Below are 140,471 nucleotides of genomic sequence, written 5' to 3' on the forward strand. Positions count from 1 at the left end.
TGCAAAGAGGGCGCCGGCCTCTCACTGACCCCTCAGCATCCATCCCACTCAGGCCTGTCTGCAGATGACACTGAAGTCACAGCGGTCACTTGCCCTGGGTCGCAAGGTCAGGGGCTGGGGCAGTTGGGAACCGAGTCCAGGGTGTCTGCCTGTTAGGGGTGGGGTGCGGGTGGGGTCAGAAGATCAATCTGCACCCTTTTGTCTGGGCAACCACTTGGTCCCTCTGGGCACCTGGGATGGGACACAGTCCCGGGTGGCCTGGGTTTAGCGGCAGCGCCACCTGGTGGCTGCTGTGCTGCTGCCTGCACGCAGGGACTCCGGGCCCCTCCTGGGCATTAGGGGGAGCGCGGAGGGGTGTGTGTGTGGGGGGGGGTTCCTCTTCCTTGCTGGAGACCGGGGCTGAGCCAAAAGCTGCCTGAGGTGGACAAGAAAAGGACCCTGGCGGTGACGACCCTGGCTTGGAATCCCAGCTCTGCCCATGTGATATGGGTCGGGCTCCTCCACCGCGCCTCTGAGCCCCTCTGCAGAATGGGAACGAGGCAGGCACAGGGGTTGCTCTCAGGTTAATGGAGCACCTGGCCATCTCCCAGGTGCACGCCAGGGCCTCAGCAAGGATGCTCCGGCCGGTCAAGAAAGGACCCGCGCCGCGGCCACAGCCTGCTCCCTCTCCCCAGGGCTCCCCCTCAGTCCCTCTGCGCAACAGCCTGCGCACTCCAGGGGCCCCAGCTCTGGAAAGAGAGCATTCCCGGAAGAAAAGGAGCCCAGCGTTGGCGACCCCGGGTCGGGGTCTCGGGCAAGGCCTGGGCTGCAGCAGCTGGGATGGCTGAGGCGGCGGATCTGCGTCCACGCTCTCTCCACGCGCAGTGAGGGCCTTGCGGTGCCCACGCACGCGGACTCCAAGCTGCCTGCTCCAGCCCACGCGCTCTGCCCCAGTGCCGGGGGGTTTCCGAGCCCCCTGCCCCAGCCCTCAAGGCTGCGTCCCCTGGGTGCTCTTCCGCGCACGGACCCACCAAGCGCCCCCAGAGCCGCGGACGGCCACCACGTCGCCCAACAACGGCCAGGGAAGACGCCCTTTCTGTCCTGGACGACCCTCAGGCCCCAGGCTTCTCACCTGCCTCTCCGCCGCCCCAGCTCATCAGCGGCCCCGTCACGCGAGAACCTCGGGACCTGCGTGTTTCTGGTCCCCAGGGTCCGCCGGGCACTTCCGCTCTCGCCTCCCTCGTGTGTTTCCGGTCTCCAGGGTCCGCCGGGCACTTCCGCTCTCGCCTCCCTCGTGTGTTTCCGGTCTTCAGGGTCCGCCGGGCACTTCCGCCCTCACGGCCCGTGTGTGTGTTTCCGGTCTCCAGGGTCCTCCGGGCACTTCCGCCTTCACCTCTCTCATGTTTCCGGTCTCCAGGGTCCGCTTGGCTCTTGGTCCTCAGTGTCCCTGCCAGGCCCACCCGGCCCTCGTCCCTCTCCAGGACCTGGCAGACAGCTCCCAGAGGCCCCCAGTGTCACCAGGGGTGGTTCAAGGCCTGCGCACGCAGCCTCCCCGCGGCCTAGAATGGCCACCAATGCTGAGATCCTCTCCCGCTGGAGTGGTGGCCAAGGTTACATCGGCTCCTCTGGTGCCCGGGCTGGTGCCCGAGGGCCGGGCCCATCAGTCCTGTCGGACTGTGTCTGTGGAGTTGGTTCTGACCACCTCTGTGGGCGGTTGTTTGGGGTGTTTCTGGCCGCATCTGTGAGGCTGACTGCCACTCTGAGGGTGTTTCTGGCTGTCGGGGTGTTTCTGGCGGTGTTTCAGGGGCCTTGGGGCTGTGACCCCGGCTTCCCCGCTTTCCAGCTCTGCGGCCTGGAGCCGCTGACTCGGCCTCTCTGAGGCTGCTTCCGCGTCGGCAAGCCATGTGCCATGATGGCACCCAGGCGGCCGAGGGTGACGGTGAGCGCTCGGCTCCTCACTGCCTCTGTTCTCTTTCCCGTGCTCCGGGCTCCAGGGCCCGTCGGCACCGCTCACAGAAGCCCCGGTCCACCGACCCCATGGCCTGACCTCAAGGCTACACCCAGACCCAGCAAACCCGGATCCAAGCCGCCTCCACCTGCCGCAGGTGTACCTGGCGTCTCTGGGCAAGACTTGCAGTTCCTCACTTTGGTTTGCTCATGTGAAAGCCGCTCGCCGAGCGGTGCCTCTGTGGTGATGTGGCAGGATGCCTGGAACACGGCACGGGGCTGCGGGGAGTGTGGGAAAGCAATGCAACTCCCAGGGAAGCTGATGCTCACACAGGCGTTCCTAAATCCACGCCCAAGAGGGATCGCCCGATGGTTCATGGGAAACGTGTGTTACGGAACAAGTATGCATGGACTTCAAAATGCTTTAGCATCAAAATAAGCTTATCTTGAAATATTTGTTTGAGAGGCAGAGAGACACTGAGATCCCCCATCTGCTGGTTCACGCCCCAGACACCCACAGTTGCCGGCTGGGTCCGTCAGGTGGGTGGCAGGGACCCACATCATGGGTCCCCCTGCTGGCTCTGAGTCTGCATTAGCAGGAAGCTGGAACAGGCGCGGAGCCGGGTCCTGGACGTGGGCGCTGCAGTACGGGGTGTGGGTGTCCTAAAACCTTAACTGAGAGACCAAATGTCTGCTCCAATCTCATCATTCATTTTTCCAGGAATTTATTTTTTGTTTATAGATTTATTTGTATTTGAAAGGGTGTTACAAAAAGAGAAGGAGGGCCGGCGCCGCGGCTTACTAGGCTAATCCTCCGCCTTGCGGCACAGGCACACCGGGTTCTAGTCCCGATCGGGGCGCCGGATTCTGTCCCGGTTGCCCCTCTTTCAGGCCAGCTCTCTGCTGTGGCCAGGGAGTGCAGTGGAGGATGGCCCAGGTCCTTGGGCCCTGCACCCCATGGGAGACCAGGATAAGTACCTGGCTCCTGCCTTCGGATCAGCGCGGTGTGCTGGCCGCAGTGTGCTGGCCGCGGCAGCCATTAGAGCGTGAACCAATGGCAAAGGAAGACCTTTCTCTCTGTCTTTCTCTCTCGCTGTCCATTCTGCCTGTCAAAAAAAAAAAAAAAAAGAGAGAGAGAGAGAGAGAGAGGGAGAAGTGTGTGGGGGGGAGTCTTCCATCCACTGATTCACTCCCCAAATGGCTGCTCGGTGCATGGCTAGGGCTGGGCCAGGAGCTTCTTCTGGGTCTCCCACAAGCCCTTGGGCTGTCTTCCACTGCTTTCCCAGGGAGCTGGTTTGGAAGTGACGCAGCTGGGACTTGAACCGGCGCTCCTGTGGGATGCTGGGATCGCAGGCAGCAGCTCTGGGCTGTGCCACAGTGCCAGCCGCTCAGGAACTTCCTGAAGTGCTCTCACAGTACTCCGGGACAGCTCTTGTCCCCGCCCTTGGCAGGCCACGAGCACACAGTTGGTGGCACGCTCCGCCCTGTAGCCTGGAAACTCCAAGCACAGCGTGTGTGTGTGTGTGTGTGTGTGTGAGAGAGAGAGAGAGAGAGAGGTCCCAGAGTTGGCAGCAGAGACCGGCTTTTCTCCCTAAGCGGTATGGAGGTGCCTACGCCGAGGACTCATTTCCTTCTAACAGCTCGAGAAGCCGCAGGGGCCTGATTATGAAACAGGCGTGCCCGGGAGCCCCAGGGCCGTTCTGGGCCAGCTGTATACCCTGTGGGACTCACTTCTCCCCCATTCTACAGATGGCTAAGCTGAGGCCCAGAGAACCTGGCAGACTTGCTTGGGGCACACTAACGGGGAGGCTGGGAGCAGAGAGGCAGAACAGCTTCTCCCCGGACACTTACCCCTGAGAGGGGCAGGGGCACTCAGGGGAAGGACATGCCCCACCTGCCTCAATGTCCCCACTCCAGGTACAGGCTTGGGGCATGGTGGGTGCTGGGCAGAGGCTGCTGACTGCACCAAGGAACAAGTTCCCCATGTCTGCAGCCCTCAGCACAGAGTGCCTTCCACCTTCCATGGGAAAATGTAGTCCCGATGGGGCTCCTGGCTTCACCTCTGAACCCCCCTCCCCTTCCTGGGCGACTTGCATTGCCTCATAGAGCTGGGCTGCAGAGTCGCCGTGGGCCAGCAGGGGTCGCCAGCACTCCTGCAGCCTGCAGGATCACTGGGTACAGGAATGCCTCACGTGGCCAACTCTGTAGGCGCACAGCTCCGGGAAGGAGAGAGGCCCACCTCCCTGTGTTGTGTTGCTGCTTAAAGCACTTCCGGACACAAAAGGAAAGACAGGTGACTGCTCTGAGCTCCGTGGCTCCGCGACCTCAGGCAGCACGCAGGGACCCTCTGAGGGTCCCAGGGTTTCTAAATGTTAGGACTTCATGGGATGCCTTCCCTGTGAGCAAATATCATCACCTCGGGGAGGGCGAGAGGCCACGGAAAGGGAGACCCCAACGTCAGGACGTTAAGCAGAAGAGCAGACACGGGGAAGCGATCCCACCGTGCTGCGGGCTGGTGGGACACACACGCTCTGCGGTCTCCAGTGTGCACTGGGAAGTCCCAGACTCAGAGCCATCCGTGTGACTTCTGAGTGACGCAAATCACGTCTCAGCGTTTCTCAGAGTCATCGCCGGGCTCGGCACACGGAGCTCACACAGTCTACATCGCCACCCTGCGCTGGGGGCAGGAGCTACTGTGCCCGTTTTAGAGACAAGACAGGTGAGGCTCGGGGCCCTGGTTAGGGAAGGGAAGAGAAGAGAAGGGGAGGGGAGGGGAGGGGAGGGGAGGGGAGGGGAGGGGAGGGAAGGCAGGCCTGCCCATTCCCCCTCCCTGGCCTTAGATGCGAGGGTCTGCCCACTGGGATGGGGGCACGCGCCCGTGCTGCACCCTCTGCCCACTGCAAGGTGGCTGTGGCTTTCTCTGGTCCTCAAAGCGCGACAGACGTTAAGGTCGAGTGACTCAGAGATAGAGCGTTAGGATCGCACAGACCTGAGTTCTCTTTCTAGTCCTGCTGTTTTCTAGCTGTGTGGCCATGGGCAGTTTGCTTGATTTCTCTGTGCCTGCAGAATAGGCAAAGAAAGAAAGAAAACAATAACCACCATCAAGTGCACACTTGGCAGAGCTGTGATGGCTGAGAGAGCGCTTTTTTAAAAAAAGATTTATTTGAAAGCCAGAGCAATGGAGGGGAGTGGAGGAGAGGAGAGGCAGGGAGGAAGAGAACAAGAAAGTATCTGCCATCCACTGCCATCCAGCTTAAAGACAGGAGCCAGGATCTCTGTCCAGGTCTCTCACGCGGGTGGCAGGGGTTCAAGTACTTGAGCCCTCATCCGCTGCTTTCCCAGACATGTTAGCAGGGCGCTGGATCAGAAGTGGAGCAACCTGGATTCGGATTGGAACTCTGGGGATGCTGGCGACACAGCTGGCAGCTTAACCCGCTGTGTCACACGGCCAGCTTCAGAGATAGCTTTTGCAAAACCTCTAGCGCATCTGAAGTGCCTTCATAAAGTTCCTCAAAGAAACGGGCTTAAACAGTTTATTTTGGTGCAAAAAAAATAGAAATCCAAGCATAGTTTTTTTTTTAATGATATGCATGTTCTATAAACTCTTTCAAGATCTTCTCATAGGCAGCAATTTCAAAAATGTTTTGCACCAAAATAAACTTCCATTTTACTTCCATTGCCTGCAAGCTTTTAGAAGTTCTCCATAGCAGGCAGAGGTGAGCGCGTGCATCTGCCGGGCACGTAGCAGACTCCACGGACAGCGAGGGCGGGAGGAAGGGGAGCAGGGCTGGGTGGAGTCCGTCACCCCCATGCCTGGAACCGGGGTGGTTCAGCAGGCATGGTGAGCCCCGCCCTGCTGGGAGCCGGCACAGCAGGGTTGGTTCACGCCATTGGTTTTAAAAAACGAGTAGGCAGACAGTGGTTACACCCTTTGGATCCCTGATAAAAACGCTCATTGTGCAAAAACAGTACAACCTTTTTCATTTTTTAATAATACTGTAAATATCTCAGATGTTTCTAATGAATATCAAAAGTTTCATGATGACGAGTTCCCCCCACCCCCGTGTGACCCTTCCCACCCCTCCCGAAGTTGCCCAAATCCTAGTAGGAAATTACAAAAACCCAGGGCGCAGCACCCCGCCCTCCACCCGCCCCATGAGCAGTGTTAAGTGCATCAAGTGTTAAGTGTCGCGGGCACAATGTGTGCGGCCCCGGGGACAGGCGGTGGGGGCTGTGCGTCCGCCTGTCTGCCAGGGAGTTGGAGGTGGAGATCCAGTAGCAGCAGCGGTGAGACGCGCCCTCCCCGGCACCTGCTTTGAGGACGGCAGCCCTGGGTTCCCAGAGGAGGACGTAGATGAGCCCCCAAGGACCCGAGCTGGCCTGCACCGCCTGGGTGTGAAGGCCCGGACTGGGCACCCTGGCTTGCCCAGGGGCACGAGGTGTCGCTCGGAGCAAAGTGGCCCAGACAGGGACGCGGGAGTCTGGCAGCTCCAGGGTGAGTTAAATGCATGGGTTTCCTGCCTGAAACGGAAGTCTTGGTTTGGGGCTCACGTTTCTACCCAACACAACAGGGACCTTGTAAAAAAAGAAAAAGGGTGCATCTCCCCCTCCCTTAAATAGCTCGGAAGCCAAAGCAGAGGGTTGATGCAAAACCCAATGAGTAAAGAATGGGGAGAGAGCCCATGCCAGGCTCGGGGCGGGGCAGCGGCAGCCCTCCCCCGGACCCCTGCCTCCCACCTACGCGGGGAGGATCCCCTGTCAGAGGCAGGCGCAACGGCTCCAGAGGGCAGGGAAGCAGAGGCTCAAGGGACAGGCCGGCGGGGAGAGGGGAGGGCAGCACACAAGAGAAGAAGGGGCTGGGGCTGGAGGAGGCCCTGGGGGAGAAGACAGGCCCCCAGCCCCAGGGGAGGCTGGAGGAAGACCCCCCCAGACTCAGAGCCTGCAGGGCAGCTGCAGGAGCCAGGCCGCCTCCTGGGCCAGGGAACCAGCGGCCACAGTCACCCCAGCCAGCCCGCAGGGACAGAGACGGCTGGGGGCAGGGGCTCTGCCAACAGTGAGGACCAGCTGTCTCTGACAGAAACCGCCAGCACCCTATCAACACTGCACGAGGCTCGGAACAAGCAGCGGAGTTACAGTCGCCTCCTGCAGGGGAAGCCAAGATCCGGGGTGGCTCCGCCAGCCAGCCAAGCCGGCCCCTCCCCCAAAATGGGAGAGGGGAAACTGAGGCAGCAGGAGGGGAAGGGAGTGCCCAAGGTCGCTGAGTGGGTTGGGGTGGAGTGGTGTGTGTGTGCGTGTGTGTGTGTGTGTGTGTGTGCAGCCCAGCAACCCTGAGCCTGGCGGGACTTTCGCTTCTCTGCCAGGCATGCCTGCACAGGCAGTGGTCCCTGGGCGTGGTGGAGGGGCAGCTGCGGGTGTCACAGGGCCAACACGGACACGGGACACAGGACACGGGATGAGGGAAGGTCAGTTCCAAGGTGCCCGAGGGGGACAGGTGTTGCTCCCTGGCCACCTGCTCACGGCCCGAGCATCAGTTTACAGCATCACACACTTCTTCCTAACGCGGGTTAAAGGCGGGATGGTGAGGTCCCACCGGTCACTGTACAGGATTATCTCGCGGGGGGCGGATACATCCAGGGTCGGCGGGCTGGGACGGGCGTCTGAGTTTAAAGCAGTGTACAGTGGCCAGCTGAAAGCTACCTTGTTAATACGTCCTGTGCAAAGAAGCAAGGCCCTACCACTAGGAGCGTGCGTGTCGGGGGCTCACACGCGTGGGCACAGGGGAGGAGCAGGAAGGGGGCACAGCCAGGCGGCAGGGCTCAGAAGTGCGTCTCCTTCTCTGTGATGGCCGCGATGGAGCCGATGGAGCCGTCGCTCTTGAGCTTGGCGTCACAGTCATTAACCGTCACCGTCCGTGGGCTTGAGCCAAGCTTGCCACGCATCTTCAGGTCGGGGCTGGGGACCGTCAGCTTCCGCAGTTTCTGCAAGGAGGAGAGGAGAGAGGCTGCCTGAGGGGGCCCTGTCCCCAAACCCCAGCCCACCCGCCGGGAGCTACAGGTCAGGGTACTCCAAAAAGCAGCAGGAAATTGGAATCATGGGATAATTCTGTGGCATAATACTGAAAAAAGCCATGCATGTGCAGGCGTTCCCCAGGAGTTCACAGGGAATACGCACAGTGAAAAAACTTCCACACCGAAACAAACGTATTTTTAAATTCCATTTTCTATGGACTAATAATTGTAGCTAATTAATTTGAGAGACAGACAGAGATCCTCCAGCTGGTGGTTCACAACAGCCTGGGCTGGGGTCTCCACCCAGGTCTCCCATGTGGGTTGGCAGGGTCCGGCTACGTGAGCCATCGCTGCTGCCCAGGTGTGCACTGTCGGGAAGTTGGAGTCGGGAGCTGCCGCCAGGCGTGGAACCTGGGCACTTCAGCTGCTGGGACACGCGCCCGCTCCTCCAGGAGCTCTCCGAGGTTGGCGGGCAACAGTGTCCCTCAGGAGTCACTGCCTCCTGGGGTCTGTCCTCTCTGGCAATGGGGACCACAGAGGTCCTGGCTGCGGGGGTCAGCAGGGGGAGGGAGAGCGGAGGAAGTGTTTGGCCCTCTGCCCGGCTGTGCCAGGGACAGGCTTGAGAGCTGTCACCAGGGCCGACCGCCTCGTCTCTCCCCTCTGGTGGACACTGGGGCCCTGGGCCTGGAGCCTCTGCTTGGCCTCTCGCTAGCTGCCCTTCCTCACCTGTGAGACGGGACAGCAGTGCCCACCCGGAAGGACCGGCAGCAGAGGGGTGGGGAGGAATCGCGAGGGTGGCTGGGGCATCTCCCACAGAAGGGACATGTGTCACCATGCCACCACCAGGGGAAGGTGATACGAGGGTATTGTGCTCCTGGGACGGTGTCGGGGCGGGGTGGGGGGGGGGCAGAAGCTTAACCAGCACTGTCGGTGCTGCCTGGCAATGCAGCTGGTGCCAGGCAGGCATGAGCGGATGCCAATCGCCCCCCCTCCAGATGAGGCAGCAAGGCCACAGCAGACCCCTACTACCGGCTCCTGCCTCAATAGCATCTGCACTCCCCCAGCCTCCCACATGACAGGTTGTCTGTCCTTTCAGACCTGCCACACCCAGCAGGCTGAGCCGACTGTGCCCAGGTAGGATTAGCACGCACCTCCTGATGCTGACCACGGCGCAGCGCATGGGCTCCTAAGACAGGCACCTGGCTGTGCATCCCAGCTCCACCACCCAACACACACAAGAAACCCAACCTCTTATGGCTCAGGCTCCTGCTCCCAGGGCGAGCCGCCCGGCACCGACACGGCACCGATACGGCACCGATGGCTAGTGCAGTCCCAGCACATCGTCCTGCAGACACTTCCTGTCTGTTGCCAGTGCCCCCTGCAGGAGCCGAAGCTCAGGGAGGTGAACCCACCACTGAGAGGACCCACAGGGCCCAAGGCCTGGAGCTGGGTCTGACCACTCCCAGAGCACTCGCTATCCTCACCAAGGCTGCCTGTGGCTGGCAGGGCTGGGCCTTCGGGGCAGCTGGGGGAGCAGCCGCCCCACCTCCTACATGCACCAGCAGACGCAGGCGTCTCGGCACCACATGGCCACCTGGAATTTGGGCAGGGGGCTTCTGGGAGGTGAGGTCTGAGGGCGCCGGGTCAGCTCCCCTCTGCACGTTTGGCCCGAGGTCAGAATGAACCAGCTGCCCTTCACCTACGTTCCCTGCAGGACCCAGAAGCCTGGCTTGCTCAGGCCAGGAGCATAGTGGAGACAGGGCCTGCCCTCTGGGGCTGCTCCTTGTGGCTGGACGTGGGGGTCTGCTGGAGCCTGGGCTCCTGCGTGGCCAGGAGGGCGACCTGAGCTGTAACTTGCGTCTCAGCTCCTGCCCCTTCCTGTCTCCCTCCAGCCTTGGCCTGAGATGGCTGGGGTGTGGCCCCCCGGTGCAGGCAGACGCCAGGGGGGCGTGGCGTGCCCAGGGATGAGGGGCTGCTGCTCTCTGCACTGTGTTTCCAACGAGAGCCCAGGGCCGAGGGCAGTGCGTACTGGTGGGGGCGGGGCGGGGTGGGGGCTTGGGTCAGAACGCAGCCTGGCACTGAGTGGCTGCGTGCTGTCCTGCTGCGCCAACAGGAAAGGTGCGGCAGGGGCGGAGCCAGCGGGAGAGCAGGCTAGCGGCCACGTGGGCGCGGGGACAGTGGCAGCACCATGAATAGGCTCCCGGGCTTGTAATGCCAGCGATGAGGGCACGATGTGGCAACTCACACACGTCACGGAACTGTTTGTCTCAAACCTCCCTGGGTTAAACAGTTTGCCAGCTGAGTGACCCCATTTCTCCAGGCCTGTTTCTCTCACCTGTGAAAGGCGGTGGCGGGTCCGAGCCCCTGCCTGGCTCGGAGGAAGAGGGTCTGGCTGAGGGTGACATGGGACAGGTGCTCCCCGCGTGTCAAAGTGAACAGGCTGACCCCTGGCTTCCCTCTGGCCCAGGTCCTGGCCCAAGTGCTTTCTCTGGGCACTCACCAAGCCTCTGAGACCTCTGCAGGTTATATATTGCCGCCAACCCATTTCACAGGTAGGGAAACTGGAGCCTGGCCCACAGAAAACCCCCACACAATTACAGTGATATGTGCCTGCCAGGGCTGCCCTGTGAGCAGGGGAGGTGGGGAGGTTGTCTTCCTCACGTCCATTGTCCAAATGAGAACACTGAGGCACAGAGCATGCCCGGGCCTCGCTGTACCCTGGGGCTGGAGGTGGAGCCCCCCCCTCACGCCTGGGCCTCGCAGTGCCCCAGGGCTGCCTCACCTCGGGCAGGGAGCCTTCTGTCTGCCACATCTTGACAGCAACCCAGAGTGGGATACAGAGCATGGAGGACAGGGCCATGAGCCAGCCGATGCCGTAGCCCCAGGCCGGGTAGGTGTACACGTTGTTGTACTTGAGTGGCTTGTACTTGACCAGGAAGAAGATGAAGATGCCCTGTGGAGAAACAGGACAAGTCCCCAAGGCACGGCCCTCAGCCCCACGGAACCAGGCAGGACACCGCTCTGGGCCCGACTTCCTCGGGGGTACCCCGGGGCCTCCCACACAAGGAACGCCTCGGCCCAGCCTCTCATCTCGAAGCCTCCATTGAGGCCTGCGACACTTGCTGTGCGGGCTACAGGCTGGGTTTCCAGGAGCCACCAACTCACACCAGCCACTCTGGGTCTCCTGTTAGGGCCAGAGCGAGCCCTGATGGGAGCCCGGCTCTGCTGCCTGCACAGCCAACAGGGAAGCAAACCTCAGCCACACAACCACGTGCGGAAGCTGAGGCCGGGGGAGGAAGACACACGCCCGTGGCCACCCAGCAAACTGGTCATAGGGAGGCCCCCTCATCAGGCATAGAGCCCGGCCGTGACCTCAGCTTCCCAAGGCGCCGGACAGATCGGGCGCAGGGGTCGTGAGTCTCCTTGTCCCAGCCTCGGCTGGGGACGGCTCCCGTGTGGGTCCTTACCGCGCAGATCCCAGGAGTCACGACCTTCCAGCACCACTTAATAAGTGACACGGGCCGATAGCCAATCATGTCTTCGATGTTGTCATAGAACCGGTTGCTTCCTGTTGGGAACAGAGCAGGTGGCACCTCCCCACTGGGAACTTCTGTACATGGAGGCTCCCCACCCTGGGACCAAGCACCTGCTGCGGGGACCCCAGAGGCGACCTCTGCGAGGCCTCAGGACAACGCTCAGCAGAACCCCGCACTCCACCCCACAGCAGGGAGGGGCCGAGCCAGCCGTCCTTGAAGGGGAAGAGGAAGAAGGCGGCACAGATGGAGACAGGAAGAGCCGGGAGCCCCTCGTGTCCTGGGCACAGAGCTGGCAGCTGGGGCGTGAGCCTTGGCAGCTACTCACCGTACACCCAGCCAATGCAGACACACTCAAAGATGGCCACGAAGAGGAGGCACATCCCGCTGGCGGCGTAGGAGTCGAAGAGCTGGAAGATGTACATGCCGCCCTGCGGGGGAGGGTGGACACGGTCAGCTGGCCCGCCTTGGCAGGGCCCCTCTGCTCTGCCCCGTGGCTGCCCTCGGCCACGAGACCGCGGCCCTGCTCGGGGGGCCCCCCTGAGACTGGCACTGGAGGGTTTGCTGGCCTCTGCCCCTCCCTTCCTGGCTCCCCACGGGTCAGAGATGCCACAGTCAGTCAGCCCTGGAGAGGGAGCAGCCTTAACACCAGCTCCTGGGAGGGCCGTCCTCCTGGCCCCCAGCCTTCCCCCCTCCAGTGCTTCCATGGCACTCCGCAGATGAAACTTAGCCTTCAGCTCCCGGCCAAGGCCACAGCCCCCTCCCCCGGCCTCGCTTCCCCCACCCACCAGCCCGCTCAGCGAGCTCCCTCCCGCATAGACCAGGGCATGTCTCCTCTGAGCCTTCGTGCACACTGTCCCCCTGCACTCGGTGAGCTCCTTCAACAGTCTGTTCTGTTCGCTCCCAGCCCCCACCAGGAAGACCCCATAGCTTGTTTCCTTTGCCTCTGCAGCCAGAGCACGGGGCCTGGCGCACAGCAGGTCCCCGGATATTGTTAGCTGAATCTGCACAGTGTGAACGTGAGCTCCTTGGGGGAGGGGCTCCGGCTGGTATAGAGCTGTGCCCCTGAGTCTGGCGCCACAGTGGGCACACAGCAGGTGCGCAAGATAGTCAGCCTTTGTGGGACAGAGGAAGCAGCATGGGCCAGCTCTGCAGCTCACAAACCTGGGATGACCCAGGGCTGAGGCCTGGGGGAGCGCGTGGTTGGTCATGGTGACTTGTTAGGGTCTCTGGGAAGGGTGGACAGTGGTGGGGGGAGCCGAGGCCCCCCCAGGAAAATCTTTACACCATGACGAGCGGTCTCAGGGGACACGGCAGTGGCAGGGAAACACAGCGAAAGAAAGGATAGGGCAAGAGGTCAGTGGGAGGGGGTGAAGAGGCCAGCACAGTCTCTTGGGGCTTCCTGAGGCTGCGTCAACTCTCCCTCTGTGCTCCCCGAGTCTCCGCGGCCTCCCGCGGGCACAGTCTACACTCTGGGAACTTCTGTTTCCTCATTCACTTATCCAGCTGGATTGGCTAATGTCACAATGGCCACAGGGCTGGACGGGTGATGCAGGGGAGAGACGTGGGCCAGTGGGACAGCAGCGTGACCGCAGCGTGAGGGCACGGGTAGTGGGCGCTGGGGGACGCTCCTGTGAGCCCCTGTTCTCAGAGTTTCTGGAAAGCAGCTTTGTCTCTCTCGTCATTGTTGGTCACTTCTTCCACGTTTTTTTTTAATGTTTATTTTATTTATTTGAAAGACAGAGTTGCACAGAGAGAGGTAGAGACAGAGAGAGAGGTCTTCCATCCACTGATTCACTCCTCAGATGGCCACAACAGCTGGAGCTGTGCCAATCCAGAGCCAGGAGCCAGGAGCTTCCTCTAGGTCTTCCACATGGGTGCAGGAGCCCAAGGACTTGGGCCATCTTCAACTGCTTTCCCAGGCCATAGCTGAGAGGTGGATCAGAAGTGGAGCAGCTGGGACTTGAACTGGTGCCCATATGAAATGCCAGTGCTGGGGGCCAGGGCATTAACCCGCTGTGCCACAGTGCCGGCTCCCTCCATGTTTTCAAGAAGCACAGAGAAGACAAAAGGAGGGGAAGCCCTGAGCCTGCACAGCCCGGGGCCTGGTTTTCTGAGCCAAAGCCCGAGAGCCTCCCTCCCATCGCTCTCCTGCCGTGACTGTCACAGCGAGAGGAGGATCACGGGTGTCACAGGCGCCGCTGCACCGCGCCCAGCCCTCAGCCCAGCTGGTCCTCACAGCACGACTGAAGCAGGCACCACGGACATCCCCAGGTGGCCACACAGGGAAACTGAGGCACGGAGCTGCAAGAACACCTGGTTCAGGCCCCCACCCCGTCCCGCCCCACCTCGTGGGGGACAGCACATGCGAGGCTGGTCTCTCCACAGGGCCAAGCTCGCTCTTTCTTTTTTTTTTTTTTTTATAAGATTTATTTATTTATTTTGAAGATTGTATTTATTTATTTGAGAGGCAGAGTTACAGACAGATAAATAGCTCTTAAAGCCATTGGTTCACTCCTGAAATGACCACATGCCCAGGGCTGGGCCAGGCCAAAGCCAGGAGCCAGGAGCTTTGTGGGTCTCCCCATGGGTACAGGGGTCCCAGCATTCAGACCACCTTCCACTGTTTTCTCAGGCACACTGGCAGGGAGCTGGATCAGAAGTGGAGCAGTCGGGACTTGAACTGGCGCCCATGTGGGATGCCGATGCTTCTGGCGGCGGCTTTATCTGCTACGCCACCACGTTGACCCCTACAGCCATGCTTGAGTGGTGTGTAATGAGGGCGGACTTCCTGCAGGCAGTCACCGTGGTAGAGAGGCTGACATGGCCCTTGGCACTTGAACTTTGCCAGGGCACCTGCTCCTGGATATTTCTCCATGCGGTCCAAGGCTGACAGGTGAAGCCCAAGTGCCTGGCAGCGCTGCTGGCTCCCTGATGGCTCAGGATCACAAGGCGCCCCCTGGGCAGTGGGAGGGGGCTCTGGAGACCATGATCCTTGCCCCCCAGCACTCCCAGCCCCGCCTGCTGCAAGCCCGTGACGCCCAGGCCAGCACTCGCTCTGTCTGCCCCCGCTAGGCTCTCCTGCACGAGGACAGCTCTCAGCCTGCAGTGACACAAGACTCCGCTCTGCTTCTCGGTGCGTCCTGTGGCCCTGCTCGCGACTGCTCTGGCCCCAGCTTCCCTGCCTGGGGACAGGTGAGGGGAAATCAGGAGACGCTGCCCTGTATCGGTGTGGATGATGGCTCTCACTAGGACTGGTAACAGCATCAGTTCCCGAGTGGGCTCCGAGGACACAGAGCTGAACAAGGCCAGCTCCTGCTCTCACGACCTTGACCTCAGCACCCCGTCAGCTATTGTAACTGACTCCGCGTTCCCTCCTTGTCTTTCCACGTTTCCTACAAAAATGCTTCTGGTCCCTAGGCAACAGGGTTCTTTTTCTTTTAAATTAATTACTTTTGGGTACACGGGGACAAAGCTACCTCATCGCAGCTTCCCTGGACACCTGAGAAAGCACGGGCTCAGGCAGGAGGAGCGGCAAGCAGGGCTTCGTGAGACCCTCACTGTGGGAGGCCTGAGCTCCCCCCGCCCCCGGCCCCGCAGGCCCAGCAGGGACGACGGGTGGACCCGGGGACTGAGGCCGGGCTGCGCAGAGGCCTGACGGGCCGTCCACAGCAGGACGCCAGTGGCCGGAGCCAGCCGAGCGGCTGGTGGCTGGCGAGGGCGCCCAGAGCTCCCTCCTGGGGAGGCTCCAAGCTTCCAGGCCCACGGTGCTGGGCCTGCAGAGCACCCTCTGCACAGCTCGCATTAGGGTGTTGCTCCAGGGCCCAACGGGAACTTCCCTGCAATTTTTTTTTTGATGATAAGCATTTAAAGTTTTAAAAATTCAAAAACTTATTTGAAACAGAGAGAGGAAGGGAGGAAGGATGGGAGGGAGCGAGACAGAGGTCTTCCACCTGCTAGGTCACTCCCTAGAAGCCCACGACAGCTGGAGCCAGAAACTCAACCTGGGTCTCCCACACGGGGGCAGGAACCCAAGGACAGGAGCCGTCACCGGCTGCCTCCAGGGCGCGCGTTAGCTGGAAGCTGGGATTAGGAGCAGAGCCGGGACTCAGCCTAGGCCCTGTGATGTGGAGGAAGGCGTCCCAAGCGACATCTTAATGGCGGCTGTGTCCAGTGCTACCCATGGCCCCCAGAAACCTTCCCTCCACGTCTCACAACAACCCATCAGGAAGAGGAGAACCTGACAGTGGAGGAAGTACCGGGGCGTCCAGGTACAGGGCAGCTGCAGAGCTGAGGTCCGGCATCAGACCCGCCCACCCCAAAGCCTGCAGGCGCGGTACCGCTCACCTCGGTCAACATCACGAGGCCCAGAAAGTAGGAGACGACCGACAGCGCCAGGATGAGCAGCTCACGCCGGTAGCCCCTCCGGAAGACCTTGGGGTACATGTCCACCACAGCGGTCACCAGGCTTTCCACGCACACAAACTGCGGGGGGCAGGGAGGGCGGAGACACAAGGTGTGAGATCCTGGGAGCTCACTCCCAGGCCAGGGCCAGGGCCAGCACCAGCACCAGCAGAGCTCCATCTGTCCACTTAATGGACAGGGACACAGAGGCTCAGAGGCAGGACTCAAACCCGGGGCCTGCAGATGCCACATGCAGCCACCTGCTGACGCTGCTCTGGGGACGACAATGTCAGGGAGACTCCTGAGCTGCTCTGGGAGCTCTGTGTCCTGGGGGCAGCAGGTATACGTCAGTCTTTGTGTTCTCCAGGGTGGGATGGTCCCTGGCATTTGCTTCTGATGGGCAAGCCCCCCGGGGCCAGGTGGAGGGGAGCAGAAGTGAGCCACACCCCCCCGTACTGAGTTTCTGCCGTCCGTGTATGCAGAGAGGCAGATAAAGCTGGTACGCCCCCGCAAATCAGCATCCCTGTGCCGTGATCTCCTCCCCTGCAGAAAGAGGTCCCTGGCGGTGTGATTACTGTGACAGTGGACCAAGAACACAGCCCAGGCACACAGCAAGTGCAGCAGGCCTGGGGGGTGGGCAGAGCTGCCACGTGCCAGGTCTCTGTACCCCTGGGTCCACGTGCCGGCCAGCCCAGCCCAGCCCCCGCCTCCCTCTGCCAGGCACGAGCGGCTGATCCCTCTGAGGCCTCGGCCTGCAACAATGGAAGGACAGATTATCAGCAGCAACAGCCGGTGCTGGGCAGCTCAGCTTAGCCGTATCTGGGAAACAGCTCGGGGGAGACACTGGATGGGGATGGGTTGACAGACTTGCTGGCACGGGGCCTGAGCACCAAGCAAGCGCCCAAGGGCGAGGGTGGGGGCAGCAGGTGCCAGGCTTGCTCAGGCACCGCCCTGCACAGGCTGGGCCACCTCCCCCTGACCCGGGAGGCTGGGGAGCCTGCTTCCTGCATCTGTGCTGCCTCCAGGAGGGACCACCCTGCCCAGCTCATGCCAAGAAGCCCCAGACTGAGGCACAGCTGCTGGCTTGGCTGCAGGAAGCTCTCTGGGGCTCCTTGGGAAGCGAGTCTGGCCAAGGCAGGATCTGAGGCCACAGGACATGGGCTAGGAAGCACAGGGAGGGCTGCAGTGGGTGTTGGAGTGGAGAGTGGGTGAGCGTGGGTGGGGAGAGCCGAGGGCACCTGCACCGTGTGGAGATGAAGGGGCCCTGAGGTCCGGGAGAACCAGCGCTGGTCTTTGCGCTGCACAGGGAAGGCAGGTGCCAGGTGCCAATGATGGCGACAAGGATGCAGGCAGGAGGGTGGGCGTGGGAGGCGGAGCAGCGGGAGCCTGGTCCCAGCGGTGGTGGCATCAGCCCCGAGCTGGGGCGGGGGGAACTGTGCTATTCCAGACCCCGTGTCCTGAACAGTTTGCTAGGGACCAGGACACACACGCTGTGAGCTCCTGCTGTCTCCCCACGACTTCCCTGTGCTTGGCTGGGTGGCACCGCTGGGCAGGAGAAGGGTGCAGAGCCAAAGCTCTGAGCACAGTTTTCAAAACCCGAACTGGGGGTGGGGATCTCCCAGTGGTGAAAATCAGAGCTTGGGAAGGTGCTGAGGGACCGAGCAGATGTGCCTGGGGACCGGAAGGCTGCGGGCAGGGAAGCAGGGTGGGCAGGGCCCTGATGCCAGGGCCGGGAGGTAGGGAGCCCCTCCCTGAGGCAGCATCTGCCCCACTCCTCTGGCCCCTTACCTGGCTGTCCAGGCCCAGGAAGATGAGCATCATAAAGAACAAGGCGGCCCACAGCGGGGAGAGGGGCATCATGGTGACAGCCTTGGGGTAGGCGATGAAGGCCAGGCCAGGACCTGCGGGAAAGCAGAGCACTGCTGGGTGGAGCCGGCCCCCCGCCCCAGCGCTCACCCGGCGCGGGCCCGAGTCGTTCGCCGTCCACTCGACCCTCCCAGCCACCCTGGGCACTCGGTGCTGTTCAGACGCCCATGCTGCAGAAGCGTCAGAGGAGGCACAGGGCAGTAAAGTGAGGGTCACCAGGGGTTAGGACGAAGACCCAGGCTGCACGGCACACGGACCCTCCTCTGGACAGACCCGTCTCTACTGCTCTTGCAGGGAGGGTGGTGGGACTTCCTGTGAAAACCCAGACTCTCAGGTCCACTCCAGAGACCCTGAGTCAGTCTAGGATTAGCCAGCAACCAGCCAGGCCCTGGGACGACTCCAGAGCTGGTGGTCAGCCGTCCGGCCTTGGCGCGGGTGGCTCCACCCAGGCCGCCTCCTCCTCGTTGCCGCTTATCCCCAGCTGTGCTTTTCACGGTTTCAGTTAATTAGCCACAGCCAACTGCACAGCGAAAGCACCATGCGGAAAACTCCGGAAATAAACACTTCATGTTTTAAATTGCACACCATCTGTCCAGTGTGTCCACGCTGTGTGCAGGACCCGCCCGCCAGTCACTCAGTCACTACCTTGGCTACCAGGCTGACTGTCATGGTACCACGTGGTACTACCAGCCCCCACGTCCAAGAGTGGCGATGCTTGGAGGAGCCAAAGAGAAGCCGTAAAGTGCTTCCTTTAGGTGAAAATTTATCCCAGGTTTGTATGCATGCACAGGACAGAAACAACACACAGGGCTTGGTACTCCTAGAACGGATGCCCTGTAGGGAGATGGGGCCGGCCGTGGGTGTTCCCGGCAGAGGGCCTGGCTCACACCCCAGTATCCTAGGCTGTAGCTCGGGGTTGTGAGCACAGGCGATTTGCAGCCAGATGGCCTGGGGTCCAGCCCCAGGTCCTCTCATTACTTCCTGTGAGCTATGCCCCTGGCTCCTTGGCTAAATAACGGGGACAGCAACATCAACCCTGAAAAGGAGTTTGAGCCTCAGAGAGCTGACGCGGAGGCTCAGCACACACGGGCTCGGATAAAGGGTGGCTTTGGCACAGGACAAGCTGCACGAGGTCAACACCTGTTTTAAGCGTACCCTTCAGCGAATATTGGGAAAGCAAGTGTGCCCAGACACCCACCGGTGCCGTCAGTAGAGGACACGCCACCAACCCCTGGGCATCGACACCTCCAGTCCCACCTCCACCCTGGGCAGCCAGGGCTGTGTCCACCTTGGATCAGTTGTGCCTATCCATCCGGGACTGGAATCCCGGGGTCAGATGGCCACCTTGGGTTTATCATTCTAAGATAGGCCAAACGGATCTCCAAAGGAGCCATGCCGCTCTGCAGTCCCACCTGCGCGGTCCCAGGCTGCCAGCCACTCCCGATCCTGACAGACACCTGACGTGTCCAGCTGGTCGACGCAGCCGCTTAATCACCATGATTTTCACTTGCATTTCCCTGGTCACTGAGTACCTTCACGCTAAATTTCCATTCATATCTGTGTGTGGGGGAGGGGGGAATGACACGAGTGTGCACCTCTACTGGTTCACTCCCCAGACTCCCCAGACTCCACAGTGACGGCTGGGACTGCGGCCAGCAGGCCGGAGCTCCACCCAGGTCTCCCACACTGGTGGCAGAATCTCAATTACTTCCGCCCTCACCTGTGCCTCCCAGGTCTGCGCTAGTGCTGAGTCAGGAGCCAGAGGCAGGGGTGAGGACCAGGACTCCACTGTGGGACACGGCTTCCTAACCTCAGACGCCCCTCCCCGCCCCGCCCCTTCAGTTTCTTAATGGTGTCTTCAAAGGGCAGCAGTGTAAATTCCACCGACTGTTAGCTGCCAGCAACACACTTCTGTTTCTCATCCTTTTATCCTGTGACCTTACTAAGTTTCCTTATTATTTTTTAGGTTCCCCGGGATTTTTTTTTACTTAATCATGCTGTGTATAAATAAGGACAGTTTTTATTCTTCCTTTCCCACCTTAAAGCTTTGTATTTCTTTCATTCGTTCACTCCTCATTCCTCATTCATTCTTTTGGCCTTACTGCACGCTCTGGGAACTCCGATATTAAATGGAACAGAAAGCGACACGACGTGTCCCTGCTGTGTCTCAGATTTTAGGGAAACACAGTGAAGGTTTAACAACCGGGAAATGAACCTTGATGCGTTAGTGTTAACTGAACCACGGATCTCACTCCCTTTCTGCCCGCAGTGCAGGGGCCCACGCTGCCCACGCGTGGCTGTGTGTCTATGCTCCTCCAGTCTGTGACGACTCGTATTGCATGAACCTGACGTCTGCGGTGAGCATGGGCGTCTGCTTTCTGGGCTCTCTCCTCATCTGATGTCTGGGCCACAGAAGCGATGCCGTGTCCTGCCTGGTGCATCGCACCGGGGCGCACGTGGCCGTCATGCTCGTCACCGGGACGTGTGCCTCACTCACGTGGTTCAGCAGGTGTGCGCCAGCTGCCAGCTTCCGTCACTGGGGAGCCACGGTGTCCCCTTTGCCGCTGTCAGATATCTTGGCCGGGGGGAGAGATTCTGAGATGACGAAAATGTCCTCTTTCTCCTCGAGTTCTGCACCCAGCCTGCACCCACAACCGTGGTGCTGCGTGCCCGCGGGTGGGCTGGGAGTCCCTGCATTCCTCCCGTAATCACGGCTACGGTTCTCTTGTGAGGAGGTGCTGGCTGTGCCTGCCCACTCATGCGGTTTTCCAGCGACATCACTGCAGGATTCTGGTGTTCGGTTTGCCAGGCGGGCCACAAGGCAACACTGTCACCACCACTTCTGCCGCTAAAGTTGCCCCAGCTGTGGCCGTGGGAGTCCCTTCAGGCTGGCTCCTGGGTCCCTGTGCTGTGCACCCACCCTGTTCTGAGCGGGCATGTGCGTTCCGGAACCCCAACGTGCACCGGCTTCATGGGGCCCCGCCCCAGCGCCAGAATCAACAGCTTCTCTAAGGAGCCTTGGATTCTGCCACGGGAGGAAGGCGTTTAGAAGCCACGACGCAGGTGCTGGGTGCGCTGGCAGCCCCAGGGCGTCCTTGCTGGAAGGCCCTGTCCCCACCAAAGCCAGGAGACGCAAACATTTCCAGGTCTCGCTCTGTACACGTCCTGAACCCTAAGATTGAATGCACTGCTAACTCCAAGCGTAATACAGTTCACTCCAACGTCTCCACTTACGGGCCCTCTCAGAGGTGGGCCTTCTGGACTGATGTTCCCAACTACCCTTTCCGTCTTCCAGGTTCGGCTCCTCATCCGCCTGTGAGACATCTTCCCCGGTGATGCTTCTAAGTACGACTTCGGCCCACGGTTCTGCGTTCCTTCCTAGGGACTCCAGCAGTATGCGGTGTTACTTCCTCTCTGGCCGTGTTCCAGTTCCACTTGCGGTGTGTGTGTCCGGGTGGGTGGGGGCGCTTTCACTTCTCTCCTCGACTCCTTTTCCTTCCCTCTGGGTTTCCAGCCTGTCTTTCATGCCCCCTTCCAGAACGTTCTCCAGTGAACACCTACCTGGTCATTTACTCTCAGCTTCTGAGATGATTCTGCGCTCGCTCGCTCGCTCACTCGCTCTCCCTCCCTCCCTCCCTCTCTCCCTCTCCCCTGCCCCCTGTGTTTGCTCCACTCTCTTTTCCCTTCTTCCGGCCCAGCTCTCATCTGGGCCAAGCGTCAGTTTTGAGTTTCTGGCTCAAGGTGTTTCCCACCCCGCTCAGATTCTTGGGCCAGTCTATGTGGTTCTGCTGGTGCTGTGGTGTGGACAGACGGCCCTGTGCGCAGCAGACCTCTGGGTACCCTAAATACCGGCTTGCCGGTGTCCTGCTGCTGGGAGGTGCACCACTGAAGAGGCGGCTGGGCCATAAAGGGGGGCTTGACTCTTCCACTTTCTCTGGAAAGCCGGGTCTTACAAAGCAGGGCGGCCCCTTTGTCCCCTCGCTCTCTTCTATTCCCACCATTGGCATGTTGGACGCAGGCCCAGGCCCTCACCTTCCATCTTTAACTTCCTCGTTGCTGGAGCTGAGAGTGGAACACACCTCCTTCTTCATAACCTACACCATCTAGGGTGTCCTGACCCTCAGTTTTCTCACCTGCAAAATGGGCACAGCAAAAGTGCCCCTGCTAAGGGACACCACAGAGCTTAGGGACACACAAGATCAGCTGTGATGATGGCTCCCGAGCAGGGTGAGCACCGGACAATCAGGGTGTGACCTCAGTGCTCTCCTAGGGTCCAGCTCCGGGCTCCTGTCTCTGTGTCTGACACCCAAGACCAAGAGGAAGCGGGGCTCTGAGTGGTCACACTGCAGAGCCCAAGAACCCGTGTCTTCCTTCGATACCCACATCATGCACCTACCCAGTGTCTGACTGTGTGCACCACACACAGCACCCACACTCAGGCCAGGGCAGCCGCCACGGTGAGCGGTAACTGACACGGGGCAGGTGGCACCCTGTGCTGCTCTGGGTCGACTTCTCACCAGACGGTCTTGTGGGGAAAAACCAATTCACACATGCTAGGCTTAGAATCTGTCAACGTTGCCCAAACTCCAACCACGTCTGCACTTTCTCATTTACAACAGGTCTGCCTGGGACCTGAGTACCACGGAGCGCAAGGGAAGGGCTCTCCACAGCCCACCACCCCCAACCCAGCACAGTCACATGAGCAAGGACGCCCTGCCCAGGTGGGAGAGACAAACACAGCAGCCTACGCTAGAGGCGGGGACACTTGTGCTGCCCCAAGCAATGGGCACAGCACACGCAAAGACCCTGTGGTAGGAGGGAGCAGGCTAGGCCATCAAAGTCAAACTGACCCTTGTGCTGGGGCAGAGAGAGGTGCGTGGTGAGGCCATGGGCAAGGCTGTGAGAGTCCAGCACCACGAGAAGCCGAGAATGGGTGCTCCTGAGATTTGCAGTTTGAGAAAACTCTGCGGGGTAGACCCTGCGGTGCAGGGAGTGCGTGGTGGCAGGGGGTGGGGGGTGTGGCCATCCTGGCGGGCGGCGACGGGCAGCTGAGCTGGGGCAGGCGACGTTAAGGAAGCAGACTCCAAAATGGGGGCCGGTGGTGTACTTGGGACTGGGGAGTGGGCAGATGTCTGGGTCTCCCTCCCAGGTCTTTCCTGGGATCCTGGGTGTGGGTGTGGGTGGGGGGACATTCTGAGACATGAACCCAGGTGGCACAGGAGCCAGGGAGGAGAGCAGATCTGTACTGCAGTTGCCCAGCCCCCGCAGGTGCTCCTGTGTACCCCCCAGGCCCCACCTCCCACCGCGGGCAAACTCACCTGACTCCGCCACCTCGGCGATGGGGACTCCCTGCTCGAACGCCATGAAGCCCAGGACCGAGAAGATGGCAAAGCCGGCCACGAAGCTGGTGCCGCTGTTCAGACAGCAGAGCATGATGCAGTCCCTGGGGGACAGCGGGAGGACAGGGGTCAGCGCGGGCAGGGCAGGCTCCGAGCGGCTCTGCCCGAGCGCCGTGCGGGGAAGGGCTGCACCAAGGGAAGCATCGGCAGCCTGGGGGTCAGGGGCCGGCCCTCGGCTGCCGGCTTCTCCTGCGTCTGCAGAGGACGTGGCAGGTGATGGTCCACAGGCGTGGGGAGGGAGTGAGAAGGAACTGGGGAAACACGACAGAGACAAGGCAATGCTGCTCTGAGGCCCTGGCGGGAGGGACAGCACGAGGGGTGGGACTCCTGGGAGCTAGGAGACCCCCACCCCGCGAGGACTGGAGGCTCCTCACACCCGGTCCTGGCAGAGCGCTCCACTGGTGCCCCCTCTGCTCTGGGAGTGAGCAATTGGAGCCCTGACTGCCCCGAAACAAAGTCAGCCCAAAGCCGCCAGCCAGGAGAAACCACACTACAGGATGGAGCCTTGTCAGGATGAAGAAGAGGGCGCCCCAAGCCCCGGTCCCTCCCACCGTGGGGACCCAGCCCCTAGAATCTGCACGGCATGGATGTGTGAGTTAGCACACGGGTGCCCACGCTGAGACACAGGTAGAGGAACAGAGAAGCTCTCGAGGGACCTGGGTGGCTGGCAGCCCCAGCACTTGCCCCTGGTCCCCGGAGCACCCGCCCCTCCGAGCACCAGGCGCAGGGTGGCAGGTCTTTTGAAGTGAGGATTTTCCTTGCCCGCCCCTTTAATTCCGTCGCCGCACGGGCACAGCACCATGGAGGAAAAGGCTCCTGTCAGGGGCTCTCTGAAGTCAGCAGGGGGCTGCGTGGGCTCTGCAGCCTCCAGAAGCCGCTGAGCTGTCAGGACAGAGGGCGGTGATTCACTCCCAGGCGGAAGACCTGCCCGCGGGGAAGTAAAGCGCGCCTTCCCGCCCCGCGCGGTCTCCTAGGGGATCCGCTTTCTTCTGCTGATGGCAGAGAGCTGTAGGCTCCGGCCTGCCGGACAGGAAGGCGGAAGGGTCCGAGGCGGCCCGCATCCATCACCCACGGGCTCTGTGAGGCGGAGACGGCCCCGACACAGGCTGGAGGCCAGGCCACATCCCCTCCAATGCCAGTGGTTGGGAAGGAGCCACTGCTGGCAGCGAGGAACGGGGTGCAGGAGCCAGGGAGAAAGGCAGGCTCCGTCACCAGCCACACAAGCACACACAGGGGCCTCGACTTCCACGGCCGCTGTCCCCTCCTCTGCACAAATGGGTGGGGCCTTTCTTATGGCCCCACCATGGGACCTGGCAGCGGACAGGGCTTCCCGTCCCGACTGCCTGGCTGTGACGGACAGGGCCGCTCCGAGGACCCAGGATGAGCATCAGGTCCTGACAAGGCAAGCGCAGTGGGCAGGCAGCTCCCTGCGCAGCAGCCACAGGGTCGGCACTGGGCCCAGGGCCACGGCCTTCCGCATCCCACACTCACATCCTGCCCTGCAGCTGACTCAGCACCCCGCCCCTCATGCCCAGATCCACCTCCTCTGTGAGAGCCTGCAAGACGCAGAGGCCCCTGTGGACCCCTGGAGCACCTGCAGGCACCGCCCGGCCGTCATCCAGCCATGCCCACCGGCCTCCCGGCCCCGAGTCCTGCAGTGACGTCAGGACCCCTCACGACACACAGGAGTCTGCAGCACTTTTCCTCGCCCCTCTTGCACCCACCTCCCCTTCCTTTCATTTATTCGAGCAACAGTGAAACAAAGACATGGGGACAGACAGACAGCATCCATCTGCTGGGCCACTCCCCTGCTGCCCACAACAGTCAGGGCTCTGCCACACTGAAGCCAGGAGCTGGGAGCTCCATCCAGATTACCCACGTGGATGGCAGGGACCCAGCCACTTAAGCCATCACCAGGGCCTCCAGGGTCTGTGTTTGGCAGGAGTCAGGAACCAGAGCTGGCACCGTGGCTCACTTAGCTAATCCTCCGCCTGTGGTGCCGGCATCCCATATGGGTGCTGGGTTCTGGTGCCGGTTGCTCCTCTTCCAGTCCAGCTCTCTGCTGTGGCCCGGGAGTGCAGTGGAGGATGGCCCAAGTGCTTGGGCCCTGCACCCGCATGGGAGACCAGGAGGAAGCTCCTGGCTCCTGGCTTCGGATCAGCTCGGCGTGCTGGCCGCAGTGGCCATTTTGGGGGTGAACCAACGGAAAGAAGACCTTTCTCTCTGTCTCTCTCTCACTGTCTAATTCTGCCTGTCAAAAAAAGAAAACAAAAAAAGAAACCACCCCCAAAAGAGGAATAAAATACTTATCTTAGAATGGAAAGAGGTGTAGAAAACATCAATAATAATTGGAGAACTCACAAAGGAAGAAAAGTGAGAGATCAGTCCGTATAAAAATCTGTAACTGCTAAAACACGGAAGAAACCCAGAGAACTACTCCTAACTGCTGCCTCCAGGTGACGCCAGGCAGGGAGATGGACCCTTTCCCCCACGTCCCCGGGCCTCCATGGCCTCTCAAAGTTCTGTCTGCTTGGTTGGTCACTCTGTGTGCACTGCTTTTCTTCTTAAAAGTCAAGCAGCAGCACACATGACCTGCAAACCTTTCTGCACGATACCTGAAGATACGTAAGAGAACACAGCGTCTCCCTTCTCATCCAGCCTGTGATGGGGGGGGGTGGGGTTCCGCTGGCATTCCCCTGCAGTCTCACCCTGCTCTCCAGGACCCCACAAAACCTCACTGCCGTGTCCCAGACATGGAGCTTGGGGTGCCTCACAGGATGACCACTAGTCCAGAGACCAGGGTCGGGCCTGCACCTCACTGCCCCACGCCCTGCTGGTGACCCAGGCAAGGACTTGCTCCCTGTGGTCACTGCTGAAGCGACGGCTTTGCCCAACATTGGTTCCGTGACCTTGGACTGTCCTTTATCCACCTGGGGATAGATCTGGGCCACACACGGTGGCGCCAAGGCCCGGATGAGACTGCAGGTGGATTCCTCCATAGCCTGCGATGGGCCCATCACATCTGCTGCTCCCCTGGCCCCTCTGGGCACCACCTCATTAAGCCTGAGGCTGGTAGAGGTCAGAAAACAGCCTGTGTCTCTAATCTGGGGGCTCTGCAAGATGGGCAGGTGAACGGGGCAGAGCCTGGCAGCATGGAGGGCTCCTGGGGTGCAGAGGAGACGGGGCAGCACCGGGGCACTGCTCACCTGTAGCAGTTGTTGTTGTAATTGTTGTAACTTCCCAGCGCCGTCAGACAGCCCAGGCAGATGGCATAGGAGAAGAAGATCTGCGTGCCGGCATCCACCCAGACCTGCAGGAGACACAGAGGGGCTGGTGTGAACGGAAGTCAGCCGTGTGTGTGCATACGTGTGTGTGTGTGTGTGTGTGGTGGTCGTCACCTCTCAAAGGCCCCAACCCACACTCCACCCTCGGCAAAACCCCAGCCACGAGCTACTTTTTCAAAGGAGTTCTGGTCATGGGAACACCTTGCTCAAACACAAACGTCCTTAATTAGTTGCACAGCTCTCCTGCAGGCTGTGGATAGTAACAGCTCACGGAATAGCAGGACTGGGGTGTTCAGTGCCACGGTCCCGGCCCTCTAACCTCGGAGAGGTTGCTAAATCTCTCTGAGCCGCTCATCTGCAAAGCTGGGAAGCGCTGCCCCCCGCAGGCTGTGAGCGGATTCATGCGATAATGAGTGTGAGCCCCTGGGGCCCAGTGCCTGCTCTGGAGTCAAATCAAGTTTATGTCAAAACGCAGGCTTCCTTGTCCTGGTGATGACGACTCCCCGGGAGGGGCGGTGCAAGACTGGGAGCAGGCGGGGGTGTGCTGACCTGGGCACACGTGGGCAGAGGCAGGCAAGGAGACGGGGTAGGGTGGGGGCACCCACTCCGCCTTTATCACCTTTCCAAGCAGCTCAGGCCTCCTACGTGGTGTGGTGCATATGGTGACCGGTTTCTGAGTGGCCCAGCTCCCCTCTGACACAGACTGCTGTGGACAGCGTGACATGTGCAACGGGAATTACAGGGGCTTCTCTAGCACTTTCCCCCAGGCTCCCCTGGAGCTCAGCTCCTGGATGATGGAAGAAAATCCACAGCTAAAACCCAAATGCAGCTGACAGGGCTCATGCGTCGGCATCCACGCCCTGGAGAGCCGGGCCTGGCACTGTACACATAGTATCCAGCATTCGGGGGCCACGTGGGTGCGCCCGGCCCGTGCTGATCTCTTTGAGTCACTGCACTGCACCTCTGATGGCTGAAATGGCTAAGGAACAGAGAGGCTGAGTGGGGCACCCAATACCACAGCAGGTGGGGGCTTGTGGAGATGGCCCCAGCATTCCCGACGTTGAATCAGCCCCAGACAGCCATGCTGTAACCCCTCACCGACACAGGACCCTCTTCTGAGCACACTCTCTGCTCCATCACGGCTCACACAGGAGGCTCACAGACCCCTGGAGGCAGCCCCCTTCTTTAGAGAGCTCTGTTACAGCATTCTTACGAGAACTGCTTGGGCCGCTAACTCTGGGCTCCCCCAGACCCCATCGCCCTCCTCCATGTGGCAGCATTGGAGAGATCGGAGCAGGTGCCGGTGTCTGGTGAGCCCCAGCCCCGTCCCCGACCCGGTGAAGGACCTTCCGTTTCTCTCTCCTGGAGTCGCTCCAGTCTGTGCTGCTGCTTCAGACTGAAGGACACAGGGCTGCCTGGAATCCGGCCCCTGCACGAGCTCCGTGCCCCCCAACACAGGCTCACCAGGCTCAGGGGCCTGCGGCCAGGGCAGGAGCTTGGGCAGGGCTGGTGCAGGGGGCAGGCAGTGCGGGCAACGGTGGTGCCTCTGAGGGGGTTAGGACGTGGTTGGGAGAGACGGAGGGGACAGAAGAAAAGTCCTCAGGGCGTGTGGCTGTGGAGGGGAGACAGGAGGTGCGGCAGTGAGGAGACAGCAGGTGGAGTGTGGGAGGAGCCGAGGATGCCTCAGTGCGACAGGGAGGACCCAGGGGGCGTGTGTGTCAGGGGGAGCGTTACAGGACAGAGGCTCTGTGTGTGTGTGTGTGTGTGTGTGTGTCGGGGGAGTGTTACAGGACAGAGGCTCTGTGTGTGTGTGTGTGTGTGTGTGTGTGAGGGGGAGCGTTACAGGACAGAGGCAGTGTGTGTGTGTGTGTGTGTGTTTGTGTATTGGGGGGAGCGTTACAGGACAGAGGCAGTGTGTGTGTGTGTGTGTGTGTGTGCGCGCGCAGAGGGGAGCGTTACAGGACAGAGGCAGTGTGTGTGTGTGTGTGTGTGTGTGTGTGTGTCGGGGGAGTGTTACAGGACAGAAGCTCTGCGTGTGTGTGTGTGTGTGTGTGCGCGCATGTGTGCGGGAGGGGAGCATTACAGGACAGAGGCTCTGTGTGTGTGTGTGTGTGTGGGAGGGGAGTGTTACAGGACAGAGGCAGTGTGTGTGTGTGTGTGTGCGCGCAGAGGGGAGCGTTACAGGACAGAAGCAGTGTGTGTGTGTGTATGTGTGTGCGTGCGGGAGGGGAAGGGAGCGTTACAGGACAGAGGCTGTGTGTGTGTGTGTGTGTCGGGGGGAGTGTTGACAGGACAGAGGCAGTGGGGGGGGCGGGGGGAGTGTTGATAGGAGGGACCCTGTGTGTATGTGCGCACTGTGGGGAGGGCTGGAGGCCCAGGAGAGAAAGGACTGTTCTGCCTCAGTTTCCCCACTTGCTACCCCAGGGAATTCTCTTTCTCCTCAAAAAGGGAAGCTGAACCCCACACAGTAATCAACAAGCAGGCCCAAGGGCCCTCCACCGAGCAGCACGGGGCCTGATCAGATGCCCAGTCCTGGAGTGCACCCCAAGTGCCCAGAGAGCTCCCGACTCCCCGGGGCTGGGTGGGCAAGTCCAGGGAGAGCTGCCCCCAGACACGTAGCTCCCTGTGCCTTCGCGACCAGTGCTGCCGTTCGGCTGGGTGGCCGCTCCCTGCGACGTGAATCAGCCTCTGAGCCAGCCGCTCCCTGCGACGTGAATCAGCCTCCGAGCCAGCCGCAGTGTTCTGCCCCCACCCCACGGCTTCCACCTGCAGGCACTCCCTGCCGTTTGCTCCTGGAGCACCTGCACACCAAAGTGCCCCTGGCTGGTGCTGCCCACCCGGCACCCATCTCATTTTGGGGGAGCAACACTTCCATTTTCCTTTGGGAAGCCACCACTTCCTCACTCAGGGGCGGGCGGGTGCCCCAGGCCTGGCCAATCAAAGCACTCCTCTCGGCCACAGGGATGGGTTCAGGGGTGAGAACAGCCTGCCTGCGAATAAAGCCCACACAGGAAGGCAGAAGCTGCAGCAGGAAGGGAAGATATTGGTGATCGGAGCTGAGCTCCTGGAGCAAGCCATGCCTGAATCAGACATACCCCAGAAGCTTCCAGTTTCACTGGATTGCTGTTCATTCAAACTGAAAACATTCCTGTAAGCCTAAGCAATGTGAGGGTTACAGGAAAACCCAGGGGGGATAAGCCCACGTCTTCTGATCAATCCTGAATCACTGATGGGCCAGCATTTATTGAGTGCCTTCTGTGTGCAGAATCCTGTGCCGGGTTCTGAAGATGTGGCACCAAGGCCTGCGGCAGCCGTCTGTGAACGCAGGGGAGATGGGGAGCACACCCACAAAGCAGGGTGTGCAGGAGCGAAGGCACAGATGAGTGCTGAGTCCCGGGTGCAGGGTGGTCAAGGGATGCGGCCTTTGCCACCTATGAAGACCAGGGACCACAAGCCAGAGGGCTGCAGAGCCCGGTGGTGCGGGGGAGCACGGGAGGGGGGTGACCGCACAGGAGTCTTCGTCAAGCCCCTTACCTCCGCGGGGAAGGCCCGTCACTGTCACTCTGGAGGTTCCTCCAGAACAGGACCCCTGCACAACCCCCTCAGCACCCTCCTGTTTTTGGAAATCGCCTTTTGGTTTTCCACCGTGAGGAGCACGGAAATCAGAGGGTCGTTTCTATTCCTCTTCCCACCTCTCCCCTGGCGTCTAATCTGAAGACACACCCTGGGGTGGGTGGCTGGCGCAGGGGTTAGCATGCTGCCTGCGACACCTGCAGTCCCACGACGCAGTGCCTGGGTTCACGTCTCAGGTCCACTTGTTGCCGATGTGCACCCTGGAAGGTGATGCCCACATGGAAGACCGGGATGAAGGTCCCAGCTCCACACTTGGGCCTGGCTCAGCCCAGCTGTGGCAGGCATTTGGGAAGTGGAACCACTGGGTGGGAGATTTCCGTTTCTCTCAAAAATCAGAAACAAAAAACATGCACTTGCTTCCAATCTGTGAACTTACTCTGCTTTTCATGTACCCCCAGAACACACAGCCATTATGTATTACGAGAGAAAGGCATTTGGTAAGGTGAAATATTTCAGGAGCAAACCCGTTGAGAATTCTTCTGAGGACGACACTTCCCATGCTCACTCCAAGCCTTCTGATAACACTGTGCCAGTCAATCTTGTTCCCGGTAAATTCCTCTGGAAAGGTTCTTGGGAAAGGTGTCCCGACTTCTTCCTCAGAAGAAGTGGTTTCTGCTCGTGTTCTCCCTGAATCTCGATGATGTGTTTAAAAGGGCTGCTGTAGAAAAGTCTGCACTGCCTAGCTTGTGTCTCCTTACAAAGCACTTGCATCCTGTGTCTCAACACTGTCTACACAGTGCTGATTTTTCCAGGATCACGGTGCACTCCTCCAAGGTACACGTACAAGTTTTCTTTATTTCAGGAAGCACGGAACTCTGAGTTATTATTGGCCTCAGTATTTATTTGCTTCCTTTGCTTTCGGTTTCTTCTTGGGAACTTTTGCGAATGTTGGATCTTCTTTGCCTAGCGTCTATGTTACTTTTTCTTCTGAGCTTTTAAAGATCTCTTTATTTATCTCTGACTGCATTTTCCTCCTCTATTTACTGCATGCTATGATCTGTGATCTCTGTGGACTCTTTCATTTCTTATTTTTCCTGAATTATGTTTCCTCTCTAAGGCACGCTTCTTGCCAGTGCTCTTTTTAAACCTTTGTCCAATGATTTACATTTATGCTCTTTGTGCCGTGGCACTACTGGCTGCTTGGTTTGTTCTGCAATATTGAGCTCCAGTGTGCAGCTGCTTTGTGGATCTTTGAAGAATGCCTTCATCACCACAGTGCTCACAGCCCTGTCTCAGAAGAATGCTGGATGGGATCTAACCACATCCTCTTCCACTGGCACGTGTAGCTGAGGTCAGCTTTCCTGAATTTTTTAAAAAGGCTTATTTTATTTATTTGAAAGCATTACAGAGGGAGGCAGAGACACACAGAGAGAGAGAGAGAGAGAGAGATCTCCCATTTGCTGGTTCACTCCCCACATAGCTGCAATGGCCAGAGCTGAGCTGATTCTAAGGCAGGAGCCAAGAGCTTCTTCCGGGTCTCCCACATGGGTGCAGGGGCCCAAGGACTTGGGCCATCATCTGCTGCTTTCACAGGAGCATTAGCAGGGAGCTGGATCAGAAGTGGAGCAGCTGGGACTCGAAATGGTGCCCATATGAGACGCTGGCGCTGTAGGCTGGGCTTTAACCCGCTGCACCACAGCGCTGGGCCCCTTTCTTGTACTTTTTTTTTTTTTTTTTTTTTTTACAGGCAGAGTGGACAGTGAGAGAGAGAGAGAGACAGAGAGAAAGGTCTTCCTTTTTGCCGTTGGTTCACCCTCCAATGGCCAGTGCGCTGCGGCCGGCGCACCGCGCTGATCCGATGGCAGGAGCCAGGTGCTTCTCCTGGTCTCCCATGGGGTGCAGGGCCCAAGCACTTGGGCCATCCTCCACTGCACTCCCTGGCCACAGCAGAGAGCTGGCCTGGAAGAGGGGCAACCGGGACAGAATCTGGCGCCCCGACTGGGACTAGAACCCGGTGTGCTGGCACCACAAGGCGGAGGATTAGCCTATTGAGCCACGGCGCCGGCCTCTTGTACTCTTAAGAGCAGATTTTCTCACGCAGAGGAATGGGAGTGGCTCAAAGATGTGCAGCCTTGTAGTTCCAGGGTGCTCTCAACAGTTATTACCAGGAAGTGTGACGCTACGGCTGTGCAGACAGTGGTTTCGAAATCAGCATTCTCTTCTTCCTTCCTCTGCCCTTACCCAAATGTCTCTTAATTTCTCCTAGTGCCTAAGTCCTGGTCAATCAAAATTCTGCTTTCAGTACTTTCTCCTCCACATGGGCTTCTTCTCTGGCCCCGAGAACCTTGGCCGGTTCATCCCTAGGGTGCCCTGGGCCCAGACCTCTGCCCGAGCTCCTGCAGTCCACCCCGTCATTCAGGACCTGGAACCTGCACAGACCTGGGACGGGCCCACCAAGCTCTTCCCCCCAGACAGTCCTTTCCCGGGGGGAGCATGTGAGAGCTTCCTGGGCTCCCTGAGGCTCAGCCTTCGAGATCCCCCTCGCCTTCCCCCTCCCCCACCCCACACAGCTGATGTCGCCTTGTGGCTGCTGGTGTTTGCGGCATCTGTTCACGTTCTCTGTTTCAGGGTTGCCCAGTTATACTGAAGGTGCTTGCCCCTAGATTTTTTTTAATTTTACTAAGCCAGTTTCTATGCTTAGTTGGGAAAATTAATTTCTAGGAAATATTATTTTTCCTGTTGCAATCTTGCCTCCTTGATTCTCAAGAAGTCTTTAGAAGACACAGTGAACCATACTGGTCCAGATTGGAGCTGAGAGAGGAGCACCCAGATGTGAGTGGGACGGGGTGGGGGGTGCGGTGGCGACAATGGAGGAAGACCCAGACACATGGAGGTGAGAGGTGGGCAATGGGTGGGGATTCATCTAAGAGGCTTAAGTTGAGCATTAAGCGAGATGTTCAGGAGACTGGTGGTAGTCCAGGGCTGAACACACACCTCGAGACTTCTGGGATCCAGCTCATCATTTGAATAACTGTCTCACCAGGCAGACTACCATCTCCCTCTGGACAGCTGAGGAAACGGGCCTATGAGAGGCCGGATATATGGTAAGGGTCTGAGTGTGGTTTCAGGGTGTCCTCCAAGGGTTCCTGGGCTGGAAGCCTGGTCCCAGGGTGGTGGTGTGGGCAGACGGTGTGGCACCTTTAAGAGATGGGGCTTAGTAGGAAGTTCTTAGACAATTGGAGGCGTGGCCTCAGAGACACTGTGGACCCCAATCTTCCCCTGGTTCCTGCCTGGAGACGAGGTCTCACCCTCAAATGCACGCTTCCCCAGAGCCTGACCCAACGGGCTGGCTGCCTTGCACGCCCGGCCTGAAACTGCGAGCAAAGCAGCCCTCTTTGCTGTAGGAGCTTCGCCTGCCCCAGGTGTTCCACCACAAGGACGAAAGAGGTCCTGTGCAGACTAGTGGCATTTGGGCTCCAGGTGTTACAGAGAAACTGGGGCCTGGAGCCACCCACCTCCTAACCAGGCAGACCAGGCAAGCGGGCCCTCCCCACCGACCTCTTCTGGGAGGCTGCAGAGTGGGGAGGCTCAGCTGACAGAGGGCTCCCCACTTTCTAGCACCACTTGGAGGGAAAACTGTCTCAACAAAACAAACCCCGAGGGAGCAGGGTCAGCCTCCAGGACGCAGGTCGCCCAGTGCTCCACGGCGAGAATGGGGGCGTCTAGCAGCACGCTCAGAAGCCGGGAGGACAGATCTGCAGGGGAACAGGGGAGCTGAGCCCCTGTAGGAGGGCAGGCGGCCCCTTCTCCCCCACCACCTCGAGCTCACCTCCTCCGGGGCAGGCAGTGCTTACCAGGGAGCCGGGGGCACAGATAGCAAGGGGTGAGGGTGTGACCCACAGGGCACAGGCCCAGGGCAGGTCCTCCCCAATGCTCTTCCTCACCCACACTTGGAAGCCACATTCGTCACGACGGACGCCCGGTCCACAAGGACAGCACGACAGGGTCTGACCGTCCGCTGGGCTCCGAGGTCACGCCCTCGGCCCAGGTCAGAGGCAGGTGGGTGGGAGGAGCCCCCCTTGCCTTCTCCCCACTTTCCTTCCATGGTCTGTCTTCTTCCTGGGACGTTTGAGGGTGGAGCTTCCTGTCCTCTTTTACCCCACCCCCGCCCCGGTGCGGAGCTCAGGCCATCTCCTGAGAGCACAGCAGGTACCTCTCGCCTCTGCCCTCACTCAGGTGAGAGATACAACACCAGGGAGCCCGGGGGCTCGGAGGGCACGGAGAAGGGCCCTTCCAACAGTTCATGGAAAAATGGAATTAAAAGACGGGGCTCATTCTGGTGCGAAACCCATGGGGAAATCCACGCAGATTTCCGGTAGTCTGCATCTTTCACCCAATATGGAAAAAATTTACACCAAAGTTCATCCTTTGAATTCCATCTCCTGCAAACTTTTGGAAGTGCCTTAGACTCCTCGTGCCCATGGATGCAGCCACAAAATTTACAGATATCCCAGGTCCTGGTGATCCTTTGTTCCTCCCAGGATTTACCACTGTTCAAGTCTGGCAAAAAAAAAAAAAACAAAAACAAACCAACAACAAAACCAAGAAAACAGGGAAAAGGCTGTTCCTCTTGCCTCTCACCAAACCCAAGTGCTGAGTGCCCACCGTGCCCCAGTGCGTTCCCCAGAGCCGAGGCTGCGACAGACACGGAACTTCACGGGGTCCCACCTGCACACACTCTGTGCTCTCGTTGGGGGTGGGGAGCGGTGGGCAGAGCAGCTCTGAGGACTCCTGGGGAGACTGAGCAGGCGATGAGGTCCACAGGGCAGCAGGGCACAGGGCCTGCCCCACGAGGAGCAGCTGCTGCCCTGGGGGCCGGAAGGGGAGGTGAGGAGGTAGGGGGGCTTCTCCAGGGCCTCTGAGGTGGCACAGGCTCCAGCTCCCCTGGCTGGTAGAGCTCCCGTGGGAGTCACAGGGCAGTGCCTCTGCTCGTGGCCAGGGAGCCCAGCACGGCTGGAAGGCCTGGTGCCGCCGTCTGCATCCCCGTGTTGGCCGGAGCTTGCCATGCAGGCGCCTGAGCTCTGTGACAATCGCAGTACAGCCCACCCTGCCTGACCGCACTGTCACCACAGACACTGACTAACCTTGATCAGCACCTGCGGCACGCCAGAGGCCGGGCGGAGACTCTGTGAGTCCTGGGCTCACCTCGCGCCCTCTGTGGCAGCGGTGCCATCATCCTGCCCCTTCTGTAGATGGAAAAACCAGCTCCCAGGAGAGGAAGGCCCTCGATCGGTTAGCTGGAGAGAGAGCAGCCACTCTGGGCCTCTGCCAAGGGCCACCGGGGCCTGGCCCGCCCTGGGTAGACACTGGGGAGCACCGTGCAGAGGGGACTACAAGAAGCCCAACAGCTTTGCCACAGGCCTCCTACTGAGCTGTCAGGGGCTTGCGGGAGAAGAGAAAAGCTTTGCAATCAGCCAACGGAGCAGGTGGAGCCTTGCTCTTCACCCGGAAGCTGTGCAGCCTTGGACAAGTCCTTGGCCTCTCTGAGCCTCCACTTCCTCATCCGTGAACGGGAGCTACGACTAACACAAAGTGTGCAGAGGGGACCCCAGCACCACGGTGCAAGCCAGACCCCTTCCCTCCCCGCGCCCCGGCCAGCAGAGCAGAGCGGGTTTCTGGGACGCAGGAGGCTGCGCAGCAGCTGTCCGTCACCGAAGCAGCTGTCCGTCACCAAAGCCACTCTGTCTGCCTCTCCGCGTGGGAGGAGGAAGCGGTGGCGGGAAAGAGCCAACAGCTCTTCACTCAGGCTCCAAAGGTCCCGCTGCCCGGGCAGAAGGATGCTGGACTCCGCCAGGCCCAACAACGCAGGCGGCGCGCGGCGCTCGCTCTCCAGGTGCCAGGACAGGGCTGTGCTCAGGGCCTGCAGCCTTCGCCTTCCCCCAGCGTCTACACACACACACACACACACACACACACACTCCACAAGCACAGCCTCCGACGCAGGCAGAAACATAACTTATACAGCCCGGCCGAAAATAGCTGAATTAAGCTCTTTCTCTGCGCCTTTTATTTTGGGAAGGATTCTCAAAAGATTAAAAAGTAGGTTAGGAGAATAATGAAACAGCTGTGTTTCCAGTGTGTACCTGACAAGGGCTTTTGTCCAAGTGAATAATTACATGAAAATCACTTCCTTCCACCTCTTTCTCCGCCTCCCCTGCGTTGCCAGGCGCCCTCTCTGCTCCCTCCGGCCAATGCCGCGGACAGACGCTGCGGAATACAGTGCCGCCTTTATGAGGCTGGAGAGGCTGGGAGAAGGATTCCAGCTCCTCCCTGGTGGGGGGAGAGGGCTTTGCAGGATGCACTCTGGATACATTTAAATGCTAATGCACTGGGCAGGCAGCAGGGCCAGCCAGGGGGAACAGCGTCTGGAAGGGGCTGGGAAGCGGGCCTGGAGGCCCCACTGGAAATGCAGCCCGCAGCGCCAGACCCTGCCCCGGGCAGCCGGCCCCAGGACCGGCCAGGGCCAGGGCAGTGTCAGCGGGCTGCAGGGCCATGCTGCAGGCAGGGTGAGTTTGGGTGTGGAGGCTGACCCTGGTGGCCCTGCGTGTGGAGCACGGAACGGGGGTCAGTGTGGCTGGGCCTCTGCCCAGCAGGCTGGACAGCCGTGTCCCAGGCCCAGCGAGTGGAGGGAGGGGACCGGCAGGGCTGGCGCTGAGCAGACTAGACAGCAAGTGATCCTTGCTGCTTCCTTGGCGGACTCCTGGGGAGCTGAGCGCGGCCACCTTGTCACGTGGATGCTAACCGGAGGAGCTTCAGAGTGAGCAGGAGCGCGAGTGAGGCCAAGGCCGTGCCTTGTCAGCCTTGAGCTTCTCCCCGCCTGCCCAGCAGACACAGGGGCCACGCTGGAGGCCTGGGCCTCCCCTCAACGCTATGCGCCAGGAGGTGACGTGATTTGCTATGCACACGGGATGTCCAGTGTTGAAGGACACGTGGCCTCGTGGGCTCCTGCTCTCCAAATGCTGCAGATGCCCCAGTTGCTGTGGACACCCCAAGGTGTTTCCAAATAACCCCTGAGCCAGTGGGCCTGCCTGTGCCTGGCTGAGAGCACAGAGGGAGGGGCAGCCAGAGCTGGCAGCAGCGACAGGGCCAAGAACTCACATCCCCTGGCCCAAACAGCTCCTCAGTGCCCGCACCGAGCCAGCCGTCCGGGGAAGTCCCCCGTGTCAGCCGAGCCGGCGGCAGGGAGGGAGGCTCATCGTCTGCCTGCCCCACCGCCCTCTCCCCCGGTAACCGTGGAATCAGCTCAGAGGCAAGGGGCCTGGGAAGGCACCGAGCACCAGTGGCAAGGCGGCAGTCGGGAGGGGGAGGGGAGCGCGCACAGGGACACAGACCTCTGCTCACATCCTCGCGGTCCTGGTGTGGCTGCCCCAGTGAGGAAGCTGCTCCAAGAGGGGGGGTGGCGCCCATCCCTTGGCTGCTGCTGCCCAGCCGCTCACATTCTGCCGGGCACAGGAGAGGCGCCAGCTGGGTGTCCACAGCACACACGGCAAGGGGCATCCGAGGCCCATTCAGGGACCCAACTTCCAGGCCAAGGGGAGAAAGTGAGACCAACAGGGATTCCAGCTGCCCCAAGGCCCACCCCCCACTCTCTCTAAAGCTTTCCTGCTTTGCAAAGGGTGAAATAAGCAAAGTGGATTTCAACAGAGATCGCGAGCACTGGGGCGCACCCAGTTCACAGGAAAATGGGAAGAAGACGAGTTTATTCTGGTGCAAAAAAATGTTAGAATCTGCGCACAGTTTGTGCACAGAGCACACATCTCCCACAAACTCATTGAAGACCCCTCCTGTGTGATGTGCACACCCCTTCCTGCCCGAGGCAGGCATGGCTAATCAACCGCGGCACGCATCTGCCCTCTGTCCAGCAACCAGAGGTGGGGTGTGAGCTGAAACCCGAGAGGCGGAACCAGGGAGCTCAGATCTCCTGGGATTACGTGGCAAGGACTTGCACTGGGGTGCACTGGGCCCATTTTTCCCTGGGGAAAGCCCTGGAAAGCACTGGATGTTCACATCATTTTCACACCTGCTGCACACCAGGGACAAACATCAAGTCAGATATGGTGGACACAGAGTCTCCGTGAAAGGAGGGAACAAAATGATGTCAGGGCAGGCAGTGTGGACCAGGTGGAGCCACCACTTGCCACAGCCGGCAGCCCATATCCGAGCATTGGTTCGCATCCCAGCTGCCCTGCTTCTGATCCAGCTCCCTGCTAATGCACCTGGGAAGGCAGTGGAAGATGCACAGAGTGCTTGGGTCCCTGCACCCACGTGTGGGACCACGATCGAGTTCCTGGCTCCTGATTTTTGCCTGGCCCAGTCCTGGCTGTTGTGGCCATTTGGGGAGTGAACAGTGAACAGAAGGTTTTTTTTTTCCGTCTCTTCCCCGCCCCCTCTGTTATTGTGTCTTTCCAATACATAAACACATGGATCTTTAAACAAAATAAAGAAGAAAGAGAACGATGCCACACCCATGGAGACAAGCATTTACACTGGATTTGTGGCCTTGCACTGGCTGGAAGGTTAGAAGGCAGCGGAAAGGGGTTCCGGAGGCGCCGAGGGCAGGAGCAAAGGCAGGGATGTTGGGGAGGGAAGATCTGGCTGGAGCTGCCCATCAGGAATGCTGCCAAGCAGGAGGAGGCAGGGAAGGGACCTTCCAGGACCCCGTGGAATGCACAGGGCTGGTGCTTCTCTCACCACTGGCTCTCTCCAGATCCCTGAGCCTGAAAATGCCTGTGGCAGCCCCAGAGAAGAGCCAGGGAGACACCCAGGAATAGCACGGAGACAGCAGTGCCTGCTCCAGGAGCCTCAGGGGGCACTCGTGGCAGCTGCGGGAGGGAGCAGGAGTCACAGGCAAGAGCCCCAAGCTTCCTCATTGGCGACAGCTCCAGCCCCGGGGTGAGCTCCCTGGTGCTGGGGGAAACCAAGAAGAGTGGGGATGCAGGGGAGGGAACTCCTGCACTGCATTGTAAGGTGGGGCAAAGCTCCCTGGGCTCTTCTGTGTGAAGACGCTGAGCGGTCAGTGGCTCTACCCCCTTTAGCGACGCTTTCTGAGCCTCACGTGTCTGCCACACGTGGAGGATGGTGGAGACCGTGACTGCCCCCCCCCCCCGCAGGACCCTACAAGCCTGTGAAGGGAGCGAGAGGCAGAGGAGCCTCTGGCTGAGAGCACCTCATCCGGGCCGCACAGAGGCAGACAGAGCTGGCTAGCTCCAGCTGTGCTGGGCAACCCTGCGGAAGTCGCTTGTTCGGGCCTCTGTGTCTGTGTGGGTACAGTGGGATCAGATCTGCAGACAAAATGAGACGAGAGCATGCAGTGCACACAGCTCACGGCCGCAGACAGAGGGCTTGACTTGGGGCCCACAAAGCCATCTTCGAAGGCTCTGGACTGCTGAGTGGGGATGCCCCAGGTAGTGGGGTTTGCAGAACAGCCAGCTTCCTCAGTCCCAAGTGCCTGCTCCGGGCCCTGAGGTGGGTGATCCTACAAGCGTCAGGAAGCCTGGGCCACTGCCTCTGGCTACGAAAAGCGACAGCAGTCTCGCCCAGCCTCCAAAAGCAGGAGCAATACCCCCTCTGGGGGCTCGGGGCCCCCCTTGTGGCCTCGCAATCTCCCTGAGCCCCCAGCAGCACTGGGAGCAAGAACAGAGCAGATACCCACGTCGGGGTGGGCCTTCCAGGAGCCACACAAGCTGCCTGTGGGGACATCCCAGGGAGGCAGAGGTGACCTTTGTTCCTGAGAGAAGGTGGGTGGGCTGCCTGCCATCAGAGCAGGAAGCCGGCCCCCCAGGTCCTCACTCACGGTCCTCTCCCTCCCTGCTGGGAGCCCAAGAGGCTGTCTCGTGTAATCCTCGTGACGGAATCACGCGCCAGGTGCCATCACCATCTGCACCTGCAGGCGCAGCAGCTGTGGGCCAGGGAGTCTGGGAGTGACCCTTGGTCACCCAGCGGACATACGGAAGGCTCAGCCAGACCTGTCTGACCCAAGGCTCTTGCTTCCCGTCAAAACATGCTCCCAATCGCTTCATTTTAAAACTGTATCTTAAACCGACGAAGCCCGCATTATCTATTCATAGCGGACAGCATCCTGTTTTGAAATACAGCAAAATCCAGCCGAAGAGCCAGTGCAGGACCTCATGCATACTGCCTCTTCTTTGTGGTGGGGATGCCTGAAATCTACCCTGAACGGTTTCCACGCCTTCACGGCACCTGAGGCCGCCAGGCCTCCTGGCAGGTTTGAGCTCACTCCTCACAGCCCACTGCAATTTCAGACCACGAGCCGGCATCTCCCGGGCCCCTCGCACGGATTCTGTGAGCTCGACTTTCTTTGCTCAGACTCCATATCCATGTGAGACCACGCAGCACTGGGCTCCCCCTGCCTGTTCAAAGCTCTCCCTCGCCACCAGCTCACCCGGGAGCAGAGACCCAAGGTGCAGGGCCCAGGGCCGGTGTCCCTCCCCAGAACTCTGCTCCCCATAGCCTGGCACAGGCTCACATGCTGCCTGCCCTCCACCTACTACAGAATCCTCGCCAGCCTTCAAGGTCACCTTGCCACCTGCTCATACACAGCCTCTCTCCTGCTCCTTGAGAAGGAAAAGGGGGGACAGCTCCGAGCAGTACCAGATCTTGGGGACTCCGACTCAGGGAGCAGCTGCCCTGGGGCACCCAGGGGGAGGGGCAGGGGGTCGGGGATGAGCACCACCCGGCACAGCAGGCTGCCCCCACCCACCAGCTCTGAAGCAGTGAGGTCTTGGAGGGCGAGCCAACAGGAGGGAGGCTGCATCCTTTGGGAGTGTAGGGGGCTGCTGGAATGTCCTCTCCCACAGGATGGCACAGGACATGGAGGCCTCGGCTTTGGGGCAAAGCCCTGGTGCACGAGCAGCTGTCGTCACCTCTCAGGTCTCCCTCATTGACTTTCCAGGGCACCGATGCGGGCAGTCAAGACCCAGAGCGATCGTTTGAAGAGCAAGTAAAGAGATGAGAGCTGACGTGTTTGAGGGTGAAGCGTGCTCATGTCTGCGACCTCCCTCGTATCAGAAATAAAATGAGACGGGTGGATGCGAGGAAGCAGGCACACAGAAACAGGGCTGGCGGGTCCGGGCTATGGGTGGGTGTGCCCGGTGCAGGCAGAGCCTATGGAACGGCATCTGCAGAGGGCAAGGGGGACTCTCCAGGACCCCTCAGGACCCCTTCGTGCCCAATAACACATGGTGCCTCATGGGGCAAGCTGAGGAAGGCCCGGCTCTGCCCACTGGATGTCCCTGGCCAGGAAACCCAGGAGTCTCTGGGGCTCAGCTGTCCCCCCTGAACCTCACCTCCAAGATGGAAAACACTTCAGGACTCCCGGCGCCATCCATCACAGCCCTTAAAGCTTACTGCCAGCCACGGGGCTGTCTGGATGACATGGGAAAGGGAACGAGGGGAGCGAGGTGCAAGGCGTGCAACCCCCAGGCCCACTCTGCAGCGTGTCCTGAACTCATCTCGAGTTCCCTTTCCCACCCTGCGTCTCCTGGAGCTGGCACCCGTGCAGCCCACGTTCCCGGGCAGGTGCACAGCCCCGAGAAGACAGCCGCGCTCTGCCAGGAGCACTGACGGAGCACCTACTATGCGCCGGGCGGCGGCGGCAGTGGGTCAGACGCCCCCCGCCACGTGTAAGCGCTGGTTCCGGGGTGGCGTTGGCTTCAGCTCACAACAAGAGCCAGGCTGCCTTTCACCCCACTTACTCACAGAACCCTGGAACCCCTAACACATTCTCAACCTGTGACCTGGAAGACCCTCAATTCTCCTCTTTCACATGGTTTACAATATAAAAAAGTTCACGTGACCCTAGACTACCAGCACGTCCCTCTGTGCCCCAATCCCCACAAAGACGTTTTAAAGAACAATTCCAGGCTGCTGCCGGCTTTTATCGATCAGACGCTGGGCAACAGCTAACAGGAACTTCCTGGTCGCGTGAGACAGCCCAGGGGTGGAGGTGGGAAGGACAAGGTAGGAAACCCCTGATTTTACTCAATGCCCTGATTTCACAGTTGAGGGAAGGAGGCAATTATGTGAGGTCCATCACGGACTCCCGGATCCTGACCAGGGAGTTTCCCACCATGCAACACTGCCTCCCACTGGGGCAGGGATGCAAGGACCCAGGCCCGCGTGAGGCCGGGGCTGAGCTGTGCCTGCGCCCCTGCCACCGGGAACATCACTAAGGCTCTCATCACGGTGCCAGAGCCGTGCTGGACCCCGACGTGAACACCGGGTGGACGTGGCGCCTGCCCTGCAGGCCTGTCCAATGCCGGGCTCGCCAATGAGAAGTGAGAGAAATGGAACGCGGGGTTCACATGCCAGTGAGCTTGCACAGAGGATGACATCAAGTGTCACAGTCCCTGCAGACTGCAGGGTATCAGAAGCCCTGTCTCCTGCTGCCCACGGGCAAGAGAAACCCCTGCCCTCTTGTCCAGCTGTGCAGGGTCAGGAGCCATCGTGCCCATGCAGCATGCCTGCCCCTGACGGTGGAGGAGCCACAGACACCGCCTGCATCTGGCTCCTTGATGCCCTCGCCTCTCTCAGGGCCCCGCTGTGCACCTCTGCCTGTCAGCTGCTTGCCTCAGCGGCAGGGCTTGTGATGCCCACGAAGCCAGAGAGCTTGCGGGACCTGCCCAAGGTCACACGGCACGACTCAGGGCCTGAGCCCACACTTGCCCTCACTTCACGCCAAACAGACAGCATGTGGGGGGAGAGCCGACAGCTGTTTCAACTCGGGGGTCTGCGACCCAGTCCAGTCTTCCACGGCAGCAGCCGTGGGTGAGCCAGGACCTCACTGTGGGACTGAGCTTTCATCCGTAAGAGAGGAAAGCAGAAATAGATACTCACTCTCAAACCTGCTAAAATTGCAAATAAATGAGCTTCCTGGGGCTCTCTGCCAGACACTGTGGCGAACATAATTTCACTCTGTGTGAAAGCAGATTTGCTGTCAGGAAAATGTAAGCACGGACCTTATGAAAGATGAAATCACACAATAGACGCACGATTTTATGAGTAAAACCGAGCCAGAACAACCAAGGGGTATTCCCCGCAACACTAAGTCGCTGCTTGGAGCTTCAACAGGTCAAGTTCAAGACTTCCAGAGAGAGGCAGATATTGATAAAAGAAACACTTTTATGGAAGAGACAGGAAACAGACATTGTGAAATGAAATTTGGCATTTTATGTTTCATAGCCCGGCTTGATAGGAAGACAGAAAATCCTCGCAGATGCCAGAAATCAGAGAGGCCAAAACTGACAGTTCAGGAGGAGGAATAGGCCAGCAGCCCATGGGGACACTTGCACAGACACAAGTCTGAGAGGCTGGGGTTTAAATCCCTTCCCAAGGATGGAGTTATTGCTGCAGGCTCCAGTACGCAAGCAGAGAGGGCTTGCTGTAAAGAGCTGACAGCCAGAAAGCAGCTGTCTGACAATGAATGAGGTCTTGGAAAATTCAGTTCAGGACTCAACACAGGAGTGCTCTGGACTCCTGCAATATGTGCACGTCCAAAACAAAACGTAAAAGTTAGCACCTTAGAATTCCATACCCAGCTAAACTGCCACACGAGAGGAAGTGTGAAATTCGCATCTTCTCGCTCAGACACATTTGACTGAGAGGGCTTGGGCCCCCAGGGAATTGCTCAGGGAATAAAGGATGTACTTCAACAAGAAGGAAACATAAATCTATATAAAGAAATGAACACAAGAGGGAGTGAGAAATCTGTAAACCATGTGAAATCTGAGACTGGTTCTTTTTTTAAAGGTTTACTTATTTATTTGAAAGTCAGAGCTTGAGGGAGAGGGAGGGACAGAGAGAGGGAGAGAGATGGAGGGAGGGAGAAAGAGAGAGAATCTTCCAACCGCTGGTTTACTCCCCACATGGCTGTAACTATTGGGGCAGAGCCAGGCTGAAACCAGGAGATTCATCCAGGTCTCCCACATGGCTGTCAGGGGCCAAAGCACTTGAGCCATCGTCCACTGCTTTCCCAGGCCATCAGCAGGGAGCTGGATTGGAAGTAGAACAGCTGGGGCTCAAATCAGCATCCACCCGGGATGCCAGTGTTGCAGGTTACAGCTTTACCTGCTATGCCACAACACCAACGCTGAGCCTGACTCTAAGTAATAAAGCAGAATTTAAAAGTAGACAAACACAGGGATGATGAAGGGAGGGTAGAGTTATTTTTTTTTAAGATTTACTTATTTATTTGAAAGTCAGAGTTACACAGAGAGAGGAGAGGCAGAGAGAGAGAGAGAGGGCTTTCATCCGATGGTTCACTCCCCAGTTGGCTGCAATGGCCAGAGCTACACTGACCTGAAGCCAGGAGCTAGGACCCAGGAGCTTTTTCTGGGTCTCCCACATGGGTGCAGGGGCCCAAGGACTTGGGTCATCTTCTACTACTTTTCCAGGCCATAGCAGAGAGCTGGATTGGAAATGGAGCAGCCGGGTCTCGAACTGGCGCCCATATGGGATGCCAGCGCTTCAGGCCACGTTGTTAACCCACTGTGCCACAGTGCCAGCCCCTAGGGGAGGGTGGAGCTTGAAGGGAAACGTGTGTCCTAGGGTTTTGTTTGATCAGAAGGACAAAGCCAGTTGAGAGCTGTGGTGAGCCAGTCCACTCCAGGGGCTCCCGCAGGAAGTGGTCAGTGGTCCAGTGTGGCCCAGGGAGATCATGGGACAGGGAATCATCGGCGAGAAGGCTGAGGCAGCAGGATGACGCCCTGCACCAGGAAATGTGGCTGCCAGGCTACAGAGTCCAGCCTCCGTCCGGGGTCTGCAGGTGGTTGCTGGGGGTTTCCAAGCAGGAAGTTGACCAGCGTGGTGAGAGCGGTCGCCTCAGAAGATCACTCGGAGGAAGGTGGCTCGGCACACTCGGCAGCCTTCTCTACGGCTCACCCCCTTGCCGTGGGAGTGCAGTGAGGACAAGCCCTGCACAGGTCCTGCCTTCTAGGATACGAGTGCTCGGCGGGAGGGTGTTCAGAGCCCTCTCCCCTTAAGTGCACACGGCACGTTGTGCACTGAACGTGTTTTAGACAAATAGGTTTTTATAGAAAACAGAGTCCCTGTCCCCACCCTGGGTCCCCATCACAGGCATCCTGCACTTGTCATGGCTGAGGAGCCGACAACACCACGCGGTGACTCGCTGGAGCCACACCAAGAGGTGTGGTTTGTCCTATGGGATTGCGTGAACATGGCAGCTCACGGCCGCACCCTCACGGCATCGCACGGAGCGGGGGCTCCTCTGCTCCACGGCTCCTCCCTCTGCTCCCTGGGCCTCCCTGTCCCAGCAGCGTGGTCTCTTCCAGAATCCCACAGAACGCACCTGTCGCCTTTGCAGGTCGGCGTCTTTCACCAGCCCTCACTACTCATGGTGCCCCAGCCCGGCAGCGCTTACCGACGTGGTGACTCAGGCCCCAGGCAAAGCCGTTCTGCCACAGTCCGCACTTAGTGGGGTTCACAGGCTGGGGCCTGCCACACGAGCCAGGGAGGGCTGTGCTCACAGGAGGCAGGGGTCTCCGGCCAGTGATCTGACAAAGGAGGACTTCCTGGCCTGGGGGCTACCCAGCTGCCCTTGCTCCACTGTGGGACAGACAGGTGTGGTGCAGAACGGGTCCCTTCAGGGACTGTCCACCCTCTAGAGCCCTGCTGTCCACTACGGTAGCCACAAACCATGTCCAACTATTTAAATTCAAATTAAATAAAATGTAGAGATCACTTCCTAAGCTTCGCCTGTCATATCGCAAGGGTTCGACAGCCCGAGCTGTGGCTGGTGCTCACCACACCACACAGCACACACAGGGCGCCTCTCTCCCTGCAGACGCTTCTCTTGCACAGTCGTGCTTTAGAGGGAGAAGAAGAGACCGAAGGAGAGGAGAGTCTGGAACTGAGAGCTCACTCTGCACAGGGTGCTCGGGAGTGGGGCGGTCAGCTCAGCCTCCTGAGGACAGGCTGTCAGCCACCTGTCTTCCTGCACCCTCCAGGGCTTGCTCATTCCCAGCAGGGTTCTAGGAATGCCCATTGCAGAGTCAGGAGCAGAACTGTGGCCACGAGTGCCTTGGCCAAGGACGAGCGGGAAAGAGTCCACTTGTGAGCTGCTGCAGGAGCTCGGCAGTATGCTGGGCAGGGAGGAAGGGATCTACATCTCACAAAATCTTCTTCAGGAATACGACTGGACGTAATGTCATTCTGACTACGGGTATTCCTTTACATACCCACTATATGGCATTAGGGCATCCACCTGTACAACCATCCATCCATCTACCTGTCCATCTCCTACCCACCCATCTGTCTACCCATCCACCTACCTGTGCATTCATCCATTCATTTGTCATCTATCCAACCACCTGTCCATCATCCATCCACCCACCCCCTGCCCATTACCCACCCATCTGTGCCTCCGCCCACTTGTGCATCGTCTGTCTGCCCACCTGCCCACCACTCATCTGTCTACTTGCCCATCATCCACTTCTGTACCCATACACCTGTGCATCACCCATCCACGCACATGCATCATTCACCCATCCACTTATCTGCCATCCAGTTGTCCTTCCATTCAACCAGGATTGACTAGAAGCCTATCTGGCACCAGACTGTGCCAGGTGATGGCAAGTTCTTGACTCACAAGGGAGCTGACATTCTAACCGCGGAGACTAACAGCGAACATGGCAACAAATGCACACGAGATGACTGGAAACAGCCGTGAGTCCTATGCTCTGTGTATAACACCGGCATGAGCTTTGCTGGAGGCATAAGGTTTGGTGGGAAATACGTGATCTATGCTGGTCGGAGGTGACCTCACATTGGAGCTGCAACCTGCAGGGTGAGAGGGAGCCAGCCATGGGAAGACCTGAGGGTAGAGTGACCAAGCAGATCTCCGGGCCCTGAGATCAGAAGGAGCCTGCGATGCCCAAGGCCATGTCAAGGATGGGAGTGAAGTCATGGAGGGTCCCTTGGCCTTGGCCATGCGGCGCAGACTGGATTTTATTTCTAGGGCAAGGGGGAAAGGGGATTGGTGAGCAGGGGAGTCAGATCTTGCCTTCTGGTCATGACAGAGGAACTCAGGTCAGACCAGCCCTCCTGCCCCAACAGAAAGCAGATTCAGTTCCGGAGACAGCAGCGTTCAGGCAGTGGACAGATGCAGAATGGGGCTGCTACTCTCAAGAGCCCAGACGCTCCCAAGAGGGGTCTGCCAGGCCCACCGCCTGGGACCATTGCCTGGGCACTGTGCCAAGGCCTGGAGTTGAAGTGAGCATCTCCCCAAGCAGAGCAGGAGTGCCAGAGTGCGGGCAGTTGAGAGAGCCGAGTCCAGGCGGGGGTGCCAGCAAGAGGAGCCAGGCACCGGGGGTGGGCCGAGGTCCGTGTGGCGGGCCCTGTGCAAGGCTGGGGCTGAGGGCTGCACTGCAGACACCCAGGATGAGGCCACCCAAGGCTCACCCGAGCATGGGACAGGAACACTAGGGGCTGGCCACTGGAGGGGACGAGCGACAGCGCGGCATGGGGCCCCATCCTCCCAGAGTGCAGTGGCCTGCTGGACACCAAGGTTTCTCACGCGGCAACTTAGGAGCAGCGACCATTCCCAAGGGCAGAGTTCTCTCCCTCAGTGGCCCAGACACATGGGCTCGGTCACTGTTTGCTGAGGACCCCATCTTGGGCCCTGCAGGATGCTGGCCAGCACCCCTGGCCGTTACCCGATGGACACCAGGAGCATCTTCCATTGAGGAAACCGAAAGCTGCCAGGATCCTGTCAAGTGCTTCCTGGAAGGAGGAGTTTTCTTAACCGAGAGTCCCAGATCCTCAGTCAGACCAACTCCACCTCCACCCCAACCGAGCTGAGCCCTACGAATTCAGAGGTCCAGAACCCACGATACTCCCAAATCTGAAAGTCAGTGTGTAAAACGTTGTGGGTTTGGGGGCCAAGTGAGCTTTCTGAGCTCTGGACAGGGACTGCTCAGCCAGGGAAGCCTCTGCAAATATTCCAAAATGCACAGAGATCTGGGGTCTGAGCATCTGTAAAACCTGGCATCAGGACCTGACGGGACCCAGAGGGCAGACGGAGCTTGGAGTCCCATCGAGGCAGTGGGGCCCGGAAACCAGCTGGGGGTTTCCAAAGCTCTGCACTACGCTGAGCCTGCACAAGTTCAAGGTGACCAACCAGTAATGTAACCACCCACTGAAATAAAACCAACACTCTCCAGAGGAAGCTAACAGAATCCAGAGCATGAACAAGGAATCCACAACATGCAGTATTCTGTCAAAAACCTGCAGACGTGCAAAGAAATGGGAAATGTAATCCATTCTATAAAACAGAAAAGGTGCCGGCGCCGTGGCTCACTTGGTGAATCCTCCTTGCGGCACCGGCATCCCATATGGGTGCCGGGTTCTAGTCCCGGTTGCCCCTCTTCCAGTCCAGCTCTCTGCTGTGGCCCGGGAGTGCAGTGGAGAATGGCTCAATTGCTTGGGCCCTGCACCCGCATGGGAGACCAGGAGGAAGCACCTGGCTCCTGGCTTCAGATCGGTGCAGCACCGGCCGTTGTGGCCATTTGGGGAGTGAACCAACAGAAGGAAGACCTTTCTGTCTGGCTCTCTCTCTCACTGTCTAACTCTGCCTGTTAAATTTAAAAAAAAAAAAAAAAAGATGTTGGGTTGAGTCAAGACTTCAAAGGCAGGGCCGGTGCTGTGGTTAAAGCCCTGGCCTGCAGTGCCGGCATCCCATATGGACGCCGGTTTGAGACCTGGCTGCTCTACTTCTGATCTGGCTCTCTGCTATGGCCTGGGAAAACAGTAGAAAATGGCCCAAGTGCTTGGACCCCTGCACCCACGTGGGAGACCCGGAAGAAGCTCCCGGCTCCTGGCTTGGGATAAGCTCAGTTGTGGCTGTTGCAGCCATTTGGGAAGAGAACCAGCAGATAGAAGACCTCTCTCTCTCTGGCTCTACCTCCCTCTGTAACTGTCTTTCAAATAAACAAAATAAATCTTTCAAAAATAAGATTTCAAGGAAGTTGCTGTAAAGACATTTAAAGAGTCAAAAAGTTCATAGGAGGCAAACCCTGTATTATGAAAAAAAAGTGCATCGATTTCCAAAGTCTTTTGGCACCAAAACAAACTTATCTTTTAATTCGTTTTCCACAAACTCTCGCAAGTATACTCCCACATTCAAAGAGCAATGCCAGGAAGCTGCACGACTGGGATCTGTGCTTAGCAGCGCCTGGGCCTTCTGTCGAGGATGGGACTGATGGTGAGCAGGAGGAGGGGGCGGGGGCTCCTGGGGCCGCTCCACCAGCCCGAGCAGGCTGCACTTAATCTACTGGGTTCTGTCCTGACGTATGCTCCGAGTGCGGCACTGGAGAATTCGAGCAGAGAAGTCATCAGAGAGTGAGTGGGCGGTTCAACAGGAAGAGCTGGTGAACAGAGGGTCACCTCCAGCAGGGGTGAGGAGTCGTCCTGTCCCAGGAAGGGCCCATCAGAGGCGGGCCAGCTACCGCAGGGGCCCCTGAGGCTAAAATCCGAGGACTCCTGGGTTGGTCTAGGATGCTCACAGCCCCGAGAGGCAGGTCTGCCAGTGTGGGCTGGGCAGAGAGGCAGGAAGGAGCCAGGACACCAGCCCCACGGAGAACATCAGCTAGGTCTCGGTGCTGGCTCTGGCCTCTCAGAGCCTCGGGCCCCCAATCTGGGAAACTGGTAAGAGCCAGTTTTTCAAACTCTCGTGAGCTAGGAGATGGGGCACGTTAGTCCCTCGGGCTTCAGGGAGGGGGGATGCCAAGGAACAGCAGCCAGGAGCGCGGCTTTCACGGGTGCCCCATGCAGACTTCGGGACGTGCCAATGTGGCAGAGAATGGGGGGTCCCTAGGCCTCGCTGCGTGCACTCCTGCAACAGATACAACCCACTCCCCCGCGAGCGAGGTGGCTTCTGACTGCACAGACAGTATCAGTTACAGAGTATCCAGCTCTCACTGCCTTTCTTAAACTGGGTGCGATGTTAGGTCAGCAACGTGGCTTCAACCCCCTGGGAGAATTTACCCTCGCTTGGGCTGTAAGGAGAACCCCATGAGGTCAGTTCCAAGCCCGGGCCTCCAGTGCCACCTTTGCTGACTTAACTGCCTCCCAAATGATCATCAGCCCCGTGAGGACAAGAGCAGGGTCTGGTCTGGGCCCACGCACTGGACAAGACACCAGTGCTGGTAGAACAGCAACCCTAAGCTAGAATACAGTGTATCCAAAGCACGCCTTCAGGAATCTGGAGCCCCAAGGTGGCACCACCCTCCCACGTGAGTGAGGTTTGCAAGATTTTCAAAAATGTATCAAACGTCCCTCAGGCGATATCTGCACCGGCATCCTGGTTTCAAAGTCCAGGAGCCTGGAGGCCTGCTTTCCTTTGGGTCCCTGATTCCAAACTTCACTCAGAAGCAGAGCACACCGCCACCAGGTGGCAGCAACGCCGCGGTCCCATCTGTCAGGCCCGGCAGGTAGGGGTGTGAACCAGGGGTGCGGAGGGAGGGACTCTCTCAGCTTGGGCATCCTCTTCCCCAGCCAGGGTTTGGACACGGAGGAGGCGGGTGGGGGAGCTGGCACGCCCGCGCCCTGGGAAAGCAGAGCCCGCAGTCCGGATTTGGATCTGTGACAGGCCCTCTGTCCTTGCTCTGAAAACACACACTCGAAACACAATGCAGAGTGAGGGGCAGGAATCTGGGGCAGGGACAATGCGATTTCTCGCAAGATCCCCTCGGCTCCCCAAGGAGTGAAAACACAGAAAATAAAAACCTGAGGGGGAACCAAGCAGGGAGTGAGCACTTGGGAGCGAGCACGGGGCTGCCAGCGAAGCAACGAGAAGTCTGGGAGAAAACCACGGGCCACGGGGGCAGCCCGCGGCGGGGCGCTCGACGAGAAGCCGGACTTACCGGATGTGCAATGACGGCGCTCGGTTCCGGGTTCAAAGCCCCACCCCAGACTGTGCAGCCCGTGCTGGTGAGGTGAGGGGAAGGCCAGGGGGCTCCTGAAGAAGCGTGGGTTCCCGAGACCCCTGCCTCACGGCCACAGCACACAGGGGACAGCCCGAGGCCACAGAGCAGAAAGGACAACCAAGGTCACCTAGCGGTCAGTGATGACAGAGACTCAAATTCCTTTCCCTCCAGAGCAGACCCCAGTACCTGCAAAGCTCTTCTCCAAGGAGCACACCCCGACCGCAAGGCTTGCAATCAACCAGAGAAACCCAGGCCCTGCTGGGCAGCCGCCTTCCCTCTCTTCCTCACTCCTTTCCAAAAGCGTCCCCGCCCCCTGCCCTCATGGCACTTACAGGCTAGAGGTGGAGGAGCATCACTCAGAAGCACCGTGTCTGAGATGCCGAGTGCCAAGGAGAAACGCAGGAGGGGACGACAGGGCGTGCCAGGCATTGGGAAGGGGAGTGAATCCCAGTACAGCCGCCGGGGAGTCCCCACGGGAGCCTTCCTGTGAAATCGCTGCCCCACGAGCCCAGACTGGCCAAGGGGACCCCTCACAGGATGTCCCCCGGTCTGAGGCTCCAGCGGCTGGGGGCTGAAGCTCATCAGAAGGGCTGGTGCCCTTCTAGAAATGTGGGTGATCCAGCGACAGGCACACCTGAGCCCCAGCAATGGGAGGTGTGGTCTGGTCAGGCACGCATGGGGATCAGGGATCAGGCGGAGCCTGCGGGGCTGAGCCAGGCTCCTCAGGGAGGTGGGAGGAAGCACAACTAGTGGGGGACCCTCCTTCCCCTGCAGCCCCAGGCCCCTGACTTCAGGAACTCCAAACGCGTCTGCTGAGAAGCCGGCTCCAGCCACAATGTGCACTCCTCACAGCTATCACTCCAGTGCCAGGACGCAGCCCTCGGCGGCAGGTGCTGTCCAGGGCCAGGTGTGTTAGTGGCCAGCGAGCTCCCAGGGAGGTGAGAGAGGGCAAAGGCCAGCGTGAGTGGATGCAGCCACTTGAGAAGAGCTGACCACCCACAGCCCAGCCCTGGAAGCTGCGGCTCCACAGCTTCCCCAGAGACGAGTTTCCAGCCTTCGTGGGATTCGCAGGCCAGCCACTGGGAGCACCAGTCACGCCCAAGCTGGCCTCTTCGGGGAAAACCAGGTGAGGGGAGGCAGGACTGCCTTTGCCCCCGCCCCGTGGGGGCAGCAGGGTCTCACTCAGCTTGCACACCAAGCACCTGCTGCACCTAGACACACAATCAGACACAGTGGGATGTATGGTGGTGACAACGGCAGCCCACAGGGACTGTCACGGTCCCCAAACTGGTGGAGTCCAGGGATGGGGCAGGGTGGGGGAGGGGTGACCTTTTACCCCCTCCCCCAACTTCACACCCTTACTGCCGAGGGAGCAGGTGGCACAGCCCCCGGGGCCAATGGGCTCAGACCAGGCAGTGACCATGTCCTGAGTCTCATCTGGAAGCCCCACCCGCTGACTCCCTCACCCCCGGAGAGGCGTGGGGACCTGTACGGCCGCTTCTCCATTCCCCAGAGCTGCAGGACATCCGAACTTGACGACCTCATGCTCACCCCAGAGACACAAGGGCCCACCCTCGCAGACCACCCAACAGTCAGGCCTGGAGGCCCCTCCTGGAAACTCTTCTTCGGGGTGCGATTTCAAGTATGGGGGAATCTCAGTCAGGATTAGAATTTGGAAAATTCAAAAACCCGACAGCGTAGACTTTGCTGAGAAGGAGCCAGCACCCACAGGACTTGACCTCTCATTGACCTACGACGAGACAGGGCCAGCTGGCCGCTCTCCCTACTGTCTCTAGCCTTGAGCTCGGGGCTCGGCTGTCTGCAGTGCTAAGGCCAGCCTAGGATGTGGCTGTCATCCAAGCAGAGTGGGGCTCCACCTCCCACGGGCACTAGCTATGCCACGTCCATGTCTGTTGTGATGTGCATTTAACCTTGCCCTTGAAACCCACCTCCCTTAGCACAAGCATGGCATTTATGTATGTACAGGTGTGTACATACTTGAGATGGATTTATATGACGTACGCCAGGAGAAGTCATGGCTCTGGTGTGGTTGATGTCCTGGGGTATTTTTCTAATGCGCATTCAAATAAACACATCATTAAAAAATGAGAAAAAAAAAACTGGGCCTCACTGGGTGCAGTGGCCTGCACTGACCTCCTCTGGGTCATCACACATGATCTTCAGGCCTGTCAGCTGGGGCCGGCAGGTGCACGTGTCATCCTCATTCAGGGGCAGAGGGGACTTGGCCTCCCCAAGGAGGGGAGGAGCCTTCCTTGAGGCCAGGCCTCCAAGGGTGGGAGGCTGGGACAGGAAGCAGCGCCCGCCCTGCAGCTTCTCCATGGCCTGGGCATTCACAGCAGGGCACAGGAACCGGGCCACGTTGGGGATCCCTGTGCAATGCACCCCAGCTTCCCTAAACCCCAGAGTCCATGGAGTTCTGTCTCCCGTTCTCTCCTGGGGTCACTCTCCTTACCCTGCCCCAATCATCAGTCACCTTCTGGGGAACACACACACACACACACACACACACCTTCACACATTTCCGGACCAGCAGTGACAGAGTTAAACACATCACAGCGCACAGATCTGGTCTTCTGGAGATCAGCCCTTCTGACAACCAGCCCTCCCTGAATCCCACCCCCATTCCCTCTCCAGTGCCGCCGGCTGTCTCCACGGCACCTGTCGCCTGAGAGGGGAGGCTTGAAGTGAGCTCAGAAGAAGGAGTGAATGCTGGGGAAGCGAGGTGGGCGAGGAGGGCCTCAGGGGGGGAGGTATTCCCAGCAGAGTAAGAGCTTGTACAAAGACCCAGCGGCAGAAAGGACCTGCATGTTGGAGGCTGGTGTCTGGAATGAACGTGCAGAGAGACGGAGAGATGGGCAGGGGTGCGGCACAGAGCAGGCGCACGGGGCACCAGGCAGCCCCCTCAACTGGATGTGACTCCAAACCCCACAGGCAGCCCTAGAAGGGCCTGGAGCAAACAGGTGGCCGCGAGATCTACACTGCAGGCCGCGTGGCCTGGAGGGTCAAGTAGCATTTCTGGAAGACAGTTGGGGGACTACCACGGGGGCTTCCAAGTGGGAGGTGGTAGTAGTGGCCTGGACTAGGCAGGTGGCGGCAGAGGTGGAGAGCGGCACTGGCAGAGCCGGGTCAGCTGGGGTCAGAGCCCGTCGGCTCTGGCTCACGTGCCTTGGGAGGTGCTTGGGGCAGAGGTCAGCCAACTTTGGGAAGGCCAATCGGTAAATATCGGTGTTCTTGCAGGTGCACAGGAAAGAGCACCCAGCAGGCCGGTGCTGCTCTGGGCGGGTGTCCAGGACTCGGCTCTCATGCTCCTTGCTGTGTGTGGTGCGGGTGCTTTGTGTGCACGGGACCCCGAAGTCCATTCAGATGGACTGCTGCCCAGCCTGCTCCCACAGCACTGGGGCTTATGGGGGAGTCCAGGGGCGTGGCTGACGGCGCAGTCCGAGTGCCAGTTCACCCCCCAAAATGCCCCTGTTAAAGACCTGGACAGTGAGCCCTGAGCAGCTTACCCAGGCAGGAAACCTGCAGGCAGGCAACTGCAGCTCAGTGATGGCTCCACGAGAAGCCTGCACGCGATTCCTCCAGTCTGCCTGCCGGACTCCTGCCAGGTGTCTGGCTCTCGCTGGCCATGGAAGTAAACTGCGCTCATGGATATGACTGCGTGGAGGCCTGTGGAGTCCTCCCAGGGAGCCGAGTGCACACGGTTTCTGTCTTAGCTAATCCCCTCTGTCTTCGTAGCACTCAGGCTGCCATGGGCAGTGTGTGGGCAAATAACTCAGAAGTGTTCCCGTAAAACTTCATTTGTAAGGACAGGCCGAGGGCTGGGCTTGGTCTCCAGCCTCTAGTTCACTACCCGTGTGCACGGTGCATGGGGAACTCAAGGCATTTCGAAAGCCCTGATCCACTTCAACCTCTTGTGTCCTCAGTGCACAGACTGAGGCCTGCAAGGGGAAAGACAGAAGGGACTTGCCCATGGTCACTCAGGGTTAGCGGCCAAGCAGGAGGGCCCACGTGCCAGCTCCCAGGCTGGGACGCCCACTCCCACTCCGCAGAACAGCCGTGCAGGGAAGTACTGGTCCAGCAGCGAAGGCTGGAGACTGGCATGACCAGTGCAGAAGGGCTGGCAGGCAGCTGTCAGCCTCACGTGTGCATGAGTGTGCGTGTGTGCATGAGCGTGTTTGTGTGTGTGTGTGTGTGTGTGTGTGTGTGTGTGTCTGTGTAGGGGCCGAAGGTTGCAGATGTCAAGAAGATTTCCCCAAACTTCTCAGAGTTTCAGAACTGGCTCTGAACCTCCTCACGCTATAGGTGCCCAGGCACCACCTGGGGTACCCCTGGGGGCTGCATCCCTAGGTTTTCCGATGATCGGCTGGGTTTAGAAACTCGGTGGGTGTGTGTGTGGGGGGGTGCTCAGCACCTCTTGACGGACCCCTGAGGGCCAGGACACAGAAGTCCAGGAGAAGCAGAGGGAGCCGGCCACCTGTCCTGGGCTGAGGCAGAGAGCGGGGACTGAAGAACACACAGACCAGGGACGCGGGGAGCGGCTTACCAACACTGGCTCTTCAGCTGAGCCGCTGCCGTCAGGGGCTGGAGCCAGCAAGGCGGACGGACAGTCGGGAGCTAATTTCCTTCTTCCTGGGAGATCTGCCTACAACTCAGGATGCGCATCCGGGGCCTGAGCCTCCAGGCCCTGCACACACAGCAATCTGGCACAAACGACCGACCACACTCCCCTCTGCGGTCCGCTCCGCCTGGCCTAACGAGGCCCTTCTGGGTTGCCCAAGTGAGCCCTCCGCGAGCACCTCTGCCCAAGTTCCCACAACAGCCACAGCCTCGGAATTCCTCGCAGCCCTCCAGCTCTATTTGAAGACGACGTGTAGATTCCACGCAGCAAAGGGCGCCCCTTCCTCCACTCAAACCTTTACTGGAAGTGCCTGGGGGCCTGCCAGAGCCGCAGATGCCTGGGCCCTCCCCCAGAGAGCTTCTCTCCATTGGCCTGGGCTGTGCTCTGGGAAGGGGGCTTTCCCAAAGCCCCCCAGGAGCCAGAACCCTCAGTGGAGGAGCGCCTGACGCCAGGCTCCCGGGCTGCCCTGTTCTCAGCCCTGTTTAGCGTTCTCGCAAGCACCGTGTAGCTGCTTCAGGAAGCTTGGGCTCACTATTCAGAACCCACAGCACCTTCCCGAAGGCAGTACAGAGGTAGCCAGTGCCTATTTGCTCTTTGAGCTGCCCCACAAAGACCTCCATCACCAGCAAAGCCCCAGTCCCTTGCAGCGAGACATGTTGCACAGAGCAGAGACCCAGGGTGGGCAAACAAGGCTTGGCACCCACACCAACGCCTGGCTTCAGCGGAACGCCTGCTCAAGAAACCCCCGTCCTGTCCTCAGTGGGAGCCCCGGCACAGCCTGGGAACCCCTCACCTGAAACCCGGAGTCCAAAGTGCTCCAAGTTCCGGAACCTTCTGAGCACTGATACAACAACACGAATGGATAATTTCACACCACGGAACCTCATTCCATGCACAAAACCATTTCAAATGTGACGTGAATTGCCTTCAGGCTAGGTATATAAGAAACAGAAACAGATTCTGCACTTAGACCTGGTCCCACTCCCAGGATATCTCACTGTGGTAAGTGAAAATATTCTAAGTCGGTGCCGCAGCTCACTAGGCTAATCCTCCGCCTTGCGGCGCCGGCACACCGGGTTCTAGTCCCGGTCGGGGTGCCGGATTCTGTCCCGGTTGCCCCTCTTCCAGGCCAGCTCTCTGCTGTGGCCAGGGAGTGCAGTGGAGGATGGCCCAAGTGCTTGGGCCCTGCACCCCATGGGAGACCAGGATAAGTACCTGGCTCCTGGCTTCGTATCAGCGCGGTGCGCAGGCCGCAGCGCACCGGCCGTGGAGGGTGAACCAACGGCAAAGGAAGACCTTTCTCTCTGTCTCTCTCTTTCACTGTCCACTCTGCCTGTCAATAAATAAATAAATAAAATATTCTAAAATCTGAAATAAAAAATGCTTCTGGTGCCAGGCCTCTGGGTAAGGAATGCTGAGCCTGGATCAGGACTCCTGCTGGATCCTGCTAGGTAAGGTACTAATGAAGCAGCACCTGGAATACCAGGTTGCAAGCTTGCTTTTCAAAAGGCTCCAGTAACAGGGGTTCACTATATTTGATTGCCTACATGTCTTATCAATGCATTTGACATTATTTTCTGGAGAACGAGCCTGAAGGCTTCCAGCTGCTCTGCGGAGGCTCTGCAGGGGGGCGTCCTGGCGGGGGGGGGGGCAGGTGATGCTGTGCACTGAACACACAGCTCTTACCTGGGGGTCGGAGAGCCGTGAGAGGTCAGGGTACAGGTAGAACTTGACGCCTTCAGCGGCCCCCGGCAGCGTGACCCCTCGCACCAGGAGGATGAGCAGCATGATGTAGGGGAAGGTGGCGGTGACATAGACGACCTGCCCAGGAGAGCAAAGAATTAAGAGAGGGGACAGCAGCCGGCTCGGGTCACAGGCACCGCAGCTCCAGGCCCACCCTTTGGTCTACAGGATGTCCTCCTCTTTGAAGGCTGACAAGTTCGCCACTGGAGTACGAACCACAGGTCTTCACCCAGTCCTCAGTGTAAGCCAGGCATAGGATGATGACTACCCATATGGGACAGAAGCTACAGGCACACAGCAGCAGCTACAGGCACAGAACAACAGCTACAGGCACAGAATGACAGCTACAGGCACAGAATGACAGCTACAGGCACAGAATGAGAACTACAGGCACAGAACAGCAGCTACAGGCACAGAATGAAAACTACATGCACAGAATGACAGCTACACGCACAGAACAGCAGCTACAGCCAAAGAACAATAGCTACAGGCACAGAATGAGAAATACAGGCACAGAATGACAGCTACAGGCACAGGACAGCAGCTACAGGCACAGAACCAACAGCTACAGGCACAGAATGAGAACTACAGGCACAGAATGACAGCTACAGGCACAGAATGAAAACTACATGCACAGAATGACAGCTACAGGCACAGAATGACAGCTACAGGCACAGAACAGCAGCTACAGCCAAAGAACAATAGCTACAGGCACAGAACAGCAGCTACATGCACAGAATTAAAACTATGCACAGAATGACAGCTGCACACACAGAACACCAGCTACAGGCACAGACCAGCAGCTACAGGCACAGACCAGCAGCTACACGTGCGGAATGGCAATTGCAGTAACTACAGCTGTTTCTCAGCACCTGCTGGGGACTGGCTGCAGGACTGTACAGACACCAAGATCCAGGACGCTCAGGCCTGATATCTGCACAGAACCTACAGGCACCCTGCTGTACACCTTACAGTACAGATTCCTTACAGTACCTGGTACAGCATAAATGCCCTGGAAAGAGTTGCGACACCGTATTGCGCAGGCAACCATGACAGAATTCTCCACACATTCAGAACAGTCACAGCTGCACGTATTTTAATATTTCTAGCCCGTGCCTCTTGAATCCACACCTGTAGAATCTGTGGATACAGAGGTTCCCCTGGACTGCAGGAAGCCACTTTGATGAGGTCCCCAAAGGGTCAGAGTCACAGACCCTAAGGACAGAATGGTGGCTGCTGGGGGCTGGTGCATCAGGTTCCTGTCAAGCCAGACGAACGTGCACTTGGGGTCGGCCATCCAATAGGACATCTGGGGTCAGCTACCATGTTCACAAGGGAGAGGCCATGATAAGTGCTCCAACCATGAGAGGAAAGAATTTATACAGAAGAAGGAGGGTGTCCCAGGACTGGAGGACGTCAAGCCCTCAGGCCGTGTAAGGCCCGGAACAATCTGCTGTGGCCCTGCCAAGGTAACCACCAGTGGACTCAAAACTCAACAAATCTATAGCGTGCCACGTTTTAAGTTGATAATTGTCTAAGGCCCACAATGATGTTATAAATATCCAAATGGCTCTTGGCAGAAAAAAGGTTCCCTACCCCTGTATAGCCCCCTGCTCCAGCTCTCCCCCAGCCCCCTCCAGGGCTGGTCTTCAGCGAGCTTCCAGTGAGTGCCTTCAGTGTGCTGGACAGCCATGTTCTCCAGCCACCATGCCCTCACGCAGGCAGGAAGTCCCCATCACAGCCCAGTGCCCAGGGGTGACAAGGGGATGCCTGCCTGCGCTTTCTGTCACCTGCTATCTCATGAGGTCTTTTAAGCCGGGCATGATTCTCAACACCCGCTTCATAATTCACCGACAGGCATTTACGAGAAACGCTGTGATTAACCAAAACCCAAGTTTTCAAAGTCGAAGACGGGCCAGTATAAAATAACGAGCAAGGCCGGCACCGCGGCTCACTAGGCTAATCCTCCGCCTAGCGGCGCCAGCACACCAGGTTCTAGTCCCGGTTGGGGCACCGGATTCTGTCCCGGTTGCCCCTCTTCCAGGCCAGCTCTCTGCTGTAGCCAGGGAGTGCAGTGGAGGATGGCCCAAGTGCTTGGGCCCTGCACCCCATGGGAGACCAGGAAAAGCACCTGGCTCCTGGCTCCTGCCATCGGATCAGCGCGGTGCGCCGGCCACAGCGCGCCTCCGCGGCGGCCATTGGAGGGTGAACCAACGGCAAAGGAAGACCTTTCTCTCTCTCTCTCTCTCTCACTGTCCACTCTGCCTGTCAAAAAAAAAAAAAAAAATAACGAGCAAGTGGGAGGGGAGGGACTTCAGGGGTGGGAAGGACCCAGTGCTCACCCAGAGTTCACCTGGACTTGCTCTGCAGGGCGGCGAGTGCCTGGGCCCAGTGGAGCAGAGGGGATCTCTTCAGGTGGGGCCTCTGCACAGGAACTGGGCAGTGAAAGACACAGTCCCCTTCCCTGGGCACCCCTGCCCCAAAGTGGCCTCGTGGAAGGTCCCGTCTGGGTGGGGCACAGAGGCACTGGCCACACCCCCACGAGAGGTCCCTGCAAGCCACACGTGCCGCCAGTTCTGATTTTCCTCTCGTTATCGTCTCTCCTCCTGTCACTTGGTTCTGTGTCCTCAGTGAGGCCACAGCCCCCGTATGTTTAGATCAGCACCTCGTGGGGGCTGGCACTGTGGAGGAGCAGGCCAAGCTGCCGCCTACAATGCCATCATCCCATACGAGCACTGGTCTGAGTTCCGGCTGTTCCACTTTGCACCCAGCTTCCTGCTAATGTTCCTGGGGAGGCAGAGGAAGATGGCCCAAGTGCTTGGGCCCCTGTGCCTGTGTGGGAGATTTGGATGGAGTTCTGGACTACCGGCCTTTGGAGCCACTTAGGGAGAGAACCAGTGGATGGACGATCTTGTTTTCTCTCTCTGTAACAAGGACTTTCAAGTAAGTACATAAATCTTAAAAAAAAAAAAAGAAAGAAAGAAAAGAAAGATCAGCAATTTGTTGAAATTTGGGAGCCAGGGAAAGTTCCTCATCTATTTTTTAAATGAATTTATTTTACTTATTTGAAAGGCAGAATTAGATAGAGAGGGACACACACATACACAGAGAAACAGAGAGAGAGAGAGAGACAGACAGACATTCCATCTACTGGTTCATTTCCATATGGTTGCAACAGCCAGAGTTTAACCAGGCTGAAGTCAGGAGAATGAAACCCTGCCCACATCTCCTAAGTAGGCGGCAGGGGCCCAGGCACTTGGGCCTCCCTCCCGGGTGCATTAGCAGGGTACTGGATGGGAAGTGCAGCAGCCAGGACTTGAACCAGTGCTCACATGGGATGCCAGCGTCACAGGCGACAGTTTAATCTGCTATGCTACCACGCCGGCTCCTGAGGGGCCACGGACACTTCTGAGAATCTAACAAGAGCTGTGGGCCCTCTGTCCAAACGTGCAGAGACGGATATGTCTGCATGCTCCGTGATCGTTCCGACTCAAATTCTCCAAACATCTGTGCCTGAAGACCTCTCTCTCCTGTTCAACCCAGGCCTCCTCTGACTGCAGTTCAGTCCATTCACCTGTGGATTTACGTGCTCATTCACCCACTCCCTCCCTCGTTCACCAAAATCCCTCCTGTGTGCCAGGCACGGAGTCACGTCCTAGGATTTGTGCTTCAAGAAGTGTCCCATGGGGAGAGACAGGCAGACAATGCACTGTGCAGTAGGCCCTGGCCTAGTGCAGACAATGCACTGTGTGGAACACAGAGGGGGGCAGTCAGGGAGGGCTTCTCCAGGGCGGCGGTACAGACGTTGGCCCACGGAGAATGACCAGAAGTCTGGGATGTGAAAACGGGGGATGGGAGGCAGAAGGGGAGCAACACAACTCCCACGGCGTGCCGGGCACGTGTCGGCGACACAGGATCAGGACGGCGCGGCACTTCCCCGCTCCAGGCGTCTGTTTTTTGAGGAGGTTCCATCAATTCCTTTTCACATATGAGAAACGTCAGAGAAGTCATCTGAAACTCACCTACATGGCCTAGCTAATGACTGGCCACCAGTGGTGGCACTCACAGCCAGGCCTGCCTGATGCCACGGCCACGCACTGAACCACGCTCGCACAGATGTAATCCCCATAACAGCCACGTTTCCCCCACCAGGTTAGAGACGAGGGCCTCAGTCATTTGGCTCCTAAGTGACAAAGCTGATGTTTAGACCCAGTCCTCAAAGACAGGAAGGTGGAACTGGCCAGGGGCATGGAGAGTGGGTCCTGTGGACACACCCCAAGAGGCTGGATCATCTCACCCAGACGTGGACTCTCGTCTACAGTGGGCACCCCAGCCTGCTTGGCCCCCACCTGCCACTGTCTGGACCCTTGTTTCCAAAGCAACTGTGGATGCACCCTGCGGTCAGGGCAACCTCGCGCTGTCACATCTCACGAGACCTGGAAGAGGCACACACGCTAACAACCAGCTCTGCCGTGTCCCTCGGCTCTGTGGGTGCCGCCCATGACCTCCTTCACAGCCTCAATACATTCCTGCTGCCTTTTCCCTGGAGAGGAATCCCTGGTCAGCTGCGCTGCGTCCATGAAGAAGTGAAACGTGGAGGACGGAGACCTGTCGCTCTCCACTGCTGAGTCTCCTCTGGCCTGCCCAGGAGCTGACCCTGTCCATGTGCAGGACGTTTCTCGAGCTTGGCTACCCAACTCCTCAACGCTCACAAAGCGCAGGGGAGAGAATGTTACCGTGGGAAACGCGGGGACAGCTGATGGTCATGGGAACGGACTTTTCACGGTGGGACCACTCTGACGCCACCTGACTCGCCAGTTGCGCTCTGCCCACCTCTCCTGAGTAGCAGGGGTGCATCACCAAGGGGGACCCGGGCCAGGTGATAGGACCTCCAGAGGCCACAGAAAGCAGAACTGAGAGGAACGCTCACTTGGGTGCCTTGAGCTGAAGGCTAATTTACCACCTGAGGGTCAGGACGGAGAGTGCGCCGGTGCTGGGGTCGTGCAGGCAGCAGACCCACGCGGAGGACGTGCCGCGGGACAGGCACCTCCCAGGAGCTCTCTGGAGCCATTTTGTGGTTTACTGCATGGCGCGTGATCATTCTGAGGCAAGTCCTCTGTGCAGAGCCCCAGTCGACGCTGTGTCTGTCCTCCTCCTGGGAGACTACACTTCCTCGCTCACACTCACACCTTCACTCTGCACTCCGGCCGTGAAACCACAGGGCAGTAAGGCACGTGGACAAACACTCTCAGGACCACAGGGTTGATGATGATGGCATGGGCCGTGTGAAGGGAGCCACCGGCCAGCAGGCCCTGGCCTAGGGCAGTTCCTGTGTGGCCTGAGCTCTGAGAGCCTTGAGCCAGGGTATAAAGGGGCATCATTACATAATGCCCACAGTGCACAGGGCTATGCAGGCATGGTGCCGAGGACAACCTGCCTCTGTCATTGGCCCCAGCGTCCTCAGAGCCCCTTCCTTTAAAAAAAAAAAAAAAACATTTATTTTATTTATTTGAAAGACAGAGTTACCGAGAGAGGTAGAGACAGAGAGAGAGGTCTTCCATCCTCTGGTTCACTCCCCAGACGACCACAACAGCCAGAGCTGTGCCGATCCGAAGCCAGGAGCCAGGAGCTTCTTTTGGGTCTCCAACGTGGGTGCAGGGGCCCAAGGACTTGGGCCATCCTCTACTGCTATCTTAGGCCATAGCAGAGAACTGGATCGGAAGAGGAGCAGCCAGAACAAGAACTGGAGCCCATATGTGATGCTGGCACTTCAGGCCAGGGCTTTAACCCGCTGTACCACAGCGCCAGCCCCTCAAAGCCCCTTCTAACCCCTACTCTGGTCATTATGTCTAATGTTCACTGAGACCACCTACAGGCCATCAAATCTGCGCAGATCTTATCAAGAGACTGTACACAAGTAACAAGAGCACTGCCAGTCACCCTCTTGTGCTCCTGCCAGACATCACTAACTGCTCCCAGCACTCTCTGTAGGTGACCCTACTGCGGCCTTGGAACCCTGCACCGTACTCCAGGCAGCCCCTGTGACCAGGTGGATGAAACCTGCTCACCTGCCAGCCTGGGTCCAGCCCGCGCCTCATTTATGCTTCTCAGAACATCCCATGGTTTAACACAGTGGGAGGACCTGGAGACCTGCCTGCATCTACACAGACCTGAGGCTCCCGGGGGCATGACACCACCCTGGCAGGGCCAGGCAGGAGACGAGGCTGGGGAGGCAGGCTGCGGAAGTCTTCCAAGCGTTCTGAGGTCACCAGATTCAGCCTCGGTCTGCCCGTGAACGTGGGTTGGAGCAGGACCTCCATGGATTCACAGGATGGCTAGCTACAGGTGTGGGAACAGGAACAGAACATGGTCCATGGCACACCTCAGGGCCTCTGCAGCTGGAGCTGGCCGCACCTCTCTCCCAAGCTTTGCCCACATTCAATCAGTGACTGAGTCTGCCCATGTGACCTCCCACTACACTCCCAAAATACAGCTCCTCTCATCACCAGGCCCTTTTTCACCTTTCTTTCCGGGCAGTGACAGCCCCACACAGTCCAGACTGCAGCCTGGGGTTCCCAAACACCAATCCAATCCCACTCCTCCTCCAGGTGTATCATTCCCAGCCTCACAGGCACAGCGTGGGCTGGAGGCCTGAGGGACATAACCCTGGGTTCAAACCTCACTGTCCCTTCCACTCTTCCCTGTGCCCACAGCATCTGACCCAGGTCCTCGTCCAGCCACGATGCAGGTCCTGTGTCTGTATAAATCCCCATCAGGCTGAGGACCCCTCAGGGCCAGGGACCCCCCTGTCCATCTATCTTAGAGGTCCCGAAGCCACGGCTCAGGATTTGAAGATGCTCAGCCTCACGACAGGCACCAGCCCACATCTCAGGCTACAAACCTTGCACTGGCTGCCGCTGTGACGGGTGTGTGTGTGTGTGTGTGTGTGTGTACATGTGTGTGAACCACCCCATCTGCTGGGCCCCTCCCGGAGCCTCCCAGTACCGAGAGCTGTTCTCCGTCAGACGTTGCCTTGCCCTGGGACTTCTGTTTGCCACATTCCCTGCTGTGTCCACAGCGCCCAGGACAGTGGGAAGCACGGGAGACAATGCTCCACCCACACTCAGGCCAGGAGCGACGACTCCGAAACTGGCGCACGGGCCTCGGGGAGCACGACGTGGTGCTGCACGTCCGTAGGAGATGCCGGAGCCTCGGGAAACGCGACTTGGAAAATGGGATCAGATCTCAGGAGGACTGTTTACAATGAAGGTGTCCTAGGAGATTTGGTGTTAAAAGACAGAGCAGGCCAGAAGTTCAGCTGCCACGTTCTTTCTGGCCACGTCCAGGGCCCCTTTCAAGATGTCAGAGGCCCTGGGGTTTGTCTGTGAAAGGCAAGAGGTGGCCACGGGGCTCAGACATTGTGCTGAACTCTGCAGCGCCTGGTGACAGGCACAACAGGGTCTCTGACAAGGCAGCTCCAGGCTGCTGCCACTGTGGCTCAGACCCTGAGAGAAGTGGGCGTGACAAGGGGGAGGGCCTCATCTGTCAGAGCTCCGGGGCCCACGACAGGAGGCCTGGCTGCACAAACACAGCCCTCAGTTAAAAAGGAGATGAAAAAAAAAAAACACAAAACTATTGTTTAATTCCCTCTTAGCAGGTCAAGTCCTTCTGAATATAAAGGTTAGCACAATTGGTGGCAATTATACTGTATCCTGTCTTAATGGACTCTAATTGCTCATTTGCATTCCAATGCTGGAACTGTGGGGCGACTCCCCCCCACTTCCAGGGCACAGCTCTCTGTTCCATAGCAGGGAGACCGTCTGATCACTGGGAGAGCCAGTCACAGTAGCACCCCCCTCCACGTTTTCCAGAACGACGGGGTCACTTGGGCAGCTCAGTATTCTTCAACAGTCACCGGGAAAGCAGCGTGGGGACAAGGACCCAGGACCGACCTCAGGGTCAGAGGACCCAGGGTTGGGACAGCATGGGCAGGCCCCACACCCTCTCTGGGCAGGCATTCTCCCACCTACGGAGACGGGGTAGACCAATCCGTCTTATGCCACTTGCCTGATTGTTTCTGGTGGCACCCATGTATCTCACAAATCAGTTTGCTCTCTCTTATCTTAAATAGCCACAGGTAATGAAAAAACTGTGTTACCACCCTAAGCAGAAAACCATCCTCTTGCCACAAACACAAAAACAAATGTCAAACGGGATTAAACTGTAGCCAAAAGCTCTGGGTCTGAGCTGTGCTCGCTGTGCCAAAGCAACAGCAGCGACCTGGAGGCCCTGAAGATGAACCTGCTCCTCACGGGAGGCTCACGATGAGAGAAGCGAGAAGGGAGGCGTTTCCCACGACATGACTGGCGGTTCAAATAAATCTTACTTATGGGGAAAGGCAGAGAGACAAAGAGTCAGATAGAAATAGATCTTCCAACCGATGATTCACTCCCCAAGTGCCCACGAGAGACAGTACTGGGTCAGACTCAAGCCAGGAGCTGGGAACTCAAGCCGAGCCTGGGTGGCAGGGACCCAGTCTCTCTGAGCCATCACCGCTGCGCTGCCTCCCAGGGCAAGCATGAGCAGCAAGCGGAAATCAGGCATGGAAGCTGGACTCCGACCCTGGCGCTCGACGTGGGATGTGGGCGTCCCTAGCAATGCCTTAGCTGCTGCATCACACACCCACCCCTCGGATGCTCTTTAAGCCGGTTTCCCTGTCACTGAACTCATCGTGTGGCCCACCGGCAGTGAGAACTCCTTCTGTATTAGTGGAGGACTTCTGAGGTCCTTGCTACCTCGCACAGCATCAGGGCTTCACAAAGGGCTTGGAGCTCTCCAGGGTCCTGACCCTGAAGGGACTAAAGCTCTGTGACCCCATTGCCAGAGCCCAGGATGCGGCGCCTAAGGGAGCACCTGCTGCTCTCCAGAGACCACGCATCCTCCTGGTCTCCCCACACTGGACAGGTCCTGCCCCCATTCTACAGACAACGCCCCAAAGCCTGGGCAGGGAGGCGCCCCACTCCAGGTCACTCCACCAGAAGTGTTCAGAAGTCTGTTCCCACCATGCACGCTGCGTTCTCTGCCTGCTTGTAACTCCAGCCTCCTCCCCTAGCTGTCCTCACCTCCAGCACCCAGTCCACCTGGACCTCTGCGCCACTTCATCACCATCCACTCCCCTGGCGGGGAAATCACCGAGGAATCCCACTCCCACCCACATCCCTCCCCAGCTGGTCCCGCCTCTGTGCCTGGGCTCCAGCTGCTCATCCCAGCTGGCTGCAAGTGTGGTCCCTAACACCCGACACTTAGACAGTCATTCCTTTGGGTATCAACAGGTTCCCCTGCTTCGAGCTTTCAGAGTCACTGCGTGGCATGGCACCATGCTAGGATGCTGGGAGCAAGCAAACCTAACAGAGAGGGGCCACCATGGATGGACTTGGCCTCCCACGATTTCCACCACCACTTAAGGATGGTTCTGTAACATTGCAACAGAAGCAGCAGCTCTTGGGAAAGCCTTGTCCCAGGCAGCCCAATCTCAACAGGTGTGTCCCCCAGGAGGACCACGCAGCCATGATGCCACGGGACGCTACTTTTTATCTTTTTTACGTAAATGACGAGTGGTTCATTGTCTGCTGTGAAAGTCACCCACACTGCAGCCTCAGATCGTACAACCAAACACTGGCCCATTCCACATCCGTGTTTCATGGCTTTCTCCCTGAGCTGCGTAGAACAGGAAGAGAGGGAAGGGGGGACAGGCAGGTGTGGAGCAGGAGCCCCCCACCATCTACTCCCTCTTCTTCTTCAGTAACAAAACCCCTTGCTCTTGACTAGATCTGATGGAGACACTTCCCAGCCTCCCTAGAAGATGGGCAAGGCTGTGTGACTGTACTCTGGCCGGTAAGCTGTGTGAGAGAGTGCTGTGTGCAGCTTCTAAGTCCTTGTCTCAAGGGCAGGACCTGTACAGCCCTCCCCTCTGTGCCCTTCCCATGGCTGAAGTAAAGACCATCCCAGGCCACGGAAGGGCAACAACCCAAGGACAGAGGAGAGGCAGATCAGGAGTCTGGGCCTTGAGACCAAGCAGCTCACACTCAGACCTGTATGAGCGAGAGAATCATTTTTTAAAAAATATGTATTTAATTATTTGAAATTCAGAGTTAGAGAGACAGAGGAATAGACACCATGAGAGAGCTTCCATCTGCTGATTCACTTTCCAAAAAGCTGCAATGGCCAGGGCTGGGCCAGGAGCCAGGAGCTTCTTCCAGGTCTCCCACATGAGTGCAGGGGCCCAACCCAAGCCATTAGTAGGGAACTGGATCAAAAGAGCGGCCATATTCAAACCGGTGCCTATATGAGGTGCTGGCATCACCGGTGGTGGCTTCACCTGCCGTGCCGTGGCACTCACCCTGGCAAGATGTTAGCTCATCCGCTTACATCACTGCCCCCTGGGGCCTCCATTACAAGGGATCACACATGTAGGCTACGTCGCCACCCAGCAAGAGCCTCTGGTGGGGCGGGGGGAGGCCCTGCTCCCACCCGACTCTGAACGAGTTTTCCTTAAGGCACGGGCTCAGGTGATACACTCCCTGCCACTCAGAACAGACTCTGAAGATGACCTGAGGCACCTGAGGGCACTTCCCCGACGGTGACCATCCTTCCACGGCCGGAGACAGCCAGCAAGGGCAACCAGCGGTCAGGAGGTCTCCAGCCAAAGTCCAGTTCAGAAAACTGAAAGAACAGTCTGAACCCTCTCTGCCCACTTTGGACGAACCTGATAGGGGAGCTACACTGGTGTGCGCCCAGCACCAGACACACAGCACAGGCAGGAGTTGGAAGGTCCATACAGCCCTCCAGAGCCCCCATCTGCTCCCGTGGACAGCGTGAGGAGAGGGTTGGACTGTACCGCGACAGACACCTGACACCGAGAACTCGGTCACTACGAACGCTGAGACAGCCTGTGCCGGCCACCCCTGGGCAGCAGGTGAGGCTCCGTGGCCCATCGAAGAAGTAGCCTCGGCTGGCAGAGAGCAGACGGAGGCTGCACGTGGGCACAGGGATCCTGGGGCCCTCTCATCTTCAGACGCAGTGGCGGGCAGGGGAAGGCAGGTGCTGGGAGCGGCTGACTCACTGGCTGGGGACAGCTGGGTGAACAGGACCCAGAGAAGAGAAACCTCAGATGAAAAGGGGAGTACACATGGCCATCCTGGGGGGATGCAGGACAGGGGTGTGACAGCAGCAGCCAAAGCAGACACGTTGCATGCGAGTCCTCTCTGGGACCCAACTTCTGCCCACGGCTGCAGCAGCTGAGAAGCCAAGATGTGGATGGCACCCGGGCTCAGTGGAAGAACCCGCGAACCCAGCTGAGATGAGGCAGCCACTGGAAAAGCACAGGAGGCCCTGGGAAGCTGAGCGACAGGGCAGGATGAGACCCAGCTGCACTGCCACAGCCATGACAGGTGCACAGCCCACGCTGCGCAGGGAGAAGCTGGGCTTCCAGCAGGGGCCAAGGACAGCGAGCACAGACAGCCTGAGGGCTGCCTGCTGGCTCAGGAGAGAAAGCTGCTAGGACTTCCCAGGTGCTGCCCCCAGCCCTGACAGGTCCTCAGTGAAGGATCAGTCCACTGCGGGCATCTCCAGGGGCCCAGCAAGAAGACAAATGTCTGGGGACCCCAGGGCTGGTGGGACTTTTGTTTCCAGTGACGTCCATGGCTCTATTATCCGGTGATCCAGGACATCCTGGTTGGGAACAGAGGGCTCCAGAGGGAAGGCACTTAGTCCAAGAGAAACACAAGCTCAGGAGACGCCAAGTGCTCACAGGGTAGGTGCGCACTGTCCACTCCATGGCTGTATTCCCGCCTTACCTGATCCTATCAGTGGAAACAGCTATCATTCCCTCTTCACAGAGGTGGGACCCAAAGCACCCAGAAACGGAGTGTCTGGTCTACATTCACACAGCCAGGATCCAGGCTCAGATCTGGACACGTCCAAAGCCTGCACCCAACCAGGGGCCTTGCTGGGTTCCTAACACCCTGGGCTTGCCCGCCTATGAGCCATCGCTGCCGCCTAGCGTTCACCTGCAGGCTCCTCTCTTCCCTGCCTACCTGCCCACACCTGCCCGCCTTCAGGACCAGGTCCTCACCACGTCCTCCAGGATGGAGCACGGGGCTGTTCTGCTGGAGTGCGGCCTCCTTTCAGAGCTCAGGGCACATGGAGAGACGCAGACGCGGTGACTGCACTTGACCTCAGGAAATCGAAGGTCGAGCCCAGTCTCTGGCACTATGTAAGTGACTGACACGTGACAAAATGCCTTTTAAGACCCCTCAGTTGTCTCTTCAGTAGAGAAGATATAATAACAGGGCAGATTATCAGTCCCTTCGAGCCCTAAGCCTTCCTCTATGGAATGGGATGCTGGTTCCCAGCTCTCTCCCTGAGTGTGAGTATCCACACAGCTGGCTGTCCCTGTAAGGCTCATCTACTCAAGGGCCAGGACCTTATCCATCTTATAAGCCATGAGACACTTCTTCTGAAAAGGCCTGGGTGTTAAACAGCTGGTGGGTGAACAAACTCAGCCTCACTAGTCCAGTAAGAGAGAAAGGAACAAAATAGGATGTGAGCCCAAGGTTCCCGTGTAGCTCAAGTCACAGCTTCCCGTGGAGCCGACCGTGGGTCAGGCCTTGCGCTGGGCTCTGAGAGCATGTGCTGTCCTGGTCCTCAGAGGGCGCACGACTTAACTCTGGGACAGGAATCTATGCCGGATGTGTCCAGGACTGCGGGCAGTGGCAGCTCAGGGACACGTGCCATGACGTGGGACAGAGCAGCCCAGGTGGCTGGGCTGTGCCACACGGATCCTCATGCAGCTGCACTTTGAAAGGGTAATGCCTGCTTCAGAGTCCCGAATCAGAAGGTACTAGAACACACACCTTAACGTAAAGCAAGAAGGACTCAGGACATGGAGCAGGCACGGTGCTTCCGCCTGGAAAAGCTCCATGAGCTAGGTGAGCAGACGCTTAAACAGCAGCTCACTCATGACGACGGCTGAGCCAGTTTAAATCCCCATCCCCCCGCTAGCTGGAGATCACTGGATCGCGGGCTCTGGCTCTTAAGCCCATTTCACGGTGAATCAAGATTAGCCAGGGAGACAACGAGGTTGATTTTTACATAGCTCTACTATCAAGACCACAAAATTGGCAACAAATCCAAACACAAGCCTGAGTGACATAAATGTACCATGCAGTGTCCAGCCAAGCTCACGCTGGTGTCAGGAGCTGTAAATGACCCCCTGGAAAACACACCGGGTATCTCCGTTAATCATGATTTAAACTCCATCCATCTCTTTCAGACTAGAAGGCTGGAGTCACCATGGCAACCAAGGACACAAGCAAAGCACCCGTTATTGGTAGGGGGTGGGGAGCCCCCCCAGGTCCCCTCGCTCTCTCCAGTGCTGGTGGAGACACAGGTGTAGACAGGAGAGCTGGTGCAGGTCTCACCTGCAGGTGGAAAGGGCAGGTGCTGCCTGGTTCCTGCCAGACTCCCCTGTTCTAGGAGACAGAGTGTACTCTGTCCACACCAGCCCAAGGGCTTGGGGCTGTCCTGGGCCCTTCCTCGGGGGTCCTGAGCAACATGGATCCTGCCCAGGCCACCTATCAGGGCGTCCCATGCTGCTCCCCGATGGCTGTGTGGTTTGGGAGAAGGATCTCTGTTAGTGTCGTCCCATGTTCACTTCCCCTGCAGTCCTCCACTCCTAAATGGATCTTCTCTGTCGAGCCACTGTTAGGTGCCAGACGCTGTGGGGTGCAGGAGCAGGCCTCCCTCTGCAGGCTGCTTCCTGTGGGCCCAGCCTCGCCCCATGCTCGGTTCCGGATGTGCCCCCGCCCCCTCACCCAGGAGTTTACATGTTGGGAACTTAAACCCCAGAGTCCACTGTTGATGGTGTTTGCAGGTGGGGCCTTTGGTAGGTGACCAGGGTCGGATAGGGACGAGGGGGGGTGGTGGTCCTGGGACAGTGAGAGGAGCTCTTAAGAGGAACAGAGACCTGAGCTGGCCCACACCCACTCTGTCTTGCCAGGTAGTGCCCTCTGCCACGAGGGGGTGCAGGGGAAAGACTCCCAGGCGTGGGCACAGAGAGACAAATAAACCTCTCCTCCAAGGAGATTCCCTGGTTCCAGCCATAGGAAGCGGACTGTGGCACTCTACTTCTCGGGACATGCTCTCCTGTGGCTTTTGGGGCCAGCCGTGTGCTGGAGCTCTTTGGTCTCCCTCAGCAGCCCAGCAGCACCCCCTGGAGTGTAAGACCCACATTTCCACTTTTCTTATGCAAATGCCCACCTGCCTTTCCAAGGAAGACCTGCAACCCCTCAGTCCTGTCCTCCAAGGCATCACCTTCTCCCCAGGCCTGTCCACTTCCCAGATGGCAGTGGCTCCTCTGTGAGTTCTGCCCCCTCCCCACCCCCTATAAGAAAACCTCCAGAAAAGGAGGAACACATCTGGCTGCGATCCCCCAAACCCCAGCACCCCATGGAAGCTGTTCTCACCAAGGAGGGTCAGCGCCACAGGTGCTCCCAGGCCACGCCCCCTGGCCTCCCTGCCCTCCTCTGCTCCGGCCTCACCATCCCACCCTTCTCAGAGGACCTCACTGCTTCCCCTACAGGTTCCTCTTCTCCCAGCCCCCAAAGGCTGGTATTTCCCATGGGTGGCCCATCTCCCCTCCTCTCTTTCTCTCTGCCTTCTCCTACTAGGTGACTGTGGCATAGTGGGTTAAAGCCCTGGCCTGAAGCGCCAGCATCCCATATGAGCGCCGGTTTGAGTCCCGGCTGCTTCACTTCTGATCCAGCTCTCTGCTATGGCCTGGGAAAGCAGTAGAAGATGGCCCAAGTCCTTGTGCCCCTGCATCCACATGGGAGACCCAGAAGAAGCCCCTGGCTCCTGACTTCGGATCGGCGCAGCTCTGGCTGTTGTGGCCAAGTGGGGAGTGAACCAGTGGATGGAAGACCTCTCTCTCTCTCTCCCTCTTTCTCTTGGCCTCTCCTTCTCTGTGTAACTCTGACTTTCAAATAAATAAATGAATCTAAAAAAAAAAAGAAAGAAAGAAACCCAACAGACCCCCAAGAGCCCATTCTACTTGCTACTGCTGCCCTCCCAAGCTCAGACACCCCCGGCCGCTGCCCACACATCCCCACATGCAGCGTCTCAGACGCATTCTCTCTCTCGACTCCAGCCCTGCCCTGGGCCCCCACCCTTCCTCGCTCCTCCCCTGACAGCGCCACGGAGCCAGCACACGGGTGGGAATGTGGGTCCCACGCCCTCGCCTCCTCACCCTCTGCACTCAGGCGTGGGGATGACTCATGTCTGCACATTTCTGCAACCTGCCTGTCCAGATCCCGTCTCAAAGCCGGCCCTGCCGGCCCTGCCGCCTGCCTGGATGACAACCGCCAGTGTCCCAGCCACACCCTTTGATAAAGGAGGCTTGCTCACGTCACCGCTGTGAGCTTCTCATGGGGCTTCACGGGCTGTGCCACTGCTCCCGGGCACGTGGACTCCTTCCCCCTGCTTCCCCACGCCACGCTTCTTTCCTCTGAACTATCCCACACACTGCGCGGGGACAAAGTCTGGGATACTTGCCTCTGTGTCTCCAGAACTGACCAGGTGCCTGGAACCCAGCAGGTGTTTAATAAATGCATACTGAATTGATGTGGAGACACATGGCTATACAAAGCAAACATACTGCATGCCCTGTGAGGCAGGAAACAGACTCAGCTCTGCTAACCTGAGCAGGTTCCGGCACCTCTCCAAGCCTCAGAGTACACATCTATAAAGTGGGGATAAAAACATCTCAAGGGCCAGCGCCGTGGCTCACTTGGCTAATCCTCCAACTGCGGTGCCGGCACCCCAGGTTCTAGTCCCGGTTGGGGCACCAGATTCTGTCCTGGTTGCTCCTCTTCCAGTCCAGCTCTCTGCTGTGGTCTGGGAAGGCAGTGGAGGATGGCCCAAGTGCTTGGGCCCCTGTGCCTGCATGGGAGACCAGGAGGAAGCACCTGGCTCCTGGCTTCGGATCAGCACAGCATGCTGGCTGTGACAGCCATTTGGGGGGTGAACCAACGGAAGGAAGACCTTTCTCTCTGTCTCTCTCTCACTGTCTAACTCTGCCTATCAAAAAACCCAAAATACCTCAAGGAGACTGATGTCAAGATTCAGATGCACGTCGCAGGCTGTTGGGTGTGACACAAGCACAGCCGTCCTCTGCTGATGATGGCATGTGAGGGTGCGAGACGCCACATTTAATGCCCAGGCCCCAGGAATGCTGGGACGCCCGCAGGGGACGGCACAGTCTCCGCATAACCAACAGCTGCTCCGGGTCTGGTGACCCTCCACTCAGCACGGTGTAGGATCGGTCTGGAATCACCGACCCTGGATTTTCACTGTTGTACTTCTCACCTCCAAGTACGTCTACACCATTGCAACAGGCGGCATTTTCCAGAACGGCAGTGACGGTGCCAGTGGAGGAAAGACCGTGCCTCCCTGGTCCCCAGCGCCTCGCCGAGCGCCGCTCCTCACTTCAGAGTTGGCTCTGTGATTCTAGAACAGTGTGGAGAGTGCTGAGGCCAAGAGGCAGGGTGTGCAAAGTGCCGAGAGCACCACTGGACGTGGTCTCTCCTGTCCGTCGGAACAGGGCCTGCTCCTCAGCCCCCCCCCGCCCCCCCGTACATTTTCTCCCATACCTGGGCAGGTGCATACTGAGGCCACACCATGTTTCCATTACAACACACCCAGGCCACCGTACCAAGCTTCTCAAACCTATTTTCGCAGAGGGCCTGGTCAGGGAGTGCATTTCAGAATCTTCATCAGGGAGCTGGGTGTGTGTGCAGCCTGACGAGCCCCAGGTTTTGCACGGGTCCCGGCTCGGGGCTGCTCTAGGCTCGCCCGTTTGCGTCCTGGGTGTTGGAATTGTCATCGGCATCCTGGGCCAGCCCCAACTGTGGCACAGCTTAACTGTGACTCGGGCTAATGAGCTTGTCTGGTGTCTGCAGAGAGGATCATTGCCAGCTCCGGTGTTCTCACTGGGGGTCCTGGTTTCTTGCACGTTGCGGGGTTGCAAACAGGAAGGAAGACAGCTGTTGCCGCAGCACACAGCACAGTGGAGGCCTGTCGCTGCCACCCCCACAATCCCAAAATACACCCCCGCTTAAGAATCTTGCGTGGCTCCCCACTGCCTAAGGGAATCCAGTCTGGCACTCGTGCCCCACCCTCTATTTAGACCTCCCCACCTCCACAGCCTCCTTGGGACCCCCTTTCTCCACCCTAGCGCCTCACACGAGGCCGAGCTGGAGCCCCGACATGGGACAGTGGCAGGTTTCAGCAGTGAACTTCCCTGCAGGTGACTGAATCCGTCTTCCCCAGCAGACCTAGAACACCTTCCAGCTGCACAATGGGTTTATGGAAACAAAAGCAAGAGCGGCGCTCTGGCTCGCATGTCCCGCTCTGGCTCGCATGTCACGCTCTGGCCTCGCACGTCCTGCTCCGGCCTCGCTCCGACCCCAACGCAGGCAGAAGAAACAGCTCAGAGGCAGGTGGCCACAGCCGAGGTCATCCAAGAGGTGGAGCTGGGGTTCAAATCCACGTCCCAGCCCTGGTCTCTGCTCCCCCTGCCCGTCCATGGGCCAGGCTGGCTGGTGAGTGGACGTCGGTCACAATGAGGACGAGAGCCAGCAGAGGTTAGGGGCTGCTCGAGGACCACCGACTGGGGAGACCACCTCAGCCGACCCGGCTTCAGATCCCGACCCTTCCGCTCGCTGGGTGACCCTGCACACACTGCGCTCTCTGGGCCCACGTGCTGTTATTGAAATCGAGTTTGCCAACACTCACCTGACCTGTGGCAGGTGCACTGCAAAGGGAGCTGGGCCGGGGTGGCCAGGAGACAGGCCCTGAGTTCCAAAGAGGGGCTGTCACGCAAGCTCAGTGACGACCTTGCCTCCCCCTGCTCTCCCTCTGCTCACCCCTGCTCTCCCTCTGCTCAGCCCTGCTCTCTCCCCTCCCCCTGCTCTCCCCCTCAGCCCTGCTCTCCCTCATCACCCCTGCTCTCCCTCCCTTACCCCTGCTCTCCCTCCGTCATGCTCCTCCGTCACCCCTGCTCTCTCCCTCACCCCTGCTCAACCCCTCACCCCTGCTCTCCCTCCCTCAGCCATGCTCCCCTTCATCCTTGCTATCCTTCTCTCACCCTTGCCCTCTCTCCTCTAGCCCCTGCTCTCCCCCTCACCCCTGCTCTCCCTCCCTTGCCCCTGCTCTCCCTCCTTCACCTCTTCTCTCCCCCCTCACCCCTGCTCTCTCTCCTCCAGCCCCTGCTCTCCCCCCATCCCTGCTATCCTCCCTTACCCCCTGCTCTCCCTCCCTCAGCCCCACTCTCCCTCCCTCACCTCTGCTCTCTCCCCTTACCCCCTACTCTCCCTCCCTCAGCCCCGCTCTCCCCCTCCTCACTCCCTGCTCCCCCCTCACCTCTTCTCTTCCCCCTTACCCCGCTCTCTCTGCTCAGTCCTGCTCTCCCCCTCACCCCTGCTCTCCCCTCAGCCCCTGCTCTCCCTATCTCCCCCCTGTTTTCCCCCCTCACCCCTGCTCTCCCTCCTTTCCCCCCACTTCTGATTGCCCTCTTGTTGATCCTGGCAGCCACCAAGGCCCTGTGAGGAGGAACGTGGCCCCATCACAGTGGCACTCCTCTGCGGACCCTACTGGACTTTCCTTCTGTTTTCTGGACTACCCAGAGCGAGGTTAGCAGGGGGCCTGAGGGGTTTTGTGATGGCCATGAAAGTAGAATTTTCACCCCAACTAATCAAAGGGGGATGAAGCACAGCACAGACAACACACACTTGCTGGTAACTGGCACCATCACGTGGTGGCCACTTAGAGCGCCCACCACGTGGACCTCGTGGCCGTCTCCGGGAGGGAGAAACACAAGCTCTCAGCATCTCCTGCATGCAACAGATCCGGGGGGGAAGGGGAGGGAGGGAGCATGGGGGAGAGAAGGCAGGGAGAGGGAAGGCGTCTTCCCAGGCCGTGGTCAGCACTGTCCTCACGTGCCCTGCGGCTGGGACCCTCTGCCTCGTGGTGCTGTGTCTGCTGTCGCCTCAGGGAGATTTTCTGACTGCTGGCTTGTTCTGCTCCCACAGGAGCCTACAAACACTGCCCACAGCACGAGCTTCATTAATACTTCCCTCACGGGATTAGAAATCTCTCGGCGGCCACGAGCTGGCACTCAGGCGGCCCAAAAGCTGCTGTGGACAAGAGGTGTTGCAGGAGCAAGGTGAGCAGGAGGAGGAGGAGGCTGGAAGAAGTCAGGAGAGCTTCCTGGAGTACCACGGACGGGGAAGCGGGAGACACAGAGCCGGGCCTGCCTTATTCCAAAGGTGTGAGTTGCTCGGGAGCCACTGTCACAGTCCTGCCACCAGGAACTGACCTGGGCATGTGATTCAAACCGTCGGGCCTCAGTTTTCCACTTCTGCGAAATGGGGGTGATTTGCTCCTACTTCACAGAGTGCTGGTGCCAGTGATGGGTGTTTTACGCAGCTCTCAGCTGTGTCTTCTCAGCCCCACCAGTAAAGCAAGGGGCCCGAGTCTGCTGATGACTCATCTATCCACCCAGCCCCCAATCCATCACCTATGCACCGGCCCACCCAGGAATCCTTACACATACACCATTCACCCCTACCCGCCTCCATGTGCATACACCCATCTGCTCACCTATCCATCATTTTTAGGTAAGCACCACGCCCATGGGCATCCTGTCTTTCAGGAGCTTGTTTGGCAATGGGACCAACATGTGTGTAGACACACGACCATAAACACACTCAGTCTGCAACACAGGTAGCAGCAAGACCGGACTACAACTGAGCAGGCCCCCATGTGCCAGGCCAAGGGGTGCAACTCAATCAAGGGCTCTGGATGGAAAGACCTGGGTCTGAACCTTGGTGCCCTCACTCCCTGGCTATGAGAGCTGCAGTGGGGTCCTTGCCTTCCTCTGCCCGACAACAGAGTGGGGGACAGGAGGCTGTGGCAAAGGCTGAGAGAGACGGCACAGCATAGCTACAGCACGGAGCCTGCATCAGTGGGATCTGCAGAGCCCACTCCTCTCGGAAGCAGCTCCTGTTGGAATGTCACTGGGGCAATGAATCTGAGCAGGTGCTCAGCCGACGGTGAGCACCACCCTGAAGGGGTTGAGCCTGCCAGCGATGGGCAAAACAGCCGATCTGAGAAGGACACCAAGCAGGGCAGCCGGGGGGCTGTCACCCAGGTATGAGGCGGGGTGTACCTGCCCAAGGTGCTCCGGGGGCTCTGTGCCATGCATGGTGCCTGGTCTGTGGTCTGAGGCCACCCAACTCAACACATATCCAGGTGTTGTCACAAAGGCACTTTGCAGATGCGATCCCAGTCCACTGCCGGCTGACTGGGAGTTGGGGGCCTATGCTGGACAACCTGGGCAGGCCTCCCAAGTCCAGAGGTCGTCACAGCAGAGCTGGTACTCACCTAATGAGGGGCATCCCCCACCCTCACCCAGGGGACAGCGGCTGCAGCCTGCATAGCTGTGTCTTGCCCTCCCGGATGGCCTGCCCAGGATCCACACTGGACCCGCCAGCCCCTACAGCCGCCAGTCCCTCCCACCCACTAACACCACGGATGTCCCTGCTGCAAGGGTGCAGGCTGATCACTCAACCATGCAGTCTCCCGATGCAACCAAGAGGCACGGTTAATACCACATGGTGCACTGTCTTATGGCCCACGCTATTTTATAGGTAAAGGACGATAAAACTGCAAATCAACCCGGCACAAGGTTATTAGCAGGTATTAGGTGCCATGGATGTATTTACATGTGCATCACCACTGACATGAGTAATGAGTTGGCTGTGACATCATGGCAGCTATGACATCACTCAGCGACCAGGAGTTTCCAGCTCCTTTATCATCGGATGGGACCACCATCACTTACGTGGTCCATGGACCAAAAGTTCATCGTGTACCTACTACTGGATCTGTAGGTGGGATGCTGAACGATGCAGGTGGCAATGGGGATGCAGAAGTGGGGGAGGGAGTACCTGGCAGGTGCTCCATCCACCTTGCCTGCACCAGGTGAGCGTGCCCATTGCCTGAAGGTAACAGCACACGGATGCCTCCGCAACGCGGCAGCTGCAGCTGAGCCTTTGGTCCACAGTCGGCCAGGGCTCACGTCAACCGCCACTGCCTCCTCCAATGCCCCTGTGGACCCCTGCTCGTCACAGTCCCTCCCACACCTGTCAGAGCCAGCCCCCTGCTGTCTCCTCTGCACCCAGCCTCTTGGACACACCCATCCTGCCGGGTCCTCCTCCGTGTCCTCTGGCTGCCACACTCCCCTGACACAGTCATTCCTGAGCAAGACTCCTTCTCACACGAGGGACAGCACCCCACCTGGCATGCTCCCCATGACAGAGGAGGAAGGGAGGGCCAGAGAGCTGAAGTGACACGAACAACCACAGATCCATGCAGCCACACAGCTGGCACGTGGTGGGAAGGGCTCTGGGATTCCAACCCTGCCTGCTCCCCTATACCACTGCTGCTGCAACATCGGCTTACCTTGATGCTTTTTAATTTTTGAGAGGCGGAAAGAGAGAGAGAGGAAGAGACACACACACAAAGAGAGCTCTCATCCACCGGCTCACTCCTCAAATAACTGCGACAGCCAGGGCTGGGCCGGGCTGAAGCCAGGAGCTGGCAATCCAAGCCGTGTCTCCCATGTGGGTGGCAAGGGCCCAAGTGCTTGAACCATCACCATGGCCTCCCAGGCTGCACAGCAGCGGGAGACTGGAATCAGGAGCAGAGCCAGGACTGAGTCCAGATGCCCAGATGTGGGAACGCTGGCAGGCCCAGTGCCCACTCAACCGCTGTGTCAGGAAACACGGGCGGGATTCCTGGCGACCGCTCCTCTGACCACCCCGTGGCAGCCCGCACTGTGCTCATCCACAGGACTGCCTCATGCGGCCTGCAGAGCCGCTGTGATGCCCCTGCCCTGGCCACCAGGGATGGAGGCTGAGCACAGGTGTGGGGCAGGCTCCGCACAGTGCCGGGGCCCGGAGGTGCTGGGGAAGGGTTAAGCGCTCCCACCTCCCGGGCCCCCTCCGAGCTCCCCACAGGCTCTCCTGACTTGGCCAGCCCTGTGGACTCCCCCCTCCGACCTCCACCAGGCAGTCACTGGGACTTGGGGGGCCTTTGTGCTCTCATAAAGACAGCATTACTGAGTCGCAAAGCTCCCCTCGCTCCAAGCCCGCTCGCTGCCAGGGTTCCCGCTAAAGGTGAAGCCCTGTCACTCACGGCCCCAGAGAGGGCTGAATCGAGATGCGCAGCTCTTTCTGACTTCACGTCACAGTTTGCCGCTCTCCTGAGGCTCCGTGGTGGGAGACGGGCTCACGCCGGCGCACAAAGGGCCCCTCGGAGGCAGCTGGGGGCGCCCTCGGGTTCTGGGGCCCCCGGGCAGCGGCCGCCCCGGGGCAGCGGCTGGGCGCTCTGCATGCTTCTCATGAATGCTCTAGTTTCCTTTCTGAATGCAGACATCGGCCGGCCGCCGGGAGGGCCCTGCCACCAACGCGCTCTCCTGCTCGCCGGGGCCGCAACAAAGGCCACTTGAGGGCCAGGGACAGCGCTGCCCAGTTCCCTTCCCGGGCCTGTTCTCTGCGCTTTCACACATCTCTCCCTTTCACTCCCTGCCCCCTCTGCTCCTGCTCCACGCCTCATTGAGCCCATTAGACACTTTACAGGGTGCTCCTGGAGAATAAATTTTCTGTGTGGGGCTCCTGATGGTGTCCCTGCTGGCAGCTCCAACATGCCTGGTGGGGGACAGAGGGGGAGGACAGGCCTCCCTGTGCCTCCATGGGGCGGGCCAAAGCAGGTGCAGGCACCTGTCCAGCAGCCCAGGGGCCCCCTCAGCCCTCCCTGGCCCGAGGGACTCTGACATCATCCCTCCGTGATGCGCACAGGCTTAAGCCCCAGGAGCCTGTATCTTCTCATCTGTGAAATGCGGACCATCCTGGTGCTGTCCCGGGACCGAGGAGGGTGAGGCCCCAGCGGGCCAGCACCGTTGGGCATCGAGTGCCCCGCCCGACCAAGCTGGCCAGGCGCCCTCATGGCACTCCAGGGCCTCTACTTGTTGGTGAATGAGGAAGGGAAAGAAAAAGAATCAATGCCAGGCTCTTTGCAGCTGTTCCTGGGCGAGTGTGTCTGTCTGTGTGTGTGTGTGGGTCCCCCCCTGCCCTGGTGTCCTGGAGCTTTGAAAAGAGTAAAAACAGAGCCTGAAGGCAGTGAAAAGGCACGATTCTTCTTAAACCCAGCTAATCCCGCAGCTTCCTCTACAGGGGCGAGGGCGGGAGGCGGGCAAGGGACCACAATTGTTTCTGCGCAGCCCTCGCCTCCCAACCACTGCTCCTGGAGACCAGGAAACGAGGGGGAAAAATCCATAAATCATCTACCGAGAGGAGGACAGAGGAGGAACCGGGCTGGGGTAGAGCCCGGGAGCCAGCCGGGGAGGGGGGAGGGGCAGGCAGAGGGGACAGTGGGACTATTTGGAGGGTGGGGTGGCATTGACAGAGGGCAGAGCGTCCGGGCCAGGGCTGCCCGGCCACCTCCACTCGGGAGGCCGAGGACAGAGAGGTCTGGTAGGCTCACATGGCTTCAGGCCTGCAAAACAAGTGTGCTACCCTGGGTGGGTGGGTGGGGGGAGTCTCCAGACACATCAGCTCTCCCCACCCCAGGGCCATCCTCAGCCTGGTCATGTGAACACAGCACTGGCTACGGCCTTGCCCTCCTCCCTCAGCCTGGCCCCAGCAGGTGCATACCAACGAGCAGCCAGCGCCAGCCAGGGACATGGAACCAGACCCCACACCCCACTCCTCCACGTCCAGGGGCTCTCAGCGCTTAGCACAAAATCCTGAGCCTCACACTGGCCTAGGAGGCCGGACCCCAGTCTACTCCCTGCTCATCATTGACGGTGGCCCTCACTGCACGGAGCCTCTCAAAGTCATCACTGGATCTGGCCACGGCCCGCGAACAAATACGAATGGCCCTGGGCAAAGAAAAGGTTCCCCATCCACCGCGGATGCACATCCTACACACCCGGCCTGAAACTAGCTTTATGCCATTTCTGAAACAATTTTGTGAATGAAACAAAGGGTGTGGCGTGGGATTCCCATCTGTGGCATCACACTGCTACTTACAAAGTTTCAGACTGGAGCATTCCGGATCTCGGATTCCAGAGGACAACACTGGGATGCTGGTTTCTGTGGGCCACAGGGTGTCCATCACAACTATTCACCTCTGCTATTGTAATGGCAACAACAAAGCCCCAGATAGACCAGCGAGGGAACGAGGTGCCTGTGGCCCCAGAAAACGCGGCCGACAAACGAGCCATGGGCTGCTCTGGGCCTGGAAGCCACCACTGACTGGCCCATCCTGGATTGGCTCAAGGCCCTGCAAAGCCACAAGAGGAGGCCATGTAGCCACGAAAACATTTTTCTGTCTTCAAAAGGATGCGTGGGGGGGGGGGTGGCACTGTGGTGCAGTGTGTTAATGCCCTGGCCTGAACCGCCGGCATCCCACATGGGCGCCAGTTTTAGTCCCGGCTGCTCCACTTCCAATTCAGCTCTCCGCTGTGGCCTGGGAAAGCAGTAGAAGATGGCCCAAGTCCTTGGGCCCCTGCACCTGTGTGGGAGACCTGGAAGAAGCTCCTGGCTCCTGGCTTCGGATCGACGCAGCTCCAGCCATTGCAGCCAATTGGGGAGTGAACCATCAGATGGAAGACCTCTCTCTCTCTCTCTCTCTGCGCCTCTCCTCTCTCTGTGTAACTCTGACTTTCAAATAAATAAATCCTTAAAAAAAAAAAAAGGATGTGTGGGGGTGCTGAGAAAGTGTCACAGATCCCTGCTGCAACGTTACAGCGAGATCAGACGGCGAGATGAAAACAGAAACACTTGGGATGTGTTGCAATGATCAGCTCAGGGAATCCAAAGTCTAGGGCTGGCGCCGTGGAGTACCGGGTTAGGCCACCATGACACCGGCATCCCATAATCCCATATGGGTGCTGGTTTGAGTCCCAGCCACTCCATTTCTGATGGAGCTCTCTGCTAACACACCTGGAAAAGCAGCAGAAGATGGCTCAAGTGCATGGGCCCCTGTACCCATGAGGGAGACCCGGAGGAAGCTCCAGGCTCCCAGCTGCATATAGGCCCAGCTGTTGTGGCTATTTGGGGAGTGAGCCAGCAGAAGGAAGACTTTCGCTCTCTGCCGCTGCCTCCCTGTAACTGTGCCAAACAAATAAATAAATAAATCTTAAGAACAACAACAAAAGAATCCAAAGCCTTTCAGCTGGACTGCACTGCATACCAGCAATGTGTGCGGTGTGCAAGCGGGAACTCAGCCTTGTGCACAAACGGGAACTCTTGGGAGCTGCTCTCCCTCGGAGGTGGTGGGGAGCGACTGTGTGCTCAGTGTCGGAATTTGTGGGTGTGGTGGTGGGGAGACAGGGAAAAGGGAGAGGACAGGTTCCTTCCTTTTCCACAAAAACAGACACGCTTGAAAAGTGGAATACAGGCAGAGGGAATCACCCGAAATGACTTAGTGGTTTCAAGGTCTGTAGAATAGGCAGGATTGATTTGGTGGATTAACCAAAAAATGGACCCAGGAAAATGGCAAAGATGGCTGCACACTCCGGCCTGTTTGCAAAATGCCTTCCAGTTACCCAGAGTGAAGCTGTTTATCCGGAGGGGTTATGCTTTCTCTGAGAAAGCCAAAGCCTGGGACTCCTCAGACACTCAGGGTCCTACACGCCGATGCACGTGGGAGACAGGTGTTGTCCTAAGGCCATAGGAGATGTCTGGCACTTCCAGCTGTACCTAGAGAAGGACGAGTGACTGCTGGGCACTAAGAGCAGCTGTATTCCGGGGCAGGGAAACAGCCTGCCCAGTGAACACCCGCCGTGTGCTCAGAACCAGGATCACCGTGTTTGCCTTGAAGCTGTCTGTGTGTTACACGCCACAGCAGGCCTGGGGGAGGCAGACAGGCCCCGGCTCTGCTGCTTGCAGGCAGGTCAGCCGTGGGCACACTGTACCCCTCCCAGGGTCTCCACCTCCTAGCTGTGGAGGAAACAGTTTCAGTCCAGACCCTGAGCTGCCTCCCAGCCCTCACTTGCTGTACGCTGACTTTCAAGGGCCGATTCTCACTGGTCTGAATCCCCAAGGTCTAAGGGGCTGCTTTGCCCAACTCCTGGAGTGAGGAACGCTCACACTAACACTTAGAATCCAACCCTTCTCTGCGTGTACCTTAGCCGCCCCCAAGAAGGGCTCACCATCTCAGGGGACAAGACAGGACGCGCTCTGTGCTACAGAGCCAGCACCTTGCTGGGCGCCGGGTACCGGCGGGAGCTACTCAGGCCTGCTGCAGGGCAGGCACCTGACTGTGCACACACAGGGGACCCAGTTAGGGACCCTCCCACTCCGGGTAGCTCTCCTGAGGTTCAGATTGCCCAGATGACCCAGGGGAAGTCCTGAATGCAGGCTCGCCAGCAGGGGCTGGTGCCGGAGGACCCGTGCCCACGTGGCTCCCATGGAGAGCGGCAGGGCAATTTCACCTGTGGCATCCTTGTGGCCTCATCTGGGCCTTATCTGTGACCTGATCCAAGTTCTGGCCTACACGCACTGCCTGCTGCACACAGCTCACATTGAGAGTGCTGCTTTAACCCTGGGGACAGAGGGGCCGGGAACTCTCACATTAATGAACGCGTCATATAAATGAGGTTCCTGCTGGTATCAGAGCGTGGCACGTGGGCAGGTAAAGAACAGATGGCAACAGGTGTGTGAATTTCTCCTCCCTTGAGAGTGGCTCTGGCCAGGGCCCCCCCGCATGCAGTAGCCCGGGGCAACCCCTGTTCCCTGAGAAGTCTCAGGAGGCCCAGTGTTTTCGATCGCTGCTGTTTCTGCACAGAACCCAAAGAACCCTTGGCCGCTGGGCTCATCTCCAAGGTGAAGCGAGGAGCAAACAGGAACAACAGTGCCTCCCCGCGCCGTCCTCTCCTGCAGCTGCTGACTCAGGGACCCCGTGCTCCCTGAACTGCCCGCTGGGACCCACAGAAGCACATCCCTCCACTGGGGTCTGGGGCGCCAGGCTCTCCTCTCTGGTCTGAGGTGGGGCAGGTCCCTTCCTGACCCTGTCTCTTCACGCACACAACAAGGATGGCCATCCAGACAGCTTCTCAGCCAACTCCTTCTCACCCTGGATGCTAATGCTGGCCTTGGGCACACGACACGCACAGGAGTCCATGAGCCCAGGCTCTGGGACGACACTTAGCTGGCGCGTCCTGTCTCCGCAGCTCCCTTAAAAAGCAACATTGAGACTGACCATGCATGCGCTATGTACACTGAGCTGTCTCACCTGTGACTTCCTTGCAATGGGCCTGCAAGAGATGCCAGCCCTGCCAGGAAACCTCTCCAGACCGCGGAATGCTCGGATTCAAGCCCGGGCTTCCACCTCATATGAGGTTCCTCAAGCAATTCACTAAGCCTCCATTCTCCCATCTGTAAAATGGGGAGAACTCCTGCACCCATCTCAGGGGGCTGTCCCAGGCCCCGAGTGGAACTGGTAAAGGAGACTCAGTCTGTGCTGACCGTCACGGCTGATGGCATCGTAGCCACTGCTGTCCTACCACACCTACCGTGACGGAGGGAAGGGCTGACGTGGGGCAGGCGCCACAGTGCTCTGCTCTTTCCTCCAAGGGCCACAGAGAGGCAGGGGAAGGGTGGGGGCAGCGAGGGGGCAGGTCCCTGTGCACCTGAGCTGGGGCCACTCAACCTCCCTTGGCCTCCACTTCTCCACCTAAAAATAGAGCCAACCACTTCTCAAACCGGGGTGTGTATGGCTCTAACGTGGAGAAAGCCCAGAGCCCAGGGCAGAGGGATCCAGAGGTACGGGATAAACAGTTGCCCCCTTGCCTTACCCATGAGCCTCTTCCCTCCCCTCCTTGACACCTGTTGCCCATTAAAAGTCCTCTAACAGTAGGCTCTGGGGTCCAGGCACCTGCATCCAGCCCCCTCCCTACCTCCTGGGACCAAGCTTCCTCCCCAGGGCTGAGAGAAACCAAGCTTTGCTGTGGCTCCTGTCCTGGGCCCAAGAGTTCCAAGTCACACAGGAACACATAAATGGTCCCAGTGCTGAGCCAAGCCTTGATCCTCAGCACTAGGTAGCCTCTCCCTGCTGCAACACATCCCCAGCCACCCCTGACTCTGCGTGGGGACTACAGGACCGATAACAGCCTCCACACCTCCTCCACTCCTTTGGGTAGGGCGGGGCCATGTTCCAGTCCCTGATGGATGACCACTGATCCATGCTAGGTACTCACCAGGGTACCTCTTAAGTTCTTGGGAAACAGAATTAAAAGAAAAGTTTATTTTACTGCAAAAAAAATAGAAATCCATGGAGTTTTTCTCATAATATGCATTTTTCATGAACTTTCTGAAAACCCGTCGTATGCATGGATTCCAAAATTTTTGTATTAAAATAAACTTAGCCTTTGAAAATTCTACTTCCCAGGAACTTTCTGAAGTATCTACATACTACATGCTTAGAAGCTGATTCCTGAATGAATACGCTGTATCTTTCTAAGAGCTTTAAAATTGCCACCTGCAACTAGTTACACAGTGTCAGAGGCACTGAGTGTCCATCCTGGCGTCTCACCTGCCCAGCGACCCCATCGGGAGCTCCAGCATCAATCCCATTGGCCAGCCGAGGAGAATGGGGCTCCGAGAGGCGACATGCCCAAGGACACGGCTACTGAGCCCTGACCTGGTCCAGATGCTGCTTCTTAACCCTCCATGACCCTCTCTTCCTTGACCAGAAGAGGTGGCGAGGGGGATATGGAGCCATCTGGAGAGTGTAAGTAACACAATAATTTTATACAAAGAAGAAAATCCTAGTGCCTTGATAAGGCAAACCCTAGAAAGTAACATCAGCAGGGTCACCTTGGCTGTCATGCTTTCTGTGGCTCCCCGGTGTTCTGGCTGACAGCCTATGAGCCCAAGAGCCGGGTGTGACTCCAGGGCAAGGCGGTCAAGACCCGGCCATCTTTTCCCATCTCTCCTCCCCTGGCCAGGCAGGGACCCTGGAGGACACCTGGTGCAGGTGGCATAGTGAGGTTGCAAGCTGGAAATGGCTGTTGGCCCCCCCCACCTGCAGCCACGTCGCCATTGTAAAAGAATCACCAAAAAAGGTTAGCAGTCGCCTGTTTCCAAAGCACTGTCGCTCTCCCTACCTGGCGTGACTCTAGAGCACCAGGGCAGACAGACAGGCGTTGCTATCTCCTAGGTGACCAACCCGAGGCTTGGCAGGTGGAACAGAGCAGCCCTAAGGAGTGCTGCAAGTCGGGGTGGAATGGATGCTCCACTCCTGAGTATACTCACGGTCTGGTGCCCTTCCCGCCTCCCACCTGAGGGGCTGGCCCAGACACCATGAATTCCAGCCCTGTCTGTGTCACCACGAGCCTGCATGAGGACAGTTTGTGCCATCCCTGGCACCCACCGTTACTTGCTTGTCCCTCTTACCTTTCCTGTGGACTTGGTCCCCTTCCAGATACAGAAGTAGCAGATGGTCCACGCTGCCAGGAGACACAAGGCCAGCTCCCAGCGCAGGTTCCCGATGTGCTGGATCCCATCCGAGATGGCCAGGACCCTGCGCCTGCAGAGGGAGGGTGAGCGTCAGGCTGGAGCCACGAGCTGCAGGACCGAGCCCTGAATTCCCGCAGAGAACTCCAGGATGCGCCAAACACCTGTGGGCTGGGCACGGAGTCTCTGAGGGGAGCAGGAGGCAGCCCCTGCCTTCACAGGCCCCCTCCTCGCCTTGGCAGAGGAGTAAGTTAGCAGAGCTGCACGGACCAGGGCGGCGGTACAGAGATGGCTCAGGGAAGACCACAGCGCACGCTGCCCACTGTGAGGCTCTGGGGAGATTGTCCTGGTGTCCTTGCCCTTTCCATGTCCCCCTGGGGGACACAGTACATCCCTGCCCTGCCAAAATCAGGGTGGCTCGAGGACCTGCTTTGGCCACTGCGTGTCCGGTAATGGAAATTGTCCCATGTCCAACAGACACTGCCGGGGCCAGTGTGCTCTCCACCTTCCCTGTCCTCTGCCACGTGCCCGGGAGACCACACGCACCCTCCCGCACCCGCAGCAGATCCACAGCAAGAGCTGAGCTGCATCAAGGCGAGCTCCTCAACTCTTCACAGGGACTGTGGCCACTGCAGCTTGATTCCGCCTGTCCCAATGGCCCCAGGGCATCTGGGAGAGCTTCCTGGAGGAAGTGCCATGTGAGCCAGGCCATGATGGACCCGTGGATTTCAGCCAGGAGGGGGACGGAGTAGAGGCCGACTGGGGATGCAGGAACAGCACAGGCAAAGCCCAGCAGACAGAGCGTGGTGTTTGTGGGGCAGAGCGAGATAGGGCTCAGGGCCTCCATCATCGCCCAGGGCAGGGGGCTGGAGTGGGACAGAGAGGGAGAGCAGGTGCACTGAGCCCACGCCTCCAGACTTGGCCCCCCTGCAGGTCCACCTCTTCCTCTGAGTGGACACGGGCCTGGCTCCCAGAGCCCCCCCCCCCCGGGAAGTCAAAGTCGCTGGGCTCCATAGTGAGCAGAGCCATGGCCCCGACACAAACTCCCTCCACGCCTGCTCTATGCCACTGCCAAGCCACTGCAGCACACCATGCCAGTCGGCTCAGAGCGCTGGGAACGGACTCCGAGCGGGGAGCCCCCACCCCAGCAAGCGTGAAAGCCACCCTCAGTGTCTGTCTCCCTGGGAGTCCACTCGGGGCCTGATTCTGCATTAATTACTCAATGACACCAATTAGCACTGGTCTGCAGGCTCCCTCCAGCCCCAGCCCCCACCGGAGAACTCAGGCAGGCCCCCAGGCAAACTCAGACCCAGTGCGAGGAGAAGTAAGCTGAGGGGCAGGAAAAGCAGGACCAGTGGGGTCGACGCACACAGAGGAAGTGCCTCCTCGTTCCAGGCACCGTGTCAGAGGCAGAGGACACAAAGCAAGGCCCCTGCCCTCCACGAGGCTGAGCTGGACCAAAAGGAAGCCCGAGATACTGCAGAAAGGCAGGGGTGGCTGCTCAGAGATGCTAACTGCCGTCACTCCTCTGCCCCTGAAGTCTCAGCTGTGTCCAGCTGGGATTTGGAAACCAGAGGCCCCTTACTACCTGACACCCTTTACATAGTCCTTTCTCCTAACAGAATGGCAGCCTTAGAGATGGCTGTCGGGGCACGAGCCAGGAACCCAACCCCCCACACCCCATCACAGGCCCGAGTCCCAATCCCTGTAGTGTGGACCCCTGGGAGCCCCTCACATGCGGTGGGGCACGGGCGCTATAGAAGGAGGGTTCCCTGGCCATGGGGGGATGACCTGAAAGCACCGTCTGAGTCCTCGCTCATCTCGTTTGGGAGGAGGTCTGGGGAGAGTCTGCGGATGCTTTGAGAAGTGACAGCATGGGCGTTCTACCAGGGAAACACATCCCCAAAACCCCCCACCCCCCACCCCGGAAAAAAAAAGACTCTGCTGTCCACAGACTATAAGCCTGGCAGCAGTGGCCAAAGCCCCCAATGCCAGCCCAGCAGCTGCTGGACGAGAAGGGACAGCCCAGAGCAAGGAGACTCTGGGCCTGGGCCACCACAGACGAACACCTCGGGGTGCATCTGTGCCTCCCAGATCCCACACTTTTCACTAAAGGATCTCACACAGGTCTCTGCCAGGCAGGAGGGGAGGATGTGTATACACACACACACACACACTCAGACACGCACGCGTGAACACACGCCCGCCTTCTCGTGGCTGTCGCCATTTCTGAGCCGGGCAATCTACAAACTGGAAGCTGCACGGCGACAGAGACGGAAGGCAGGGGCAGCCCTGGCAGGAGTGAGCTGGCTCGGCTCCCCCGTCGCCCACATTTCGGATGCTGCGAGTTTTTGGGCCGTGTAGCCTGCGCCGGCTCCCTCGCGCTTAATTGAACAATCCGAGTCTCCAATGGGGAGCAGATGACTGAAGGCTACGGAGGATGAACTGCTCTTTTGTTCCGCCAGATGTGGTTTGAAAACGCCCTCCAACTATTTCTAGCAGCTCTGATTTCAACCAGGGGCGCATCTCGGGTTTCTAGGGACTCTAATGGGGCTCACTGGGCTCAGGGGCTGGGTTCTGAGGCAGTGGAGTTGTGGGGTTGTTTTGAAACCCACAAGGGGAGCCTTTAAGAGCGGCGGGGGCTGGGGCACTCGACTCTGGCGACTTGGAGCAGACACAGCTCTTCCTGGGAAAGAGCTCTCTTAATGACCCTCCCCTGTGAAGCGCTGGGACAGAGGCAAGGTCTGAATGAGGAGAAGCCAGCTGCCAAGGCGCTGGCCAAATGGGGCCCCAGCACAGACCTCCCGCCACCGGCCGGGCGCAGGGGACATGGACAACGAGAACGGGCTCTTTGGAGGGACTCGCTGACGTGACTGGTGATGGCTGTGCACCTGCTATGCACCAGGAGCTAAGGCAAATCCTTGCAGAAGCACCTTGCGTGGGCTGGAACATTCCACCCAGGGCTCAGAAGTATAGTGCCCAGGCTTCTCCAGCCACTGGCACAGGCAGAGGGTGAACTGGGCTCACATCCCAGCTGCCCCTCACGAGCTGTTCCACCTCGGGAAAGTGATGTGACCTTTCTGAGCACCTCAGTTTCCTCGTGTGAAAAACAGGAACAGTGACACTTACACCCCCAATAGCTTTTTGAGCAGGACGCGTAGACCCTTCCCCACCACCTTTGGGGTAGCTGCAATTGCTATCCCCATTCCAGAGACTGGGAAACTGAGGTACAGAGGGGTTAAGGAGCTTTCCCAAAGCCATACCACCAGCAGGTGGTGGAGCCTGGACTGGCACCTCGGGATCCGGGCTCCAACCTTGCCTTTAGTCTCCCCTTCCCTTGCTTTGCAAACGGAAGCCACAGAAAATGCACGCTCCCCCATCAGTGTCCTCACGCACCATGGACAGGGTCCATTGCACCTGTCACCTGTGTATTTATTAATTTCTTCAGGCAGAGCTCCCACTGAACAAAGCATCACTGGTGTGCCACTTACTGTGCTGAGGTGGGGTCCTCAGAGAGCTCACGGAATGATGGGGAAGGCACACAGCATACACAGCAGGACATGGACAGGAGTGAGTGAGCACAACTGGCAGCCGGGGGATGCTCTGAGACACTGCATGGCAGGGGAGCCCCCGGGGGTCACGGTCAGGATCAGAAGTGGGGCAGAGTGGGGGCCCTGAAGGGGGGAAAGAAGAAGACAGGCTTCCGGAGCAGAGACACCACCAAGAGTGAAAGCCAGAAGGCTGGGGCGTGCAGAGCGAGGCTGGAGACAGGCCTGCGCCTGAGTGGGGCCACCATGCTGGGTGAGAGGTGAGTGAGGCTGGGGCAGAGGCTGAGCATGTCTGGGCCCCAGTGCTGCTGAGGGGCTGGGATGCAGCCTGAGCGGCCCCCTCAGAGCTGCAGCGGGAAGAGGGACAGCCAGTGAGGGAGGGGACAGGGTGCCTGGTGCAGACAGTGGCCTGGGTCTGAGGGATGGGTGGGCAGAGTCTGGCCCAGGTGGGGACGGGCGCTACAGAGAGGGCTGTTCAGGGCGGCATGGAGCAGGGAAGAGGAGTCTGGGCCGACACGTTCGTGCCGCTGCCCTGGGTGGGCTGGGGGCAGGGGGCATTTGCTAAATGAGAGCAAAGTGGCAAGTGGGCGGAGGAGGGGGCAGTGGCCACTCGTTCTCTAGACAAGAAGAGCTCAAGGGGCTGGCAGGACACCCAGGGGCTGCCACGCACAGGGAAGGCAGGGCCTGGGGAGCAGAACTGAGGAGAGACAGGCAGGGAGATGGTACCCTATGCACTCACCCCGCAGAGGAGACAGGACAACACCTGGGAACAGGGAGAGAGGAAGCTCTGCAGGACGTGAGGAGGGCCGGGCAGAGGTGGGCCAGTGGCCGGGAATGGCCCATCCTCAAGGCAAAGGGGGAGGCATCTGGGGACAGCAGCTGGGGGAGGGGCGAAGTCCGTGGGAAGTGGGACGTGGGATGTGGGACGTGGGCCCGGGCTGGGGACGAGGCAGCTCCTTGAGGGAGTCTGGTTCTGAAGCTCCCAAGAGAGGTGGTGGCTGATGGGGCCACGGGAGCTCTTTCACCTCCACTGGTTTGGTTTTCAGGCTGGGGCAACTGGGGTGGCTTGGGGCCGTGGAGGGAGGTAGGGCACAGGGTCGAGGCCCCTGACAGAGCAGCAGGGAGGAAGCAGGAGAGTGAGGCAGGGGACATTCTCTCTACAGGAAAGGCTGGGGAGGGTGACAGGGGGCTTCAAAGCCTCCCACTTCCCTCCTCAGTAGGAGACGTGGGGAGGACGGGGAAGCAGCGCCTGTGGAGGGGACCACACAGGTGCCGACCAAGAGCCTCCTACTGGCTGCAATCAGCCCTCAGGACAACAGAATGGCCGCCAGGGCACCGCCCACAGGGGACTGGTTCCAGGACCCCAACACCCATGGATGCTCAAGTGCCTTGAGTGAAAAGCCGGCAAGGTTTGCTCATGAGCTATGGGCATCCTCTGGGTACCCCGAGGCAATGGGAATGCTGCATAAACTGAATAGGACAAGAGAAACCATCCACATAGCTCAGTACAGGTGCAGTTTTTCTTTTCAAATATTTTTGGTCCATGATTGAGTCAATTTACAGATACGGAATCGCTCACAGATACGAGGACCCAACCGCACGCCGAATTCACAGGGAGAGAAACCGAGGCCCGGAACCTGAAATAACTTGCCTGGCTCGACCCAATCAGGATGTGCAACCAGATCCCTGGGATGCCGATGCGTCTTACCGCCCACCAGGAACCCACCCACAGAGAGGGGGTCCGAGGGACGCAGCCAGAAGACTGCATCCACCTTCAGGCCCCATCTTGCTTCTCTCCTGGGTCTCAGTGCAAGGCCAGGGTGAGTGCAGAGAAAACGGCCTCCCACCTGGAGCTCCCGGCTCCCAGAGCAAGTGCTGGCCACATACTGGTGCGCGGAGCCACGGCCACACTCCCCCAGCCTGGAGCCTGGGAGAGGCCTTGGGAACAGCCCCAGCCCGGCCTCATCTCCATGTCCTGCACGAAGCCGGCAAACAGATCACCTTTCTTTATAACCTGCCATGGGGCAGAGCGCTGCCAGGGACGCGGAGACGGCCCCAAAAGCTGGCACGAAGGGGGGAGCTATAAATAGCACTTCTGGTCTCCCAAAGCAACAAACACACACACACAGAAAGAGGCCCTGCACCAAAACAAGAGCCGGCCGGCCCTGCAGGGAGCGTGGCTGCACCGGTGGCTGCGGCCCTCCCTCCTCAGGGAAGGAGGCGCAGCCCTCAACTCTCCCTGCACATGGGTGGGGGGCTGCTTCAGAACACACAGCAGAGGCCCCAAAACCAAGCCAGGGGCTCCGAGCGAGTCCCTCCCCTGCCCTCCATTTCGGGCTTCTCTATGTCAATCAACCATTCAGCAGCGTCTACCGAGTGTCGAAAAACGCGCTGAGCGCCCCGCTTAGACCCTCAGGGGTGAACAGGCAGGAGGCCCCACTCTCAGGGGTATGATGGGAGGGACAGGGTCCCGGAGAGCTTGCACCTCCTGCCAGCTCACCAGGGCCAGCCCTGCCATGCGTGGAGCTGTATCATCAGCCCTCCCAGCCGCTTCTTTCCCACATCACAGGCAACTGCGGCTTAGAAGGCAGAGGCAGCACCTGAAGCCACACCTGTCCAACTCTAAGGGGTGGGCGTGAGCTCCACAAGGCACTTCTGCTCCGTGCTGGGGCACAAAGACCAGAACCGTGTGGTCACGAGGGTGTAGCTGGGACCCTGGGGAGCCTGGTCTGGAGACGCCTCTTCAATTGCTTCTGTCCCACAAGTCCCCATCAGTCCCCAAACACCCCACATTCACCGGCTGCTGTTCCCTGCAGGCCTGGAATCTCCCTCCCCAGTCCATCACACTATGTTCCACGCCATCCACAGGCACCAGCCCCAGGGCCAGGCCCTTCCTGTACCTGCGTGACAGGTCAGTACATCATCATGGACCAGGCATGCCTAGGCCACCGGTCATTACCTCTTCCCCTGCTGACGGCTTTGCACAGCTTCTGACCCAACCGTTCAACGACCCCTGCGGTGTGACAGCAATCGCAAGCAGTTTGTAAATGAACGGGAGTGGCTTTCTTCCTATAAAATTCTATTTATAAAAACAGGCAGCAAGCAGGATCCAGCGAGCAGTGTGCACAGCCCTGTCCTGGTCTAACGGTTCCCAAAGAACACTCTTCCTCCAGGTACAGGGAGCACTCAGACCTCACGAGAGCCTCCTGGAGAGATCCCTGCACACTCCACACTTCCACGGACATTCCTATGAGAATACGGGCATGTCAGAAGCTCTGAGACGCTCTGTCCCACCCAGCGCCTTCCCGTGTAGAAGCAGCCCTCACTGAAATGCAAACTAAAGCCACAACGAGAGCCCTCTTCACGTCGGCAGGAACAGCCAGTGCCAGACTAGGCAGCGGTGACCAGTGCCGGCGGGACCTGGAGAACCGGAACCCTCCACACCGCTCGAGGAAAGGCAAACTTGTTCAGCCACCACAGAAAAGAGCATGGCACGTTCTTCTCGAATTAAACGCGAAACCCCGGGCATACGCCCAAGAGAATGGAAAACATGAGTGAGAGGAAAGTACATAAATGTTGAGAGCAGAACCGCTCACGCGAGCAGACACTAATGGCTGCACCTCCACGCGGGCAGCACTGTTCACCCGTGCGCACACAAGTGGCTGCTGCTCCGTGTCGGCAGAATTCAGCCCAGCGCAGCACGGACCACATGATCGATCGCCAGGGGAAGACCTGAGTGTGTCACAGCAGAGGAGACCACGGGTCCTGGGACTCCGTGAACACACGATGCCCGGAAGAGGCAAATCCGCAGATGGCAGAGGAGGGGCTGCGTGGAGGTGGGGGAGTGGGTAGGCTGGGAAGGGCCCCATACTGCAGGATGGAACCTTCCAGGCCCACACTGCACTGATGGCTTCTCCCCCCTCACGTTTACTCAAAACCACCGACCCACACACCTGAAAAGCTGTGGGGGCAGATTGCATGGCATGCGACGCACCCCTCGGCACACCTGTCAAAACCTTAGGGAGGGGCTCTCTGCACACCACTTCTGCTTTTCCAGAACCACGCGGCGGCTCCTCGGTCTGTGGGGTCAGCGGACTCACGGTCGGCCGTGCTCTGAAACGGCCAACGGAGCAAACTCCAGACCCAGGCAGCTTGCGAGTTTTACACCAAACACTGTTCCTCACACCACCCCTCCCCGCCCTGCCTGTCCCTGGAGGATTTGAACCACCCATGCCCGCATGTCCAGGATGTATACGACACCCCTCCCCGCCCCCGCAGGTCACTCGGCAGCTGCCATGGCCATCAGATGGACGGCCCCGGCACCGTGGTGCTGCCGCCCCAGCAGCTCTTACTTTACGATGGCCCCAGAGTGCAGGAGCAACTTCATGACCACGCGTGCTGTGGCAACTGCTCCGTTTCATCGCTACTGCTGTCAGCTCTTGTGTCGCCCACTTTGTAAATGGAGCTTGAACGCGGGCATGCACATCTAGGACAGACAGTAAGCCCAGACTGGGAGCTGTCCACAGTGTCAGGTGTCCACTGGGTCCTGGGAGCTTGCCCAGGCACCGTACTCCTATCCTGGTGCAGGGCACACACTCGGGGGGAGACAGCCAGGCCCCTCTGTGCATGTGGCTTGCTAACACCCACCGTTCAGAGGGAATTCAGTCACCACACAGACTCTCACTCCACCCACAGGCACAGAGCTGGTGGCCTCGAACCCCAGTCTCCTGACCCAGGTGTAGTGCACGCTCTGCTCCTCCGTGGCTGGGGGTGAGACCCAAGGGAACAGAAGGAGAGGAGCAGGACAGGCACCACTCAGGGAAGCAGGTGGAGTGCCCCACGGGGAGGCTGCACAGCTGCTGAGCACCCGCACTCGAGGGCCACAGACCCTGCCGGGCACAAAGGGCCTCACTGACCCCGGAGCCCGGGCTTCCTGCCCCTTGCCCTCTGCTCCTTCCCAGCAGGACTCAGGCAGCCTCAAAGTGCTGCAGAGCTACCGCTCCCTGTGTTCCCAAGGAAAGCTGCTCTGCAAGGCTGGACGGGCCAGCTTGGCCCCCTTGGCCCCTGTGAGGTCCTCTGGCTGAGCCACTGTTTAACACGGATGCACGGTGGTCAGCAGAGTCACCTGCACCTGCCAGAGACACCTTGGATGAGGAGGTCGTGTCAGGATGGGCTGTGCTCCCAGCTCAGGTGCATCCCACCAGGAGCCGGCCATTCTTTCCAAGTCACTTCAAGCCATCTGAGATGCCAAACGGATGTGAGTGTGGGACGGGTGGTGGCAGTGGGCAGACTGGGAGGAGCTAACACCGACAAGTGACGCCCTGCTGCCCATGGCTTGCCCAGTTCCACCACCTGCACCTCCCTGTGCATGAGACACAGGCGCTCTGTGCCTAAGCCCACCCAACCTCAGAACACCACAGCCTAGCAACCCAACACAATGCATGGCGTCGGCTGTGTCCCCTCATGACCACAGGGCCCATGGGCAGCCGCAGTAGAGTCGGCCAGCACTGGACAAAGGGTGGGGCTACACAGCGCTAGCCTGGGAAGAGATCCATATTCACAGTCCCAAGTCTGCACTCAGCCGAATGTGCGCTGCCTTTGCACTATCATGACTTGGACAAGTTGTCGCTCAAACCATCCTAGGTGGGGGATGGGATGCAGTTCTGGCTCTACTGACAAGGAAGCCAGCTTCACAATTACTCGCCCGGGGACCCTAGCGGCAAGGAGGAGTCAGGCTGCCCCAGCTCTGGTGCTCCTTCCCACGCTGGGTGTTTCCTCACTCCCCCACTCCGCAGGTGCACAGGTGAGCAGGTGTGTGTGCATGTGAGTATTGAATCTGGACAGTTGTATACACCTTCTCATGGTCTTTAAAACAACCTAGGGCTGGTGCTGTGGAGTAGCAGGTAAGTCGCTGCCTGGAGCACGGGCATCCTATCCGGGTGCTGGTTCAAGTTCCTTCTGCTCCTTCCCTCCCCCCTAACAGCACACAACAGGAAGGAAAAGGGAGCTCAGACAAAACGCTTCCAGGTCAGTTCACTGCTGCTTCGTTACAGACATCCAATCTGAAAAAAACCCAAACACTCCTGGCTGATTTTGCACAACACTTTCATTGTTAACGGTCAGGAATGCAAATAACAGATCAGAGCTATGCAGGACTTACTAAGCCCCGTCGCTATTTCTGCTGCTGTAATGGTTATTTCTACCACAGAAAGAAACTGAACAGCACTGAGACTGGAGTAAGGTCAAGACTGACACAGAACCAAGCAGATGCAAACTCCAGCTGTCTGGTCCCAAAGCCAGTCCCAGGATCCATGCCCTGAATAAAGCTACTTCCAAATAGCGCCTCAACTACTGCATGCACAGGCAGCACCTCCACCCTCGGCGGGGGCTCTCGGGCTAGTGTGTGCACCCCATCGCCCTCTGAGGCATGCGCTGGTCCTGCTGCAGTGGACGCAGTGGACACAGTGGACACTTCCCCCGGAGATGAGAGACGCCCTGGGTGCTCTCCAGCACAGGCAGTGGAGAAGAGCTGCATGCTGCTTGGTGAACGGGAGGCCAGGCTCCTACTTCACGGATGGCGAACACAAAGGACCTGGGCACCTCGGCAAGGACCCTGCCTACTTCAGCAGCCTGGACACACGAGCCCACTGTGTGCTGCTTCCTTTATTAAACACACAGGCCGTCTCTGACTCTGCACTTTCTGATTCGGGGCGGGCACTTGGGCACTGCACTGAAGACCCTGCCCGGGATGCCCGTGTCCACCACTGGAGCTCCTGGGTTCAAGGCCCCACTAGGCTTCCAATTCCAGCTTCCCCATCATGTGCACACTAAGAGGCGGCAGACATAACCCAAGTACTCGGGCCCTGCTGCCCAAGGGCTGCCAGTTCCAGCCTGGCCCAGCCCTGGCTGCGGTGGGCATTTGAGGAATGACCCGGTAGATGGGAGAACTCTGTCACTCGCTCTCTTTGCCTTTAAAATAAATTATTTAAAGATTTTTACTTATTTATTTATTTTAAAGGCAGAGCTACAGAGAAAGAGAAGAAAGAGGCAGAGTTCCATCCGCTGGTTCACTCCCCAAATGGCTGCAATAGCCAGGGCTGGGCCAGGCCAAAGCCAGCAGCTTGTCCCGAGTCTCCCATGTGGGCGCAGGTGCCCATCTTCTGCTGTTTCCCAGGCGGGTTAGCAGGGAGCTGGATTGGAAGTGGAAGAGCCAGGTCTCAAACCAGTACCCATATGGGATGCTGGCACTACGGACCGGGGTGTTACCCACTGACCCACAACACTGGCACTAAAATAAATTTAAATTTTTTTAAGTTTTTCTGAAATTTTGATAGTGTAAAAGCATACCCATACAGCCATTCTGTTTTACAATTTCTTTTTTTTTATTACTATATTTATTCGAGTTACAGAGAGACAGAGATCATCCATCTGCTAGTTCATTCCCCAAAATTCCACAGTGGCAGAGGCTGGGCCAGGCTGAAGCCAGGAACCTAGAACTCCATCCATATCTCCCATGTGCATGCAAGAGCCCAAGTAATTGGGCTATCTTCTACTGTTTTTTTCAGATGCATCACCAGGGAGCTGGATTGGAAGTGAAGCAGCCAGGACTCGAACTGGAGCCCTTATGGAATCCGGGACTAAAGGCAATGGCTTAACACACCGTGCCACAGTGCCAGACCCTGTTTTCCACGCTGTTACAACATATGGCTTGTGTGAGATGGTTTTGTCCAACTCCAGGTGGACCTACGTGTTCTGAGCACACTTAAGGTGGGTGAGGCCAAGCTTGGATGCCTGGAAGCCCACCTGTATGATCTACATTTTTGCCGTAAAATATTTTCACAAGAAGGTTGGTTCATTAGGGCATAACTTCATTGCTCCCAATTATGATATACTCATGCTCCTGGCTTAAAATTTTTTATAATGCAAACACTATGAAAAAGCACAAAGCAAAACACTCGTTCTCCTCTCTCTTACCCCCACACCCACTACTGTGGGGCCTCTTAATAGTTTCTCGCACATCTTTTCACACATGTTCTATTGGTACAAAGCCACACAGATACATTCTTAGGCCTATGGTAGCATGGGTTGAGCAGCCTTGATCTGAAAATGTGAAACTCAAATTCCAAAATATGAAACTTTAAAAAAAAATTTTAATTTTACTTATTTGAAAGGCAGAGAGAGAAAGAGAGAGAGAGATCTCCCATCTGCTGGTTCACTCCCCAAATTCCCATAATAGCTGGGCTGGGCCAGGCCAAACATAGGAGCCAGAAACTCAATCCAGGTCTCCCATGTGGATAGCAGGAACCCAACCACGTGAGCCATCAACTGATGCACTCCCAGGCGTGCATTAATAGGAAGCTGGAATTGGGAGAGGAACTGGGACTTAAACCCAGGCACTCAGATATGGGATGTGAGATTCCCAAGTGGTATCTTCAGCATTATGTCAAATATCTTTCCCCAAATCTGAAACATGGAAAGTCCCACACTTGACCTCATGTGATGGGTCACAGTCAGAACACAGATGCACTAAAACACTGAACGAAGCTACCCTCAGGCTATGTGTGTGCAACGGCTGTGGAAGACACGTCAATTTCATGCTTAGACATGGGTCCTGTCCCCAAGATGTCTTACTCTATATACAAATATTTCAGAACCTGAAACACTTCTAATCCTGAGCACTTAGGACAAGGGACACAGCCTGATTGCCTGGCAACCTATCTCTATCCACTCAGCCTTGTCTTCCAGCCCCTCTCCACGTCAGCACATTCTCTGCTTCGCCCATTTGCAGCAGGTGTTGCTTAACTGACAGAACCGCTATCACATTCAAGAACGTTTTACAAAAGTCCTCTTTTTTTTCCTTTAGTCATCACAAGCAGTGCTCACCATGGACACGCTCAGGCTGGGGGAGGGGGGGTGGTGTCTCATGCCACAGACCAACTTTCAGAAGTGGGATCTGGGTAGAAGGCACAGGTGCACCCACGAGCTCAGTGTTCAGGCAAATCCAGAGCCTCCCAACTGCTTGCCAAGGGTGTGTGGGGTCGAGCAACGTGTTCCAGCAAGCAGGTGGCCACGGAGACACTCATGAGTCAGGAAACCGTTCCCACACCTGCCTCAGGGCACAGCACGGCCAAGCCCAAAGAACCAGCATCCCCCAGGGCTGCCTCCACCCTGCCTTCCCCTACCTGGCATCCTGCACCTGGACCACAGCAAGTGCGTCCGCCTGGCAGCCCGGGGCGGGCAGGGCCGGGCAGGGGGCAGGGCTGCCTTGTTCCAGGTAGGACCACACGGCTCCATGGATTCAGTCTTGGAAGGCAGCCCTTTGCAGAGGCCCCAAGTTCACCTACACTGCGCTGCAGCCTCCCCACCACCTGCCATTTCCCAGACCCCCAAACATCCTCCCACAGCAGGGTCACTGTCCCCACCGCTCCCCGATGTCCCCACCTCAAAGCTGCCTCACTGGGCACAGGGCCCTGCCCAGGTGCCTGCCCCGACCCTGCCCCCGCAATCCCCATCCTCACAGCTCTTTCTTCAGGACAGGGTGATCACGACCCCACGGAACCCCTGCTGCTTCTCAGCATGTCTGCGACGCAGGTCACCCAGAAGGCCTTGCTCTCTCTGTGCTGCATCCCAGAACCCCCACCAGTGCCCAGCACATAGTAGGTACTCAGTTAAGACTTGTAGTGGAGTCTCATGGCACCCATGGGGGGTATGTTTCCACAGCCTCAGTGGATGTCTGAACTGCAGGCAGTGCCAAGCCCAGGATACACTTGTCCCCTCTGCCTGAATTTGTAAACTGGGCACCCTAAGAGAGGAACACAGTAGCTCGCCATGGATCTTAGCGAGCACAGCACGCATTGTCTCCCCTTTGTTAGGTGGACTTCACCTGTCACTTAAAGGAAGCTCCTTGTGGCTTCTCTCTGGCATTGCCAGCATCACTGTCTTCGTGCTCTTGGGCCACTGTTAGGTACTGTGTCACCTGGACACAAGGACCACACAGCCACGATGGACAACCAGACCCCAACATGGCCACTCAGTGACCGTGGACGAGCAGGGCACCCAACACAGGATGGCTCACATCTTAACTGGCCAGGACAGAATAGGATGATGTGAGGTTTCAACATGTCATCCAGAAAGGTGCACAATTTGGCCGGCGCCTCGGCTCACTAGGCTAATCCTCCGCCTTGCGGCGCCAGCACACCGGGTTCTAGTCCCGGTCAGGGCACCGGATTCTGTCCCGGTTGCCCCTCTTCCAGGCCAGCTGTCTGCTGTGGCCAGGTAGTGCAATGGAGGATGGCCCAAGTGCTTGGGCCCTGCACCCCATGGGAGACCAGGAGAAGTACCTGGCTCCTGTCATCGGATCAACACAGTGTGCCGGCAGCAGCGCGCAGGCCGCAGCAGCCATTGGAGGGTGAACCAACGGCAAAGGAAGACCTTTCTCTCTGTCTCTCTCTCTCACTGTCCACTCTGCCTGTCAAAAAATAAAAATAAAAAGGTGCAAAATTTGGCACTTATAAAATTTCTGGAATTTTCCATCCATGTTTTTGGGCTATGGCTGATCACCGGTAACTGAAAGCATGGACAGCAAACGGTGGGTCAGAGGGGACGACTTTAAGTGAACGGATGTGCTGGTCTCTGCCCCTCCCCCAGGCCCTGATGCAGGCAGAATCTGCAAACCACAGCACACACTGCACCCACCCAGGCTGTGCTCCCACCCAGGCTCCTCCTGTCACCTTGCACACCAGTGACCCACCCCACTGACAGCCTCATGGACTTCTACCCACCCTGCAAAAACCATCCCAGGGGGCTGGAGCTGTGGTGTAGCAGGTAAAGCCACCACATGCAGTGCCGGCATCCCATATGGGTACTGGTTCGGGTCCTGGCTGCTCCACTTCCGATCCAGCTTCCTCTAATGACCTGGGAAAGCAGTGGAAGATGGCCCAAGTGCTTGGCCCCTGCACCCATGTAGGAGACCAGGAAAAAGCTCCAGGCTCCTGGCTTCGGACTGGCGCAGCTCTGCCCATTGCGGCCATATGGGGAGCGAATCAGTGGATGAAGAACCTCTCTCTCTCTCTCTCTGCCTCTCTGTAACTCTTTCAAATAAATAAGTAAATTGTTTAAAAAAATAATCAAAAAACAACTGAGCCCAGGCAGCAGTGACTCTGCAGTCTCTCCTCAGGTCCAGACTCCCGGGTCTCCTCATCCCGGCTCTGAGCAAGCCTCCTGCAGGGACCCGTCCAAACACCCTCCCCTACTTCCCTCCTCTCTACAAGGCCATGTGCTCCCCAGGGAGGGGCAGTGCCCTCCTCAACCGTCTACTACTGTCAAGTGAAGAAAAGGCACCGAGGGAGTCCACCATGTGCGCTGGGAGGCACAGCCCAAGCCCAGCCGATGAGTCTTCTGGGAAGAGCGCTGGCAGGAGTCCTCACGGGTGCTCGGAGATCCGGGTAAATCCAGGCGCTGAGCTCTCCCCTGTGCGGGATGCTGCCTGAGCACCGTCCCACTCCACGCTCTCGACGGCCCTAAGAGGCGGCTACGGCTGCCCCACTTCCAGGAGAGCAGATGGAGGCTGTGAGAAGCTGCTGCTGCAGCCGCACACTTGGGAGGCAGCAGAGAGCGTACGGTGGACGGTGGCTGCTAAAATCTGCACTTCAGCCACGTGGGGGGTGACACACTGGGGGTGGGGTCAAGGCAGGTAATCCAGGCTAGCAGAGCCACGTGTGTCACCCTATGTTCTCTGTCGGCCCAGGAAATGGACTTTGGGGCACCCTTAATCCTGCACAGAGGGCACAAAGGCTACGTCAGGCAAACAGGCCCAGCCCAAGCCACGGCAGCTCATGCCCACGTGTGCACCTGCACCTGCAGAGACAGAGGCTGGGCTGGACGTGAGCCTCAAGCAACGGGAAGGAACTCACACACCCCACTTAGAACTTACCCCAGTTCTCAGAAAACATCATCTCATTAAATCCTTACAACAGCCTGGAACGGTTGGTACGCAGGGGACAGGGCTAATCCCCACCTCACAGATGGGAAAACCAACCACAGCCTGCTTCTACGTTCAAACCTTTCCAAAAGCTACGCTGGGCGCAGCACAGGTCTCCTTTTCATCATTTTTTATCGCCAGACAAGGACACTGAGCCCCAGGGCTTCAGAAACACTCACTCACTCATCCACCACTCACGCATCCATTCATTTACTTGCACGAAAATTAATTCAGCACCTAGAATGTCCAGGCAGGACGACAGTGACCTAAAGACACAGAGAGGACTGGCACTGAGGTATAGTGGGTTTAGCTGCTGTCTACAGTGCCGGCATCCCATATGGGCTCCAGTTCAAGTCTCGGCTGCTCCATTTCCGATTCAGCTCCCTGCTAATGCACCTCGGAAAGCAGTGGTGGATGGCTCAAGTGCTTGGGCCCCTGCACCTGCATGGGAGACCTAGAAGAGGCTCCTGGCTTTAGCCTGGCCCAGCCCTGGCTGTTGCGGCCATTTGGGGAGTGAATCAGTAGATAGAAAATCTCTTTGTGTGTAGTGTATGTGTGCATGTGTGTGTGTGTGTGTGTGTCTCCCTTTGACTTTAAAATACATAAAAATCTTAAAAAAAAAAAAAAAAAGAAAGAAAAAAGAGCACACACAGTCCTTGCCAACTTGGGCCTGAACTCTGATGGACAAAGAGCACAGCAAGGAGCCAAAGGCACAAGCAGGAGAGGTAACAACCACGTGGATGTAAGACGGAGCAGGGGTGGGGCGTGACTGGGGTGCTGTCTCTGCTGGGCTGCTGGGGGAGAGCTTCGGATGACAACAAAGGCAGGAAGGAGCTAGACACACAGCGAGGTGGTGAGCCATCTTCCAGGCAGAGGGAACAGAAGCCCAGAGACTGACCATGGAACAAGCCCAGGACATCCACAGGACCAAAAGGAACCATGTTACAGGGGGCAATGGGCATAGCGGAGACGCACCTAAGAGACATGCAGGAGGTGCCTCGTTCCACACAGAGCGGCGCCTGTCACTCTAGTTCCTCCTCCCCTCAAAGACATCCATTAAAATGCCTACCTGGCTTTAAAACCAAGCGCGAACTCCTCCAGTGACGAGAAACCACAGAGATGGGGTGCCGTCCTACAAGTGAGGACACGGAACCGGCCGCCCTTACATCTCAATGTGCTCTCACCATGTGTTTGCTGAGTGGACGCTATGCAGCCTTGATTCCGACTGTCCATGCGCTGAGCAGGGAGCTGCCGGCAAAACCCAGTACCTGCGGAGGCTGGAGGAGGGAAGTGAAGACAAGTCCTGGGCTGTCTGATGCTGAACTGCTCTTTGCGCACCTGCTAACACCCCATCCCACCAGAGGACACAAGCTCAATACACAGACCTGCAGATGGACGCCCACGCAAAATGGGTTGTGAAGGGACACCAGGATGGCAGATTCTGACATCTAACACAGGAAAGACAGCTACCCTGACTCCCAGGCCCCTGCCAGTCAGAATTCAGAGCCACCCAAGGACCTGAGCTTCTCTCACTGGCTGTGCCGCTCGTTTTGCTCAGACCCTGGAAAGGAAAATGAGACTATAACACAAAGAGTGTGTTGTGCCAGGTGCCCACAGCCAAGGCAAAGCAGGGGAGCAGAGCCTCACGACTGATACTGCGTGAACCTATGGGTCTGTCTCGGAGGCTAGAACCCCATGTTCCACAAACACACCAGAAGCTCAGAGGTTCGTGGAACGGAGGGACTGACAGGTAGCTGAGGAAGTCTACCTTGTCCTAGCAGCATGGCCGTGAGTGAGGTTCCCTGGAGTTGGAGGCTGCATGGGGAGGAAGGAGGAGCACCATGGAGACCTGGCAGCAGTGGGGAATCGTGGACCAGCCATGCAGGGAGACAGCAAGGAGAGTTAGAGGAGAAACTGAGCCAACACGTCAAGGGCCGTCACATGAAAAGGGAATTAGGTCTCAAATACCTCAAGCCTCAGAGGTCAACTTTGACCTCACTTCCTAGCAAAGTGTTTCCCAACTGTGTTCTGCGGAATCCTAGCATTCGGAGGATGGGCTGCATAGGGTGGGGGTGGGAAGAAAAGAGGGAGGAAAGACTGTCATTTATTCCACAGAAAAACTGGTTTGAATCACTGGCTTAATCAAACACACATGGGCATCCCCACTGAAGGACACAGCTTCTCAAACATACATGAGCATGTTATGTTCAAACACAGCAAAGAACAGAACAGCTCAGTGGAGAATTTGATGAGGAGTCTGCTGTGCTTTTGACATTGTCAGACATCTTTCTGACTGGCCTGTCCATTTACATGGTATACCCAATTCTCCTCTCAGGTCTATTTTTTTTAGTATTTTTTAAATCATTATTTATTTATTTGAGAGGTAGAGTTACAGACAGAGAGAGGCAGAAGACAGAAAGATCCTCCTTCCATTGGGTCACTCCCCAAATGGCCACAATGGCTGGAACTGGGCCGATCTGAAGCCAGGAGTCAGGAGATTCTTCTGGGTCTCCCACACAGGTGCAGGGGCCCAAGCCCTCGGGTCATCTTCGGCTCTTTTCCCAAGCCATAGCAGAGAGCTGTACTGGAAATGGAGCAGCCAAGACATGAACCAGTGCCCATATGGGATGCCAGTGCTGCAGGTAGAGGCTTAGCCTACTGTGCCACAGCGCTGGCCCCAACTCAGTTCCTTTCAAATGCTGTTTGAACTCACATGGCCCAACAGCTTCTCATAGGATGCTCTAAGGCATCTCCCATGATCTGTGTCTCAAGTTCCCTTATGCGGAAACAATGGTGAATGAGAGCTGTCTAACCAAGTATTTCTGAAACAGGTGAGTGTCAGACCAGTAGCCGAGTACTTTCAGGACACAGGGTTCAGCAGTGTAGTATGAAAAGGATAAAGATGCAACCCAAACAGAAACCTCAAATGATGGCACACGCCCCATGGACGTTCACTCGGGATGACTGAGTACCAGGTAGAAAGGTCCTTATGCACGAGGACCCAGGCCAGCTGTCCCCTCCTGCCACTTGGTGTCTGAGAAGAACAGACCACTGATTCTGCACAGGGGTCCTGGGAATGATCAGTGCTGCTGAGGGAAAAGCCTAAAGACAGCACAAATGCTCGCCACAGCCCTGCTGATGGTTCTCACCCAGAATTCTCTGACACACTGCTTGCTTGCTTGCCTGCCTGCCTTCCTCAACCACCCATCCATCCTTTCTACTGAGGGCCTTCCACAGCCTGGCAGCAGGCAGCAGAACCAGAGAGGTTCAACTTCACCACAGTCTACTGTGGAACATAACAAACACATGAAGCAAACAGTAATTCAATGAGGGTTTTCCATATGTATTACAAAGGAAATTGATGGTGCAAAACAGCAAGAACTGACACAGGAACCCTGTTCAGTCTAGGATTTCAGGATGCATTTTCCATGCTTTCCTCCAATGTGCAGGTCCAAAGCTGGTCTAACACCCCTCCAAGAAACCACAGTGCAGTGGTGTTGGAAAAACACATAGAGCCCCACCCAGCAAAGAGACCTCCATCCTATCACTTACGAAAGAGCTTCTGAAAGTTCACGGAAAACTCATATTAAGAAAAAAAAAAAAGCATGGATTTCAAGATCTTTTGCACCAAAGTAAACTCTTATTGTAATCCATTTATTTCCATAAACTGTCCAAAGTACCCTCACATCTTAGGGACGGCCATTCTGAGACCACGATGCAGAGGTCTGTGGCTCGTAACCCAGTGACCCAAATGCCACTGCTCTGTAAACCACGGTTCAGCAGCATGACTGGACACGCCCTCAGCACACAGAGAGCTGGGTGTGCCATGTTTATGGACACAGAGGCTCAATCCTAAAGCTCCCTCCAATAAAGCTGCAACTTCAACAGACTTCCCACCAAAAACACCAGGGGGCTGCTTTGTTCTTGACTTTTATTGTTTAACTTACCAAGCTGATCCAGGAACTCCCTGGGAAGGCTAAGACCAAAGAACAGAGGGAGGGCAGGTGCTGCCTTAAGCCTCACAATAAAACTTCTGGTGGCATCGAGGCAGCGAGAGACAGAAAGACCAGTGGAGCAGAGAGCCGAAAATCATGTCTGTGGTTTTAGAAAAACTGGCATTATGAACATTTGGGAAAGGATGATCAGTAAGTACCACTGGAGAAGTCAGTTACTGATACAAAAATAAAACTGGACCTCTACCTTAGATAAAAAAAAAAACTCGAGATAGATTATATCCTTAAATTGAAAAATACAACACTTTAAAATTCTTGGAAGAAAACATTCTACAACTTTTGGGGGAGGGAAATATATCTTCAGTAAGACGTCGCCTGTGCAAACCACAAGGAAGAGACTGAGGGACAGGTGTCGGAGACAGCAGTTACGACGCCAGTCGGAGTGCTGGGGCTTGATTCCTCTCTGCAGCCCCTGCCTCCAGCTTCCTCTCACTGCAGACCCTGGGAAGCAGCAGTGCTGGCTCGAGTGGCTGGGTCACGGCCACCCACATGGGAGACCTGGGCCGAGTCCCTGGCTCCCTGCTGTGGCCGGGCACAGCCTTGGCTGCTGCAGGAATTTGGGGGGTGAACCAGAGGATTGGAGATCTCTCTGTCTCTCTGTCTGTCTGTCTCTCTCTCTCTGGCATGAAGGAGGAGGAGGGGAGGAAGAGAACAAGGAAGAGGAAGCAAAGATTAAAACTGAGAAACCTGACTTCAATGAAATTGAACCTTTTCCATGTCATAAAGAATAAAGGAAAGTCACATACTGGACAAAGATATTTATAGAGCCAATAATACTCTAATGGGTCAAGGACTCCCATCCATAAGAAGAGACCATCTACATGGAAGAGGTATGACTTCAAGTTCACAGAGCCAAAAATGCAAACACCAGAAGGTGTCCCAGCTCAGAAGTCTTTGGAGGAAGGCAGATCTAGCCTCAAGAGGCACCGTTTCACATCCATCTTGTTGGCAAGACAAAAACTGACCAGGCCTGGAGCCATCCCCAGCTGCAGCTGCACAAACTGTCACTCCCATTTCAGCAGAAATCGGGGAATCATGCTGCTGTGTTGTCTGATAGAACAGGGGGGGCAGGGAGCCCTCCCCCTGCCCACGAAGCCTCTCCAGCATTAGCTGTGCCCTGACCACGCACCCCAGGTCCACGGGGAGGAGTGGCACAGCCTCCAGGAGGTCACCGGGTTCCAGGGGCTCTGGTCTCACAAGCAGATTCACACCACAGGCACAGGGCCAGGGTCCCAAAGGAGTTTGAGTTCCTCCTCCTCCCCCCTGCCCTGTGCGCTCGGCTCTCTTCCTCCACCAGGATGCAATGATGCATCTTGGACTTCCCACCCTGCACAGCTGCAAGAGATCCATCTCTGGCCTGTGAACTGCGGGGTCTCAGGTCCCCCTTGCCAATGGCACAAGATGCTAAGACAGGGACGCAGCGTGGAAACCTCACAACAGAAACGACCAGTCAGCAGGTGCGCCAATCAACAGTAGGCAAACGAGCCACCCTCTGAATGGCCACCCAGAGGTCCTGGATAAATACAACGTAAACACAATGTAGGCAAATTGGCCCAGGAAACAGCATGTAGGGGGTGGTGGGAGATGAGAGAGCCACAGTTGCTCATGGCCCTGTGCAAAGACACAAAGGTGTTACAAAGTAATCCGAGAAATGGATACAACGGCCACATGGACAAAGTGTGTCTCCAGCACATGTCACCTGCAGCCCACAATGCAGTGCTGGGACTTAGCCTGGTGGGCGGTGTCTGGTCGCAGGGCCCGGCCTCAGGCAGGGGCTGGTGCTGCCTCTCAGGAGTTCTCACTCTCACCGAGGGGGTCTCACCGGGGTGGGGAGGGGGGGTATTGTGAGCAGCTTGCTATAAAGCAAGCCTGGTCCCTCTCTTCTCTCTCCCTCCCTACTCTGTCTCACACACAAGTGCACACACAAATACACATTCATGCTCCCCTCCCACACAGGCCCACCACGGGCCCTTCTGCTTTCCGCCACACACTTAAGCAGCCCGAGCCACTCTCACCCACCGAGTTGGACTTTCCCAGCTCGAACCCTAACCCCTTTTCTCTATAAACTGCGCTGTCTCAGGAATTCTGTGACCAAAGTGGCAAAGGGACCGAGAAAGACAGCATGAATGGAAACATCTTAAATATGCACAAGGTGCCTGGGTACCCTGGGGCATGCACACATGCAGAACAAACCCAAGGCTGAGCGTGAGGCCGACGCATCTGCACTCAGCAGGGCGGCCTCCAGAGACAGAAGGGGCCGAACAGCCTCTGGGAAAAGCGCAACCATCACTCAGTCCCCCACCCCCGTCAGGGCCAGAGAGCTCTTCAGTGAAGCCAGGGCTTTCACACAGGAAACATCAGAAAGCATTTGGCCTGGGCTTCAGTCCACACCGGGGACGTGTCCCCCATGCCTGGGATTGGGGGTTCTCCCATCTCTACCGCAGGAACCCCAAGGCCACGGTCCTGGTGCACGTTACGCTACATAATTCTGGGGGACACACTTCACAACAAGAACAGTGCCTGCTGGGGCTGGTCAGCGTGCAACCTACAAAACCGCACCCGGCAGTCCTGTGAGAGCCACAGATGCCTTGGAACGCTCATAAAACTACATGCATCCCCGGGAAAATCAGCGGCTCTGCTCCCACACGTCCCAGGGACGGCCCTCCCCTTCCTGAATACCTTATACCGGTGCCGTGACATCAAGCTCGGCCTTGAGCACCTGCCTCTTTGGAGGCTCCATCCATTAGAGGGCACCTGCTTCCTTCCCGCCCGCCAGCCCAGCTGCTGAAAGCAAGCAAACTGAGCCCCCGGGACCTCCGCTTTCCAGGCTAAGCGCACCCTTGACTCGGCTGCCTGCAAACGCATTTTAGCTTCTCGTTTGTTCCAAATGAATTTTTAAAGTGTGCAGCCTTTTACCAGGCACTTCCTGCCCCGAGAGGCAGCACGCGAGCTGTTACCAAGGAGCAAGGAGGCTTCCCTTGCGGCCACTCCTCACGCTCACTCCCAGGGCAGGTGAGTGCCCACCGAAGCCAGGACATGCCAGGCTGGGGCGAGGGCAGGGCCAGGGGAGCCTGGCACAAGGTGCACGAGTTCGTGTCCACTTACTCCCAGAATTCCATGACAGGGGAGGTGGCGTTCTGCAGGGACACGTGGCTGTGGTTGCTCATGTTCAGTTTCTGGAACTCCACACAGCGCTCTGCAGGGGAAACAAGACAGACAGCACGCGACGATTAACCCACATCCTGGACGAGGCCCAGAGCTGACGGCACGAGCAGGTGGTCGCACTCAGCAGGTCCATGTCCACAGGCCCCCAAGGAGCTCGGGGCAGGGACATGGAGACCTCACATACACCCAGCGATGGAGACACAGTCGGCGCCATCAGGAGGCAGCAGGTCGCAGGGGCCCGACCGTCTCTCACCCCTGTGCACCCCAGCCGCCCTCTCCGACTCTCCCAGCCTTGTCCCCAGATCCTCACTCTCCCCACTGCCCTGCCTCAGGCCCCTCAGCGGCCACACGGGAACAGAGCGCCCACAGGACCGGGTCCCTCAGTGTCCCAGGTGTGTATGCAGCCAAGACTCGGTGCCCCTTTACAGAACAAGGGGCTCAAACTACAGCAGATAGGAAGAGTGGATGAAACTGCTCGCCAAGGGAGCCCCGGTGTCGTCGTCCCTCCCTCCAGCCAGTCACTCGGACAGGATTTACCGAATGCCTTTGCGCACTTCATGAGACCTGCGGACGAATTCTCAGCTAAAAGCATTCGCACACTCATCTTCAAGGCCCAGGGCGACCTGCGAACCCCTCCTTTGGGAAGCGTTCCCCCGCCCAACCCCACCCTGGGGCTGAAGTTGTAGCGTAGCAGGTAAAGCCACAACCTGCAACACTGGCACCGTCCTGGCTGCTCCACTTCTGAACCAGCTCCCTGCCACTGGCCTGGGAAAAGCAGCAGAAGACGGCCCAAGTGCTTAGGCCCCTGCTACCCATGTGGGAGACCTGGATGGAGCTCCCAGCTTCAGCTTGGCCCAGCCCTGGCCGCTGCTGCCATCTGGGGAATGAACTAACAGATGGAAGATGCCTTTGTCTCTCCCTCTCTCTCCCTCACTCTGATTTTCAAATAAATAAAGGAGTTCCCTGAAGGAATTACTTCTTCATGCTCCCCTGCACCCTCTCCTTGTCCTATGAGGTCACCTGCAGAATAAGAACAAACTGCTGTAGCCAGTGCCCAGGGCCGTCCACCACCGTGGGACGTGGGGCACAAGCCCTTCTGTTTACAGGGCTAGACCTTGCCTCCAGAGGCCAGGGCCCCACATTCACTACCCAGGGCCCCGCATACCCAGCACGACTTCTCCGGGACACCACTGCCCCCTCCCCTACTGACAAGCCCTCCCAGCTGCACCCACGGTCTCTGGGGCAGGTGCTGCTTCTACACGTGGGGCACATTGCACGTGTCACTGGCTCTGCCCTGGAAGACTCCTGCTCCCCTGCTTCCTCCCCATGACCGCGGCAGATGCTCACTAGATTCTGAAAGGAACTGAGGGGGGACACACTCAGGCCTGAGAGGGGCCGAGAAACCAGCAATGGGGGCGATGTGTCTGGATGCGTCCCAACCCCTTCTCGGGGGTGGGCACTGCTTGGATTGTCTCAGGTTCTCTAAAACAGAATTACAGGGCCAGCGCCATGGCTCACTAGGCTAATCCTCCACCTGCAGTGCTGGCACCCCGGGTTCTAGTCCCGGTTGGGGCGCCAGATTCTGTCCTGGTTACTCCTCTTCCAGTCCAGCTCTCTGCTGTGGCCCAGGCATGCAGTGGAGGATGGCCCAAGTGCTTGGGTCCCTGCACCCACATGGGAGACCAGGATAAGCACCTAGCTCCTGGCTTCGGATCAGCGTGGTGCACCGGCCACAGCGGCCACTGAGGGGTGAACTAACGGAAAAAGGAAAACCTTTCTCTCTGTCTCTCTCTCTCTCACTGTCCACTCTGCCTGTCAAAAAAATAAATAAAAATAAAAAAATAAACCAGAATTACACACATTGTATTCCCAGAGCATGGGGGAAAAAAACTTACTCCACCACCCAAGATTGGCCATTTTTATTAAAATGTTTAATAATATACAAACAAGGAGTAATGAAGCATTTGCGATGGTGCTATTCATACAACTGTAAAGGCAAAATTAAGTTTACAAACTCAACACCAACTAAGACACAGAACCGACGCGACTCAAAATAACACACAGCGGATGAGCAGGGTCAGCCATCGGGTGAAATGAAGCTGCTTTCCTAACGGAAGAGCTGCATCCACAGGCAGGGGCAGGGCCGCTGAGTGCAGCCGCTTGTTCCGGTTGTGCTACTTCACACAGACACCTGCTTCTTCCTCCACAGAGCCGTTCTTCTCCCACTGGGCTGCGTTCCCACCAGTGGGATCCATCCCACCTCTGCCTTCTCCCCGCTGGCCACCGCCATCCTCCTGGCCGTGAGTCCATCTTCAGCTGTGAACCAGCACGGAGTCAGGCGCAGACATGGGCGGTTGTGCAGACGACCCAGATCGTGCGTGTGTGCATGCGTGTGTGTGTGAACAGAGCATCCTCAGATGATACACTCACACAACTGCACCAGCAGCAGGCACTCCCAGGCCTCCAGGCACGCGTCCCGAGCTGCAGTTTGATGTACATCTTCTTGAAGACCCTGGCCAAAGGCAGGTGAAGAGCTACAGCACTCTAGAAAGGAGGCACCGCCTCCAGGAAGCCATGCCCGGCAGGGGAGCCGGGTTTGCTGCTGCTTCCTCAAGTTGTGCACTCAGTGTCGCCATTCTCCCAACCACACCAATTCCTGCGCCCAAGGCTGCAACTCACAGCCCATACCCAGCTTGGGTGCCCGAGTCTTCATTACAAATCAGACACTTGCAGGAGGGATCTAGCTACTGGGTGCTAACATGGACGGTGAACAAGTTAAAGCAAGTGCACCAATGCCTATCCCAAGGCAGCGCTGCCTGGCGTGCTGCTGCCAGGGGCTCTGAGGCCAAGGCTAGACTCGGATGCAAAGAGTGCCGCAGTTGATTAGCGATGTCTGCTGTAAGCATAGCCACCGAAGCTGGGGCTGGGCAACATTTGCCTTCCCTGGGATTCTAAAACTCAACGCTGATAGGTCAGCAAATGCAAAAGCAAACAGGAGGTCCAAACCCCGAAAGCCATCTATAAAAGCATCCAGTGCAGGGTGGGGACGGCTAGTGAACGGCTGAATCAAGAGGACAAAGGCAGCCGGGTGGGGCCCGTGGCAACCGAGGACAACGACAGGATCCCCAGACAAAGACTGCGCAGCTTGTCAGGCACCGCCTTCGGCGGCGGTGGGAACGCGGGCCTGGTGTCCCCCGAGCTTGGGGCTTCTCAAAGAAGCTTGAAGTCTGGGTTTTCATGTGATGACTTTTAAACTCTGACAACCACGCACACTTTTAAGCTTGCTGCTTGCTGGGCTAAGGCCTGGTCAGCCTCAAGGGCCTCCGTGTACAGCCCGGAGGGAGCCCTCACCCCCTCATCTCACACAGGAAACCCGGGTACTGGGAGAGCCGGAGCTGGCACGGTCATCCTGGTGGCCTGAATCCCAGCCTGGGTCTCTTCTCAGACCCCGACTCTGCCCAGGGAAGGCAACCACCGCTCTCCTGATTGTGCCAAAGGCGTCCACCCCCGGAGCGCCCCCAGAACTGACCCTTCAGCTTCAGCGAGTCCATCCTGGAATGCTGGGCTCACAACCAGAGCCCAGAGGCCGGCACCAGCTCAGGGACGAGGACACCCTGACCCCAGGGTGCCCTGAGGGCTGTACCTGTGTTCCACTCGTGCCCACAGGTGGCCCAGGGGAGCTCAGTGGTAAAGCAGTTGCTCAGGTAGAAGATGGCCCAGGCCAGAATGATGATGTAGTACACGTTCAGATGGGCCTCGATCACCTGCGTGGCGTAGCCGATGCCTGGAAGCACACAGCAAGGGCGCCGCGTGAGCCGGGCGCCTGCAGACAGCCCTCGTGACCCCCCCCCCAGCCCGCCATCCACACATCCGACCCCTCTCTGCCCACCACACGCAGGTCGCAACCCCTCCCAGCCCACCATGTGCACGTCGCGACCCCCCCCCAGCCCACCATCCACACATCCGACCCCTCCCAGCCCACCACGTGCACGTCGCAACACCCCGCCCCAGCCCGCCATCCACACATCCAACCCCTCCCAGCCCACCATGTGCACGTCGCGACCCCCCCAGCCCGCCACGCGCAAGTCGCGACCCCCCCAGCCTGCCACGTGCACGTCGCGACACCCCGCCCCAGCCCGCCATCCACACATCCGACCCCTCTCAGCCCACCACATGCAGGTCGCAACCCCTCCCAGCCCACCACGCGCACGTCGTGACCCCCCCGCCCATGCCCGCCATCCACACATCCGACCCCTCTCAGCCCACCACGCGAATGTCGCGACCCCCCCAGCCCACCACGCGCACGTCGCGACCCCTCCGAGCCCACCACACGCACGTCGCGACCCCTCCCAGCCTGCCACACGCACGTCGTGACCCCTTCCCCCAGCCCACCACGCGCATGTTGTGACCCCCCCAGCCCGCCACGCGCACGTCGCGACCCCCTCCCCCAGCCCACCACGCGCACGTCATGACCCCCTCCCCCAGCCCACCACGCGCACGTCATGACCCCAGCCTGCCATGCGCACATCGCCTTTTGACGCCGCACTCACCTTCAAATAAAGGGCAGATTTTCCTCCAGCACGTGATGCCGCCCTCGCTGGTGAACTGGCCCAGGGCGGTCTCCAGGAAGAACACGGGGATGCCACAGCAGATAAAGAACACCACGTAGGGAATCAGAAACGCCCCTGTGAGGAGGCAAAGAACTGCGATTAAAACCACCCCGGCGGCACCAGGAGTCCGCAACAAGCACCTGCCATGTGCAAGGCCGGCATCCTCTGAGCACCGACTCCAGCTCCCGCCCTGTGCTCCCTGACGTCCGCTGCCCCGGCTTCCCCACCTGTGCAAGGCGGCTCCAGCTGCTCAGCGCGGGACCGAGTCGCTGGGCGCAGGAGACGGTACATAAAGCTTCATCTGCTCAGTTCTCTCATTCAAGCAATGCGTGTCCCAGCACAGGCCAGATCCACCCTCCCCACCCAGCAAGGTCGCATCTGTCCTTTCAAAGTCCTCCCGACAGATCAGGCAAGAAAACCCTTCATCTTCGGCAACCACGTGTCCAAAAAATAAAAAATCCAACCTTTTCCATCAAGGGAAGTATCCTCAGGGAATTATTCCATAAGTACTGTCAGGCCACAAAGAGTTAAGTGGCCCCAGCCCCACAGCCCAGTTAGGGCCTGAGGGTGCCGGGGGTCTCCCCAGCAAGGTTGGCTTTGAACCTGTCTGGGAAGCGGCCACGCAGCTCCCGTCCCAAACCCGGCGTCCACGGCCTGGGCCCGTGTGTGAATGGATCAAATCCCGGCAGTGAACCGGAGCTGTTACCACCACCAGGGGCTCTTCCCAAACCTTCCTGCCCTCTCCCCCAGAAACACGGCGGCAAAACGTGCTGTCCTCACACTCACATCTCACAAACCGCAAGTGCTCTGGCTAAGTGGAGCCTCTGTACCGGCGAGGGTCGACAGGCCCGACAGAACAGCCGCGCACGCCAGGGTCCAGAAGGGTCTTAGCTCTTCCGAGCGAGGGGCGAGTGGGAGACGTCACATGACAGCACTCGTGAAACCCTTGGCAGGCATTTTTAGAGAGGTGAGCAGTCACCAAGCCAATAACCCAGCCACAGGAGGCAGCAACAAGTGTCCGAGTGAGGGTGTCTGTGCACTGAACAGGAGTCTCGGGGGTTAAAAGGAGCTGTCAGGTGTTGCCCCCGGACCACCGCCATCTACCTGAGACCACTCCAGAACCCAGCAGACCACCCTCTCTGAAAGCCTCACGGTGTGGGGAAACTCGCAGAGCCAGGACTGGAATCCTTACGATACCTGGGGCTTGGCAGAGGTATCTGTGCCCCCACTGGAGAGTCTTGGCAAGTTAGAGGAAAGGGAAAGAAAAAAAAAAAAACTACAATGACTCATTTTTAAACTTTACTCACTACAACCTTTTGGTTAAAAAAAAAAACAACTATGGCAGAATTTGTAATTCACCCCATCTACCCTGTATTCTGCTTTCAGGAATGCCTTTCGCTTTGCCATAACAATTTCCTGTATGAAAAAATGTGTTAAACTAGCTTTGGCCTGGTGTTCCCCTGACGGGTTTCCAAGTGGGCATCACAGCTTAACAAAAGCTGACCCTGCAGAGCGCGGCAGGACCCACAGCCCAGGGCGGGCCTGGAGCCTCCCGTCCACTCCCTGTGCTCCTGCCAAGCCACCAGCACCGCGGCCACTTCATGGCCAGTGCAGAGCAGCCCCGGGGCAGCCTGCGCCTTGGCAACCACCGTCTGCGAAGGAAGGGCCTGGGCCGCGCTGCCCCTTCCTGCTCCGTCCCTGCCAGCTGACTTCGGGGCAACCTTGGCAGAGGGGAGGTGGGGGGGTCTGAGGATGTGGGGGAGCGGCAGGGGCACCGCAAACAGGCAAGGGGAACACACAGACGCAGCTGTTCCTCGGGGAAACCACGCCACCTGAGAGTGCGACCAGATGGCTGGCCCTCCGACCCGCCGGGGTGCCCTGCTGACCGCGCGCACGGCCCCTGGAGGGGGTCCTTGGGTTGGAAACTCCGTGCTCTGAGCCAGGAGCCCTGCATATTCCCGGAAGCGTCTGGCGCCAACCGAGGTGCGGCCACCACGCGGCTCCCCTCGCCGTCCTGCCCCCCGCCCCCGCCCCAGTCCCGAAGCCTCCACACATCGCGTCCACATTAAATGGGTGCCGCTGCTACTGGGGTGGGGACTCGGGGGCCAGGATAAGAAACGGCTCGGCGCCACTTCCTCCACAGGAAAGACCCCAAGCACCAAGGCCTGGGAAGGGTTTTCGCGACGGGGCCAACCCCAGGGAGGGCAGAAAGGTGCCCCGGGCCTCGGTGTCCCCTTCGACTTCTCCCACCCTCGTTTTCCTCACCCGCCCAAGGGGCCGTCTGCTGTGCACAAGGCTGGCCGCGCGCAGGCCCTGCGAGCGAGCGGCTCCGCGCAACACCCCGCACTCGGGAAGCCCCCCGAAGCCTGCACCATCACACGGGGACAGCGTCCCTTGCCCGGGGGGGTCGTCCCCTGAGGGCCGGACCCGAAAGCGCTAGGGCTCCATCCGCACCTCGCGCTCCACACAGAACGCGTCGTGCGCCCGCCGGGTGGCAAGCTTGGGCGCGAAGCGGCCGGTGCGCAGGCGCGCTGGAACAGGTGGGCCAGGCCCAGGGGCGCGCCCCGGCACAGGTGGCCCGGGCTCGAGCTCCTGGGCCACGGTCCCGCGTCACGCACGCGCGGCAGGGGTCTCGCGCGCGCCCCCTCGCTCCCCGCCCTCAATGGCCCCACCCGCCGCGCGTCACGTGTCGCCTCACCGCCTCCGTTCTTGTAGCACAGGTAAGGGAAGCGCCACACGTTGCCCAGCCCGATGATCTCCCCGGCCACGCTCAGCACGAACTCCACCTTGTTGTTCCAGTGGCCGCGCTCTTGGACCGCCTTGTCCCGCGGGTCGCGCGCAGACGCCGCGTCGCCGCCGGCCAGCGCCTCCGACTCCCGCGCCTCCTCGGCAGCCTTGCCATTGCCCAGGGGCAGCGTCTTCTCCGCAGTCATGGCCGCGCTGGCTGCCTCGTGCGCCGGCCCGGCTCTGCGCCGCCGCCCCGGGCGGGCTGGCTTTTCAGGAGGCGCGAGCGGGCGGGAGGAGGAGGCAGGGGGTGGAGCTGGGGACCGGGCCGGGCCAGCGCGGAGACGGGACTGGGGACGCGGCGCGCGGCGGCCCGGCCCGTGGGGCGCCCACGCCGCCTCAGCCCGGCTCGGCCTGGAGAGCCGCGCGCACCTTGCGCGCGCGCCCAGCCCCTTGTGCGCGTGCCCACCCTTCCCGCGCTCCTACACACCGGCCTCTTAGGACGAGATTGGAAGCGCCTGTTCAGGCGTCGGGCGTACTCCAGACCCCAGACCACAAACACCTGCGGGGCTGGTCGGTGGGGGGTGGGCCCCCAGGTGATGCTATGGCTGTGACCATGAGACACTGCAGGCTGGGGCAGCCCGGTTCCTAAACAGCGAGGAGTCGGAATAGCGTCTGCGGACAGGTGCACCTACCTGGAGTCTCCCAGGCGTCTGACCTCTCTGAGTCCCGGTTTCCCGGCCTGCCAAAGGGAACGCCATGTCTTTCCCATGCGTTTTGGTCTTTGCAGGAGGGACTTGAGGACGGGAAAGGCTAATGAAGTGCCTGTCCAGTACTGGATGGGTGTCGCCGTGCAGTGTGCGACCTGTGTTTATGTTTCTCCTGCGCTCAGCTGTAAGGATGCTGTATTCACGCTTCAGCCGCGGCACTTAGGACATGCTCATCTGTGCACGTAGAGAGAGCAGCAGCGGGGAAAGAGGGGGCACTGTCAGAGCTGCCGCCGGCTGCCTCTGTTGAGACACAGCCCCCGAGCACACGAGCCGGGGCGTCCTCCCTCTGTCCCCGGGCCCCTCGCTGGGCTCCTTCCGAGAGAGACCCCTGCCTGCCTTCAGGCCCCCTTGCACTGTAGCTCACAAGTGTTCAAGTCTCCCCCCTGCCTCTCGCCCTCGCCGGCATGTTTCTTGAAAGAGTAAATTGACTGCCGGCCCTGTCTCCACCTCCCACTCAGTCCTCAGCCCACGGCAATCTGGCGCCCACCCCCTCCACTCCTCTGGAAATGCTGTCGGTGAGGGCCGGGAGCTGTCTTAATTCAGCAAATCCTGCTGTCCCCTCTTCACCCCCACCCTGTCCAACCTCCGGGTAACTCTGCACCCCTAGTCCCTCCTTTCCTCCTTGGAACTCCCCTGGCCTGGAGCCTCAGTGGCTGTCTGCCCCCTGCTCCTTGCCTCTCCTTTTAGCCTGTAAGCATGGCCCTCCTCGTGCCTTGAAGCAGCCAGCTGAAGGCGGTGGCCCCTAAGCCTCTGTCCCCACATGCTGCCCAGGTGATCCTGCAGCTTGTGGAGGGTGGGGTAGCCAGAATTCATTCAGACACGGCGTCACCGCTGTGGCCTCAAGCCACTCACCTGTGCACTGGGTTCCTGTCTTCCAAGCCTCAGCAGGTGCTCCATGAACACCTGTCACTTTGTCGTGATGCTCACGGGGAAGGGGGTGGTGACGTCATAGCATGGCATCAATGCTTTCCTTGGTTCACCTTTCTGCACAGGGGAGAACCAAACTGCTGACCTGAACAGTGCCCCTCCCCCGCCAGCAGTCCACCTGTCCCAGCCATTCCTTCCAAGTTGATGTCTTTCTCCTGTGCTAAAACACTGGTATTTTCATCTTCCCAGTGATCCTCAGTGCTGCATAGAGAGTGGTGGTAAAGAGAATTCACCTTCATTCTTGGCGGTCCCTGCACGCAGTAGGCCTGCGCTAGGCACACAGTAGGTCTGCAGTAGCTAGGAGCCAGCCATTCAGTGACCAGCCCCATCCAAAGTTACAGTCAGGTTTCTGAACCTTGCCGTTGCAGTAACGGCAGTGATGCTCGAACCCGTGTACGGCTGCATGGGATCCGATCACAGCTTCGCATTGGGGCGGGGGGGAGGGGAGAGCCGTGGTCCTGTCCAGTGCGCTGACCTCCAGGCACTGACTGCTCTGAGCAGCAGGAATTCTACGAGACCGCATGGGGAGGGAGACTGAGGCAGCATGAGGACCCCTGGCCTGCCCCAGCTGGCATGGGAGCAGGCTTTGTCCTGCCGCTGGGTGGTACTGTGGCCTTGGGTGCAGCTCCTGGCTTCTCTGAGCTGGGAGTCCTCATTGCCTTCAAGTGAGCGTCTCGGGGTCGTCATGGAGGTGGCGTGAGACTCCACGCCAGGGAGAGCGCTGTAGGGAGACCGATGCCATGGTCTCTTCCGCTTCTGTACAAAGTCAGGTCACCCTGCTCTGATCTAAAGTCAGCAAGCCTGTATTTAGGGCCTCTCCCCTGGCTTATTTCTGGGCTGTTGAAAGACCGCGTCTTCTCACTCTGTCCTGACCCGGAAGAGCCTGGCTGCCCTCCACCAAGGCTGTGCCTCGTCTCTGGGCCTTCCCATGTCATCCTTTCTTGGTGGGAGGTGCAGTAGCCTTGAGAGCCCACGCCGGTGTCTGTGGGTGCTCGTGCTGGGGCTAGGACACAGGTGGCACACGTGGCTCACTCCAGGTCACATACAGTCACACTGGCAGGCTCAGCCAGCTTCACAAATCACCTCATATCTCTGAGTCTCAGTTTCCTTATCTGAAAAATGGGCATGCCAATGTCACCAGCGCCTGCCGGCCTACCGTGGTTCCTTTGCACTGATGAAGTAGTGATTTATGGTTTGGAGAGACAAAGGCAGGCAGAGTAAAGCACAAGGCTCCCTGTCTTCCTGGTGCAGGGCTCTTAGCCCTAAGGGACGAGGGGCCGTGCTGCTCATGATTGACATGTTTGATTGACACCTAGGAGTTGCATGGCTTCACGCTCTCGGCACACGTGACTGGAAACCAGGCTCCTCAGCTGCTGAGCTCCCATTTTATCCATTAAACCGCAGAGCGGGCGGTCCTGGGTGGGTCCTGGCAGACAGCAGGGGCCTCAGCGTCACCGATCCGCTGCTGGGTCAGGGTGGGGGGGTGGCCCCTCCCCAGTCGCTCAGGTCTAAGTATCTGCTGATGCTGATCGCATCTGCCTTCTACTTCTCAGGAGAGTTAAGCGGATTAGCATTTGTAAAGCGCTGGATCTGTGCATGATAGGGACGTGTTGGTTAACACTACAGATGCAGTGTCCGCGAGCAGCCAGGTCTTGAGTCCCGCCTTCCTCTCTTGGGGTCTTTCACCTTCTGGAAGGAGCAGTTGCCCATTTAAACATCAGCTTTGCTCGTTCACTTGCCAGATACTTCTGGCTCTTCAATAATTTCCCAACTTAGATATTGGTCACCAGGGAGCCATTCCTGGTGCCCAGCTTGCCTGGGGCGGTGCCAGAACCAGCTCACACTGGCTCCTGAGAGGGAGTTACTACCTCTTCAGTGACTTCTGTGAGCCACGCATGCTGTACCGTGAACTCAGCTCTGGAAGTTGTGTTCACAGTCCAGGGATCTGCCAACGCCACTGGTGAACGCCATGCTCCCCAGCTGGTGTGCAGGCCGCCACTGCAGGGCAGTACAGGAGGTAGGCGTGGAGCGAGCGGTCGTGCGACGATGAGTTAGAGATGGCGGGAGATGCAGCCCGGCAAAGCCCCCATGCTGGGAGAGCTTCTTAAGGATTCTGACCTCATCAGGGAGGTCGGGGTGGGGGGCTGCCCAAGCAAGGGGCGACGGGGAGCAGTGAGTACACGGGGCGGGGCTGGAGGTTGCAGGTGGCCCTGGGATTGGGTCTGGAAAGCACAGCGTGGGAGCTGGGTGCCTGATGGGGAGGGGATTCTAGCAGAAGGGGACATGAGCAAGAACAGGGTTACAGGTGGGGGTGGGGGTGGGGAGCGGCGAGGAGATGGCAGCTGTGGTTCCGGCAAGATATGCTGGCAACTTGGATGTGGGAGGCAGAGGAGGATGGGGCTGAGTGACACTTGAGTGACACTGACAAGTCATGTCCCCCTTGATCTAGGAGCTGGTGTGGGTAAGGGGCCACCCATGTGGGTTCAAGGGCCCAAATCCTTGGACCATCCTCTGGACTTTTCCAAGGCACATTAGCAGGGAGCTACATTGGAAGGCAAACACCCAGGACTTGAATAGGCCTCCTATGGGATGCCAGCTGCGCCACAACACTGGCCCCAGTCCCAAGTCCTTGTCCTTCCCAGGTGACTCAGCAGGAACCTCCCACAACCAGGTACAGCCAGGTGACTTGTTCTGGCCACTCCAATGAGGCAGGCCTGATGGGGTGCTTGTTGCCACCCTTGGCCTGAGAAGGATGCTCCCAGGTCGGTCTGCTGGGCCAGGAGGAAAACGAGATATGCACAGAGCAGACGTGGCCCTGCTGAGGCTCCCATGGGCCAGCCCAGACGGAGGCAGAGGCCCCCTGCACCTGCACGTGGGTGAGCAAGCCCTGCCCACCTCCGCTGAGCCTCAGCCTCATGAGTTAAATCTAGAGCAGGGGCGGGAACCTTTTCTGTTTCAAGGGCCATTTGGATATTTAGAATATAATTCACAAGCCATACAGAATTATCAATTTAAAAATTAGCCTGGGAACCAGCATTGTGGCATAGCAAGTAAAGCCACCGCCTGTGACACCAGCATCCCACATGAGCTCCAGTTCGTGTCCCCACAGCTCCACTTCTGATCCAGCTCCCTGCTAATGCGCCTGGGAAAAGCAACAGGAGGTGACTCAGCTGCTTGGGCCCCCGCACCCACATGGGAGGCCCAGAAGAAGCTCCGGGCTCCTGGCTTCAGCCTGGCCCAGCCCTGGCTATTGAGGCCACCTGGAGAGTGAACTAGCAGATGGACGCTCTCTCTGTCTCTCCTTCTCTCTCTGTAACTCTGCCTTTCAAATAAATAAATAAATCTGAAAAAAAAAAAAAAAAAAGACTGCCTACCACCACCACCAAAAAAAAATTAGCCTGCCCTAATTTACGGCCTTGGCCAACGTTCCCGCCCTGGACCTAGCGTCACAAAGTCTGTTCTGGGAGTCGCCAGCGTGTCTTGTGCTGGTGGCCTCCCCTCCTCGAAGGCTCCCCTTTGCTTCTCAGCCATGGCTTCGTCTCTGAGGCCTCGTTGGATGCCCAGGGTCTTGCCGAACTCCACAGCAATTTCCCACCCTCTGAACCCCCACCTGGGCTGCTCGCTGATGGGTGCAGGAGGAAGGACTCACCTTGCAACCTGCACGCGGTAGACTCGGAACTGCCTGGCCCGTCATGTGCAGAGGCACCGCTTCCCTTAGTGCCCTTGCTGCAGGTGCCGGGCTCCGACCTTACCGGGAGGGCCAGGTGGCAGTGGAAGGGGGGCGGCCTGTCCTGCCAGTGAGTCGGGGTCCCGAGCCCTCCAGCTGCTGGCTTCTGCCTCAGGCATTTCCCTTCCCTTCCCTTCCCTTCCCTTCCCTTCCCTTCCCTTCCCTTCCCTTCCCTTCCCTTCCCTTCCCTCCCCTCCCTTCCCTCCCCTCCCCCCCTCCCCTCCCCTTCCTTCCCTTTCTCTCTCTCTCTCTCTCTCTCTCTCTCTCTCTCTCTCTCTCTCTCTCATTAATAGATGTTCTTCCTCTGTTAGTCAGAGAAGACTTAAGATTTGTTTATTTATTTGAAAGGCCGAGTTTAAGAGAGAGGTCTTCCACCCATTGGTTCTCTCCCTGAATGGCTACCCAGGCCAAAACCAGGAGCCAGGATCTCCATCCGGGTCTCCCACGTGGGTTGCGGGGTCTCAAGCATTTGGGCCATCTTCAGCTGCTTTCCCAGGCCCTGAGCAGAGAGCTGGGTTGGAAGAGGAACAGCTGGGGCTGAAACCAGCACCCACAGGGGATACCAGTGTCACAGGTGGCGGCTTTACCCACTGTGCCACAACGCCAGCCCCCTCAGTCATTCGTTTTCAGAGAGAGAGAGCCAGCGAGCGAGAGAGAGAGAGAGAGAATACTGCAAGGATTCCCTGGTTTTCCACTGAGATGTTTGCATGGACGAGCACAAGGGCTCAGTGATTCTTGCGTACCAGAGGAGTCTGACATCCTGGTGCCAACTCTGCGGTCCTTCATACTCCTGTTCCACAGCCTTGTGCTTGCTGTGGCCCTGCAGCGGGCACGGTGGGCCTGCCCAGCCGTGGACTCCAGGCTTTCCCGTGCGACTCACTCTGGCCGAGCGGAGGTTTGAAGTGTGCTTGCGTACGGCTTGTCGTCTCGTCTGCTGATGTCGTCTCATCTGCTGATGTCATCTCTTCACACTGCTGCCCTCCCAGCCTGGGCCCCGAAGGAGAGAAGAAAGGGCAGCCCCAGCCAAACCTCAGACTCGAATGTGGAGCAGAGCCACCGCGGCGGAGCCTCAGGCCCATGGCCCGGAGCAGGGCTGCGCTGGCCAAGCCACAGTTTCGGGAGCGAGCCACGTACTCATGGTTGTTACACAGCCAGGGCTGACTGATGCACGGACGGCAGGCTGTACTCAGAGCACTGCGCGCACCGTGGGGGAGGCAAACTGCCGTCTGTAAACTCAGAGAGGCTGAGCAGCCTGTCCTGTATCACACAGCAGAGCCAGAATTCGGCCCGGGTTCCTGACTTACGCTCTGCAGCCCTGCTGCAGGCTCTGGCTCCAGTGCCTTCTCATAGATTTACCCATAAGGCCTTGTCTTTGCCTGCTTGCTCTGGGTGGAAAAGGAGTAGACAGAGGAAGTTGACGTCTTCTTCCTGTCTGAGGGACACATGTGCAGAACTTGATCCTGCTGTCCAGGCTGCCCACCTGGGAGCAGAGGCCCCCCTTGGGGCCTGCTGCTGCTTCCTCTGACTCTCAAACACAGGGCTCCGAGCCGCCATCCTCCCCGAGCGGGCAGCTCCAGTGTGTGGGACCACACGGTGCCTTACATTCTGCGTCTCCCTGTGTTAAGTTTGGTCTTCCCCATGTCCTGGCCTGATGCCCAGAGCCAGTGGCATGTCACAGACATGTGCACTGGCCTGTGGGAAAGGCTCACAGGAACACCGGGTCCCCAGGCAGCATGTGCGGGCTGGACTCCAGGGGTCCCTGGGCTCGTGGCACAGGGAGTCCTCACACTCCCCCCACCCAGGGGAGTCGTGGGTTTCGTGGTGATTGTGTCATCCCGTGGCCCTGGTGTGCAGTGTCCCGGAGCTGCGTAGTCCTCCTGACCCAGGAGGGCTCTGCACTGAGATCCCCAGCCAGCGAATGAAACTGCAGGTGCCGAGCCCTCTCTTTCCTGTCGTCCGTTACCTATGATAAAATCGAATCTATAAATTAGGCGTGGTAGGGAATTAACAGCAGTGGCCAACAGTAGAAAAACGATGGCAATATCCTGTAATGAAGTCTATTTAAAGCGTATGAATTATTTATGTCTGAAATTTCCCATAATTTTGAACCGCGCTCAACCCACGGGGTGATGGAAACCAGGGAAAGTGTAAGTGGAGTGAGGGTCCCCGTGTTCCAGGATGGCTAAGACCTGAATGATGACGACACCCACAGCCCCACGTCACGGCCGTCGGGCTCAGAGATGCTGGGAATAGTGACACTTGAGCCATGGGCTTTCCCCTGACCACCCCCCCCGACACACACATGTGCGCGCACACACACACACACACACACACACATAGTGTTGAATGGGGACATTTTCCTGGTGATCTGACATCCTCCTTCTGGACACAGCCCCACAATAGCCCCTAAGCCCAGCAGCTGTCAGCTCAACCCTGGGCTGTGCAGTTCCCTGGGTACTGCTGGGGGCTCAGAAGTGCCTTTGGCTTGTCAGGGCAGCAGGTGCCCAAGCAGAGGTTGGTACAAGGCCCTGGGGCAACACAGGGGATGAGGAGCCCTCCTGGGGGCAGCCAGAGACTTCAGGGAGGTGGTGACATCTGTGCCAAGCCCCTGACGTCCGATCAGACATTCAGGTGGGAGAGGGAAGGGGAGGCAGTGCCTGGTGGGCGTGGGGGAGCCCCTGTCTAGCTCTGCTACCCGACTGGGCAGCCCAGCCCCATGCATTTCTTCAGTGTGGCCGAGCCTGACTGAGGTGCCTAAGGCACATCCTGGATTCTGAGGACTTCACAGTTAAAAAAAAATCTCATCAGTCTTTTTAATTCCAAGTACATGTTGCAAATGATAACCTTTTGGATATATTAGGCCATGTAAAATTTGGTAAAATTAATCTTTTTCTTTATATTTTTTTAAAATGTGGCTCCTAGAACACTCTAAATTACTGTCACAATTGTAATTGTGTCTTCTTAAAATCCCTGTGCTGAAGGGCCAGTGCTGTGGCACAGTCGGTTAAGACACAATGAGAGGGGGTTGGTGCTGTGGCATATCAGGTAAAGCCACCACCTGCACCACCACATCCCATATGGGCACTGGTTCCAGTCCTGGCTGCTCCAATTCCAATCCAGCTCTCTGCTAATGGCCTGAGAAGAACAGCGGAAGATGGCCGAAGTACTTGGGCCCCTGCACCCACGTGGGAGACCCAGAGGGAGCTCCTGGCTCCTGGCTTCAGCCTGGGCCAGCTCTGGCCGCTGCAGCCATCTGGGAAGTGAGCCAGTGGATGGACGATCTTCCCCTGTCTCTTCCTCTCTCTCGCTCTTTAACTCTGCCTTTCAATTAAATAAATAAATCTTTCTTTCTTTAATTTCTGTGTTAAACTGTTCACTCCTGACATTTATATATGAAGATAGGACGTTGAAAGAAGTCATGAAGTTCAGTGAGGTCGGGTGGGTGAGGCCAAGTCCTGCATGGCTGATGTCTCTACAGGGAGAAGAGCAGCTGGCGTCGTGGCAAAGTGGGTTAAGCTGCTGCAGGCCTCCCATACAGGAGTGCAGGTTTGAGTCCCAACTACTTGAGTGAGCACCCAGCCTTCCTCTCCTTGCATCTTTTTTTTTTTAATATCTATGTATTTGAAATTCATTTATCTTCCATCGCTGATTCAATCCCCAAGTAGCTGCAATGGGTCAGGAGCCTGGAGCTTCTTCTGGGTCTCCCACGTGGGTGCAGGGGCCCAGGCACCTGGACCAGCCTCTGCTACTTTCCCAGGCACTAACAGGGAGCTGGGTAGGAAGTGGAGCAGCAAAGACTTGAACGGTGCCCATATGGGATGCCGCATCACAGGCGGTGGCTTTACCTGCTGTACCACAATGCTGGCCTCCTCTCACTGAATCTTTTTTTTTTTTAAAAAAGATTTATTTTATTTATTTGAAAGACAGAGTTACAGAGTGAGGTAGAGCCAGAGAGAGAAAGAGAGGTCTTCCATCCTCTGACTCACTCCCCAGATGACTGCTACTGCCAGAGCTGTGCCAATCCGAAGCCAGGAGCCAGGAGCTTCTTCTGGTTCTTCCATGCGGGTGCAGGGGCCCAAGCTCTTGGGCCATCTTCTACTGCTTTCCCAGGCCACGGCAGAGAGCTGCATCGGAAGAGGAGCAGCCGGGACTCAAACCGGCGCCCATATGGGATTCTGGGACTTTAACCGGCTTCGCCACAGCACCAGCCCCCTCACTGAATCCTGACTGCCAGTGTTGGTGTAGAGAAGTGTGGGGACGGCCATGCAGGAGGGTCTGGTGCCCACAGCAGGGTCAAAGGTGCTCGCGCCCAAGAGGCCAGGCAGAGTAGAGGACAGCGTGTGGAGCAGCAGGGGCACTTCTGTGACGTGTGCGGCAAACGGCAGGTGTGTGTGTGTCACCTCACTCCTGAGCGACCGGCTCGGATCTCAGTGCACTGCCCTGTCCTGCAGTGGTGCCAGCTCCGTGTCCACTGATGGAAAATGTCACCCGAGTCACAGGAGGATGCACTGAGCCTCAAGCTACAGATTTATTTTCTCACATTTCCGGAGACTGCACGTCCAGGATCAGGGCGCTGGCAGGGCTGGTATCTGCCGAGGCCTCTCCTTGGCTTCCAAAAGGCCATCTTCTTGCTGTGTCTTGGTCTTTTCTTGTGCACACGCAGTGCTGGTCTCGTCTTCCTCTCTATTTCTTTTTTAAGATTTCTTTATTTGAAAAGCAGAGTGACAGAGAAGGAGAGACAGAGAGAGGTCTTCCATCTGCTGGTTCACTCCCCAAATGACTGCAGAAGCGAAGTCTGGGCTAGGCCAAAGCTAGGAGCCCAGAACTCCACCTAGGTCTCCCACATGGGTGTCAGGGCCCAAGCACCCAGACCGTTATCCACTGCCCTCCCGGGTGCATCAGTGGAGAGCTGGATTGGAAGCAAGGCGAGTTCATGCTGCAAAGCCCACTTGAGAACCCAGATGCCAACCAACTAAGGCCCTGGCTGGATCAGGTGTTAGATGGAAGACAGTGCCAAGTCCAGGTCTGGTAGACTCTGGGCATTCGGCCATGACAGTGCAGAGTCCAGGTCTCCTGGCCACTGGGCATTCATCTGTGGCAGCACCAAGTCCAACTCTGATGACAACAGGGCATTCATCTGTGACAGCGCCAAGTCCAGATCTGATGGACTCTGCATTTAGCCATGACTTGGAGACTGGACACCTCTGGTGTGGGCCGTTTGCTTCCCCTCAAGCTGTGTGTTCTGATATGCTGTGCCCACTTCTAACTGCCCATCTGTCCTCCTCCTTGGAGAATGGCAAAGGTACAGGTCTGTCACTGTCCCAAGCAGATCTTTCTCTTGTGGACTCCCTCGCTGAGTCCACCCTGCAGACAGAGTGCCTTGTAATCCGTGATCTCCAGTTTCTATTTAAGGAAACCACGCCTGCCAGAGGTGGAAGAGTCCACGTGGTTGTGGGGTGGGTTTAAAGACTTTGAACTGGAGTCTGTTAGCACCAAAGCCATCTTCCCTGTGCCCGGTCACTCACCCTTCTCTGTCACCTGGCCTCCCAAGTTCCAGGCATGAGACTATGTTAAGGTACTGCTGGCAGGTGTGACAGACAGCACCTGCAGGCTCAGTGCCTTAACACAGCTGAGGCTTATTCTCACCTGTGCCAAACTTTGTGCACATGTTTGACAGATGGACTTCCTTGGAGGGGAGGGATCCAGGGGCTCCCCTTGCTGGGGTCTGTCACACATGGGGCTGCCAAGAGCTCAGTTGGGAATCCCTGAGGCTGCTGGGAATGACAGAAGACAGCTGGCATCCTGCCGAGGATGCAGGGGACCGATGATACGCCCACCAGGCACTTCCAGGACAGAGACCCAACATGGAGTCCTAGAAGGAGAAAGCGGGCCTCTTCTTCCCCTGTCTCTCTGCCCTGCTGCTTAGCCTGGATGTAGTTCCAAGGCATCTTGGGGCACAAGGACGAGGGAAACACCCGAGGATGGCAGAGTGCGAGAGAGGAGCCTGGCTCCCTGGTGACTGTGCGGACCAGAGTCATTGGGACAGCAGACGGCGTGCAGGAGAAACGAACTGAGCGACCCTTTGCTTTGGGCCCCGGTTCCGTACTGCTGGGCCTCGATGCCGAACAGGTGTTTCGCTCCTTTGGTTCACAGCAAGGCTCTGCCCCACAAAGAGTAAACCGATTTGACTCAGCTCTCAGCGGCAGCTTGGCTGGGTGGAGAGGAGTGAGCTTTGTGCGTGTGTGTATGTGTGTGTGCTATAGCTTTAACCTCATCCAGGTATGTGGTTCGGAGGTGTTAAGTTCACATGGTTGTGAACCCAGCATTGCCCTCCTCCTCCAGAGCTTACCCATCCCCCTGAGTGGGAGCCACGCCCCAGTGAAACGCCAGTCCTCCCTCCCTGCCCCTGCAGGCCCTGGCAGCCAGTTCTCCTGGCTGTCCGCGCGTCTGTCTGCTCTTTGCACCTCATACAAGTGGAGCCATCCAGCGTTGGCTGCTCTGTGACCACCTCGCCTGCCCCTGCAATGTTCCTTCTCCAGGTCCCCCGGGCTGTCAGCGTCTCTGCCCTCTGTAAGCTCCATCCCTGGTGTGGATGGACCACGCTGTGTTTCTCCACTCGTCCATCGATGGACTCTCGGGTGGCACCCAGCTTCTTGCTCCTGTAAATAATGCTGCTGTGACCATGAGAGACTGGAGCTTAGCCTTGGGGCCTTGGAAGTGGCTCAGACTTCTCTGGTCACACTCCATTGGCAGGAACTAGCCGAGGAGTCACCAGTCTCTTGCCATGTGCCAAATCACCCCCAAAACTTAATAGCTAAACCAACAAATGTGCATTAGCTTCTGGTGTCTGTGGGTCGGGGTGAAGGAGCAGCTTAGCTGAGTTCTGGCTCAGAGCTCGACTAGCACAGAGGGGGCAGTGGGGCGGCGGTTAAGATGCCACGTGGACTCCCACATCCCCTGTTGAAATATCTGGGCTCAGGTCCTGACCCCACTTCTGTTTCCAGCTTCCTGCAAATGCACACCTTGGGAGACAGCAGGTGATGGCTCAAGTTTCAGTCCTTGGCTGTGGTGGGCATTTGAGGAGTGACCCAGGAGGTGGAAGATCTTTCTCTCTGTTTCTCTCTCTGGCTCTGCCTTTCAAATGTTTTTTTTTTTTTTTTTTTTTTAATTAGAAAAGAGAACTTGACTCAGGCGCAAGACCTACTTCTCAGGCATAGGAAGACAAATACCCCACATCCTCACTTACCTGGGGAAGCTGAAAAGATGGTCTCACAAGAAGTAGTTGTTAAGAGAACCTGGGCAGGGTGTGGGCGGGGCCTGGGTGGGGCCTGGACAGGGCCTGGAGGGGGGGCTGGGCGGGGCCTGAGTGGGGGCTGATGCAGAGAGGGTGGGCTGGGCAGGCAGAACGGCCCTGATGATTTCACAGCACTCAGCTGTGTTGGCAATGATTAACTGGGTTTTGCAGAAGAGCTGATGGAGAGGATTTTGAATGTTTCCGACACGGAGACGTGACCAGGGTCTCAGGGGACAAATGAGCCAAGTACTGTAATCGTGACACCTGTGTACAGGTATTGAGGGGTTACACTGCGCCCCATAGTCGTGCACAACTGCTGCCACGCGTCAGTTGAAAGTAAAAACACGTTGAGAGCAGACTTGGCTCTCGGATGGATCGTCTCCCTCTTGCAGGCAGAACCCCGTGTAAGGGGAGAAAACAGCCTTCACTTCCCGGGGTTCTGAGAATTGCTGATCTGAACAGGTGTTCCCCAAACATTGCCGATGTATCACCCCGGGTTTTTGTTCTGTTTTGTTTTTGTCTTTTCTTTTTTCTTCTTTTTTTTTTTAACCATACCCATACACCCTCTGGAGTATTTCCTAATATGTCCTTTATCTGTTTTAGATTATATCGAATTATCATACATCCACCTGCTTCAGGTGCACGACGCGGACACTGAAGAAAGATGGCATTGGAGGAAGAGTCTGCAGCACGCACGGGCAGGCTCGCCTCACAGGCTGCGGTCTGCACGGCCGCTCGCACGCCAGGCCGGCTTCCCGAGAGCCCACGGCGCCGGCAGACAGGCCTCGGCGCCGGGTGATCGTGTAAGAAGAAGGCCGGAAGGGACGCGTCCCCGACCTGTCCTCTCCTGGCCCAGCTTCCGGTGCTGAGGCGCCTCCGGCCTGCGAGAGGCCCCGGGCATGAAGCCGAACCCTGGACCTGAACCCAGACCGGCCCGCCGCTGTCAAAGCCGGTGCCGCACGGGGCCCCGCTGCCGGCGCCCAGGACACCCACCCCCGTGCAGGCCCCCAGGGCCGACTGTGCAGGACTCTGCCTCGGTGAAGCTCAGGGACCCGGCTCCAGGTAAAGCCTGAGGTGCCCGTCCCTGGCCGTGCTCACAGATACAGCCTGCAGATGTAGCCCGGTGTCTGGTGGAGCCCTGCGCCATGGCGGGCCGGCCTCCTGTGCACCCGGTGTGCACCCCCAGACCCTCAGGGCTGGTGACTGTGACACCAGGTGCCACCTGCCGCAGTGTCAGCTTGGCCCGCGAGGGTCCGCCTTCACCAGCCCTCCCCAGCCTGTGGGCTGACAGCAGGAGGAAGAGCTCAGCCACTGGGGGTTGGGCAGGAACGTGGGCTCTGGACTGGGTCTTGGAACTCAGGGCAAGGCTGGTGAAATCCAACCCTGGTTAAATCTTAATGATGCCTGCGCCCAGGCCAGCGCTGTGGATGAGGGCTGTAGACTGCCCCAGTCCCAAGTACAAGTCCCCGGGCGTGTCAGCTGCACAGTCTGAGCCTATAGCTGCTGTGGTCTGTTACAGTTTCCTCCCACCTCCTTTATTGTCGACATGAACACCTAACTGGAGCTCTCCCCTCCTGGCGAATTCCCGGCATGCAACCCGGGTCGTAACCACAGGCGTGGGGCTCCAGGACTTACGCACTTTGCGTGACTGAAACGTGCCTGTGGGCTCCCACCCCTGCTTGCCTTAGTACCGCTCTTCCTGTCTGCTTCCCTGAGCGTGGTTAGAGTCCTCGTCTGCGAGGTCTCTTCATGCAGCAGGTGCAGCTGGCTGTTCCCATTAGCACAGCGTCCCTGGGAATTGTCTGTGTAGTCGCCAACGCCAGGGTTCCCTTCCTTTTTCAGACTGTACAGTACTCCACCGCGTGGGCAGCTGACGTCGGGGGACATTTGGGCAGTGCTGCTACGAACACGGAGTGCAGGTATCTTTTTTGAGATCCTGGTTTCAATTCCTTTGCAGGGTTGCTGGATCGTATGGTGGCTCTAGGTTGGAGGGATCTCCCTGTTGGCTTCCATGATGGCTGTGCACCGACCGCATGTGCATTTTATGCGTCTTGTAATAACGGCTGTCTTAACTGGCGTGAGGTGATGTCTCTGTGTGGTTCTGGTGGCTTCTCCCTGAGGGTTGGCAATGCTGAGCACATCTGCCTGCACCTGTTGGCCTTGTGTTGGTCTCCTCCAGAGAGCTGCTCGTTCAGCTCCTTTGCCTGTCCTAGGTTTGGGTGTGTTTGCTATTCTGCCGTAGGGGTTTCCTGTATTTATTGGGCATAACCCCTCAGCAGAGGGTTTGCAAACGGATCCGCCCACTCCATGAATGAAAAGGGTCGCCTTTTCATTTTGTTGATTGTTTGCTTTGCAGTGCAGGGACTCTGGCGTTTGACATGGTCTCACCCTGCTTTTGCTTGGCTGCCGGTGCTTTGGGTGTCGGATCTGGGGAACTATTAGCAGGACTGGAGTTTTCTGCCGTGTTTTCTACCCCAAGACCTTTGTGTACCCGCTCTCAGGTTTGGTCTGCGATGCACTTTGAGTTAGTTTTTGTGGACGGTGTCTGATGAGGTCCCTTTTGCCTGCGGGTGTTCCGTTTGTCTGGGACCTCTGCTTGAAGAGATTGTCCCTCCCCCACGGGGTCTTGTTAGTGAGTAGTGAGTTCCACAGAGGGCGGGAGACAGGCCAGCAGGGGAGGGGGCTCTACTCTTGCAGAGTGTTGGGGGACTGACTTCTGCAGGCCCCCTGAGGCCTCTGGCACCATGGGGGAATCCACAGACAGAGCCAGTAGGGAGGGAAGAGGGTCCCACAGGCAGTTAATGATCGTCCCCTCACCCCTCCGCACACTGGGACCCCGCTGCAGAGCCTGCTGCCAGGCCTGTCCTTACCTTGGGTAAAGGCATCTGTGTGCCCGATCCATGTGGGCCTGGGGAGGCAGTGACGGGGCTCCTCAGACTGCACCGTGCAGGTCCCTGCTGCCCGGAAGACAGACAGACAGACAGACACAGTAATTGCTTGCCTGGAGTCTGACTCTCTCCTCCCCAGGGTGGGAGGGAGTGGTGTGCAGTGGTCACACAGCCCCGTGTGGGAGTTTGCCTGCAAACCTCTGAAATGGGGACAGCAGTAGCACCTTCTTCAGGGCTGCCTTGCGTATTATCCATGCTGAATGCTTGGCACAGCGTCTGACACCCAGTGAGCACCCAGTAGCCGTGTCCCCATGTCTGTGAGGGTGACCCTGGCCTGCTCACACAGGTCAGCAGAGCTGATGGTCTGTGGATTGTCTTTGACTGACGCAATGTCTTTGACTCCATAAGCAGCGATGTCCGGCTCATTCCGTGTGTCTTCTGACGGTCAGCAGTCCCACTCTGTGAACTGCTGTGTCAGCTTGCTGGCCCATTTCCTCATCACATGGTTTGTTTTTCAATCTAGTTTTTGTAGGAATGCTTTCTGAATTCTGGATGTGACTCTTGTAAGATAAAAGAGTTGTAAATATCTTTTCCCACCATATGGCTTTCTTTTTCAGTGTTTTAATTAATTTAATGCAATGCAATTTGTTAATTTTTTTTTTAAGTTTTGTGTCTTTGTTTTCAGTTAAAGAAACCTTGTGGGGCTGGTGTTGTGGCACAGCAGATTAAGCCACTGCCTGCAACATCAGAATCTCATATCAGTGCCTGCTGGAGTCCTGGCTTCTCTGTTTCCAATCCAGCTCCCTACTGAAGTATCTGGAAAACAGCAGAAGATGGTCCAAGTGCTTGGGCCCCTGCACCCACGTGGGACACCTGGAAGAAGCTCCTGGCTCCTGCCTTTAGCTTGGCCTAGCCCTGGTCATTGTGGCCATTTGGGGAGTGAACCAGCAGATGGAAGACCTCTCTGTCTGTCTGTCTGTCTGTCTCTCTCTCTCTCTCACTCCGCCTTTCAAATAAATAAATAAATAAGAAATCTTTGCTTATTCAAAGGCAGGCACAGTTTCTCCTTTGACTCTTATAAAAGTTACACTGTTTCCCTTTCACGTTTAGTTCTGCTATCCATCTAGAATTTACTCTCAGATATGCTGTGGGGAAGAGGGTGATCATCTTCCTCTTTTTCAAAATGTGGACGTGAGGTTGCTGTGGCAGCACTTTCTGGAGCAAAGCGCCCTTTCTCGGTCGCATCGCCACGGCACTGCTGTTCAGCCACACGTGTGTATTCTTCCTCTGGCTCCTCTGCTTCGCTCCACGGTGACTTTGTTTATCCTGGTACCAATTCCACGCCATCTTACCCTCTGTAGTTTTTTTTACTAAGTCTTGAAGGCCGGTGACATCATTCCACCAAGTTTGTCTCATTCTTTAAGACTGTTCTGGCTAACCTACATCTTTTGCATTTCCATATAAATGTTAACAGTTCTTTCTCAATTTCCACTAAAAAGCCATTGAGGTTTTGTTTGTGTTTTTGAAGAAAAAATTCATTGATTTATTTCATTTATTTGAGAGGCAGAGAGAGAGAGGGAGATCGTGGTTCCCTCTCCCAAAGCCCACAATGGCTAAGACTGGGCCAGGTTAAAGTCAGGAGTCAGGAGCTCCATCCCAGTGTCCCATGTGGTGGGGCGCCCCAAGTACTTGAGCCGTCACCGCTGCCCCCTGGGGTGCACATCGGCAGGAAACTGGAGTGGGGGAGGGCTGGTGTCCCAGCCCAGGCACTCTGCTGCCGGATGCTGGCTTCCTGACTGCCAACTAGCATCCTCACAGCCGAACACACGCCCGCCGCCTTGGGGATGTGGTCGCGATTGCATTTAACCCGGAGACCATCACTCACAGAAGCGACAGTTTGACAATATTGTGTCCTCCTGTCATGTGGGACTTCCCTCCGTGTATGTAGGTCCTCTTTGATTTCTCTCAATCATGTGTCATAATTCATCCTTTGTTAGGTTTATTCTCAGTTTGTGAAATCTTTTCATGCTTTCATCACGGTTGTTGAAAATCCTTATTTTCCGTCGATTGTGGCTTAGCATGTAGTGGTGCTGTGAACGTAAGTGGTTGCATGGACCCGTCTCTGCAGCGAAGGCGAGGAAGAAGCCGGCAACCCCAGGCATTTCCGCCCGCTGAGCACAGCCCCTGCCTCGCTGCCCCAGAGTGCTCCTTTTCTGCTGCTGAGTATCCATGGCACAGAGGCAGCAGCTCCCTCACCCATCCACCTGCTGCTGGGGAGGTGACCAGCCTCCTGCTGGGGAGGTGACCAGCCTCCTGCTGCGTAGGTGACCAACCTCCTGCTGGGGAGGTGACCAGCCTCCTGCTGGGGAGGTGACCAGCCTCCTGCTGCGTAGGTGACCAACCTCCTGCTGGGGAGGTGACCAGCCTCCTGCTGCGTAGGTGACCAACCTCCTGCTGGGGAGGTGACCAGCCTCCTGCTGCTGGGGAGGTGACCAGCCTCCTGCTGGGGAGGTGACCAGCCTCCTGCTGCGTAGGTGACCAACCTCCTGCTGGGGAGGTGACCAGCCTCCTGCTGCTGGGGAGGTGACCAACCTCCTGCTGGGGAGGTGACCAGCCTCCTGCTGCTGGGGAGGTGACCAGCCTCCTGCTGGGGAGGTGACCAGCCTCCTGCTGCGTAGGTGACCAACCTCCTGCTGGGGAGGTGACCAGCCTCCTGCTGCTGGGGAGGTGACCAGCCTCCTGCTGGGGAGGTGACCAGCCTCCTGCTGGGGAGGTGACCAGCCTCCAGTCCCGGGCTGTTACAAATCAAACAGCTGTGAACATTTGTGTGCGGGCCTGTCTGGGCTCTAAAAGTTCTCTTGCCTTGGGTAAGTGACTAGAAGTGAGAGGACCAGTTCTCAGGCTGGGGGTGTGGTTAACGATTTAAGAAGCTGCAGTGTGTCTTCCAAAGTGGTGTAACTCCCAGCAGCAGAGAGTGAAATTTCTTTATTTTTTTATTTTTTTTATTTTTATTTTTTGACAGGCAGAGTGGACAGTGAGAGAGAGAGACAGAGAGAAAGGTCCTCCTTTTTGCCGTTGGTTCACCCTCCAATGGCTGCCGCGGCAGGCGCACCGCGCTGATCCGAAGCCAGGAGCCAGGTGCTTCTCCTGGTCTCCCATGGGGTGCAGGGCCCAAGCACCTGGGCCATCCTCCACTGCACTCCCGGGCCACAGCAGAGAGCTGGCCTGGAAGAGGAGCAACCGGGACAGAATCCGGTGCCCCGACCGGGACTAGAACCTGGTGTGCCGGCGCTGCAAGGTGGAGGATTAGCCTATTGAGCCACGGCACCAGCCGAGAGTGAAATTTCTGGGTGCTCCATATTTTCATTAACGCTTGGCGAGATCTGACTTAATTTTAGCCATCCTAGCAGTCAGTAGTTATCTCCGACTTACTCGTTTCCCGTGACTGATGGCGTCCAGTGTCTTTTCGTGCACCTGTTTGCCATGAGTGTTTCGTTCACAGCTTTCCCCCGTTTTCCCCGTTCTGCTGCAGTCACAGGTCTGTATGGTTGCAGGTCGGTGTTGCACACGTGTCCGCCTGGCCTGGGCCCTGCCTTTTTCTTCTGATACCATGTATTGGAGAGCAACAGGTTTCAGCTTTGGTGGAGTCCAGGTCATCTGTTGCTTTCCTTTGCAGTCTGGGCCTTCTGTGTCCTTTTTAAAGAAACCTTGGCCAAGCTTATGGTCCAGAAGGATTCCTCTCGTGGCTTATTGTGGAGTTTCGTGGTTTCACTTTTACCTCTGGTGTGTGGTCTGTTACACGGAGAGAGGCTGGGTTCGTTTTTGCTTTTGAATATTCAGTTCCTCCAGGAACATCTGTCGGAAAGACATCCTTTCCCGGCTGAAACCCCTCGGCGCCTTCCCTGGAAGCCAGCTGAGCCTGCGTATCTGCCGGTCGGTCTCTTTCTAGACTTTCTGTTGCGTTCCACCGACGCTGCGTTGTTTTGCAGATACCAGAGTTGGTCTCTAAGCAGTCTTGAAACCAGGTTGTCCAGGTCTTCAAAGAAGGAGGTACCTTTCTCTGAAGGGAGAAGAGAACCTCCACTTTGACTATGACTTTGTCTAAACAAGATAAGAGTTGGAGAACTCAAGGGGCTTCCATAGCCTTGGAAACTCATGACTGGAGCATAGGGAGACTACTGATGCCATAAACAGGAGTGTCAATTTGTAAAGTCAACAACAGGAGTCACTGTGCACTTACTCCTCATGTAGGATCTCTGTCCTTAATGTGCTGTACATTGAGGCTTAGTGCTATAACGAGTACTCAAACAGTATATTTCACTTTGTGTTTCTATGGGGGTGTAAACTGTTGAAATCTTTACTTAATGTATACTAAACTGATCTTCTGTAAAAAAAAAAAAAAAAAAAAAGAAGAAGAAGAAATTATCAATTCCCAACTTGACTCTCACTGGGATTAAACATAACAATAGGTCTGATCTGATTTCATCATCATTTAAAAAATCATCTATTATTTTTCACTTTATGTTTCTGTGTGGGAGCAAACTGTTGAAATCTTTACTTAATGTATACTAAACTGATCTTCTGTATATAAAGAGAATCGAAAATGAATCTTGATGTGAATGGAAGGGGAGAGGGAGTGGGAAAGGGGAGGGTTGTGGGTGGGAGGGACGTTATGGGGGGGAAGCCATTGTAATCCATAAGCCGTACTTTGGAAATTTATATTCATTAAATAAAAGTTAAAAAAAAAAAAAGAAACCAGGTTGTCTCAGTCCTCCAACTCTGTCCTTTTTCACAACTTTCTGGTTTTCTAGGCCCTTTGCATGTTTATATGCATTCCAGAATCACTTTGTCAGTATCCACTGAAAAGCCCTTCTGGGTTTTGATTGGGACTGATGGACAGTATGACTGGTTCGGGGAGGATTGGCATCTTCATGCTCAGCTTGCTGATTTATGGACACAGTGTGTTTCTTCATACATTTAGGGTTTCTTCTCTTTCTGTCAGTGGTGTTTTTGAAGTTAATGATGTATGAATCTTGGCTTCCTCCTTTTAAAAATCCATCACTGGGACCAGCGCTGTCGCGTAGCAGGTAAAACCACCACCTGCAGTGCCGGCACTGGTTCAAGTCCCAGCTGCTCCACTTCCGATCCAGCTCTCTGCTGTGACCTGGGAAAGCAGTGGAAGATGGCCCAAGTCCTTGGGCCCCTGCATCCGTGTGGGAGAGCCGGAAGAAGCTCCTGGCTCCTGGCTTCGGATTGACTCAGCTTCAGCTGTTGTGGCCATCTGGGGAGTGAACCAGAGGACAGAAGACCTCTCTCTCTCTCTCTCTCTGCCTCTGCCTTTCAAATAAATAAATAAATAAATCTTTAAAAAAATTTATCACTAAGGATTTTTTATTTTTATGCTATCATTATTGGCATCTTAAAAATTGCAATATCTGATTGTTTCTTACTGGAATATAAAAATATAAGTAATTATAATATGCTAACCATATCCTATAACCTTTCTAAACTCACTTATTAATTCCAGTATTTTTCTTTTGTCAATGCCCAAGGATTTTCTACAAAGACATCAATGTTACCTCTAAGTAAATACAATTGTGTCCAGACTGTGTGCTTCGTTGACACACTGTCTACTTCTTTATATTTCTCGCCTCCCTGTGGCGGATTCTTCAGTTTAATGGTGTGGCTGGAGATGGTGAGGGAGGACAGCTTGCTTCTCTCTGCTCTCAGGGAGAACGTACAGAGCCTTTCTCCACTGGCTATGATGGCATTAGCTGTGGGTTTCTGTAGAGCATCTTCATTAAGTTGAAAAAATCCCCTCCTGTTCCTAGTTTGCACCGTTTCTGTCATAAATGGTCATTGAATCTGTCGAGTGCTTCTTCATTTTTTTTTTTATTTTTTTGCATCTATTAGATGGTTCTGTGTTTTCACTCTTCTTTTTTTAGTCTACAAATTTAGTGAATAATTGATTTTTCAATTGTAAAATCAACTTTATATTCCTGGGAAAAATTCTACTTGGTGTGATATTTTTATATATAGAAATCATTATTAAAATGTTGTATTTTTACATCTATGCTCATGAAAGACATTAGCCTGTGGGTTTTTTCCCTTGTAATCGCCTGTCAGGTCAATGCTGATGTCCCAGCAGTGGTTGGGCAGTGATTCCTCCCTCATTTTCCCACAGGAGTCGGTGCAGAATTGGAATCACTTTTAGTTGTGTGTTTTTTGTTTTGTTTTGTTTTGTTGTTTTTTACAGGCAGAGTAGACAGTGAGAGAGAGACAGAGAGAAAGGTCTTCCTTTTGCCGTTGGTTCACCCTCCAATGGCCGGCACACCACACCTATCCAAAGGCAGGAGCCAGGTGCTTCTCCTGGTCTCCCATGGGGTGCAGGGCCCAAGCACCTGGGCCATCCTCCACTGCACTCCTGGGCCACAGCAGAGAGCTGGCCTGGAAGAGGGGCAACCGGGACAGAATCCGGTGTCCCGACCGGGACTAGGACCCGGTGTGCCGGCGCCGCAAGGCGGAGGATTAGCCTAGTGAGCCGCAGTGACGACACTGGAATCACTTTTCTTAAATGTCTCACGGAAGTGACCAGCAAAGCCCTCTAGGGCCGAGGTCTTCCTTGCAGGGAGAGTTTTAACCATGGATGCTCGTGAGTGCCTGGCACGTGGCTACGTGGGGTGTTTATTCCAGGGTGAGCCTTGGTGGTTTGTGTCTGGCAAGTAATCTTATCGCAGCCTGAATTGCTGAACCTGTTGCTGGAAAGCTGTGTGTGCGAATCCCTTGTTAGACCTTTCTGTCCGTGTCGGCTACGGCAACGCCCCACTCTCATTCCTGCACTGTAATTTATTTATCTGACTTTAGATTTACCCATTGTACTGATGTTCTTGAAGAACTAGCTTTGGTTTTTTGAAATCTTCTTTTTCCGTTTTCTATTTCACTTTTATTTTTTCAGGACATTTTATCTTTTTTTTTTCTGTTTCTGTTGCCTTGGTTCTAAGGTGGAGCTCTGGTTGTGGAGCCCCTCTTCTGTTTGGAGACCAGGTTTCTGCTGGCACTGAGTTCCCCTTAAGCACTTCCTAGCTGCACCGCATGGAATCTGCTGTGCTGTGTGCTAAGAGCGCCCCATGCAGACTGTTTTCCGACCTCCCCGCCAGCTCTTCCCGGGGCCCATAGGTTAATCAGAAGCTGGTTGGTTGGTTGCTGGTGTTTGGGGTTTCCCCAGGTGACTGTAGGTGAGTGCTAATGTAATTGTACTGGGATTTAAGAACATAATTTATATGATGTGCCTTGTTGATTTTTGGGGTGCTCGCCCCATTCCCCATGACCTTGACAACGTCACGCTTGCTGTGCTTCAGGTTGGGAGCAGGTGCACCGACAGCCCCGTCCAGCCCTTAGCACGGGCAGAGGGAGGGCAGCGCTTCGCCGCTGCCGTCAGCCGTGCTGTCTGGCACGCTCTGTCTCCTTGAAGTTCTCTTCCGTCCCTACTGCGAGAGATCTTTGTTATGAGTAGGGGTTGATTTGATGAACAGCTTTTCAAAAACGCCACTGAGACACGATTTTTTGCTGTTCAGAAGGTAAAACATGTTCACTGACATTCGAACGTTGAATGAGCTTTGTGTTTTAAATTGCAGCCCTGCTCAGCTGTGATGTGTGTATACCACGGTGCACAATCTGCCGAGAATCTCTGCTTACTGTTCCTTCCTCAGGATCTGCTTGCTGGCTTTTGGTCTCTGAGTTCTGTTGGCCTCCACATACAAAGCAGGAAATGTTCCCTCTTTGTTTCCG

The 140,471-nt window shown here is 57.7% G+C and overlaps 1 protein-coding gene and 1 long non-coding RNA gene across 6 annotated transcripts; one reads left to right on the top strand and one right to left on the bottom strand.

The window, feature by feature from the left end:
* Window positions 1-5,984: 5,984 nt before the first annotated feature.
* On the bottom strand, window positions 5,985-117,480 carry SLC6A11 (solute carrier family 6 member 11). 4 transcript variants are annotated; one of them, XM_089305636.1, is made up of 15 exons: window positions 116,808-116,935; window positions 115,551-115,590; window positions 114,294-114,428; window positions 113,387-113,527; window positions 109,684-109,774; window positions 86,978-87,110; window positions 57,339-57,473; window positions 26,343-26,446; window positions 23,056-23,180; window positions 17,660-17,772; window positions 15,815-15,952; window positions 11,796-11,898; window positions 11,402-11,502; window positions 10,717-10,887; window positions 5,985-7,904 (listed from the first exon to the last, which is right to left on the bottom strand). In XM_089305636.1, exons 5-15 carry the CDS (start codon window positions 109,743-109,745, stop codon window positions 7,743-7,745), a joined length of 1,347 nt encoding a protein of 448 aa, XP_089161762.1. In that variant the 5' UTR covers window positions 109,746-109,774; window positions 113,387-113,527; window positions 114,294-114,428; window positions 115,551-115,590; window positions 116,808-116,935; the 3' UTR covers window positions 5,985-7,742. The 4 variants fall into 4 exon arrangements, with proteins under 4 accessions (XP_089161762.1, XP_089161763.1, XP_069906108.1 ...); XM_089305637.1 differs by lacking the exon at window positions 115,551-115,590 and having other exon boundaries at window positions 116,808-116,958; XM_002713050.6 differs by lacking the exons at window positions 115,551-115,590; window positions 116,808-116,935 and adding an exon at window positions 117,052-117,480 and having other exon boundaries at window positions 5,991-7,904.
* Window positions 117,481-130,409: 12,929 nt separating this feature from the next.
* LOC103349187 (uncharacterized) lies at window positions 130,410-137,110 on the top strand. 2 transcript variants are annotated; one of them, XR_016214431.1, is made up of 3 exons: window positions 130,410-130,857; window positions 131,638-131,714; window positions 133,369-137,110. It is a non-coding gene; the product is annotated as an uncharacterized LOC103349187 (long non-coding RNA). The 2 variants fall into 2 exon arrangements; XR_011379280.2 differs by lacking the exon at window positions 130,410-130,857 and adding an exon at window positions 131,320-131,553.
* Window positions 137,111-140,471: the final 3,361 nt, after the last annotated feature.

This window comes from Oryctolagus cuniculus, chromosome 10, assembly GCF_051225735.1.
Source record: "Oryctolagus cuniculus isolate XC-2025 breed Fujian yellow rabbit chromosome 10, ASM5122573v1, whole genome shotgun sequence".
Classification (NCBI taxonomy): domain Eukaryota; kingdom Metazoa; phylum Chordata; class Mammalia; order Lagomorpha; family Leporidae; genus Oryctolagus; species Oryctolagus cuniculus.

Coding starts and splice junctions, on each gene's coding strand:
- SLC6A11 (XM_002713050.6), bottom strand. CDS start 117,286: ATGACTGCGGAGAAGACGCTGCCCCTGGGCAATGGCAAGGCTGCCGAG. Junction 109,775..113,386: donor TGGGCACGAGTGGAACACAG/GTACAGCCCTCA, acceptor TTTCCCCTGCAG/AGCGCTGTGTGGAGTTCCAG. Junction 57,474..86,977: donor GGACCAAGTCCACAGGAAAG/GTAAGAGGGACA, acceptor TCTCCTGGGCAG/GTCGTCTATGTCACCGCCAC.